General features: G+C 46.4%; 1 protein-coding gene and 1 long non-coding RNA gene across 2 annotated transcripts in view; both read left to right on the forward strand.

The window, feature by feature from the left end:
- Positions 1–52,671: 52,671 nt before the first annotated feature.
- LOC146861055 (uncharacterized) lies at positions 52,672–110,886 on the forward strand. Its single transcript, XR_014979230.1, has 3 exons — positions 52,672–52,971; positions 77,381–77,426; positions 109,314–110,886. It is a non-coding gene; the product is annotated as an uncharacterized LOC146861055 (long non-coding RNA).
- A 28,749-nt stretch (positions 110,887–139,635) lies between these two features.
- DRC11 (dynein regulatory complex subunit 11) overlaps positions 139,636–144,179 on the forward strand; it is a 952,572-nt gene continuing 948,028 nt past the window's right edge. Inside the window, exon 1 of the mRNA XM_085645096.1 lies at positions 139,636–140,610. Coding sequence (XP_085501222.1) covers positions 140,600–140,610 — 11 coding nt within the window. The 5' untranslated portion in view covers positions 139,636–140,599. The remainder of the gene's footprint in view (positions 140,611–144,179) is intronic.

The raw sequence follows: 144,179 nt of genomic DNA on the forward strand, positions 1-144,179 counted from the left end.
CAAGTAATGATCGGACCAAATACAGGGTGAGATTAAAGGCACGGAGATGCTGGAATTAGAGGACCAAATTTGGTCCAAGATATGCCCCTTTTCATGAGTGGGGGCTAGTACATGTTGGGTCATGTTTAAGTTAGAGAGCAGCTCAGAGAGTTCTGTAGCATGGGGGCCACCCCGGGCATCTAGATACCAGTAATTTAGGTCACCTACAAGTAAGACATTAGAGTAATTAGTAACAAGGTTAGCCATTTGTTCGCTATGTGGTGTGGGGAAGGTGGGCATAGCCTGAGGAGGGCGATAAATGAGCGCAAAGACAATGGAGCCATAGTTGGTGTCGAGTTTGAAAACAATGTTCTCGACGTCCGGCAAAACAAGGGGGGGGAGGGAGGCGAACTTCAGGTTTTTGTGAATGATAGCAGCGACCCCACCGCCACCCTTGCCAGAGGTTATATTGGCGTGCAAGATGTAATAATCAGCAGGGAGTGCTGCCAAGATGTCAGGGGCAGAATCCTCGGTAAGCCAAGTCTCGGTGACCAGAAAAATGTCAGGTTTTTGAGATGACAATAACAGGAAAATGTCAAGCTGATGCTTAACCAGGGAACGAGTGTTGAGATAAAAGATGTGCAAGGGCAGAGATTTGGCTATAGGAGGCCGAGAGGGAAAAGGGGTAAGAGATAGTGGAGTGGTCAGGGTCGAAGGTTTATTAAAGATGTTGTTTTCCAAGAGGATCCTATGAATAGATGGTTTGAGGGGGGCGTGGAGGTCAGCTAGAAACCGGAGGTCGGAGGAGGAGTATGTAATGAGATTAGCATAAGGCAAGACCCCTGGACCCGTCTGGGCGCGGACGGGCGCTGACGGGCTTGCCTTAGGCGCGCCTTTGTCGCGCCGCCGGCGCGCCCGCTGCGCGCGTCCGCTGCGCTCCCGCGCTGCGGTCTTCATTTAAATCCTAAGCCCCGCCTCCTACTCCTCCTCCTGCCGGCCGATAGGCTGAGGCCGCGGGGTGGAGATGTGCAGGGGAATGGAGCAACGATCAGTGGAAAAGGTACGTTTTTTTTAGTTGCCACAGCAAAATACAATCCAATATTCTTCTAAGCAAGGTTTTAAAAAATTATAGTAAAAACGATAAAAACGCTGACAGCGGAGATCCGCGCGGCAACACTACACAAGTATGCCGGCTCCCGCGCTGCAGCCTTTGTTTAAATCCTAAGCCCCGCCTCCTACTCCTCCTCCTGCCGGCCGATAGGCTGAGGCCGCGGGGTGGAGAGGTGCAGGGGAATGGAGCAACGATCAGTGGAAAAGGTACGTTTTTTTTAGTTGTCACAGCAAAATACAATACAATATTCTTCTAAGCAAGGTTTTAAAAAATTATAGTAAAAACGATAAAAACGCTGACAGCGGAGATCCGCGCGGCAACACTACACAAGTATGCCGGCTCCCGCGCTGCAGCCTTCGTTTAAATCCTAAGCCCCGCCTCCTACTCCTCCTCCTGCCGGCCGATAGGCTGAGGCCGCGGGGTGGAGAGGTGCAGGGAAATGGAGCAACGATCAGTGGAAAAGGTAAGTTTTTTTTAGTTGTCACAGCAAATTACAATACAATATTCTTCTAAGCAAGGTTTTAAAAAATTATAGTAAAAACGATAAAAACGCTGATAGCGGAGATCCGCGCGGCAACACTACACAATTTTAATGGTCTCCTGGACCACATGGAACACTCCGGGGTTCTCACCTTTGCCCACCGCCATCTCCCTGGAGTACTTCTATTTCAAGAAAATCGTTTTATGGGGAATCGTTGCCCCTTTCTGGCACTTATGGAATATGACAGGGTCTTTCACACAGGGTACACCAACGGGTCCCGGGGAGTTGCTATCCTGCTGCGGCATTCCTTCCCTCTTACTGTTTCCCATGAAACACATGGGCCCAGGGCCGGTTTATCACCCTGACAGGAACATTGGAGGGCCGGATGATCACTTTAGTGTGCGTCAATCCTCTGCTTGCATTTCTCAGCGCCTGCCGCTGGGACCTTTGCAAACTCCTTATGAGCCTCCCACAGGGTCTTACATTAATAGGAGGTGACTTCAATGCACCGCACAACCAAGAGCTTGACACAACTGGGTCTCCCACCAGCTCTAGATGTGGTGGGACACGTCATCTCACAGACTTGACCACCACTCTCGGCCTCTGCAACGTCTGGAGGACGTGGCACCCGAAACTTTGTCAGATTACACATACCTCAGCAGCCCATCACACTCACTCACGGGTAGACTTAGTTTTTTTACCCGCCTCTGACTGCTGTGTGCTTTCACAAATCTAAATATTACCTCGTGAGATTTCGAACCATTCCCCTCTACTCTTTCATCTTGGACCCCCTAAATCTGGCCAACACCCTTTGGGGCATCTTAATGCCTGGTATCTCCAGGATATGGCCTTTGTTCAAAAACTTATTGCTGAACTCCAAGCTTACTTCCGCAGTAATGTGGGGTCGCGGTCGTGAAGGTTGGCACTGTGTGGACATCTAGCAGGGTGAATATACAGGGCTTTGCTAGGGGCGTATTAGAGCTCAGGAGCGTGCCTGCTCTTCTCATGGTACCCAATTAGAAGCACATGCCCTTCTCCTGGAACGACGCCTTGCATCTCAACCCCAGGAGTACGTCTCCCGGCAACGGGGTCTCCTGCTCAAAGAAATCCTTTGTCACTCCCTTGATGCTGCCAAACATCTCACAACAGCCAAGATCTATGGCAGGGTAGATAAAATAGGAAGTTGTTATATTGTTTTGCCTCCCATCAGCAGGATGAATGGAATTATACCCGAAATTATCGATGAACGTGGTCGCCCATGTCATATTCTTTCAGAGATTGCACAAGCGTTCGCCTGCTATTAATTAATAAAAATGTGTACACAGCTTCCACGGTGGGGTAGGGGGGTAACATGGATTTTCCTGGGCACTTCCTTGATGCGGTCCCTCTCCCTCACTTGTCTCCTGCTGAAACTTGCATGTTTGACAAACCCTTTACAGCTGAAGAGGTTGGGGAAGCATTGTCTGAATTGGCGCCGGGGAAATCTCCCAGACCAAATGGCTTCCCTACAGAATATTATACTACATTCCACGAGACACTAACTCCTCACCCCCTGTCCCTTTACAGGGAAGTGTGTCACACCACCTTTCCTCCGGACCTAGACTCGGCCACTATAGTAGTGACACAACCTCCCTCCACATCATGTTCGGACTCTCCGTCCAATATCACTCATTTATAGAGAGGTCAAAATCTTCACAACTATGCTAGCTACCCAGCCCAAATACATCTTCCCTACATTGATCCACCTGTATCAATGCAGCTTTATGCCAACCATAGCATGAGGCATTGCATTACTGGTTCCCCTGGCCTCAACGAGAGACTGCTTTGACTGGCAGACGAATATTCTTTTTCGTAAGCTCAGTTTCAACTATTTAGGCATCTGGTTTAGTTTACATCTGGAACGCACCTGGACCCTCAATCTCCAAACCCTAGTCTGAAAGGCCAAATCTGATCTTCTTAGGTGACAATCCCTTCCCTCAAATGTAATGGAGCGTATAGCTTTATACAAAATGATGATTCTCCCATGGTTCCTGTACATTTTTCAAAATGTACCACTCCACCAGCCGCGGATGTATTTAGAGCTCTGGACAGGATGGCCATAATGCTTCTGTGGCATGGGTTCAACCCATCTTGCTTCCACACATTGTCAAAGAGGTCCCTGTGATGGGGGCCTGGGGATGACCAATCTTCATCTTTATTATTTGGCTTCTCACCTCCTTGTTATTCATGATTGGTTTAATTTGGGATGGTCCGACTCTGCTTACTGACCAGAATTGTCCTTGTTGGGTTTTCCTCGCCCACAAACCCTGCTCTATCACTCTCCAATCCCTACCTCCATGCTTCAAGTAACTAGAATGGTGTTCCTAGCCTTGAGAGCGGCACTTAGACATGTGCAATGGGATGCCAAGCTCACACAGCAGACACCTCTCTGACATGGCACCTGGTTGAGAGAGGTGTTGTAATGCTTCAGGTTTTTAAGGACTGGGATCTTATAGGCATCACTCAACTGGGGGATATCTGGTTCAGAACGAACATATGTTCCTTCCAAGACCTTCAAGCCACCTACGCCCTAGCAAATACCCAATTCTATAAATACCTTCCACTCTGACATGCTCTCCACATTCATGTCCTGGTACCTGACCCTTGCCAGAGTTTAGTCCTCTTGAAGCCAACCTCCTTCTATGAAACCTTGGTCGTGGCAGAATTTCCCAGATTTACCGTACCTTGATAATTAATTCACCCAGTATGCTGCATCATCTTAGAACCCCGTGGGAGGGTTGGCTGGGTCCCATTGAAGATGAAGATTGGCGAGACGCCCTATGGCCCTTCAAGAGCTTACTATTTCCACTTGATTGCGGCTGGTTCAACCATATTATCTTTATTATGCCTACCTCTACCCCACTCAATAGCATCAGGTGGGCCTACACCTTAGTCCCTCCTGCCCCCAGTGTTGAATGGATCCAGCAGATTTTTATCACATTGTATGGTCCTGCTCTGTGGTTACGAACTATTGGACCATGGTGATCGAAGATCTATCGGATGTCCTTGGGTGGGAGGTTCCTCTCTCCCCCTTGGTGATATTGTTAGTTATGTTTGAGACCTCTGGAGGCACGAGAGATGAATGGTCGTTCCTGGGTACAACCCTCTTGGTTGCGAAACGTGATATTGCTGCTCGATGGATGTCCCCTGCTCCTCCCACTCTGACTGGGTGGTGGCTAGGAGTGGGCTGGTGCGTGCAACGGGAACGTGTTATCTACAGAGGTTGCCCCCACAAACATGGGTGGGTTTGGGGGAAGTGGTTGGGTCAATTTGTCTGGAATTGTACCTGGTATAGAATTTTGGTTGGTATCTATTATACTTGATATATGACGTACTGCTTGAGAATTACTGAATTGTGCAATTGCTGCTCCTTCTTCTGTATCATGATGCATGTGTGTCAATTGTTTAATTTTACCACCTCTGTGGTTTAAAACCAATAAAATCTGTTTAGAAAAATAAATTTCATCTGCAGTGGTTTTTAAACATAGATGGACTGCTCCTTCTTGCAACCCTCTTTGAAACCACTGCAGTGCATACATCTTTGCGCCCTAACATACTCTGCATTAATCATTGCAGAGTATGCAAGGGTGCTGAGGGGTATGCACTGCAGTGATTACTGCAGAGTATGTAAGGCGTGGAGGGGTATGCACTACAATTATTTTGAAACAGGGCAAGAAGAGGGAGCAGTCTCTCTATGTTTAAAAACCACTGAAGATTAAGCTTTAATCTGCAGTGATTTCTAAACCTAGAGCTACTGCTCCCTCTTCCAGCCCTGTTTAAAAATCACTGCACAGCACAGCAGTGCATATGCCTCGGTGCCGCTTACATACTCGACAGTGATTACCGCAGAGTATGTAAGGACACCGAGGGGTATGCACTGCAGAGTGATATGATGTTTAGAAACCACTGCATTACACTCGGCGGCAGCGCCTTTACATGCTCTGCAGTGATCAATGCAGAGTATGTGAGGGTGCCGAGGGGTACCTGGCTGTGCTACTTTCTTAGTGCATAATGCATACTCTCATCCATTTTTGAATGTGACCATGCATTTTGTGCTAAGAAAAAGGTGCCTAATGCCCACTCCCCCATCGCGGAATTCCACGGAATCTTGCTTAATTTTAATGTAATTCTGTGTAATTAGGCGGAATCCAATTCCACCAGTTCTGCCGATCCCTATTTGTATTCCTTTTAAGAAGAGGTGGGCAGATTTGGCGGAATTTCCTGAATTAAAATTCCTTAAGATTTTGCAGAATTCCGCGACGGGGCAGATTGGCCATTTGGCGCTATTTTCTTAGTGCAAAATGCACCCTCACTTCCAAAAAATGATGCGAGGATGCATTTTGTGCTAAGAAAATAGCACGGTCAAGTACTCCTCTGCACCTTTTAATAATCTGTAGTGATTGCATTTAAAATTTAGAAACCACTGCATATCACAGTGCAGTGCATACCCATCAGTGCCCTGACATGCTCTGCAGTAATCACTGCAGTGTATGTAAGGGCGCTGAGAGCTATGCACTGCTGTACTGCTCTATATTTTGAAAATCACTGCAGATTAAAGTTTAATCTGCAGTGTTTTTTAAACATAAAGGGGCTGCCCCCTCTTCCAGCACTCTTTAGAAACTTAGTCTACTGCAGATTAATTCTGTCGGCAGAACGGCGGAATTTATCAGCAATTCCGTGTTTCAAGAGTAACGCAGAATTAGTAAATTCCTCTGATTCCACCCGGCGGAATTAAACATTCTGCCCAGGCCTAAATAAAAGGAATACAGAGACAGAAGTTGCGTCTGTGTGAAGCCATGGTTTAGAGCAAGTGGGCTCTAGAAATAGTGCAGAAGTGAAGAAGATAGACTGGTGTGCCGGGAGCCAAAGTACAGACCTTTGAAACATGTATAACTGAGAGGCTCGTTGGTCTAGCCGCACTGGCCCCATCACTAGCCGCTCTGGTTGTAACACTGAAGGCTAGCTATGTACAAGGAGATCGTTGGGTGTAATCCATGTCAGTTAGAGAAATAAATGAGGGAATCCATGCCCTATTCTGCAGTTCCTTTCCACCCCCCTCCATACGGTGAGCTGTGGGCACAAGCCCAGCAGACCCTCTCCCCTGTTTTCTGTGTGCACGTGAATGGTAAGAAATAGTGATGAAGCTGGAAAATCTAAACCCGGCAAGCCCCCGCCAAAAGGGACTCCCGTTCACACTATGCATCACCAGTACAGTAAAGCCACATGTAAATATTTAAAAGAGTCAGTGGGGCACACTACAAAGGATGGGACGAAGTCCTATTCTGAACACAGTATCTTCGAGATATAGAGATTAGGGAATTTACAAAAGAAGTTGAAAGATCCCACAAATAAGATAGATAATGAACAGTGGTCAATAGTTTTTTTTACAATGCTATGAGGTACCAACAAACGAAAGCATGAATTTCAAGTCCTGGGTATGAAAAATACCCAGATATTACTGGAATACCAAGTAAATCACCTTAAGGACAGGGAGTGTGCCCCTCCTGCTTCACATCATCCCTATCTATTCCCCCATATCATTGAACCACAAGAGAACGAGACAAAAGTGAAGAGCCAACAGAGGAAATTTGTTGGATATGCTTTCCATGCTGGCCAAGGAGGCTGGGGGTGCAATCACTGATACACCCGGAAACAGAACAGCAGCACCTGCAGGACCACTGGCGGTTGGAGCACCGGCACATAAGCAAACACTGAGATGCAACTGTCAGTATAGCCCCTGGTAGAGAGGGGTCAGTTAAAAGACAAGATGCTGATTCCTCTTCTGTGGATTGGTCCAGAGAACAAGTCTGATCAGGCCAACCTAGGTGTAGCCACTGGCTAGGAGAGGCTTCCGCTCCCCTCATTCTAGTTATGACCACAATGAGAACCCCTCCCCATCTGGTCCTGATACCCTCCTCCCATTGAGGAACTGCCACATGGCTGGGGGTAGAGTTACGGTCCATGCCCCTCTATAGACCCCCTCTTTAATTTAATAAATATTAAGAAACTGTTCCCCAGCATAGAATACAACCCAACCCAATTCCTTGAATGCAGAGAGTGTTTGAAGTATACAAACTAAATTGGGCGGAAGGGAGCCAGTTGTTGCAGTTGGTAGTACAGAGTAAGGTGAGAGACCGGTGGGTGAAGAAGTTGGAGTGTCTGAGACTAGACCCAGAAATGACAGGGCACTGAAGACAGCAAAGGATGCATGGCTGAATGTAGTTGCAGATGTGTGCCTGGTAGAAATGGATTGAACTAAGATCTCCAACTGCAAACAGAATAATAGGGAGTAGCTCACAGATTACCTAGACAGGCCTAAGCGTGTGTTTGAGAGGTACTCCTCGTAGCCCTCCCAACAGAGATGGCTCAGGAACCTGTGGGAGATTTGCAAGTCCTAAGGATGTATCAGCACTAGTCAGCGGGCAAGGTGAAACGGAACAATGGTACACTCAAGAATAAGATGGCAAAAATATGTTTTGAGACACATTTGAAGTGGGCCGGTGCTCTGCCATTAGCTTTGTGGTGGTTTATTAGGGCTGTACCAACTCAGAAACCTAAGTTGAGCCCATATGAAATAGTGATGGAATGCCCTCAGATGTTACCTTCAAACCTTCCCATCTCTGCTGCTAAAATTGACTTACTGAATGATAATGCAATTTTGCAATGGGGCAGAAAGCTTATGGATTGTCTCTACATTTTCTGTTCTCGGGTCCAAGCTGCCTTATCTGAGTGCTTGACTGAAGCCTGCCATTCAGCCTGTGGATTGAGTCTTCATAAGCACTCATCAGAGGAAGCCTTTCTTGCAGTCTCACCAGTGCAGCCCCTACCAGGTCCTGCTCATCACCAAAACCGCTGGTAATGTTGTGGTCTGGTGACGTGGATTTACTCTTGCTAGTACAGGCGTGCTGCTCCCCCTCAAACACTGACACACCATTGCCGTCTCCAGGATTTGCATGAAGTCCCAAGCCGGGATCTTTTTCTGAAATGGTTTGTGCTGCTGCACTGGCACTTGCCAGTGACCCCGATCTCCAGTACCTACCCTCTTCCTCTGCACCTCCATATCCACAGAATGCTGAACCCATCACTCCTCCTCCTTACCACCAGCTGCACCAAGGTAAGCGACTATCACTTGGTTACTTTATACTAGATTGTTCTGTGGGTTTGGTCTGCTATCTTCGACACTGCCCTCAGTCTCTGACTCTTAGTGGGACACATCTTTGCTGTGGAACAAGGAGTTTTCAAAAGACCTAGCTGTCCTTGGGCGAGGCCGCCCCTCAGTGTATATGAAAAACTCCTACATATTGTTGCTTCAGAAATACTGCTATCCTTCTTCCTGCTGGATCTACACTTATTTGCCTGTTGACATAGGTAGAGGTGTGTCTTTGATAAAAGTGCTCCTCAACAAAAGTAAAACTTGCCTTGATTTGTTCTGTCAAGGGCATAGGCTGCCAGAATGTGTTGGTACATTCTCCCAGTCTTTGCTAGGAATGAAAAATAATAATCCTTTTGGCTGTTACAGACTCGATGTTGCTCATCTTACCATGGCAGAACAGGGGTTAGTTTGCGAGCACCATAAAGCAGGCAACAAGAGCATCAATATGGGCTGAAGTATGACATCGTTGTGGAGAATATGCATTTTGAATCACTCCCTGATGAGTATTGGCTGCCCACTTGTATGTTGTTTCACAAACAGCTCTGCAGACCAACATTGGAGGGGGGAGAGAGATGTTTGCTACAGGTCTAGGATACTTCCACCTTAATCACCATAACAAATTTAAACAGGTATCCTGCAATCCAAAAAATAATCCAGATGTCGAGGAAATGGAACCCTAATGTGAATTACATTCTTATTCATCAGAAACCATTATTCAGTCTTGTTAGAGTCGGGGATCTCTGGTTGGCGCAAGGTTGCCCTTGTGTCAAGCAGGAACCCTCTCCTCCACGTCCGGGCGCAGGATAACCCCTCGCGAATGACCCTTGCTCACCCTCTAGGTGCGTGGCGTGAGCAGCCAAGGCGATTCCTCAGGCGTTGTTGGTTAAGCACTTACAATCATACACACAGTAAATACATCAATCCCCCCAGAAACGGACACCAGCCTTGGATATATATAAAAATACGATTCTTTATGTAAAAATAAGGTATATATATCTCAGCAGACTTATCACAAGACCAATAACGTTTTCGCTAGGCCACCAGGTTATAAAGCAGGCAAATGTTCTTTGTTCGTAGCTTCAAATGGAGACCTTGTAGTCTCTTGCAAATGTTACTTGTGGTTCCAGTACTCACAGAGATCGACTCCTGCGAACGGGGAAATAAGGCGTTGCGGGCCCCGAGCCCGATGCTGGAACTTCTTTCGTGATGTGGAGAGTCGGCACAGGTCGGTGCGACTCTCGGCTTGGGAAGTGTTCTTGGGTCCTCAATCAGCAGGTGTAGGCACGTAGGCAGGCGCGGCCAGCGACCCTTTAGCACGGCGGTGCAAGAGGGTCTCCACAGCGGGGGCGGCGCGGCCAGAGATGCCCGGGGATAGCGAAGCGGGGTCGCAGGGCACGGTTAGTGCAGCTGGGTGACCCGGCGTAGATCACAGTCGTCGGACGGCTTCCGGCGGGAGGGGTGATAGCGCGGTCAGCGCGCTCCAGTAGCAGGCGGTGACAGGGATGCAGGCGGCCTGGCCCGGGAACAGAGAGCGGCTCGGGACGGAGCGGGGCTCTCACGGGTTGGAGGCAGGCGAGCTTCTGAGTGTCACGGCCCTAGGAGGGGCGATGAGGGGCGCAGTCTCTTTTCCAGCGGGATGCCCACACGGCTCGAATTGGAGGATGAGCAAGAAGCACAGAGAACCCACTGGTCCTGGGGTTCAGTTCAGGGGGCAAGCTCAGATCAAGCCCTTGGAGAATGTTCAAGCACAAAGTAGCAAAGTCTTTTCAGTAAGTCTCTTCCTCTCCTTTCTCAGCAAGGCAAGCAGCAGGCCAGCTCCTCCAGCGTCTTCTTCTCCTTCTAGTCGGGCAGAGGTTCTTTGTGGTAAACAGGATTCTGATTTCTTAGGAGCCAGGCTCCTACTTTTATACCATGATTCTTTTGTTCTTTAGCGCCAGGGGGCCTAGGCCTGGCTCAGTCCAGTTCTGGAGCACTTTGTTATGGTGACTCTGCTCTTTCCTTTCAGCAGCAGGGCAGAGACATCAGCCGCCCCACAGGGGGCGGCGCCGGCTTTGTGGTGGCAGAGCACAGGTCTATTCAAGAGTCAAGGTGTACTCCTCCCACCCATCCAGGTGTAATCTCTCTACCCACCACCTGGCAGCCAACCTGTCTCTGGGGTTTCCCCAACCCTGCTCCTTACGGTTGCCAGGCAGATCACATACACACAGCAGAGGCAGACTGAGATGGTCAGGTCAGTGAATACTAACTTTCTAAAAGTAGTATTTACAAACCCAGGATATTAAAATAAACTTGACTACAAGAAGTATTTTACCATCCTGAGTTCAGGCATACTAAACTTGACACTTCTACCATGCTCTCTGAGTCCACTGGGGTCACAGCGTCGGCGTGATCCCGGCAGCCCATTCTGGCCTATGGAGAGCAGGTAGCCTTCAATAGTGAAGAACGAAAATGGCTGTAATTCACTACTAAGACATGCCACACACATCAGGGCATGTCCTACCTTAGGCCTACAATGCACCCTGCCCTTGGGCCTACCAGAGGGGTGGCTGATATGTAGGTAAGGGAAGGTTTAGGGACTGGCAAGTGGGGGCACTTGCGTAGTCAGCGCGACGGTCCCGGACCGCGCACAGGGTCTGCGGTGGCAGACCCTAGACACACTTTACAAGGCCGCTTCCGTGGGTGGCGCAACCAGCGCTGCAAGCCCACCAGCAGCATTGGCATTCACGAGCCCTGGCACCCCTGGTGCACTTTACTGGGGACTGACAGTGAATCCAATAAACCAATCATGGACATCAATTACAGGTACACTTTACTTAGGGAGCACTTGCACTGCGGCACGGATTAGCCGTGGCGCAGTGCCCTGAGCGGACAACACCAGCAAAACAATCGAGGCACACCATCAAAAAAGGTGGAAGGGAAACTCACGCCAAGGTGCCAGGTCTAACACGTGTCCCCTCCAGCTGAAATGTGGGGAGAACTACCCTTGCCCAGGGGGTTCCTCGTCACTAAGGCGGAAATACCTGGACAGACCGTCAGCGTTGGCGTGATCTGTACCAGGACGGTGTTCCACCGTAAAGTCCATACCCTGTAGGGAGATGGACCACCTCAACAGCTTCGGGTTTTCACCCCTCATTTGCATCAACCATCTGAGGGGCCTGTGGTCCGTCTGAACCCGGAAGTGAGACCCAAACAAGTAGGGTCTTAGCTTCTTCAGCGCCCAGACCACAGCAAATGCTTCTCGCTCAATTGCACTCCACCTACTTTCCCGTGGAAGTAACCTCCTACTGATGAAGGCTACGGGTTGGTCCCAGCCCTCCTCAGTCATCTGTGAAAGAACAGCCCCTACACCATGCTCTGAAGCGTCTGTCTGGACTAGGAATTCCTTGGAGAAGTCAGGGGCCAAGAGCACGGGCGCCGTGCACATGGCAGTCTTCAGGGTGTCGAAAGCTTTCTGACAGGTGTCAGTCCAAATCACGTTCCTGGGCTGCTTCTTCGAAGTCAGCTCTGTCAAGGGGGCAACGATCGTTCCATAGCCCTTGACAAACCTCCTGTAGTACCCAGTGAGCCCCAGGAAGGCCCTCACTGCGGTCTGCGTCTTGGGGGGTTCCCAAGCCAGGATGGTCTCAATTTTGGGTTGCAAGGGTGCCACCTTGCCACTCCCCACTTGGTGTCCCAAGTACACCACGGAACCCTGCCCGATCTGGCACTTGCTGGCTTTGATCGTGAGGCCTGCTCGGCGCAGAGCCATCAACACTTCCCAGAGGTGGCGCAGGTGTTCAGGCCAGGTGGCACTGAACACTGCGATGTCATCCAGGTAGGCGGCACTGAACGCATCCAGCCCAACCAGTACCTGGTTGACCAACCTCTGAAAGGTGGCAGGGGCATTCTTCATCCCAAATGGCATGACTCGGAACTGGAAGTGCCCATCTGGTGTAGAGAATGCTGACCTCTCTTTGGCCCCATCGGTCAAGGCGATCTGCCAGTACCCAGACGTTAAATCAAACGTACTGAGGAACCGGGCAGCTCCCAGCCGATCAATGAGCTCGTCAGCTCTGGGGATGGGGTGCGCGTCAGTCTTCGTGACTGAATTGAGTCCTCTGTAGTCCACACAGAACCGGAGTTCAGGTGTGGCTCCCGGCGCAGCAGCCTTTGGGACCAAGACCACGGGGCTGGACCAAGGACTGCTGGAGGACTCAACCACCCCTAGCGCAAGCATTTTGGAGACCTCCTCCTTAATGCAAGCTCTGACCCTGTCAGTTACCCTGTAAGCCTTGTGCTTCACGGGTAAGCTGTCTCCTGTGTCCACATCATGGACGCACCAATCTGTGACACCAGGAACCAGGGAGAATCGGTCGGAAAATTGTCCCAGCAAGTGGCGGCAGTCTTCCTGTTGTTCGGGCGTCAGGGTGGGTGAGAGGTTAACTCCATCCACTGACCCATCTTTCTCAGAGGCCACTAAGAGGTCAGGAAGAGGCTCGGTCTCCTCTTCCATTCCATCATCAGTGGCCAGCAGCATGCCCACTTCGGTCCTCTCTAAGTGGGGCTTAAGGCGGTTAACATGTAGGACCCTCAAAGGGTTCCTGGGAGTCTGCATGTCCACCAAGTAGGTGATAGGACTTTTGCGCTCCACAACCTCAAATGGACCTGTCCACTTATCCTGAAGTGCACAAGGCTCCACTGGGGCCAAGACCCACACCTTTTGTCCAGGTTGAAGCTCTACCAGAGTGGCATTCCGGTCGTACCACCGCTTCATCTCCTCCTGGCTGGCTTCCAGATTTGCCTCAGCAAGTTGCCTGAAACGCCGAGTCTGGTTTCGGAAGGCCAGCATGTAACTATATACATTCTGGGGAGGTTTCCTGGGAGATTGCTCCCAGCCTTCCTTTACCAAACTCAGAGGTCCTCTTACCGGGTGACCATACAGAAGCTCAAAGGGGCTGAACCCTAGAGACTTCTGTGGCACCTCTCGGTAAGCGAAGAGCAGGCATGGCAAGAGGACGTCCCACTTACGCCTCATTGGACCGTCCAGGCCCATGATCATGCCTTTGAGGGTTCGGTTGAATCTCTCAACCAACCCATTTCCTTGGGGATGGTAAGGAGTGGTGAACTTGTAAGTTACCCCACACTCCTTCCACAGGGATTTCATATATGTGGATATGAAATTGGTCCCCCTGTCGCTCACCACCTCTAGAGGGAATCCCACTCGGGAGAAAATCCCCATCAGTGCCCGTCCCACCACGGGGGCCGTCACTGTCCTCAGAGGGATGGCTTCAGGGTACCGGGTGGCATGGTCCACCAAGACCAGGATGAACCTGTTGCCCAGGGCTGTCTTGGGGTCCAGAGGCCCCACAATATCAATACCCACTCGTTGGAATGGCGTACCGACCACAGGGAAAGGTTGCAGAGGAGCCTTGTGCTTCCCTCCGCTTTTACCACTTGCCTGGCAAGTCTGACAGGTTCTGCAGTAGGAATCTGAATTCTTATGCATTTGGGGCCAGTAAAAGTGGGTGACAAGCCTGTCATAGGTCTTGTCCATCCCCAAATGTCCTGCTAACGGCACATCATGAGCCAGCCCCAGTAGGAAGGTTCTGAACTTCTGGGGTACCACCAGCACACGGGCTGACCCAGGTTCAGCAGCCTTAGGCTCGGAATACAGGAGGTCACTCTCCCAGTACACGTAGTGTGTTTTGGCCTGAACACCATTGGCCTGGTCTGCAGCCTGCTGCCGCATACCCACGAGAGAAGGGCATTCTTTCTGCTCCCTGCAGAATTCCTCCCTGGAGGGACCTCCTTCTTGCTGCCAATGGGTCAGCTCAGGCAGATCTCCCAGTTCGGCAATCTGTTCCCCGGTAGGCTCCAGAGCATCCCCCTCAGGGTCTACTTCCTCCTGGGCCGTGGGAACTTCGGGGGCCGGTTTCCCGCGCCTCCTGCGCCTTCTCCCTAAGGCCGGTTCCTGGACCTCTCCCTCAGGCTCCAGGACCCTCTCAACACCCCTACCGGCTGCCATGGACCGGGTGGTCACGCACGCCCAGTCGGGTAGACCCACCATCCTCAGATGCGTGGTCTTCTCCACCTTTTCCCAAGGGGAGCTCTCCAGGTCGTTCCCTAGCAGACAATCTACAGGCATGTCAGTTCTCACAGCGACTTGTAGAGTACCAGAGACCTCCCCCCACTCAAAGGGAACTTGAGCCATTGGACAACGACTCTCTACGTTGTCAGCATTGACAACCCTACAGTAGGCATTGGGTACAATCTGCCCTTGAGACACCAGGTGTTGCCTCACCGAGGTCACGCTGGCTCCTGTATCTCTAAGAGCCTCCACCTTCCTTCCATTGATGGTCACCACCTGCCCATATTTCTTAGTGTTAGAGGGCAGGTAGGTTACAGGGACCATCTCACTGTCTCCTAGCGAGACTAGGGTCATCTGCCCGGGACCCCCACCCTCCTGGACTGCTACTTCCTCCCCAAAGTTAACACTAGCTACTTGCCGGGGTGGAGCACCAGTGGGTGCGGTCTTACCAAACAGGCGACACTTAGGATCAGAGGCAATGTGACCCGGGTCACCACACTTATAACAATTGAAGGGCCCCTTTGGAACAGGTCTACCTGTCGGGGCCCCGTTCTGCTGCGGGGGTGGGGGAGGCTGAGAACCCTTCTGCTGGTTCCCTTGGGAATTACTTTGGGGGCCTTTTTGGAACCCCTTCTGTTTACCCTTGTCCCCCCCACTCTTCTGCTGGGGACCCTGCCCACCTTTGGCGGAGTCTCCCACTTGACCCTTGTGGACCCTGGTGCTGAGCCAGCGGTCCGCCTCCTCAGCAAGCTTCCTCGGGTTGGACAGCTTGCTATCTATCAGGTGCTGGCGTAGCTCAGGAAAACATTGACTGGACAAGTGCTCCCATGCAATTAAATCAAGCAGCCCTTGATAATCATTCACTTTGCTACCCTTCACCCAACCATCCAGCGCTCTGCAGAAAAAGGTCACATATTCCACATACGTACTCTCAGGGATCTTCTTCGTCTCCCTGAACCGCTGTCTATATAGCTCCGGAGTTAACCCATACCTGGTCATTAAAGCTTCCTTCATATGGGGGTATGAGGTTTGGAGATCTAAGGGTAAATCTAACAGTGTGTCACGCCCTTCAGCAAGGAACCTTCCCCACAACCCCGCTCCCCAGTCTTTCTCCGGGACCCGGTGTGAGGACATGGCCACCTCGTAGGCTCTAAACCACTGCCCTATGTCATCCTTTCTAAAATACTCCTTTACTACATCTTTGGGGATGTACACCTTGGACTCTACCTGCACTGGTGGAGTGCTGCCACCAGAAGGAGCGGTGTCCAAACTTTTCGCCTTCAGCTCCAACTCCTTCAATCTGATATCATGATCCATTTGGCGTTGTTGTGCCTCCAGGGCCAACTTCTGCTTTTCCATTTCCATTTGTCCTGCCAACTTTGCCATCTCCATTGCATGCGCCCTGTCTGCTGCCCTATCTGCCAGCTCCTCTGGCGACCGGACTCTGCTGGGCTCCTCAAGGTTGTCGGGTGGAACGGTGTCCCCCGCATTCCGTGGGTCTCGTGACTCCTTCCAGGCTCTCAACGCCTTGGTGTACTGGGGCTTCCTCTTGCATCCAGCATGGGGGACTCTGAATTTTACACTGTAGCCTTTCAATTGCTCCATCGTGTAGCCTTCCAGTCTCTCCCAATCCACCTCATCTATTCCAGAAATCACAGAGAGTGCTCTTCCAGCAGAGTGCGAGCCAGGCATGGTTGCAGTAATGGCAGATGTCTCAACAAAGTTCAACAACTACAAACCTGTGGCTGCGTTATTTGGTCTGCTCTCACTATCTGGTGATTAATAATTCACTGTATGCAAATTACAAGTGCAAATCCGAAATCCCAACCGCTGCCACCAATGTTAGAGTCGGGGATCTCTGGTTGGCGCAAGGTTGCCCTTGTGTCAAGCAGGAACCCTCTCCTCCACGTCCGGGCGCAGGATAACCCCTCGCGAATGACCCTTGCTCACCCTCTAGGTGCGTGGCGTGAGCAGCCAAGGCGATTCCTCAGGCGTTGTTGGTTAAGCACTTACAATCATACACACAGTAAATACATCAATCCCCCCAGAAACGGACACCAGCCTTGGATATATATAAAAATACGATTCTTTATGTAAAAATAAGGTATATATATCTCAGCAGACTTATCACAAGACCAATAACGTTTTCGCTAGGCCACCAGGTTATAAAGCAGGCAAATGTTCTTTGTTCGTAGCTTCAAATGGAGACCTTGTAGTCTCTTGCAAATGTTACTTGTGGTTCCAGTACTCACAGAGATCGACTCCTGCGAACGGGGAAATAAGGCGTTGCGGGCCCCGAGCCCGATGCTGGAACTTCTTTCGTGATGTGGAGAGTCGGCACAGGTCGGTGCGACTCTCGGCTTGGGAAGTGTTCTTGGGTCCTCAATCAGCAGGTGTAGGCACGTAGGCAGGCGCGGCCAGCGACCCTTTAGCACGGCGGTGCAAGAGGGTCTCCACAGCGGGGGCGGCGCGGCCAGAGATGCCCGGGGATAGCGAAGCGGGGTCGCAGGGCACGGTTAGTGCAGCTGGGTGACCCGGCGTAGATCACAGTCGTCGGACGGCTTCCGGCGGGAGGGGTGATAGCGCGGTCAGCGCGCTCCAGTAGCAGGCGGTGACAGGGATGCAGGCGGCCTGGCCCGGGAACAGAGAGCGGCTCGGGACGGAGCGGGGCTCTCACGGGTTGGAGGCAGGCGAGCTTCTGAGTGTCACGGCCCTAGGAGGGGCGATGAGGGGCGCAGTCTCTTTTCCAGCGGGATGCCCACACGGCTCGAATTGGAGGATGAGCAAGAAGCACAGAGAACCCACTGGTCCTGGGGTTCAGTTCAGGGGGCAAGCTCAGATCAAGCCCTTGGAGAATGTTCAAGCACAAAGTAGCAAAGTCTTTTCAGTAAGTCTCTTCCTCTCCTTTCTCAGCAAGGCAAGCAGCAGGCCAGCTCCTCCAGCGTCTTCTTCTCCTTCTAGTCGGGCAGAGGTTCTTTGTGGTAAACAGGATTCTGATTTCTTAGGAGCCAGGCTCCTACTTTTATACCATGATTCTTTTGTTCTTTAGCGCCAGGGGGCCTAGGCCTGGCTCAGTCCAGTTCTGGAGCACTTTGTTATGGTGACTCTGCTCTTTCCTTTCAGCAGCAGGGCAGAGACATCAGCCGCCCCACAGGGGGCGGCGCCGGCTTTGTGGTGGCAGAGCACAGGTCTATTCAAGAGTCAAGGTGTACTCCTCCCACCCATCCAGGTGTAATCTCTCTACCCACCACCTGGCAGCCAACCTGTCTCTGGGGTTTCCCCAACCCTGCTCCTTACGGTTGCCAGGCAGATCACATACACACAGCAGAGGCAGACTGAGATGGTCAGGTCAGTGAATACTAACTTTCTAAAAGTAGTATTTACAAACCCAGGATATTAAAATAAACTTGACTACAAGAAGTATTTTACCATCCTGAGTTCAGGCATACTAAACTTGACACTTCTACCATGCTCTCTGAGTCCACTGGGGTCACAGCGTCGGCGTGATCCCGGCAGCCCATTCTGGCCTATGGAGAGCAGGTAGCCTTCAATAGTGAAGAACGAAAATGGCTGTAATTCACTACTAAGACATGCCACACACATCAGGGCATGTCCTACCTTAGGCCTACAATGCACCCTGCCCTTGGGCCTACCAGAGGGGTGGCTGATATGTAGGTAAGGGAAGGTTTAGGGACTGGCAAGTGGGGGCACTTGCGTAGTCAGCGCGACGGTCCCGGACCGCGCACAGGGTCTGCGGTGGCAGACCCTAGACACACTTTACAAGGCCGCTTCCGTGGGTGGCGCAACCAGCGCTGCAAGCCCACCAGCAGCATTGGCATTCACGAGCCCTGGCACCCCTGGTGCACTTTACTGGGGACTGACAGTGAATCCAATAAACCAATCATGGACATCAATTACAGGTACACTTTACTTAGGGAGCACTTGCACTGCGGCACGGATTAGCCGTGGCGCAGTGCCCTGAGCGGACAACACCCGCAAAACAATCGAGGCACACCATCAAAAAAGGTGGAAGGGAAACTCACGCCAAGGTGCCAGGTCTAACAAGTCTGTTAGTAGCATGCTTCATCATTGGGTTTCATCATGGTCCCTATGAACCTGGATGGGTTCAAGCGTGTTAAAGGGAGCACTTTAGATATTTTCTGATTAGGGTTTTGTTTATACCCCCAAAATAGCTGGTGGACACCCAGTTTCCCTATCTTTTGAATGCCCCCTGCATGTTTCAAATAAATATTTCTGAATGTTTACAGATACTATTATCAATGCATGCTTGTCAATTTGTTTCAGCTTTTTCATTGGGTCCTCGACCTTTGTCAGGACCAAAGGTGAACTCCTATTCTAGTCTGTGTATAGTCATGTTCCGACCACACTCATACGTATAATGGGAAAGACATATAGAAAGCATGCAGGCTTGCTTAGCCAATCAATAAAGCACATACTAGTGCCCAGAATGGCACATTTATACATGCATTTAGAAAAACAGTTTTTGGTAATTGGTGGTATGCCATATCATAATCATATTTGACAAAACAACAGACACCTCTCTCCATGCAATGTAAACATGTGAGACGCACAACATAGCAAACCCAAGGTGATAAAAAACATACTGTGATTGTTTACAAAGCAGTTCTGTATCTCACCGTACTATCATCTTGTTGCACTTTATAGGAACAAGTTGTGGCATGCCCCTGTAGTTACACACTGTATTGTAAGGAGGATGAAGGGAGATCACATACTTTACATTTGTTTATGGGGTAATCATTTCTCTATAAGTATATTGCTCAAGTCCTTTGCCCAACTACTTTCTCCATTACGGGTGCCAGGCTATTTGGATTGGCACTATTTAAAAGTTCTCTGGCTAGGGAGCCCATTGCAGGTGCATATACACACGCCTGTCTGAGTGAGTGGTGTGCACATCAAATTACTCATCTAGAGGTATCTGAGTGATTATACAAAATGTTCTCTCATAAGGACCGGCCCAAGACATGCTGCTCTGTGATCTCGATGTTGATAAAGGGATATATCTGGTGATCATTATGTCAACAGTCTTTATTACACAACAAAACGATGGACGGAGTACTGAAACTTTTGAAACTCTCACCCCCAGTCAAGAGACGTGGGCTGAATCCATTGCTCTTTCGCTCACCATGCCACCCCAGTTTGGACCCAGTCATATGTAAATCAGTCTTTACCCTGCTCCCCATGGTAACAGTCCAGCCCAAACTGCCAGGACAAGTCCTTCCTGGAACGGAAACAAGCATCCTGGGACCGGCTTCAGGGTATCAACCCTCATCAGCCAGGCTAGCTTGATTCCAGTGACACAGTGAGCAAGGGACCCACGTCTGGGCATACCCTTGGCCACTTAGGGCGAACATAGCAAACACAATAAGATGATGGACGGAGTGCTGAAGCATTTCAAACACTCACCCCCAGTCAAGATATCTGGGTTGAATCCATTGTTCTTTTGCCCACCATGCCACCCCAGTTTGGACGCAACCAAATGTAAATCAGTCTTGACCCTGCTCCCCATGGTAACAGTCCAGCCCAAACTGCCAGGCCAGGTCCTCCCTGGACCGGAAACAAGCATCCTTGGACCGGTTTCAGGGTATCACCCCTCATCAGGCAGGCTAGCTTGAATCCAGTGGCATAGTGAGCAAGGCACCCACGTCTGGGCATACCCTTGGCCACTTGGGGCGAACATGGCAAACAAAGCAGGATGATGGAAATAGTGCTGAAGCATTTCAAACACTCACCCCCAGTCAAGAGATCTGGGTTGAATCCATTGTTCTATTGCCCACCATGCCACCCCAGTTTGGACCCAACCATATGTAAATCAGTCTTGACCCTTGGCGAACCTTGACCTGTTCTCAGGCCAGGACCGCTCCCCCACCGCGCCAGCGTTCCCTGCTGGTGCTCTGCCTGCTGCCCACGCCACTGCTGCTGTTGCTGGAAGTTCGAGGCCCTCCTCCACCCGCAGGCTCCCGCCTGCGCCTCATCCCTGGTGGCCCAGTGGTGGGCGGTAAGTATCAAGTCTGACCTCTTCCTCTGTCCATCTTTCTCTCTCCCGATTTCCCTCCTCCTGCTTGTCTGCTGCCCTTAATTGTATTCTGCCTTTAGCCTCTGCTCGTTTTATTTTTCATAAGCCTTTCTGCCTTTAGCCTGCCTGTTTTTCCTCTTAATTGTATTCTGCCTTTAGCCTCTGCTCGTTTTATTTTTCATAAGCCTTTCTGCCATTAGCCTGCCTGTTTTTCCTCTCACTCTCTGTTGTTTCGGTGCTGTTGTTTTTTTTTTCAGTGCCCTTCTCCCCCCGCCCGCCCCCGCTCTCCTTTCCCGCCGCTGCCTTCCCTGCGGCCCCGCTCCCATCCTCTCCCATTCGCCACCCGCCTCCCAGCTGCTCCTCCCTCCCTCCACCCTTCCTAATGCAGGCCGCTGCGCGGCCGCGCCGCTGGAACGCCAGAGGTGCGCCAGAGGCAAGCCCGTCTGCGCCCCTCGGCGCCTGGACCGCGCCCAGCGCCAGAACCCCTGGACCCCGCACACCCCACCGCGCCGGCCCTAGACTCAGCTACGACGCCGACTTCCTCCACGCTCTCAACTCCGGCCGAGACCAATACTGCATCCAGGCAGCCCCGAAACGCACCCACAGACCCTTCTCCTGCCGCAACTGCAGCTCCACCTACAACAGAACCACCAAACCTTCAAGGACCAGACCCAACCACCTCCGCTGCATACTCCTCAACACCCGCTCCGCTCGAAAACACGCCATCGAACTCTGGGACCTACTCGACACCACCACCCCGGACGTAACCTTCCTGACCGAGACATGGTGGAACGACTCCTCGGCTCCAGACATTGCCATCGCCATCCCAGACGGTTACAAGATCACCCGCAGGAGGACTAGCCATCGTCCACAGATCCACCATCGAGGTCACCACCCACGCAGACGACACCCTCCTCACCGCCGAACACCTGCACTTCCAGATCCACACCGACCCCAACACCACCCTCAGGGGAACGCTCGTCTACAGACCCCCCGGACCCCGGGCCCAGTTCAGCGACGCCATCGCCGACCTCGCCAGCACCCACGCTCTCGCCTCCACGGACTACATCCTCCTCGGGGATCTGAACTTCCACCTCGAGAACAACAACAACGCCAACTCCGCCACACTGATCGACAACCTCGCCAACCTCGGCCTCGGACAACTCGTCACTGCACCCACCCACGCTGCCGGCCACACGCTAGATGCCGTCTTCTCCACAAGTACCCACGTCTCATTCAACCACACCACCGAACCCCACTGGACAGACCACCGCTGCATTCACTTCACCTACAGGAAACCTACCACGCACCACCGCACCCAACAGCTACCCCGTCGCTGCTGGAGCAAAATCACCGAAGACCAGCTGACCACCACCCTCTCCCTGAACCCACCCACCGAACCCACCAACTCAGACGCCGCAGCCCGCAACCTCAGACAGTGGATCGATGACTGTGCCAACACCCTTGCCCCTCTGAAGAAACCCTCCAACAACCACACCAGAGAGCCCCCTGGTTCTCCGACGAGCTCCTGGCCTCCAAGCGCACATGCCGGAAATTGGAGAAGATATGGCTCCACGCCCGCACACCGGAAAACCACGCAGCCCACAAGGACGCCACCCGCAGACACCACCACCTCATCAGATTAGCCAAGAGATCCTCCTTCAAAGACCGCCTGGACAACAACGCACACGACAGCACAAACTCTTCCACATTGTAAAAGAACTCTCCAACTCCAGCGCCAACGCCAACGACATCCCTCCCTCACAGGACCTGTGCGACTCCCTCGCCAACTTCTTCCACCACAAGATCGCCGACATCCACGACAGCTTCGACACCACGACCGGCCCGACCGCACCACACCCCACCCCTCCTGCGAACACCATCAGCGCCAACCACCTGGCCTCCTGGTCCAATGTCTGCGATGACGAGACACGCAAGGTCATGAACTCCATCCACTCAGGATCGCGGACAGACCCGTGCCCACACCACATATTCAACAAGGCAGGCGCAGCCATCGCACCCCAACTACGGAAGGTCATCAACATCTCCTTTGAAACTGCGACCTTTCCGGACAGCTGGAAGCACACCGAAATCAACGCCCTCCTCAAGAAGCCCAAGGCGGACCCCAAGGACCTCAAGAACTTCCGGCCCATCTCCCTGCTCCCGTTCCCGGTGAAGGTAATCGAGAAAATCGTCAACATGCAACTGACCCGCCACCTGGAAGACAACAACCTCCTGGACCCATCCCAATCCGGATTCAGACGAAACCACAGCACCGAGACAGCCCTCATCGCCGCCACAGATGACATCAGGTGCCAATTAGGAAACGGCGAAACATCAGCCCTCATCCTCCTTGACCTATCGGCCGCCTTCGACACGGTCTGCCACCGCACACTAAAGACTCGCCTCCATGAAGCCGGTATCCAAGAGAAGGCCCTCGACTGGACCACATCCTTTCTCTCCGGCAGATCCCAGAGCGTCCGCCTCCCGCCGTAGCCGCCGCTATTCAACATCTACATGGCCCCCCTCGCACAAGTGGCCCGCCACCACAACCTCAACATCATCTCCTACCCGGACGACACTCAACTCATCCTCTCCCTCACCAAGGACCCACGCGCCGCCAAATCCAACATCCACGACGGAATGAAGGCCATCGCAGACAGGATGAGGAGCAGCCGCCTGAAACTGAACTCGGACAAGACGGAGGTCCTCATCCTCGGACCCACTCCCTCAGCCTGGGATGCCTCCTGGTGGCTGACCACTCTGGGGACAGCACCAACACCGACCGACCACGTACGCAACCTAGGATTCATCCTCGACTCCACCCTCTCCATGTCCAAACAGGTAAACGCCGTCTCCTCCTCCTGCTACAACACCCTCCGCACACTTCGCAGAATCTACAAATGGATCCCAGCCGAAACAAGAAGAACGGTAACACAAGCCCTCGTCAGCAGCAGATTAGACTACGGCAACGCACTCTATGCCGGAATCCCAGCCAAACACCTACGACGACTCCAGCGCATCCAAAATGCCTCCACCCGACTGATCGTCAACGTACCCCGCCACTGCCACATCACCCCCCACCTGCAAGACCTACACTGGCTCCCCGTTGAAAAGAGGATCACCTTCAAACTCCTCACCCACGCACACAAAGCACTCCACAACGCCAGACCAGCCTACCTGAACAACAGACTCAGCTTCCACCCCCCCACCCGCCAGCTCCGCTCTGCCAGCCTCGCACTTGCCACCGTCCCCCGCATCCAACGAACCACCTCCGGCGGCAGATCCTTCTCCTACCTTGCCGCCAAGACCTGGAACACCCTACCTACCCACCTACGTCAGACTGAAGACCTACTCACCTTCAGAAAACGCCTCAAGACCTGGCTCTTCGAGCAGTAGCGGCGCCCCCCCTCCCCCTCAGTGGCTTGAGACCCTCACGGGTATGTAGCGCGCTTTACAAATCCCCTGATTGATTGATTGATTGACCCTGCTCCCCATGGTAACAGTCCAGCCCAAACTGCCAGGCCAGGTTCTCCCTGGACCGGAAACAAGCATCTTGGGACCGGTTTCAGGGTATCACCCCTCATCAGCCAGGCTAGCTTGAATCCAGTGGCACAGTGAGCAAGGGACCCACGTCTCGCCATACCCTTGGCCACTTAGGGCGAACATACCAAACACAACAAGTTGCTGGATGGAGTGGTGAAACTTTTCAAACACTCACATCCAGTCAAGAGATCAGTCTTTGTTACCTCACCAGGTATTACATGGCAGACTCAAATTATATTGACAAAGAAAACTTTTATTTATTTATTACTTTATATATACAGGTTTTATCATATCTTAGTTTAACATAATGCAGTGCTTAATTTGTAAAAGAATGAGTGCCAGTGGACAAAGCTCAGCACGTAAGCCTGCAGCTGGCTCTATTACGTCAGAGCTCCAAATACGAAGTCTGCATAGTCTGGAATCCTCATCATGCCTCTTTAATTGACTTCCAGACCCACCCTGAATTTTTTACTCATTTTTTCAGGTTACTGCTTTCTCCCTTTGTGGCGGAGTGCTGTCTTTCTCATTCTCCTTCTTCCACCTTTGATTGTTTTTCCCTCCCTTGCTCTTGGCAAATGTCCAATGAGGAAAAATTAGTGCTGGTCCCCGAAAATGTGTGCCAGTGGGCTCCTGCTCAAATTAAGCACTGGCAAAATGCTTTTAAAAGGCAGTCACATATAAAATATGTTTTTGAATCCTCTCAGATTACATCTGGTCGCCTATATTACGGTATTCCCTAGGATATCTATGGTTTATGGGTCACCTTGAGTTGTGGATTATGTTTTTATTAGAAGAATGTCTCTTGTCTTCTCTGTTAATACTGGCATGCTCTCAACATAGATCCGTGGAAGAGACATTTCTTCTATGTGATCTTATAAAATATCCAGTTCGGGTTATGTACCAAGGAGAGGGTATGCGGTCCCAATGTCACTTATCAGGATGGAAGACATTTTGATAACCCATAATTTTTGCTTCACGGGTCTTTACTGGATGAATAACATCAGTGTTAAATGTCACATGTGGTCATGGATTACGTAGGGATTTGAGATCATTGCAAGGAAATTTGTCATTTAGCTCTGTAATGATTGCTTTGAGTCCATATAGCCATCTCTGTTCCTTCTCAAGTAAGTCTTTTGTTGAGTTAGTATGAAGAGCTACTCTCTATAATTGCCCACCTGAGATCAGCCTGAGAGTAGCCTTCCACCATGAAGTGAGGAGTCATCTTGGTCATGATTCAGTGACATCTAATGTTACTATGGTGTTCTTATATAGGATCTTGTGTTTTCCTGGAAGTCATACTGACATATTTCAAGCCTCAGGGCCACATGGTCAAATATTTCACATTTGTGGAATTACAATTTTTGTGATTCCTCAGTTCCCATCTCCTTTGAAGACCAAGATCCAGTTGTAGTACACTTACAGACTAAATACTGCTCACAAGGGGAATGTCCGTGCACTGAAGGAACATCCCACAAATTAGGTATTTGGATAAAATATCCAGTTAGAAATTTCAGAACTCAAAAATATTGTAAAAAATATTATGATGCAAAAATACAGTGGTATAGAATATCAATTTTTGGTAAGTAATATCGTTTTTATACTTTTTTTTTAATATCGTTTACAGTAATATAGTTGTAAAAATATAGTTTTTTAAAAAAATTAATGAGTTTCTGGTATTATATTGTTTTAGTTGTTAGTTTTGTTGGTATAGTTGTTATTAATTTCTAAAAATGGAGTTTGTAATTTTAAATGATTTTTAAATGTTCATTTTAATATAATTAGTGATTTATAGCATCATACTGGGTTGTTGATTTTGTATGGGGATTAGAATGGGAAGTTATTTAAACAATAAATACGTTTAATTTATTGATGATGTATTTTTAATTGGTAATTCATTTTTTAATTGATTATTAATTATGCATTTTTTAATGTTATATTATATACAAAATGTAAAATATCAATTCGTTTCAATTTAGTTTCCTTATTAGTTATAGTAAGTATTTTAATTTAATTTTATTATTAGTTTATAGTAAGTAATATTTTAGTAGAGGGTTGCTGGGTTTGGAGGAGTATAGAGTGGAAAGATTAATTAAGTTATAAAAAAATATATATATATATTGGTGATTAGTTTTTAATTGATAATCAATTTAATAATTTTCTTTTTTATAAACCCATTTATATTGTTTTATTTGTAAAACAACATGTCACAGTTGAGGTCCTTAAAATCACATCACTTATAAACAGTTGCAGCACCAAATTGTATGCCCTTGGCACAAGGAAATAATAATCATCATACATACAGTTCTGTTATAGCTCATCATCGCTTCCCTCTGTCGCCCCCAACCATTTACCCCAGAACTTGGCATGTTTGAAAAGGGCAACCTAGTGCCTCATACACTGGTGTCTCCTGCTGAGTGCACCAGTCCACTTCTTGTCTCCATACCAACAGTTCGTTGCCCTGGGGGCCTGGAAGTGGGCGGCTATGTCCCTCTTAGCTAACAGTAATGCGGTAACCAACATCGCCATGTCAGCCCTGGAGTCCCTCACACCTTCGTCCTCCCCCAAAAGGATCAAGAGAGGTCCAATATCAGATCTAAGACATGCAATAATTCCTCTACAACCGCCTCCCAGTAGCTTGTTATGATGGGGCAGGACCATACCATGTGAACGAAATCTGCCAGTGTTTGGTAGAAGTAATTGCACCGGGGATCAGCTCTAAGGCCTGCATGAAACTGCCTTGCAGGGGTGAGCAGAGCCTGGTAGAAATCGTAAGGACCCTAGGGGCCATTAGAGCATCCTGTCAATCTTCATCCTCCAAGGGTCCAAGCCACGTCTCCCAAAGGGTTTGAAAGGCCTGAATAGTGTCTGGGGTATTTATGATCAATGTGCGATAGATCTGGGAGGTGCTATCTTTCTCCAAAGCTCCAGTCATAAATTTGGGCTCAATGAGGCTGAACTCGGGGTCACAAGTATCTCGGGAGATATGCACTTGCAGCGCATGGCATAACTTTAGGAATTTGTGAAACTGTGTTTTGGACTACTTGTACTTATCTTGAAGATCTTGAAAGGAAGCCAAGCGTGAGCCCACCCAAACGTTGCTCAGTGAGAGTGATTTCAATTGTGTCCCAAAGAGCAAACCCCTTCAATGCGGCTGCCTCTCCCAACCACATGCAGTGCCACAAAGGGGTTTGCTGAGTTATTTTCACCAACCCATGCGTTGCACACCGCCCTCCACCCATCGAATGCCAACCGAGTCACCTCCAGAAGTGCTCTAGGTATGGGGCAGCCATAACGCAGCTCCAAAATTCAGAAAAATCCCAGTGGGACCAGTTCACGTTGATATCCTGGGTCTTATCACCTTCCATTGAGCCAATCATTAATGATCAAGAGGTGAGATGCCAAATTGTACAAATATAAGTTAGCCATTCTTAGGCCCCCTTCATTAGAAGCACGTTGACAAATGGATAGGGCTAAGCAAGGTCTAGAATTGTTCCACAAAGAGGAGAAACAAGGAGATGATGGACAGAGCGCTGAAACTTTTTTAGACACTCACACCCGGTCACAGATCTGGGTTGAATCCATCATCATTCTTTAGCTCACTTTGCCACCTCAGTTCAGACCCACCTATATGCAAATCAGTCTTGACCCTGTCCCTCATGGGAACAGTCCAGCCCGAATTTCCAAGCCAGGTCTTCCCTGAACCGGAAACAAGCATCCTGGGACCAGTTTCTGGCCTGGCTGGGACCAGTAGCTAGCCTGGCTGATGAAGGGTGTCACCCAGAAACCGGTCCCAGGATGCTTGTTTCCGGTTCAGGGGAGACCTGGCTTGGCAGTTCGGTCTGGACTGTTCCCATGAGGCACAGGGTCATGACTGATTTGCATATAGCTGGGTTTAAACTGAGGTGGCGAAGCGAGCTAAAGAATGATGATGGCTTAAACCCAGATCTGTGACTGGGGTGAGCGTCTAAAAAGTTTCAGCGCCCTGCCCATCATCTCCTTGCGTTTGCTTTCTTCGCCCTAAGTTAGTAGGGTATGCCCAGATGTGGGTCCCTTGCTCACTTTGCCACTGGATTCAAGATAGCCTGGCTGATGAAGGGTGTTACCCAGAAACCGGTCCAAGGATGCTTGTTTCCGGTTCAGGGAAGACATTTTTATATATTGGAAGCATTATGTCAGCACAGCGGATTGGATGTGAAATGTGAAGCTTAGATCCAGTAAAGCTTTGCACAGGAGGTCGAGTGAGGCAAAGTGGCACAAATTATAGTGTCATTAAATTGTTGAATGCAAACCCCCTGATAATGTACATATGCTAGGCATCACATGTTGAAGTGACCCATTCCTCCACCGTGTCACGTTTGTGACAGGTTGCAGGGTCAGAGGCTGAGCAGCAGCGCATTAAAGGTGCCCACCTTGTTTATTTTCTGAAAGTCTTATATTTTTAAAAATACTGACAAATATGGTTGTACTTTAGGGGCAAGGTTTGGGGACAAGCTGAGAGACCCAAACCTCTGTCTCCACAACATTGATACTGAAGCTTGTCTCAAATGTCATCCTCAGACCGACTACGCTCTCATGTGACCAACAATAGTTTTCAACAGTCAGGACCATTTCATCTCCATACGATGGCACTTATGATTCATAATGAGGATGGACGAGCAATACTCCGCCGGCACGTGGAACTACGGGGAATTCAGCAGGTTTTTTTGGTTAGAGCTCCGCCCAGGCCTAGCAATATCATCATTTTGTAGAGCGCAATTCTTCCCATAACATTTAATGGCAAGGTCTGCCATTTTTTAAGGTCTGTTTTGACCTTGCAGATTAGAGGGGTGAAGTTGAGGGACCAGGTCAGTGCTGGGTCGAGGGCAACCTGAATACCCAGATACCGAGAGCTAAGATGACAATTGGGCAGAGTTGTTTGCCAGTCTATACAATCCCTAGAGCAGGCGAGCAGCATGAGAATCGATTTGGCCGGGGCGATTGTTGAGCCTGAAGCCTCTGAAAACAGCTGCAAGATAAAGAGACATGTGGGCCGCTGTCATGCGTGTCCTACGTCCCACTCCCACCCTCTAATAACACCATATAAGTCAAGTCAGAGGCTCAATGGCGAATGCAAAAGGGAGGGGGGACAGGGAGCAGCCCTGCCTGGTCCCTCGCCTGATGGTAAAGGTATTGGAGATCACCCCGTTGATTTTATACTCTGGCCGTTGTGTTAGAATATAATATCTGTACAAGTCCCTGAAATCGAGGCCCAAATCTCGCTCTCTCTAGCCCGCATGCCAGATAGCCCCAATCCACTGTATCAAAGGCCTTCTCAAAATCTATCAAAAATAAGGCCAGTGGGGATGAAAGTTTGCGATGGTGAGCTGTGTAAATGCCTCAAGCAGTGCCTCGTCCTCCTAGCAGGCATGAAGTTCCATTGGTCTGAATGGATAAGAGACCAGAGAACTTGTCATATGCATTTGACCCACACAGTGTCCAAGATTTTAACTTCTCCGTTAATAAGAGAAATAAGCCGATTGACGGCACAGGAGGTGGTTGATGGGTGCATCTTTGGAATAACCACCATAGTTGCTTGATCAAAGTTTCGGGGGGATGATCCAGTCTGCAGCGCTTCCTTGTAAAGGGCTAATAGGTGAGGTGTGAGGAAATCTTTAAATTTAGTATAGAATTCCATGGGATAGCCGTCTGGACCGGGTGTTTTCCCCCTTGCCATTTCTGAGATGGCTTCTCTGATTTCCTCAAGGGTAATCGGCTGGTCTAGCTCTCACCGCTCAGTAGTAGAGAGGCTGAGCAATGACACCTCATCGAGAAGGGGGGTGGCCTGTTCATAGTCAGGATGGGTGCGACTGCATACAGGATGGCATAGTAGTGCGCAAAGACCTGAACGATCCCCAGGGTGGAACGGTGCATAGATCCCCGGCTGTACACCACCTCAGGTATAATTCGACCAGCCAAGATACGAAAAGCCAGCCAATATAACAATTTGATATTTTTGTCACCCCCACCTGTACATCCATGCTGTCGTAGACCGCCAGATTTGTTTCACTGCATTAAGCGAGTGGGCTCTAATCTCTCAGATCCCGGACTGTTATTTTTCGTAGGGTACCCCAATATCGGCTTTAGTAGTCACCTTACCCTTCACCTACATTTACCACACCATTGTATTAGATAACGGTTTTTGGTATTAAACCTTTTATCTAGTTAAACACTGCATAAATGTTGTGTGGTTTTCCCCGAAAACTAGCCTCATTAATTATGCATGAGGATTCTCAGAACCACAGCAGAATTACCATCTTCTGCATAATAGCTATGTATAAGGGCCATCCCTTCTGTCATCCTTTGCCGGAGTAGGCAGAGGAAAAAGACTTCCATGCACACACACTGACGCGAGATGCTGAGGTTCCTGCACTCAGACACTCCAGCATGCAGTGGTCTGACATTCCTCACAGGATGTCCATCTCTAGACCAAGACTGGGTCCTTCATTCTCTCACACCAGGTAATGGGGTTGTCTCTTTCCTAGAGGGATTCTTCGCTATTCACCTACATACATGCTAGGTACACTTAGGTACATCTAGTTAGGGTTGCATCGTAGGAGTACGCATTATTACTGTGATGTATTGATATGCTTGCATTTATTCATTGTTTTAGCACTATGGTAGTAATCTACCATCCATTTACTCTGATGGTGCTTATAATCACTTATATCTTCTTCTGTCTTATGGTTGTTTCTGCACACCTATTTTACACTAGGATGACGCTGGTTCAATAAATACTTATTGAAAAACGCCCCCACCGTTTATTCTGTGTATCTCTCCAAGACAAAGTGAGCACGAGTGACTGAAAGAAAAGAACTGTACTGATTCCGTGATCCCTGATGTGACAGAGTAGTCATGTTTAATAGTTGCCAGGAACTATTCTCTCCTTGGTAAGAGGAGTTTACAGTGGCACTGTGAGCTTACTAGTATACAGGCAAACATATCCGGTGGGGTTGTCTGGAATCGGTCTCGACACCAATCCCACAGTTTATGTTGTCTAAACGCGCAGATCCTATATAGATTTATATGAACTACATGACCGGACAGCTCCCTAGTGTTGGTGCCATAACCATTGCCCAAGAGTAAAGTATACAGGCAAAGAGCATGCGCTTCCAGCTGGGTGACACAATCATGTTGCACCTTTTCTTTTTGCAGGAGAAGAGTTTTGGAGTGTCCCGCGATAGTGGCCGCCCAGAGGGTACCCATTAATTGGACCGAGCTTGTGTTTGTTTGGAAATGTGGCATTATTGCGCACCTCGCATCCTCAGTGTACGTCACATCTTGAAGATGCCAAGCATTAAGTCGCCAGACAGGACGTCTAGTGGAGTCCTGTGTACTGATGTAAAGAAGCACAGGGGCATGTTTGGAGATTCCCTGAGATAGTACCTCAATTTGTGAAATCGATAAGATATCCGTAGGCCGCATCAGAAGCATATCAATGTGTGCATAACTGTGGTGTGCTGCTGAAGTGTGAGTGTATTACCGCTATCTAGGATTCCAGATTCGCCACGCATCACACAAATTCAGAGAGGTCACCCACTTATGTAAGGAGTTAGCTCTTTGTCGAAGGACATCAGATGGGGGACAAGTAGAGTTGAGCCCTGAATCCAGGACCGTATTAACCACATTAAAGACCCTTCCTATATTAGTGAGAGCCATGGGCATTTGAGCAATGACATCAAGGAGTTTGGCTAAGAAGAAGTCCAACACTGCGGAGAGGAAATAGAGGCAGAGAATATTCAATGGACTGCCATCGGTTGTAACTGCAAGTGCCAGATACCGACCCCGGGGATATATCCAGGTCTGGACCACCACCAGAGGGAAGGAGCAGCACAGCAGAACCACCACCCCCAGGAAACCCCGCACGTAGCCCGCATGGTAGACTCTGTCAAACCATTGTCGTACAAGAAATGGACATTTAGTACCCCTCAGTTGTGTCTCTTGGAGCATTAAAATAGAAAGGAGTTGGCAGTGGGCGTACTGCAACACAGCTGATAGTTTAAACCGGTCCAAAAGACTGTTTACCTTCCAGGAGATTACACTGTTCTGGGCCATGGCAGGACTAGGAACATGACTTCTGTTTTAGTTAGGCATGCGCCTAGTGTGTGAGAGGAGTTGGGCGCAGACGTGATGTGCATGTGGAAGAGTTTGCAAAGGGCATACGTGACTGGATTGGGATGGGACTCTGTGACAACCTGGAAAGAAACCTAGAAGGCATGCAAAAACACAAGACGATAAAACATTATGGCAAAAACCCCACCTCCCCCCAAATCCCCCACCTCATACTTTCCTCCGGGAAGCATCTGTCGCCCTTTAACATACTATCCAACTGATAACCAGTTCTTCTTAACTGGATGTGGAGTGGTGGACCACTCCAAGTGTAGGATCACTTTAGTCCAATGTCTGCCTGTGCACCAGCTGTCAGGTGTTATACGTTAGGAGCTCTCTGAATACAGGCCAGGCCTGGGAACCCATGGCCCGGCCTGTGGTACCATTAAAAGGGATAGGGTGTCTGCCTCAATCATTCTTCATTGCAGGGCTTTCCTTGAGGATCACCCTCTGTCCTTAAAGGGGGCATCCGATCGTTGCGGCAGTGGTGGCACCGAGGAACCAGAACCTGGCGAAATAGAAGCAGTCTGCTCATTGCGCATCCTGCGTCGAGACCTGGGATGAACATGCCTCCGGCGTCCACTCATGTCCACACCAACCCTGGACATCTGGTTAGTCGATGGTGGGGGAGAGTGGGTTGGACTGTGTAGTTGTCTCTCTTCCATCAGCCATTCCCATGCTGATTCACAATTTAAAAAAAAGAAGTGAGTCTTATCTGCATTAATTACTTTGAGGAATGACAGGAACAAAAGTGCATAGGAGAGCCAGGAGCTTCTGCGTGACAGACTAATAAGACTTGCGCCTGGCTTGGACCTTTTATATGTAGTCGGGAAAATTTTGGATTTTTGAGTTCTGATAATTAAGATCTGTGTGTGCCCGAGCCTCACGAAGAATAGTGTCTCTGTCCTTAAAGTTGGAAAATCACGCTATCAGAGACCAGCACAATGCTCCAGGAGGGGGCTTCGGAGTAAGTGCTCTGAGGGCACGCTCCACTGCGAACCACGGTGCCAGTTTATAGGGTGGCATCCATGACTTGAGCCATTTCTCCAAGAATTTTGTGGGTCAGTTATGTTCTGCGCCTTCTGGGAAACCCACGAAATGCTAATTATTTCACCTTGAGCAATTTTCTGCATGTTCTGCTCAATGATGGAGCTTGTTTGTACCAGTGAGGAGGCAAGCAACCTTGTTTTTAAGGTCAGTGTCTACACCATGTCTGTAGCATAACGAGCAGCCAGGAGCTGGTTAGGTCTTTCCCTCGGCGTGTCAGGGGTCCAGGAGGTTGTGAGGAGAGGTCCAACATGTAGCAATGAAGGGCATCGCTGAGCTTCAGGGAAGATCAGATCCCCAAGTAAAGTCCACCCCACTCTAGATGTCACCAATATGCGGGTGAAAAAGACTGATGTGGAAGGAAGGGCACCCAGAAGGGAGATCCTCTGGGCCTGACAGTGGGAGGACTCGAATCCTGTAGCCTCCACCATGGTAGATGTCAAGGGAACATCCCATGTGGCCTCCATGCATCTCAGTCTTGGTATAACACCATCCAACTCAGTGCCTCACAGGAGAGATGAGAAAGGTGAGGGCCCCCACCACACAGAACAAAAGACCTCCTCCACCGGTTGTCATTCCAATGCAGCCAGAATTCTAGGCCCCATCTGGGGGCAGCGCCTATTTCAGGAGAATCCGGGAAGTGAGGTCACCATCCCCATCCAGCAGCGTACTCCTCACCTGAGCCCTAAGGATCCTCCTGACATTAGGCCCCACTCCTGAGGACAACTGTTGTCCTCCATGAATTCCAATAGCCGGGGACAGCAGTAAGTCACCCAGCCCAATATGCCTCAGAATCTGCAGGGTGGGGCCAGATGGTCATAAAGTGTAGGGCCACCCCTGCCGCACAGCAATCCAGACCATGGGGTGCTCCTCAGATGCCTCTAGGCTTGGCAAGTAACAACAGATGGTGTAGGATCCGGCTTCCCACTCTAGAGCATCAGCAAGGCAGTGAGGGCCCACAATGACCAGGCGGCCCCCAGCGCTCTCTCAGATCCAGGCTTTCAGTAAGGGAGGCGAAGTGGCAGAACGGCCATCCGATTGCTGCAGGGTGGGCCAGATCAGCACCCCGAGGCTAGGAGTCATCCATTCAAATGCCCACTGGAGCTTTGGAACTCCCAACTCGGGCCAAGGAGCACTGCTTGGAGCGGGAGGCCCCGAATGTTGGAACAGTCTCGCTCGGCAGCCGAGTGGCGAGGGAGAAAACACAGACCAGAAGGCCTCCAAATCCCCAACCAGGTTCACCCGAGGGTAAGGTTTAGGGAAGGTAGGGACCCTGGTGCGGATCATGGGCTCCTTCGTCTGCGAGCACCCAGCACCCACCGGACCCTCAGTTACTCCTGCATGTGTCTTCAGCTTCAGGCCAAGCGCTTCGGATTCTCTCGCTCCCACGAGCCCCACTCACCAACCTGCTTCATAATGAGCCTTGGGAGGGCTAATGTTTAATTTTATTATGTATGTTTGTTTTTATATATTTATTAAGCATGTATTATTGTATTGTATGGTAATTGCATTTATACCCCGGACAAGGCGTCAAAGCACTTTTTTGGCGAGTAGCACGCTACTCCAGAACCCATAAAGAATTAGTGTTGAATTAGTATAGTGAAATATGAAAGTGATTTGAGTGGTGGATAGGTTAGTCAATTATTTGGTTTCAGATGGATAGCGGAATTATGGAAGAGGGAAAAAAAGGTTTGTATTTATACAGCGCTTTTTACCCCTGATGGGGTGTTGAAGCTCTTATTTGGCGAGTAGCAAATGTATACTGTGTAATTTGTTTAGGTGAGTCGGTTGCTAAGAAAATAAAAATATATGCATTTTTCCATATTAATGTATATATGTATGTATTTTATTAATTGGGTATGAGTTATGTATCATGCTTTTATGTTCATTTTTAAAATATGTTTTGTTTAATTGTGTGAGAATTTGTTTCTGAGATGACATTTGATATTTAAAAATTTTATTTTTATATTTTTATTTATTGTTTTAAATAAAATAGATAAGTGATGATTTATTATTGAGTTTGTATTTTATAGTTAGTGAAGTTGATATTAGTATGTGTAATTCTATTTTTTATTTTCTAAGTTATATGGTAAAAAATTTTTTATAAAAAATGTATGTATTTTTTTGTTGTGTTGTTTAATTTTTATCACCAAAGAAATCCATCACTTTCCCTACTGTGGCACTGACTGGGGTAGGAATAGTAAACCCAACCTCTCCGAAGTTCAACACTTTCTCTACTGTTGCTTGGATTAGATGGGGAATAGAAAATGTAGCACCTCTACTGTCAGTTTGTTGGCCTCAGTCTCATAATCTTGTAAATTTGTACAGTTGTGCCTGATCTGCAAGAAATGGCCAAGTGGCAAATTCTCTCTGAATGAACGAGGATGTGCACTGTCAGAATGTAGTAGATTTTTCCAAACAGTAGGTTTGTTGTAAATTTGTGTGTGTAGAGTACCTTCCTTCGCCTGTATGAGTAAGTCTAGAAGTTAGATCTCCTGGTTATTCATTGAATAAGTGAATTTTTAATATTCGTTTTAACTAATTTAGAAATGTTACTACCTTATTTTTATCGCAAACACATCATTGATGTATCGCTGTCAAAGTCAAACATATTCCTGATATGAGTTATTGGTCCAAATCATATCCTTTTAAAATTGATACACTTATAAGCAGACCGAAAGGTCCTGCCCATGGATGTTCCATGTTGTTGTAAATACAGTGTTCCCCAAAATCCCAAATAGTTTTTGGTAAATGCCAACTCAGACTGGGTCACAGTAAAGTGTATGAAGGACTTCTACTCAATAGTGAATATACATTCAAAACACCACATACTTTACTGTGTCCCAATCTGAGTTGGCACTTACCAAAAATGATTTAGAATTACCCCTAAACTCTGTTCCTGTGGTATGCTTGAGTAGAGGGCCTCTACATCAATGCACGTCATTATTTTTGATTTTGGGTTGAAAGGGATAACCTTAAGTCTATTAAGCATATGTTTAGTGTTTGTTTTATGTAGAAGGGCATGCGTGTTTGTAGGGGTTGCGGAAACCAATCTACAAAAAAAGACAGTGGTTCCAATACAGCGCCTATCTATATCTGATACACAAACGTTGACATCAAGACGGATATACCCATTTCATCTGCAGAACTAAAGTCCGTCCTTGGCTGCCTCACAAGTGGACTTTGGTCTGTTACACTGGCTACATCGTCCCTGCCACAAGACATTCGGAGTCTGTATCTTTTTTTTACTCGAATGAGGATTAGTGAGTTATTTATAAATCTTCCCCTGCCAGAGCGTTTTCACCTTAGGCTTGTTGCATAAAACACTTGTCTGAGCCCCCTTGGCCATTGGTAAACACTTGTACCCCCATTTCGAAGGCTGAGTTTGCAACTTTGGCAGTAGCCTAAACTGGCATCTGGTATGTCACCTGGCTACTGTTGCTTTGTCTTCATTGTTTCACTGAGACATACATTGAGTATAGATTTATTCCAACTTCCATAAGACCATACGAGTTCCCTATTTTTAACAGAGGGGGACACCTTCTGTAAGACTTTGATTTTTTTAGCCAATGGCGTTAGGCAAGTTTGGTCTTCTATAATCATACCTATGAAAAGAAACATGAAACTATAAGTCCCAGCCTTTAAAATGCTGACCGCATTTAGTTGGTATTATGCCACATAATGCACATGGGTCAGGTATCTAAACGCTAGACAAACAATCTCCTATATGTGGTGAATTTAATTTGTACAGTGTGGGATTTTGGCATCAAATTCGTTTGCAGACAATTTCCAAATGGCCTCTATTTTGCCTCAGAGATTTTGTCCCTAGAAAACCGAAAAAAAATACAAATCGATTAGTTAATAATCACTACTGTTTCCTGACAGCAACTAATGAAGCCTTAAAAAAGCAATTAGTACGTGACAATCAAAGAATTGATTAATTAAAAATCAGACCTAAACTATTAGCAAGAAAAATCTATTTTTTAAAAGGCGTAATTCACCATCTCAGTAGTGTTGTGAATAAACAGATTTTTATTTTGAACCTATTAAACAGCCCATGCGCTTTTTGTTGTAAGACATACTGTGGGCTTATCAAGAACGTTCAGAGGCATGGAGCCTGCCCATTGCTTACCACTGGCCTTCCTCTGACTCTCATTTGCCTAATTCGTAATTGTCTTCTTGCTTGTCATTCTTGTGTTTGTCGTTCCCATGGAGCATAGCCTCTTTACCATTTATTTTAAATGGCTTGCTCTATGCTTCACTGCTTTCTTTTCAAGCACCACTATCTTCTTTTGGGTAAAGCACTCCAAAGCAATGACTATAAAATCCTTCAGGGTACTCCATGTCAGGGATGCAGCATCTCTTTACTTCTACATGTTGTACTTCTTTTTGTATTCCCTAAGAGTATTTCCTTTTCGCAGATGTGTTTAGTTTTCCTTTTTCTCGTGCAACGGATGACTCTTGCATAGTGCAGACTGTGAACTGAGTTACTCAGGAGTGTGGGTGAGTTCAGGTTTTGTTTGTTCATGACAGTGCACTACTGAGAGCTCTGGAGTTGAAGCTAGAAGCAACACAAATCACATTTCTCTTAAGGCCTGTCAGTGGTTCATAAAGATGTTCAAACTACATGCTCATTCAAAGTGTCGCCGGTATGCAGAGTACATAATACCAACTGCAATTACCATTTGATGTAAACATGTGTGAAGGAGATATACACAGCTTTTAAAATATTGACAGCACCAGAGACATACAAATGCTGTGTTTACAGATGAGGAGTGAGAGAGAAAGAGTGTGAGTGTGTGTGTGGGGGGTGTAAATAGTGAAGGTATAGTTTGAAGGAAATACATGCAGAAGGACAGAGTGAGAGGCAATGATGTAGTGGCAGGAGATTATGTGGGAGACATGTAGATGGAATATTTCAACAAGTTGTGGGATAGAAGAAGATGTAAGTGTCCAACAGACAGAGAGATAGCAGAGGAAAGCCATGTGTAGGTCAGTGCAGATGTGATTGAGACACTTAAAATAGCCCTCCTCCTTCTACAGACCTTATTAATGTTTTATTCGCAGTTTTTTCTTTTAGGCATTAAATATTTTTTATTCTAATTCTTCACCACAAATGATTATTGGTACTCCTTTTGCTTATAGTGCCAACAAGCATTGGCAAAGGCAAGGGGGCAGATTCACAAAAGCATTTAGGAGGACAAAAAATGGCTACAAGAGTACTCTTAGGCATGCTGTCACATGTACTCTTAGGCGCGCTGTCACATGTACTCTTAGGTGCGCTGTCACATGTACTCTTAGGCACGCTGTTACATGTCTCTGTGGATCGGGCCCGAAAAGTCCAACTCCCTATTCGTAAAAGCACGAGGGCACAAATGTCTCTTTTTAATAAATATCTGAGTATTCCCTGAATATTCCCTCTTTGTTCCGATTTTTGAAAAATTGTATTCATTTAAGAGTAATAAAAGTGTACTAAAGGAGTACTGCTTTATGTACTTTAAGTGCCTTTGTGAATAGGCCCCTTCATGTCTGGCTTGCTTTCAGCAAATGTTCGTTGTAGTGTAGTATGCCTGGATGCAATAATAGAAAACTCTCGGAAAGGAACTAAAATACGGGGCAAAGGGCCTGCTGTGTGGAGCACAGAGTTGTTGTGCCCATCCAATGTTTTTAAGCTATGTTCTTAATTAATTACATAGCCCCCTTCCTTGGTTGGAAAGGACTCCTTCTTTGGCTAACCCCTTTTAGAGACCGCACTCCCGATCTCCCTATCACCTTTTTCATTTCACATAACCACTGCATAAAGTGTCATGCTAATAAAGAACAAACAAGTGCAACCCTAAGATGTTAACTATGGTTTCAGCTCTATTCTCAGCCAATACTTGTGCTACAAAGACACACCGCACTGTAGAAAGAACTGAACAATTATCACCCAGCAGGATTCATGACCAGTGCCTGGACTCCTGCAACTGCTTTATAATTAGGCCTTCCTGTTGGAGCTGTTCTACTGGAGTCGCATAGAGATGATGTCATTCATCGCAACCCCCTTGGACGGTTCATGCAAATGCTGTTACCCGCGGCCCTTACGCAGGTGCTCATCCACCACAACGCAGATTGACTGCCTGGCGCAGCCGAGGGCAGCATTCCAGAGCCCACTTCTTCCATCAGAAAAAAATCAGATTTTTCAAACACACGGATTCAAATAAGCAGAAACATATTTCCACACACCGGCATGAGTTGAACAAATTGTTTGAATTTCAGCCATTACCCTAAACCCGAGCGCTTCGTATATTTTTCCCTTTCATAATGAAAACATCTGGTGCCTGCAAATTGCAAAGTGTGTTGACTTCCTTCGCATTAATGGTGCGAAATCCCCTTCAAAGACGAATCACCGATGCTAGAAAGACTGGAGGCGGCAGCAGATGTTTCCCTAACAAGGCCAAAGCTGGCCGTCAGATCTTGTGATCAGCAGCTAGTCTTCCCTCCTCGCCCTGCTCTCCCTTGTGCATGCCACCGGCCACAAGTGCCCTACAGGGCAATTATTGGTGCCCGGAAGGGGGACTACCCCCACCTCCCTGTTGAAACGCAGGGAGCAGATGTGTGAGGTGGGCAAAGCAGAAAAATATACCAAAGTGACGAGACCAGCTGGCCCAATGGCAGCCACTATTCACAGGTTTGTGAGACTAGTCCACAAAGAAAATATATCTGGGCATTACTTGTGGGTGGCACAAGTTTGGCACTCAGCAGGATTGACCTTCCTTTTTGCAAGGCTGATAAACTGATTTCAGAGAGCACTTTTATGCCGCTTCAGGATGGGGCTACAGAGCATTTACCATATCTGCCTGTATGCATCCGCCATTGCTCGAATAAGGACTGGGGCGCATCGGTCATATGCACAGGAATTCAGTCAAGGCCTCAAGATTGCTCCTATGTTGGTCCTAGATAGACTCCGCAAAGCATTTACCACAGAGTATTTACCATGACTGCTTCTACCCAGAACACATCCCCGGCTTGCTCCTCTGCCGCTCTTGGATAGACTCTCCAAAGCATGCACCACAGAATATTTACCATGACTGCTTCTACCCAGATCACATCCTCGGCTTGCTCCTCTGCCGCTCTTGGATAGACTCTACAAAGCATGCACCACAGAATATTTACCATGACTGCTTCTACCCAGATCACATCCTCGGCTTGCTCCTCTGCCGCTCTTGGATAGACTCTACAAAGCATGCACCACAGAATATTTACCCTGACTGCCTCTACCCAGACCCCATCAGTGTGTTGATCCTATGTTGGTCCTGGATAGACTCTGCAAAGCATTTACCACAGAATGTTTGCCCTCACGGCCTCTTCCCAGATCACATCTGTGGGTTGCTCCTCTGTTGCTCTTGGATAGACTCTACAAAGCATGCACCACAGAATATTTACACTGACTGCCTCTACACAGATCCCATCATTGGGTTGCTCCTCTGTCGCTTCTGGCTCGACTCTACAAAGCATGTACCAGAGAATATTTACCCTGACTGCCTCTACCCAGATCACATCCTCGGCTTGCTCCTCTGTCACTCTTTGATAGACTCTACAAAGCATGCACCACAGAATATTTACCCTGACTGCCTCTCTCCAGATCCCATAAGTGGGTTGCTCCTCTGTCAGTACTGTATCGACTCTACAAAGCATGCACCACAGAATATTTACCCTGACTGCTTCTACCCAGATCACATCTGGGACTTGCTCCTCTGTCGCTTCTGGCTAGACTCCACAAAGCATGCACCACAGATTATTTGCCCTGACTACCTCTAACCAGATCACATCAGTGGCTTGCTCCTATGTCGCTCTTGGATAGACTCTACAAAGCATGCACCACAGAATATTTACCATGACTGCTTCTACCCAGATCACATCCTTGGCTTGCTCCTCTGCCGCTCTTGGATAGACTCTCCAAAGCATGCACCACAGAATATTTACCAAGACTGCTTCTACCCAGATCACATCCTCGGCTTGCTCCTCTGCCGCTCTTGGATAGACTCTCCAAAGCATGCACCACAGAATATTTACCAAGACTACTTCTACCCAGATCACATCCTCGGCTTGCTCCTCTGCCGCTCTTGGATAGACTCTCCAAAGCATGCACCACAGAATATTTACCATGACTGCTTCTACGCAGATCACATCCTCGGCTTGCTCCTCTGCCGCTCTTGGATAGACTCTCCAAAGCATGCACCACAGAATATTTACCATGACTGCTTCTACCCAGATCACATCCTCGGCTTGCTCCTCTGCCGCTCTTGGATAGACTCTACAAAGCATGCACCACAGAATATTTACCCTGACTGCCTATCCCCAGATCATATCAGTGGGTGGCTCCTCTGTCAGTACCATAGAGACTCTACAAAGCATGCACCACAGAATATTTACCCCGACTGCCTCTCCCGAGATCACATCAGTGGGTGTTTCCTTTGTCGCTCTTGAATAGACTCTACAAAGCATGCACCACAGAATATTTACCCTGACTGCCTCTCCTCAAATCCCATCAGTGGGTTGCTCCTCTGTCGCTCTTGGATAGACTTTGCAAAGCATTTACCGCATAGTATTTACGCTGACTGCCTCTACCCAGATCACATCAGTGGGTTGCTCCTCTGTTGCTCTTGGATAGACTCTGCAAAGCATGTACTGCTTAATATTTACTCTGACTGTCTCTACTCAGATCACATCAGTGGGTTGCTCCTCTGTCGCTCGTGGATGGATGTAAAGGGGCACTCACCATGGCTGCCTATACCCACTTCTTTGCTGTGGGTTTCTTCACTGTCACTCCTGGTTGCATTCCGTAGAGATCTTACCGGAACAAGCTAACACTGAGTCCTTCCTGGAACAGTTAAGCTGCTAATGACAGAGAGCAGAATATACATTGTGATGCCAAGAGATTATTCTGAAGATGCATAGCTGACACCACATTTGTTTGTCTTATTTCTTTGTAGAGTATTTGTGGAGAGGAGTTGGCCTAATGGCTAGGGTGGTTGAAGATGAATCTGGGGAACCGGGTTCCAGTCTCCGTAATGACGCAGAACATCCTGTGATTCTGGACAAATCACTTAATCTCCCCGTGCCTAACAAAAATGAATGTGTCCTCATGTAACACAACTACTGCTATGTAAAGTGCTCTGATACCCGATACCGGGTCAAGTTCGCGCTATATAAAACTCAGTAAATTTAAAAAAATAGAGTACCTAGTTTCAGCAAGAGTCTGCTCACCTGATCGTGACCTCAGTACATGGTGGCCTCTAGATTGCATCCGCTTGCTCGTATATAGTCCCTTAAGAGTATCTGCTAAGGTTGCGTTTCACTTCTGTGCATACTCATGGACTCCCTCCCTGCCATTCCTAGCTTATTCTTCAGATCACTGAACATTGCTTCCAGTAGCCAGTTCATGCATATGGGCTGCTTGCGTAATACTCATGGGTGCCGTACATGGATCACCTATTATGACGATCATTGTCCAGGTTTGCTCGTCCGTTTTGCCTGCGTGGACTCTTAGGATCATTTACCATGGCGGTCTGTATGCAGTGCATGTTTGGGGGTTCCCATCTATTGCCTCTGGGTGGGCACAAAATAGCGTTTACCATTGCTGCACCCCTCCTGTGCTTGCCTGTGGTCTACTTCTCTGTCACCTTTGCTAAGACCCATCAGGTCATTAGCAGTGGCTGCCTTTATCTAATGTATAGCTGTCGGTCACTCCATATGTCACCAAGAGCATATGCTTCAGTCCATATACCATAGCATCTAGGACACAGGGCACGCCTGAGAGTTACCCCTCTGTCACTCGAGAGTGGGTTTTTCAGTCCATTTGCCTTGGCGATAAGTATCCAGTGTATTTCAGTTGCTACACCACAGCTATGGGTTAATTCAAACCACATGGGTTCAATCTATGACATTTGTTGCTACATAAGTCAGGATATGAATACCATGTGGGCCAATCACTCATGACACTGAAATGCTTTCCATCTAAGACACTCTTTAATTTAACACTCTTTCAAGTAAGCAGTCTCCCACAGTGTTGCAATAAGGGTCGGACTGAGACAAAAATAGGCCTGGGGACCAAAATAAAAGTGGCCCCCATTTGTGAACCAGATAGCTAAAAAAGTTGTCCACAATTGCAAAAAAAAGGTCAGCTTACGACTTGGAAAGTCATCCTGCGTGGGTTTCATTTTGCAAGATATGGAAGAAGGCATGTGTTTGCTGCAGGCAGTGTCTGTTTTTATATCAGAGAAATCAACTGTGAAACCGGTCAACCTAACTATGAAACAGGCCCACAAATTGCTAAAAAAAAAACTGGCCCACGCACTGATCTGTCAGACCATCCCATCGGGCACTGCCTGATTGACCTACAGTCCAAGTCTACTGTGGTTGCATGTGGCTCATTTGTAGGCCTGGGCCAAAATTCCGTTCCGTTCGCGGAAATTGCCATAATTTGGCATTTTCATGTTCCGCAGAAAGCGCGAAATGTCAACCTTTCACATAAAGAGTGGCACTGGCCAACTGGGCAAGACTAGCTACTACAGTACAGACAGACTGATAGTATTAGTAGTAGTAGTACTGAGAGTCATCATAGCAGAGGCAGGGATAAGATTTTTGAAACCGTACAGATCGAAGGATAATTGTTGGTAAAAAAACAGCATTTGGAAACTGAAACAATAGTTCGTGAAAAATATGGTGCAGTATAAGTTATGGAATAAGAAATATTATTAAAAACAAAAAGACTTACTGGGGCCAGCAGAGGAGCCCTCATTGGTGTCCTCCTGGTGCTGTTCGGACTGTTGTCCCGCCGAACCCCCATTCCCTGTCTGTCTGCCCCTGGGTGCTGATGAACAGGAAAGATATAAGAAAGAGACAAACATTGATGGATGGTGTCAAACAAATACAATATTTTTCAACAACGGTCAAAAAACACTTATGTAAACAACAATTGCAATAACTAAATTGACCGATCTCATCTGGTCAACAAGTAGTATTGGGGGATTCGCGGATCGACTACTTAAGTTACTATTTATCAACAGTAATCCTGTCTTCCATTCTGATTCCAGAATACTAAGTTACAACTAAGCCTAAGTACGACGTACCACCCAACCTAGCCCACCTATTCCAGGCATGCCAATTGTACATTAAGTATCCATTTCCACTTCTTTTATTCCTCAACAATGCATATGGTCAAATGGAGGCACATGACTACATTTTTTGTATACACCAAACTTTGGGTTGATTGATTGATGCTGATGTTCTGCTAGTGCTAAGCCAATTACCACCACTCATTGAACAAACTAGAAAAGGTTCTAATAAAGACTGCCGTACTAGCAGCACGTCACGTAACTGAGGGGGCATCACGCATACCACTAACAAATTAGAAACTCATACAAAGTACCTAAACCTAAGTATCAATCCGCCCCTATATATTAGTGACAGGACAAAGTAAGGAGTGGACTAGAGTCACTGTAGCATTACGTAACTTAATTTCTCTAAAATAAACTCGTACAGAATCACGCTAAGCGAGCGCAAACGCAAAGTTGCAAACAAGTAAGATTAGTAGTAGCGCAGAAGAGCACCTGTATCATAAAAAATCACAGAAGACTTTTAAACGTAATTAACCTGGAATGTAAGCAGCAACCTTCTAGCTGTTTGAAAGAAAATAAAGATATTCGCAATATATAACACAGAGTAGAAGAACAGACACAAAGTAGTAATAATTAAATAGGTACTCACCAAGCCCCGGGACCTCCACTCCTAGCAGGTCCAGCAGGTCCTGCTCAAGGTCCAGCATGTCGGACTACCGGTGCGTCAGCTGCGCCTGGGTGCGCCGGACCCCAGAGAAGCGCGACACTGCCCGGCGCACCTTCCCCCACCGCTGCCGACGCTCCCGGAGGTCGTACCCGGACCCAGGCCTGCCACCTGCTGCCAGGGTTGAGGGGAGGTGGCGCTGCACAAAGAAAATTAGTGCAGCCAACTCCACCTCCCCAAATAAGGCCCGTGCCTGCACCCCATGTGGGCGCCGCCTTCCGCAAGGAAGGCGGTCGCGGCTCTGGCTGCGACGGCGACCAGCCCTACCCTTAGACATGGTTCTGGGGTAAGAAAAGGTAATACAATTAAAGAAGTAAAGGAAATAAATAATAGCAGGCAATAGAAAGAGAAAAAGTAGCTAAAAACTAAAAAGGAGACAAAAACCAAAAATATAGAAGCTGGAAAATAGTAAGAGAAATAATAAATAAGAAAGATAAAAAAAAAGTGGGTTGAAACAAAGGATTGAAAAGATTTGGAGAGGATTGAAAATCAGGCCCCAGAACCATGCAATAGAGTGAAAAACAAGATGGCCGCGCCCATTGCGACCACGTGATCAAGTTCGCGTGATATTTTCTCCCCGAGCAAGCAAAAAGCAACGCGATCAAGTAAAAGCGGTCGCGAACAGGAAATATCTACCATGAACGGGCGCGAACATGCATTGCGTGACCCGGAACAGGAAGTAAGCATCGCGAGAGGGCGGGACAAGTGAAAACAAGATGGCCGCGCCCGTGAGTAACTGCATGGGTAAGTTGGCAACCCGTGATCACGCAAAAAATACAGCGAACAGGCGGGAAAAAAACTTCTGCGTCTTCGCGATATTTCCGGCGTGTTTGCGGAGATTTTTAGCATTTTTGCGGTAATTTGCGAAAGTTAATTTCGCAAATTACGCCCACCCCTACTCATTTGCCAATACTCTTCAACACCTCACCTGGGGTATGAAGTGCTATATCACTGCATATAGAATAGAATACAATAATATGCACCCGGGCCTCATTTCGCCTATTATTTGGGTGGCAACTGTCAAGACAGTGAAGCTGGTAGTGTGTGCTTTGTGTATTGTTTTCTCAGGAGTGAAGGCGAGGCTTCAGTAGGTGCCATTATTCTACTGCTCACATATAGCAATTGTGCTAATTTGGCTACCTTTTCCTGCAAAAGGCAATGGGTTTCTATGACTTGTTCAGTACCAGTCATCCAGTCTCTCTCCATCTACACGTAGAGATGTAACTAAATGATAGGGACCAACACTCGGTAGTATAGCACAAAGGTTAAAGCCCTTAAAATTGCTGCTACTCATTTAGTCATTTCCAAACTACCAGCATAGGACACTCACTTAAGTCACCTGGCAAATGTGTAAAGTATTCAGGATGGGGGGAGGGGGCACAGTTTCTGAAGGCCAAACACTGAAAAACTTGCAGTTGCCCTTTTTAGGTCTCGCCTGAGCCAGCGCATGCGCTGCTCGGAGAGACATTTAGTATACGGGTTTCCAAAGTGCTACCAGACCTCGCTGGCCTAACGCTTGCGTTCACGCGAGCATGCACACGCGCAGCCGCCAATCACTGCTGCGCGCACACCACTCGCGTGCTTACCACACAGCGCGTCTCGCGATCGCAATCACTCTCGCTTTGAGCGCGATTACTTTCGCTTTCATGGCCGCGAGGCCAATGCTTGTTTAGGACTTGTGCCCCGGAAAGATCTACTTAAGAATCATGTCCGGGCCTTTGCAGAATCTTAAAAATTGAACAGACAGCCGATATCTTTCTATGGGAAAAGTGGTAAGCCCAGAGAGAACCATCAGGTACCTTCACTTCTTTAATTTAAAAGGGACACTATCGGCACTTTTCAGCACTGCTTCAATGTTTTTAATGGGAAAGTGCCGCCACTTCTCAGCAGCAAACAGGTCTGATGCAAGGAGTACCTGCACTTCTATATTTCTAACTCAAGAGCTGCCCTCATCTGATCTCCTCGGCTGAGTAGATCCCAAAAGAGATTCCTTGCAAGCGTCTCCAAGGTATGTCTTTGCCGACCACCATGGTGGCTGCCGGTGGCATCCGGTGTTACACTACCAAGATAGAAGTCACTGATTTACATGTTGAAAGTTAGCAACAAACATGCCCAGGGCACATCCACATGGAGCTATGGTACTGGACTGGATTGCTCCATCCTGTACATGAACCGCGGGGGCGACTGTTATGTCCTCTGATACCAGCACTGAAAGTAGCAAGACGATATTATCAAAACTCGTGCTATACAGTCAATTAATCTACTTTGGAGTGTAATATTTATAAGATGTGAGACTCTCGTGTTACGGCATCATATATAATGCGCACGTTCACTTCCCCACCCCGCCGTTAGAGCAGATAGTTGCGCCAATTTCTGTCACTGTTCATGGCCCATACACCGAATCATAGACATGGACAACTTTGCCTAAGGGTGAGGGAGTAATAAGCTACCCTCGGTTTAACAGCCATCTTTAAATATGTCGAGATCAACTACAAGTAAACTATGTTGAACTTATATTAAAAAAAATTGATTGTAACGTTGTTGATTTAAAAAAGTGAACATACTGTGAATTGTAATAATTATTGGCACAGTTTTTGCAGCAGTAATGTATTTCTTATATTAACCTTTAACTGGGAACATTAGGTTTCTCAATTGTATATATTTGTTTGTTTTTTAAATACAGTAAGTAAATGGTTGTATTTCTCCTTAAATAGCTAAAAAAAAATACGACCTCTTGGAAGATTGCGATATTTACTCTCCGTGGGTCCACTTTATCCAATCGTTTGTCTACGCAGCTATCTGATAGGTCGGACAATGTTTACCGACAGGCTGTGTGGCGACAGGCATGGCTGCAGCAGGTGCCGTTTGCTTCAGCTTGCTGCTGAGCGGAGGTCGGTGCTGGTTGCAGGCTTTGAGGCTTGGCACCAGGTGAGCTATGTAACTGGAATAGCGGGATCCGGGGGTATTGTTATGGAACATTCGCGGTGACCCGATTCCGATGTGATCCCATTGGACAAACTCCATTAGAAGGGTGACCTTTGAGTTACTAGCGCCATGGGTTACCTCTAAATCGGGTGCTGAAAATCTTGTCTGCTGTACCGTGTGTATGGTGTGTGATTAGAGCAATCCTTTAAGTGGTAATACTGAAGTGCATCTACTCACTATCCAGTGTACTTGACTGCTTTTAGGCAGTGCCGGTATTTTAAATGTATTGTAGCATAGCTCAGAAATCCAGGTTCTCTCCCTTTCAAATTAAGGCATTGGAGGTACTCAGAGCAGTGTCTGTGTAACAAGATGAACAAATGTTCAGCATAGGCAAGATGATTGAAGAGACCTTATTCCACATGTAAGAAATCCCACAAAGCGGCACGTACTTTTGGTGCGTATTTCAACAGCTAACTGCTTGCTGTCCTGCCCTTGCAGCGCGTAACCTCAAAAAAACCATGTTAATGTAAATTAGCAATACAGAAATTAACATTTAGTAAAGATTTAGCTAATGCCACTAATAGTCCGGATTGCCAAGGACCTTGCTCTCTGCACTTTCATGGCCCCTCATCATGGCATTGCAGTGTTTCTGTGCATCCAGGTAGTGTGTTGGGCACCCGGCCATCATTTACCTTGTTGCTGTAGTATTGTGTATGGTGAGTTAAAGTCACGATCTCAGCATTTCACAATCTAGTCAATTAACCTGCACCAATTAGGTTAAACGTTATTAGTCAGTGGAGGCTGTGTTAATTGCAGTGAAAGTAGCTGGTTAGGTAGTGCCCATGGTAATGCATACTATTTTACTAGAACGTCTGAAGCGTTCCATTGCACCTTTTTCTGCACCACTCTCTGGCAGGGACGTTGCAGCTGCATCTCCCCCCTTCCCAACAATCTTCTTGAAGGAGTAAGCTGCCGCTCACGCATCTGGAAACCAATGTGCTTCGTTGCACCATGTAACTTTTAGCCGCGCGCACTTGAGCATGGCGTACGAGATTTGCATTCTTTGCAAATTTTTCTTTAGATTGATGAATTTGCAGTGGACTACACGTACCTCAGTTGTAAACTCAGGGTGGAATGATATCTGGCACTCAGCATATTGTGGATTCCCTTTCTTTCTTGGCAGTCTGAGAATTGCATCCCTGTCTTTATAGTTTAGCAATACGAGCATTGATAGCCTTTGGATGAGGTCCAGGCATTGGTCTGTATGAGCCCATTTATGTTCAGTATATGTTTCCATCTTTCCTCAGACTTTCTGTAACTTTTTCTGTACAATTACTCAACAAGCTACAACTTCCAACAAAAACTGCTTATTTTTATTCATATAGGTGAAACCTAATGCATTTACCAATGCTTATTTGTTAGCGTGTGTGGTCTTTCACTCCTCGTCTTGTTTGTGCCTCCCCTGGATCATGGACGCATTACTTGTGCACTTCCTCTGCTCACTTTTCACGCACAATTATTTTTCTTTTTGTTTAAGCACTCCTCCAGAGTATGTTGGTTTTTTCCAGCTGTCTTTTTAGTACTTTTCTCCACCATGCTCCGTGTGCCTAATCCTGACTACTTGCTCTCTCACCTATGTGCTTCTCCTTGCCAGCTCCTTGTTGCTCTCTTGAACATTTGCTCCCCAGCACTCCACTTTCCTTTTCTCCACCCGGCTACCTCTGTTTGCCACCCGCCTCCCAGTATCCCCTTCTTGCTTTCATCCACCCGTGCCTCTATGTTGTTTTCTTCCCCACCTGCATTTCTTCCACCAGTTTAGAAAGAAAAAAGCTTTAGCTCTTTTTTATCCTTTTTGGTTGCAAAGCCAAGTCTAATTGGTATTAAAAAGATTTGTGCTTGCACATCTACTATACCTGCCCTGCTCAATGCTTTAAAAAAATGTAATACATTCTTTAGCCATGCTGCACTGCAAACCATTTGCAAAGCCAATAGGTCCCAAAGGTAATACCTAGTGGCTTTGCCAGTGCTTGTTTTAATTTTGTGACTGGTAATTCCGATGGCTAAATTAGCTATTTCTGCACCCAGAGCAACTAAACAGAGGGCCAGATATATTATAGCATCTTTGCTACTTTGTTAGACTGGCCTCTTATCAACTGTAGCATCAGAGGACTATTTCAAAGCAACCAGACAAATCCTACTCCTCGGTGTTGGCCTAAGCAAAGCCCCTTATAATGACATTGGCTACTAATAGTATGGAAAATCTAGCATCTATGGTTTAACTGGTAAAGGTTTGAACCTGTATTTGGGTCTCAGAAGGTGGTAGAACCTGCTTCCTGTATCATATTTACTTATCTGTAATTTATCCACAAATAAAACAAGCATTGGCATAACCAATAGGTCTTGCCTTTGGGGCGTTATAAGTGTTTAGACAGAGCTATTGGCTTTGTTAACTTTTTTAATGTGTGTTGTAGAGCATTATGAATGTTGTGCAGCATGTTGGAAATGTATAAGGTATAATGAAAAAAGTGTTATAACTATTTCTGTCACCTTATATCTCACCGAAAAAAAATTATACACAACTGAAGTATTGTACTACAAACCAAAATTAATATTAAAAATGTGTTCTAGTTTATTTGTTTATGCAAGGCTGTCAATTTTTCCTTGCTTGTTGTAATTAATTTTTGTTATACTTTTTATTGTTAGGTGTGAAATATAAACCACGGGAGGGTGGATGTTGTGAAATAGTATTTTAATTAGATAGGAGTAGTGGAGAGTTATTTGTGGAGAATTAATAGATGCGAAATTTTTATGCCAAACTGAAGTGATGTGGAGTGATGCTGAGGCGGTTGTGAGTAGTGGCAGAGGCGATATTCAGGTGATCCGGAATGATATTGAGGTGATGCTGAAGTGGTGGTGCGCTGGTTCCGAGGTGATTCTTATGGGATGCTGAATGATACATAGGTGGTACTGTGTGATGCTGAGGTGGTGCTGAGTGATGTTGTGGTGATGAGTTATGCCGATGTTGTGTAGCTGAACTGGTGCTTATGTGGTGTCAAGTGATGTTTTTGTTCTGTGTTGAGGTGTTGCTGTATTGATGCTGAAGTGGTGCTGCATTTGTTCTGAATTGCTGCTAGTGTGGGGCTGTGCAGGTGCTGAGTTGGTGTTGCACTGGTGGTGGTGTACTGATGTGGAGGTGGTGCTGTGCTAATGCTGAGATGGTGTTGTGTTGATAATGAGGTGTTGCTGCAGTGCATCTGAGGTAGTGCTGTGCTGATGGTGACTTGTTGCTGCATTGGTGGTGGTGGTGGTGAACTGATGAGGAGGTGTTACTGTGTTGATGCTAATATTGTTATGTGGTGATAAGGTGCTTAGGTGGTGCTGGTTCTTAGGTGGTGCTGATTGATGCAGGGGTGCTGCTTAGTGATGCTGTGGTGGTAGTGAATGATACTTGGGCGGTGGTAGTGAATGATACTTGGGTGGTGGTAGTGAATGATACTTAGGTGGTGCTGAGTGATACTTTGTTGGTGCTGTGTTTTTGTGTTTAAGTGGTGCTTAGTAATGTAAGTCTGGTGCTGCTGGCGTTGTATATGACAATGTCTTTTACTTCTGTTTATGGAGTGGATGTGAGTGGAGTGCAATCATGTGCATTGTATTGAAATGGTTAGTTGCATAATTGTGTTGCATGGATTTGTGGAGTGGAAATGTGGCATGGTGTGATGCGGAATTATATGGATAGTAATGATGTGGTATTGAGTGTATTGGAATTGTGTAGTGGGATTGTGTCATGGAGTGCAATTATGAGGATTGGCATTTTGTGATGTGGAGTGGTATGTACTGGAGTTTAATTATGAGGTGTGCTGTTGAATTGTGTGGCATGATGTGGAATTGTGTTGTGCATTGGATGCATGCGTTTTGTGGAATTGTGTTGATTTGAATTATGTGGTTAGTTGAATTATGTGGTGTGGAATGAAAATGCGTTGAGCTGAATTGGGTGGCATGGAACTGTGGGGCATTGAGTGAAGTTATGCTGATGGGAATTTTGTCAGCACTTCACCTAAAGCAGAGTGATTCTGCTTCTTTGCACCACAGCCTACTAAGGTAATAATTAATAATGAAATACAAAGAGAACACTTGGGCTTACTATAAGGAAAATGATACCACTGCGGGACTTCGTGTCCCATCATTCTGTTCAAAAACGAACTGCACTATGTAAATGCCCACTAGGGGCTGTTGCTATATAAATGCCGGAAATAAAAGTGACCGGATTCAGAAGCAGTGAGTGTTTCAAGTATTCTTTTTGAGCCCATGAGGAAGGGGCGGTGGCTCTGACATGCGTCGGCAATAGCAAAATAATGAGGTGCAGAGAATCGGACTGCTAAAGAAAACCGTATGGTTGGGAGAATTCGTGTGCGCTCCTATGCGCAAGGGCACATTGGTTTCAATATTTTACACGGCGGTCCAGCCATGGGGAGCTGCACCATCGCGGTTGGAAAAGGAAATAGACCAGCTGCGAGGCTGCCAGGTTGTACATCAGCTGCGGATCAGCACTTCACCTAAAGCAGAGTGAGTCTGCTTCTTTGCACCACAGCCTCCTAAGGTAATAATTGATAATGAAATACAAAGAGAACACTTGGGCTTACTATAAGGAAAATGATACCACTGCGGGACTTCATGTCCCATCATTCCGTTAAAAAACGAACTGCACTATGTAAATGCCCACTTGGGGCTGTTGCTATATAAATGCTGGAAATAAAAGTGACCGGATTCAGAAGCAGTGAGTGTTTCCAGTATTCTTTTTGAGCCCATGAGGAAGGGGCGGCAAAAGCAAAATAATGAGGTGCAGAGAAGAGGACTGCTAAAGAAAACCGTATGGTTGGGAGAAGTGTGCGCTCCTATGCGCAAGGGCACATTGGTTTCAATCGTTTGATAGTATGCAGCTAGGTGCTGCGGTTTATGGGGTTTGCGGGTTTGGGGTGTAGGTTTAAGGGATCAAGGATATGGATTTGGAGTTAGAGATTAAAGATATATGGTTAAGGGTTTAGACTGAATCACTACGGACTAGGTATATGGTTGAGGGTTATGGGTTTGAAGATTAGTGGTAAAGGTTTAGAGTTTGTGGGTCATGTTTAAAGGTTTGGCGTAAGGGTAAAGGGTTAAGCATATAGTGGTCACTGGTTTGTGATAAAGGGTTGGGAGTTAGAATAAATGGTTAAGAATTTGGAGTATAGCGATTTGGGGCATAGAGTTAAGAGTTGAAGTTAAAGATTAAGGGTATAGGGTTAAAGGTTAAGGGCAAGGGGTTAAGTATATAAAGTTGGGGCATAGGGTTAATGTTAAGGTGAAGGATTAAAGTAATAGCGTTAATATATGGGGTTTAGATTTTAATTTACCCATTTAGGGTATATGGGTTGCAATTAATGGCGTAGGATTAGGTATAAATGGGTTTAGAGGTTAATGAAACTGTGTATATAATTATATAGTCCTGGGTGAAATTTAAATGATGCCGGCGTATTTTCCATAATTTTGGAAATTTCACATTACGCTTGTTATGTGAAATTCCTAAATTATGACAATACAACATTTCACATAATTATGCATCTTCCGTGGTAAATGTTTACTGCCAATAGTATAACTTGTGGTTCCCACAGGAATAAGAGAACGTGTGCTGCTGCTGTTCATGGTGCGCTTTGTAAAATGCATCTTCACACCAAAAATGTACATGATGTTGCATTTCGCACTAAAATATAGCGTGAAATTAGAGATGAGCATTACACGTAAATCAGTGTAATTTCACATAATTGTGCTATAATTTCACATAATTGCTCGAAAGAATTAATTGTAGGTATAGAATTAAGACTATAGCGTTATAGATTTGGGCTACAGGAGTTACGGGTTAAGAGGTACAGTCTTAACCTCTATAATTGCCTTTGTTTAGTGTCAATGTTGGAAATTTCTTTAATATAAGGTACGGTGATGAATTTTACAATTATTTTTAGCCTACCTACATGAAGAAAAAAATCTTTGTATTGCATTTCTCAGTAACATCAATTAATTGTAAAAACACATCCGTTTCAAAGTGATTCAACTGAAAGTGTTAAAAAACATACCCGATGCCATTTTTCAGTAAAAATTCGAATTGGCAAGGTGCAACTGACCCATCTTTTCATTCAGTAGCTTAATCAGTAGGGAACACATGAAAACCACATACCTTGCACTCGCCACACGGCGAGTCGGTGATGCGGATAGCGCAAGGTAAGTGATTTTGTTTTTTAAAATGTTATTCTCCCTCGTCGTCGACTGTTGACTCCCCTCACCGCACCCCCTTGCCCCAGACACTCTTACCTGCATCGGCCTTGGCTATTTAAACAACTAAATGGTTCCAACAACTTCAGGATCTACTGAAAAGGCCAGAAAAACATGGTCACAACTGGTAAATTCCAAACTATTAGCTAATTTATCCACTTTATAGCCTCAACTGGGAAACACCCAAAGTTCCTGTTGCCAAACAAGGTAGTTAGTTCATTTGAAGTTCAATTAATATTTGTCCTTCTGTAAAATAATCCTTTGATGCAATGGAATTCCTACCAGTTATCAAGGCACTTTTGCAGTAAGTTTGTCTGGCACCCAGAAACATAGTGTATGCTTCTGCTTACTTTGTGGGTATTTGAAAACATAAGTAGTGAGTTCTGAACATCTCAATGCTTCCAGGTGATTGTAAATACTTTCCCATAGGGTAGTGTAAGCCTAAACAAAGTACAGGTAGCAGCCATTATTGTGTTTTGTGCCCCATTATAGTGTGTAAAATATACTTTGGGGTCAAGTCTTAAGCACCATAAGTTCAAGGTGCCTCTAGTTTCCATTGATAATCTTTCTTTTAAGTTCGCCCTCTTCTTCAGGAGGAATTCGTTTCCAAGAAAACAGAACTGACTGGACATTGACCATTATTAAGAGTTATAAGGTGTGCGCTATATAGTATTCTACTTCAGCCTTTGCAACATCTCCTCCGAGTAGGCCTTGTCTGCTAGTCCTCCACCACCACACAAAAGGGCACTGTTTGCTGCAAGTAATCATATCTACTACCCCGAGACACTAGAGGAAACAGACTCTTTCATTTAATATTATCCAGTGCACACGCAGATTTGGAGAATTTGGAGAAGACTTTATTCTGTTTTAATTATTTTCTTTATTTTTGTAAAGCAGAGTCTACAAAAATTGCAAGGCATTAAAACGAATGTAATTAACACCATGATCAAGTAATTGTGAATGCAAAGCACACAAGAGGGAGAGGGTGGTGAAAGGCAATTTGGATTCACTGATTTACTTGAAGAGTTGTTAGGTCTCGCCTACGCAGGATGCATGCGCTGCATAGAAGGACATTTAGCCGTCGCTCTGCTCTTATTGGAAGCGCACACTCGTGCTTGTGGCGGCATCCACCTTGTGGGAGCGAGCAGGGGGCGCTCCACAAGCACGAGTATGTGATTCCAAAAAGAGCAGACTGCACGCGCACACACGCACGCACGCACCACTCCCGGGCTTGTTCGTGCCTGTGGCCCAGCAGATTGCAGTAACCTCCGCAGGCCTCCATTATGAATTTATTTGACATTTGTTTTGGCTTCTTTTCAGCACATTACTCTCCAGACTCAAGCGGCGCATTGCCTTTTCAGACACCAGAACGTGTGATTTTTAAAACTTTATTTTTAACTTTTGCTTCAGACGTACATGCATTAGCCTATGATACAATAATTATTGTACACACTGGTTATTCCTCCTTATGGAACGGGCCATCTCAAAACATTTTAGGCGAGGCACATATTTTGGGCCATTATTTGTGCACACTGCTTCAGACCTGCTGAAGAAATACTGCGCTGCTTCCCGTTGATGGTTCCGGTCCCCCTCAGGAGGGGCAGTAGAGGTGACTGCCTATCATTACAAGCTGCCCTGCTTTTACTAATGACGTTAATATCACAGTGTAAATGGGTGACGCATCCTATGCCCAAACGTAAAAATAAACAACTGTTGTGGCCAGCAGCCTGGAAGGCTTGTGGGGTGAACGCGCTTCCCCTGGGGAGCAGAAGTCATCCAGCAGACCACGTGACCCCACTCCGCTGAATAAAAACATTTGTTAAGTACATTTGTTAAGCAGGGACAGCGCTTAAAAACGTTGCCGCTTGATTGAGAAGCCCTCTATTGGTTTTATTCGCGCACTTAGAAAATCGAATTTTGTAGAATTAGCACCTTTTAAAATTTACATATTGTATTCTGGTACTTACAATCCAGGCCGCCGCTGAGTGAGAGCGGTTCCTGCCCCCCCTCGAGAAATCGACAGAGCCTTCGGCTCTCCTGCCGCATTTTGAACTTCCGGGCCCGCCATCTTGGGGGAGGAACCCGATCACCTGTGCTAGGCCCCTCCCACCCCGAGGCCCTCGCCACTACAAAATGATTCCCCTTCCCAGGAGGCGCAGCGGACGGGCGCAGCGGCGGAGCCGGCGGGGCGCCGAAGGCGCGCCAAAGGCAAGCCTGTCTGCGCCCGTCCGCGACCGACCGGGAGCAGGGGCCACGACCGCTGGCCAAAATTCTCCCACACAATACTCCTCCTACACGCTACATCAACTACGAGGCTACACTAATGATCTTTGCCTCGCATCATGGGATCCCACCACAAAACACTTCAACTGCCCACACTGTAAGTATCAAAGCCACCCAGCCACACCCCCCCCTTCGTTCCGCATTCTTTTTCTTAACTGCAGATCCCTCCCTAAACATGCCACAGAAATATCCCTGTTGATCTCGGACAAAGACCCCAACGCCATTTTCCTCACGGAAACATGGCTCCAAACTGACTCCGACCCCGATGTCATTCAAGCACTCCCTGCAGAATACCAAATACTCTGAGCAGATCGCTCTTCTGGAAAGGGCGGCGGTATAGCTATCATTTATAAAAATTGCTACACCTGCCGCTCCTCTCCTACCAACCTATCCAGTTGCGAACACCTCACTTTCTCGCTGGACCTCTCCCCCACCTGCACATTTTCAGGGACTCTTATTTACCGACCACCTGGCACTCCAACTAACTTTATAAACCAGCTCGCCCCAGAGGTAGCCAGTGGTATCTGCTCCTCACCTAATTACACCCTATTAGGTGACCTTAATGTGCACCTGGACGACCCCCTGGACTCGGCAGCCGCCGAACTACGTAATAATCTACTAGCACTAGATCTCTCCCAGTTAGTACTGCAACCCACCCACGAAAAAGGGCACCTTTTGGACCCAATTTTTAGTAACTGTACCCATCTCACAGTTAGTCCATCCATCACCCTCCCATGGACGGACCACTTTCTGATCCCATTTTTTTGGGCACCATCAGGATCTAGCACCACATCACCCCCCGCCACTGGCAGAGACCGCAAATGGTCGCAACTCAATACTAACTTGTGGACATCCACACTGGAAGCCTCTGCTCCAGAGAACAACCCCGATCCGATTGTCAGCAATGACAACTTTAATAACTGGATCACCACCTCTTTAGACCTTATTATTCCACTCAAGGACATCAAATCCAAACAGAGACCAAAAAATGCCCCTTGGTACTCACAGGACCTGCGCACTCTTAAGAGAGAATGCAAAAGACTGGAACGGAAATGGCGCCTCGACTATTCACACACCAGCAAAATTGAATATCGGGCGTCCATTAAAATCTATAAAATCGACATAAAAAAAGCTCAAGCCAGTTTCTTCGAAAATAAGATTAATGAAGCAGCATCCAAACCCAAGGAGATTTACCAGATCGCAAAAAGCTTGCTCAAACTCCCCGACAAGCTACCAGATCCTCTGACCGCACAAACTCGTTGCAATGAAAAGGCCGACTACTTCTATAACAAAATAGCCACGATCTACTCCTTCTTCCCCCCACCCCCTCACCCCCTGTCAGTACAGCAGCACACCAGACCTACCCCTCCCACCTCCCTGGAAACCTTTCCACCTCTGGAACCTACCAGCCTAGAAACTATAATACTACAGGTAAAGTCTGGATCCCCCAGTACCCAGCCCCAGCTCGTTTCCTAAGAACAATTACCCCCACCATCCTCCCCATCATCCAGAACCTGATCAACAACTCTCTCTCAGCAGGGCTTGTCCCCCCGAAGTGGAAACAAGCTACAGTTAAGGCCCTCCTGAAAAAACCCAATCTAGATCAGATGAACCCGGGGAACTACCGCCCGATCTCCCTGTTACCGTGGATAACTAAAATCGCGGAAAAACACGTAAATCAATGTCTCAAAGAATTCCTGGAAACAAACAACTCTCTGGACTCCTCACAGACGGGGTTCTGTCCCATGCACGGAACAGAAACTGCTTTATTAGCAGTAACAGAAGGAGCTAGAAAGATCGTGGATCAGGGCGGCACTGCGGCCATTATCTTATTGGACCTCAGTGCCGCCTTCGACACTGTGAATCATGACATCCTATGCCACAGATTGTCAGAGCTAGGGATAACCTCCACTGCTGCGGCCTGGCTACATTCCTTTCTTTCAGACCGCTCTTTCCGAGTCTGTGAGGGTAATACCACCTCGCCCAGCAAACCTCTCAGTTGTGGGGTTCCCCAGGGCTCGTCCTTGAGCCCCACACTGTTTAACATTTATATGCTCCCCCTCGCAGAAATAATACGCCCTTTCGGCGTTCAAGTCGTGTCCTACGCCGACGATACGCAACTGGTGGTTACCCTGACTCATCCCTCCTCTTACTCCAGCGATCTCAGAGGCTGCATGGAAGCAGTATGCTCCTGGATGAGCCAGTCTTATTTGAAGCTGAACGGCGACAAAACAGAGCTAATGGTGCTGGGCAACTCCCCCCAAAAATCCATTGACTCTCTGTGGCCGCCGGCACTAGGCCCAGCACCCCCAGCCAGGGATACCATCAAGAGCTTGGTTATCTGGCTGGATAACGCATTAACCTTCGGCCACCAGGCAACCAAACTAGCAGCCACCTGCATGGGCATTATTAGACTCATACGAAAGATCCTACCGCTCCTCCCTTTTAAGGCCAGACAGATCATGGTCCAGGGTCTAATCCTCTCCCGGCTGGACTTCGGAAATGCCCTATACCTAGGAGCCCCCGATTCCACCCTGAAAAAACTGCAGGTTATTCAGAACTACGCTGCTCGCACTCTCCTGCGCATTCCCCGCCGGCAATCAGTGAAATCTGAACTAAGAGTACTTCACTGGCTGCCAGTAAAGGATAGAGTCAACTTCAAAAGCATGTGCATCGCCCACCGTGCTTACTGGAGGAAAGGAGCAATCCTGAATCACACCCTGATCACCCCCTACCATCCCAATAGGCAGCTGAGGTCGACCCTCGCCTTCCAAGTCATCAATCCCAGGTTCAAAAGAGAAAGAAGTGGAGGAAGAATGTTCTCAACAAACGCGGCAAGGCTCTGGAACTCCCTTCCACTCTCTATCCGCTCAGAACCTAACATCCTGCTCTTCCGAAAAAAACTAAAAACCTTCTTCTTCAGGCGATAACCTCGACCCGCTTCACCCACCTGTATTCTGCTAAAGCGCTGGGACGCCTGCGGGTAGCTATCGTGCTATACAAAAACCTATTCCATTCCATTCCATTCCAGCATCTCTGTGTGACATGCAGTACGTTAAACTAAATTTGTGGATTTAAATAATTGAGTTTCTCTATAAAGTCATGCATTTCATGAAAGCGAAACCTGATCTATTTGAGGGAAGTTGATTGCAAGGTCTAACTCTCATGCAAGGTTCAGGAAGGTGCTAACCTCCCACAGAGATTTTGCTGAAACAACAAGTCAATCACGCCGAGAAAGAGCAAAGTGTTCTCTCGCCTTAGTAAAGGCAGATTTTATTTGGTATTCGACATTTAAGTAGTGCACTGCCACTAATAATATGACGTCATAGTGCTTTCTGTAGTCGTGGAGGTGGCCTTCTAAACGCTTCATTGTGACCATTCCATGCCACAGTCGGAATAGGTTTGTGGGGATGTGCTGTAGGGTAATAGGATGCCCTCTCTTACGAGCATCAGAATTAATTGTTTTTTTAAGTGTCTGGAGATGTGTCAGAGATACAACTGAAAATCAGACACAGGCCTTTGACTGATTCTTGCAGCAAAAGGCGATGCCGTTTTCGAGCATCAGACATATGATCTCTGTGGGGCAGATCAGCTGCCAACCCCATTCTTTGCTTTTCGTAAATGTTTAGGCCTGGTGTTACCCACAACATTATATATATATATATATATATATATATATATATATTACCTACTGGCGGTCGCCAGTAGGTAGTTATAGTTAGGACCCCTTTTCCATAGGAAATCCGCAACATTCTATTTTGAATAACTTTGGCGCCGGTCGACGAATCCTCGCGAATTTCTCAAAATAGGTGGGGCGCTACGCTCCGCTCCTACCCTGAAAGTCTCGGGGGGATTCGTCAAGCGGGGGCTGAGATAAAAGGGGGGTCCCAAAACGCGTTTTTCCCATGCATTTTTCCGTAGGACCTTTAGAACGAGCTACAGCCCGAACGGCTGAACAGAATTACTAGAAATTTGGCAGAGAGGTAGTCCCTAGGTCAAGGAAGTGCCTTTTGTAGGTTTGGTGTAAATCTGTTCAGTAGATTCTGAGAAAATAGCCTTTAAATCAATATATATATCTGAGCCCGCTTACGGTACGCTTACCGTACGCTTACCGTAAGCGTACGGTGGCGTGCGCGAGCGCGATTCTGATTGGCTCTTAGATCTTAGTAAACATTCGAATCGGCCGAAACCAGGAAGCGGCGTCCGCCATTTTGTCTCTCGCACTGAGTGTTATTTATCAAACATGATGCCCAAAAACATGTTACGGGGCTGTTTTGACAACTCCCTCCCACATAGTCATGTTGAGGGAGTCCCCAAACATCCCCCACGAGCAAAAACGGTATTATTTTTTTTTCGGCAATTTCGCCGATTACGCTTACCGTACGCTTACCGTACGCGTACGGTTAAAAATAAAAAAATCAACACTTTCTCCACCCCGTGTGCAAATGGTGGCCGAAGGCCCCCATTTGTGCATGGCTTATTAGAGCACAGAAATTCCCAAAAAAAATTCAACAGATTACCGATCACAAGGAAGCGCATAATATGTCCTCCATGTGCGCACGGTGCGCGAAGCGCATCGTGCGTACATGGCCCATCTAGCGTAACGTGGGCACGGCACTAACTGCGTAAAGTGGGTGCGCGGTGCGCGAAGCGCACCGCGTGCTCACTGTGCGCACACGGTGCGCGAAGCGCACCGTGCGCGCACGGAACGAACTGCGTTAAGTGGGCGCACACGCCACGAATGGCGTAAAGTAACTTAGCATTTAAAAAACCGTACAAATTCACTGAAAAAACCATAGGTTTCACACACGTTATAGTTAGGAATTAGCATTTAAAAAACCTTGCAAATTCACTGAAAAAACCATAGGTTTCACACATGTTATAGTTAGCGGAAATTTTACTGATAAAAAACCAATGAAATTGCCCCGTTATAGTTAGTGCTGGCAACTATAACTCACGCGACCGCAATCTTCTGCTGATGACATATGTGTCTTTATGAAAAAAAAATATTTGTAATATATGTATAGCTAAAAATGTATGGAAGAAGACATGGGCAAATAAGTGTCTAAATACAGTATTAGCATCAGCAGAGGATTGCGGTCGCGTGAGTTATAGTTGCCAGCACTAACTATAACGGGGCAATTTCATTGGTTTTTTATCAGTAAAATTTCCGCTAACTATAACATGTGTGAAACCTATGGTTTTTTCAGTGAATATATATATATATATATATATATATATATATATATATATATATATATATATATATATATTCCAATCGAAAGCACTCCAAATTGAAAACACCACTCGTAACGTGATTTTCTCCATCATTTATTGGCAGGCTACAGAGTAACTGACGCGGCAGTTTCAGCAGTTCATGCGCCTCTCTTTTGCCATACGCGTTTCAGGTAACTTCTCCCTTGTTCACTGGCTAGGCTTCGTGGAGACCAGGTGGGCAACAGTGACACCGCATTTGCAGCGTGATTTTCAAGCCTTCCATAGTGGGCGTGTCTTTTCAGGCATTGTGGTACTTGTAGTATTTGTAAAATACCCCACCAACTTGCTCCTGTAAGTATCTCTTACCCGGTTGGGTCTGCCTTCTGTGCCGTGTAGCGACTCTGTTGTTCGTAGTCCACCAACAGGTCACGTTGCTCCTAGGCACCTTAATTCACAGTGCTGCGGACTCGCTCAGTCGGCGATGGGGTGTTTTCGCGACCTGGAGTCGGCCGCTATACATTCCAATCGAAAGCACTCCAAATTGAAAACACCAATCGTAACGTGATTTTCTCCATCATTTATTGGCAGGCTACAGAGTAACTGACGCGGCAGTTTCAGCAGTTCATGCGCCTCTCTTTTGCCATACGCGTTTCAGGTAACTTCTCCCTTGTTCACTGGCTAGGCTTCGTGGAGACCAGGTGGGCAACAGTGACACCGCATTTGCAGCGTGATTTTCAAGCCTTCCATAGTGGGTGTGTCTTTTCAGGCATTGTGGTACTTGTAGTATTTGTAAAATACCCCACCAACTTGCTCCAAGGAAAGGAGAAGTTACCTGAAACGTGTATGGCAAAAGAGAGGCGCATGAACTGCTGAAACTGCCGCGTCAGTTACTCTGTAGCCTGTCAATAAATGATGGAGAAAATCACGTTACGAGTGGTGCTTTCAATTTGGAGTGCTTTCGATTGGAATGTATAGCGGCCGACTCCAGGTCGCGAAAACACCCCATCGCCGACTGAGCGAGTCCGCAGCACTGTGAATTAAGGTGCCTAGGAGCAACGTGACCTGTTGGTGGACTACGAACAACAGAGTGGCTACACGGCATAGAAGGCAGACCCAACCGGGTAAGAGATACTTACAGGAGCAAGTTTGTGGGGTATTTTATAAATACTACAAGTACCACAATGCCTGAAAAGACACGCCCACTATGGAAGGCTTGAAAATCACGCTGCAAATGCGGTGTCACTGTTGCCCACCTGGTCTCCACGAAGCCTAGCCAGTGAACAAGGGAGAAGTTACCTGAAACTCGTATGGCAAAAGAGAGGCACATGAACTGCTGAAACTGCTGCGTCAGTTACTCTGTAGCCTGCCAATAAATGATGGAGAAAATCACGTTACGAGTGGTGTTTTCAATTTGGAGTGCTTTCGATTGGAATATATATATATGTATATATATTATCTACTGGTGGTCGCCAGTAGATAGTTATAGTTAGGACCGTGTTTCCATAGGAAATCTGAAAATTCTATTTTGAATAACTTTGGCGCCGGTTGACGAATCCTTGGGAATTTTTCAAAATATTTCAATATTTTTATTAACGGATCTTGATAGAACTCAAGAGGTCTTGTTTCCCTCGGGCATGATTTGAATGAGGGGTCAGACAAAAGTTAAAAGCAACATGCAATACATATAATTTAAAAATAATTGAAAAATGTCTATCAATAAAAGCACAACATTAAAACATTTAAAATCCTTGGGCATCACATTGGACAGAAACATGTCAATGAAGGAGCACATCAACAACTCAGCCAAAAGATCCCTTTGCACACTAAAACATCTAAAATTAAATCAAACCTTTTTATACAACCCAATGATCTTAAGACTGTAGTGCAATCACGTGTCCTCTCTAAACGGGACTATGGCAAAGCCATCATCACTGGAACTCCAAAAAGTCACCTTGCACCCATGAGAGACACTCTCAATGCAGCGGCCAGACTTCTCACAGGAATAAAGTGGTTTAAGCACATGTCACCTGCCCTTAAGAGTCCCACCTAGACTTCCCATTGAAGGAAGATTCATCTTCAAGACTACCTGCATCACCTACAAAGCCCTTCATAAAAAAAAACCCACATACCTAGAAACCAAATTTATTTTGAGAGCAGGTAGAGGCCGGGCACTGGGAAGTTCCAACTCACTTCATCTCATACCCCCTAATCTGAAAACGAAATCCACTCTGGCACGCTCCTTCTCAGAAAATGCCCTCAGGATATGAAACTAACTACCCAAAGACCTCCGCCGGAACCCCTCCTTTTCTTGCTTTAAACGAGACCGCAAATCTCTGCTACTTAACAACTACTTCAACACACTTCAAGTTGATCCACGTTCCCCAAAGAGCTTGCCCCACTCTACAGACTTCTTCATTGTGGTCTCCTGACCCAGTCCGTCCCTACTTTGGCACTAACATCATTACCTTAATGCTGTAATTGTCATGTACTTTTCCTGATGGATCTCACTATTTTAGTGATGTTTTGTATATACTTCCCTTTAACGGCATTTGACCCACACATATACTCACATATATCTCAAATTAGCCTATGCTCACAACTTGTAAAGCGCACTGATACCTTTGGGTCTAGCTAGCGCTGTTTAAAACTCTAAAATATATAAATAAATAGATTGCCTTTGTGTTACATAAAAGATTCAGTGAATTCAATATTTGAATAACCATTTTGAGTTGCAGTATTGTAAACCAGGGACCTCACCCTCTCTTGTCAGATGTATCTTTTTTTGCAACCTGGTTCTTGTTATTTTGCTGTTCCCATTATAGACAGAACTACAAGTACTAGAATGCAGTGCATCAACAACTCACACTGGAAATGGAAACATGCAAGGTCACTGTGTGTAGGGTCTAATGGATGATTTCTTATACACATACACAGCATGAAAGCCTTTTACTTCGTTGTTTCCAAAAAGTAAGTTTGTGTTTTCATACTGGAATAACAGGAATGTTCAGCATCATTGCAATTTTAGTTTCCAAACTAAAATCCCTCTCTGGTGCATAACAAGGGATACCAAAGCAGTGTCTATGGGCCTGCTAGGAAGGGGACCAAGCACATGATTTTATTGGGCAGATGATGATAATGCCAGGTGGCTGTAAGGGAATTATTGCTGAAAGGGGAGTCTGAAAGGCTTTACTGAATTGCAAAATGGTTTAGTGCATATTAAAAAGTAATTTTGTGGTTGCAAACCCTATGTCTTTGTGAATAGCAGGGACTGGGAATCCTCCAAAATTGTTTGCTTTGAAGGTTCTATGTTAGGTAAAGAATTAATTTATATTCAAGTGGTATGTAGCTGTTAAATATGTCATTTTAAAAAAAATGTTTTTCAGTGAAATATTTACTTTTCTGTTTTGTGTACCGGAAAACAAAATACAAATATCATACATAGAAGTTAGGTCTACAGGTTTCCCTGAGGACAATTCCATATCTAGACTATAACTCATCCCACAAGTATATATATTTACTTGATTCTTTGGAGTGAGGAACCAATCAGCTTATCTTGCAGGGGGCCCCCCTCAAGTTTTGTTACACCACTGTCCCTAGCTATCTAACCCTATCTAGGTAAGTGCCTGTCAAACTGCCCTTTCCCTCAGCCTGGCAGATGCTCACCATATTTGAAAAAGGTGATGGGGGGCGGAGCTCCCACATCCGTAATCACAGGCCGTTTCTGCTGGCATGTACATTGAAAGAAACAAAAAACTAGAAAAAAACTAAAATATCGGAAACATAGAGAGGGGCACACATAGAAACAAAGAGCATGAGACAAAAAGGTGAGAAAGCAAAAAAACGAACTGATGAGAGAAATTGGATGGGCAGCTAGAAAGGCATTGCTTAATTTGTAAAACACACAAGATGATGGACGGAATGTTGCACAATGGCAAAACATTCACCCCCAGTCACAGATCTGGGTTTAATCCATCGTTATTTTGCTCACCACGCCAACCCAGTTCAGACATGGCCATATGCAAATCAGTCTTGACCCTGTGCCTCATGGGAACAGTCCAGTCCGAACTGCCAAGCCATGTCTTCCCTGGACCGGAATCAAGCAACTTAGGACCGGCTTCAGGGTTTCACCCCTCTTCAGCCAGGATAGCTTGACTCCAGTGGCGTAGTGAGCACGGGACCCACGTTTGGGCATACCCTTCCCACATAGGGCGAACAGCAAAACACACAAGATGATGGACGGAATGTTGCACAATGGCAAAACATTCACCCCCAGTCACAGATCTGGGTTTAATCCATCGGTATTTTGCTCACCATGCCACCTCAGTTCAGACATGGCCATATGCACATCAGTCTTGACCCTGTGCCTCATGGGAACAGTCCAGCCCGAACTGCCAAGCCATTTCTTCCCTGGACCGGAATCAAGCATCCTAGGACCGGTTTCAGGGTTTCACCCCTCTTCAGCCAGGATAGCTTGACTCCAGTGGCGTAGTGAGCACGGGACCCATGTCTGGGCATACCCTTCCCACAAAGGGCAAACAGCAAAACACACAGTGGCGGAGTGAGCTAAAGAATGATGATGGATTAAACCCAGATCAGTTGACTGGGGGTGAGTACTTGCAATGTTCAACACTCCGTCCATCATCCCCTTTGGTTTTGCTTTGTTCGCCCTAAGTTGGCAGGGTATGCCCAGACGTGGGTCCCTTGCTCACTTTGCCACTGGATTCAGGCTAGCCTGGCTGATGACGGCTGATTAGTCAGAAACCGGTCCCAGGATGCATGTTTCCGGTCCAGGGAAGACATGGCTTGGCAGTTCGGGCTGGACTGTTCCCATGAGGCACAGGGTCAGACTGATTTGCATATGGCCATGTCTGAACTGGGGTGGCGGAGTGAGCTAAAGAATGATGATGGATTAAACCCAGATCAGTTGACTGGGGGTGCGTGCTTGCAATGTTCAACACGCCGTTCATCATCCCCTTTGGTTTTGCTTTGTTCGCCCTGAGTTGGCAGGGTATGCCCAGACGTGGGTCCCTTGCTCACTTTGCCACTGGATAATAGCTAGCCTGGCTGATGACGGCTGATTAGCCAGAAACCGGTCCCAGGAAGCTTGTTTCCGGTCCAGGGAAGACATGGCTTCGCAGTTCGGGCTAGACTGTTCCCATGAGGCACAGGGTCAGACTTATTTGCATATGGCCATGTCTGAACTGGGGTGGCGGAGTGAGCTAAAGAATGATGATGGATTAAACCCAGATCAATTGACTGGGGGTGAGTGCTTGCAATGTTCAACACTCCGTCCATCATCCCCTTTGGATTTGCTTAATTTGTAACAGAAAGAGTGTTAGTGCCTAAAGCTCTGTTCAGAAAACTGTGGCCAGTGAACCGTAATGCTAAGGCTGCCTAGTCTTGAACCAGCCTCATGGCTCTTCAATTCTCTATCAGACACCCTCTGCCCCTTTATCTCAAGCATGCAGGTTCCTGCTTTCTCCCTTTGCATTGGGTTGTCCATCTATTTCTTCCTACTTCTTTCCTCTTTGTGTGTTTTTACCTCTCTCGCTGGCAGTCAATGTCTGATGAGGAAAAATAAGTGGCAACCACCTGCTCAAATTTAACCCTGGACGTAGTTCGCGTCGCAGCGCTACGCATAGCTACGCGAAGTGCACTTCGCACTACGCGAGCTATGCGTAGCTACGCGAACTGCGTAGTGCACTGTGCAAAATGCTGTTCGCACTGATTGCACAGTGCCGGATGCTTGTCTGCACTGTGCAATCAGGGCAAACCGCATCTTGCACAGTGCAAGCGGTCCTTTTCTGCTGCTCGAGTTGATTTCTCGAGTGGCAGCTTTCTCAACGCGGACTGGTAGTTTCTCATCACGAGCGGTCGCGAGCATATGCGATCACTCGCAATGAGAAACCTGACCTCCCCGCGTTGAGAATCTCGCCGGGAGGTTTATTTTCCACGCTCGCGATCGGCAACTTGATGTTGCTGATCGCGACCAAGGAAAAAGTCTCTCCGGGATGTCATTTTGCTCGCTCGCGGTTGCCAACTTGACGTTGAGGACCGCGAGCAAGTAAAAAATTACTGCTACGCGTGTTTGCACTGTGCTACGTGCAATTTGCGTAGTGTGAAGTAGTGCAAACTTCGCAAACTACGGGAGTGTAGCGTAGTACTTCGCCCAGGGTTACTCAAATTAAGCACTGTAGAAAGGTAAAGGAAAGAACAGGAGGAGAAAGGAATGTTAACAGGAAAGGAGAACTGAAGGAAGGAAAAAAGGTGAACAATAGGTTGGAAGGATGAAAAAATAATGTGTGTAAGGAAGAAAGAAAGACTGAAAAGAACTCTTCTAAGCTACACATGCTCAGGGTTATAAGAAGTATGTTTCAAATGAGGGTATTTTAATATTCTGTCTACTCTTTTGTGTTCTTTAGATTTCCACTTATTGCCACATGGGTGTGACTCGCTGGTGTTCAAAATTTAGATGTGTTGCAAATTGAGTGAATTATTTGCTGTTGAATGGGAGCCCAGTATCTGTTTTGATGACTTTATGAATTTCTCACCTGGCAAACATTTTATCCAAGGCAGGTATGACAGCCTTTGCACTGGCTGGCGATAGTGACTTGACCAGTGGAAAGCAGGAGTATTTTGCCAATGACAGCAAGTTTGTGCTTGCCATTCCTCAAAATGGCCAAAGAAATTGTCAGCCACATTTTGTCTTGCCCATTCTGGGAATTGAGTCATCTGTAGTAGGAGTGGACATGTACTCCTGTTGACTACTTGACATGGTTTGCAAGCCTACAGTGTCTCTTCTACTAATAGATCTAGATTGGGGAACCAACCATGCTGTTGCAATGCTCGCTTAGTGGCTGCTTACTTAGTGGCTAAGACCTTGTTAATGTCACAAGGAGGGACAGGGGCTTAGGCGCTCCATCATACAGGCCCCATGCAGTTGTGGTGAAACAAAAAGAGTATGCTGTTTGAATTAGGAAAAAGGGGAAAGAAACGGCAGGGGGAGGGGAGAAAAGAGAGAGCGGGAAAAAGAGCCTGGGTGGCAGGCAGGAAATGGTATGTTAGTTATGAACAGGTGCTCCAATAAGGAGCAAGGGCCCTCACACACCCCGAGGGATGTCATGCTTCATCATAGGGCAGCTCCTCGTTGGGCCCGTGCTGCAATGCCCAACAGGCCCCGCAGGGGGGCTCTTTCACTGAGATCTTCTTGGTTTGTCGTTGTGAAGCTTTAAGATGTTTTGGAGGGAGCCGATGTGTGGTGAATAGAAGTGGGATAGTGTAAGTGTGGTTTGAAAATAGCTACAGGATTCTCCAATGGTAGTTTATTTGGAGGGTACGTGTGCCATGACTAAAAACACTGACTGGAAAGTCGTGAACTGGAGAGGGAAAAATTAAGGAATGTGTAAGTTGTCCAGGGGGTCGACATGTTTCATGCCCTATACAGTCCAAAGGGATCTAGGCATTTCATCAGGACCGAAGTATCCTCATCTACTCCTAGGGGACGGCATGTACTGTGTATAGAAAAAAGAAGTAACGTCCCCTAAAGTCTGTACTCAACTGTAGTTCTATTAAATGGTGAAAGCAAGAGGTAAATGTTATACCTTCTGGAAAAAAGTGCACCGGCTAATTAGGGGGGTTGATCAGCCCCAACTGAGACATGCCGGGCTGCTCGCTAGTGTTGCAAGAGAGACCAAACTTAGTCAGAGTGTCTGCTAACATGGGACCTACCTATGTCCGGCCATCCCAGGATAAGACCTTCATGTGCCGGCTCAACAATTTGCTGTCTTCGTGCAACTGGAATTATGATTCTTTTATCTTTCAGTATGAGGCTACAATCAGTCACTGATAGTTATCTTCCACAAACCAGAAATCGCTCAGTTCTTGTTATTGTCCGCCAGTGTGTCATCAAGGTGTTGCCACACATTGTGCTCGGTTTTCCTCTTCACCTCTGTTTGCATCGAGTCACTGAGCATGTCTAATGTTAGGATCTCTAGAGAACAGACAGTGGTGTGGCTTGATTAATGACAATAATGTATTCTTCTGGTCTTCCATGTCGGCAGTGGGTGTCTGGATGTGTAATCCATCAGGTTGTTTTCTTTTCTTAGTTTGTGCATTGAAGAGTAGGTATATTCTTGCAGGTGAAGTCTCCATCTCTCAATATGTGGTAGTATAGCAGAGTTGCGTGCGTCTGGTTGTTATGGTGAAGAGTTTGCCATACTTGAAAATGTGGTAGTCTGCACAGATGCACAGATCTGCCAAGTTTTGCCTTTCTGGTTGCAAATTTGCCTTTTCCATTTGTGTAAGGCTCCAATTGGCATATGGCACTGCGTATGTGGTCTGTTCCTCTCTTGTGATAAATAACTCTGAGTTCTGTACACAATGTGGTGTAAAATAGGACATGTTTGTGGTGTTGCTGACAACTTTTTGGAGAGTTTGGAATTCTAGTTCCCACTTCTGTGTTCACTTGTAAAGATACTCCTATTTTGTGAAGTGTGTCAGAGGGCTGCTGATGGTGACCTAGTTTCTGATATACCTCAATCAGTAGCCAGCCATTCCCAAAAGGACTGTATGTTGTTTATATCCATCCGTGTGAGCTAGCATTTCATTCAGATCCTAGATTTTGTCTGGACCCATGCCCATATCTGAAAAATGTATCCAAAAAAGGTGAGTTGAGTTCTGTGGAAGCATTAGAAACAGTTTTGGCTGATGTAGCACTAAACAAACTTGGCATGAAGCTTTATCAATATTTTTTAAAATACTTCTAACATTGTCACATCAAGAATGTCATCACTGTAGTTGTGGGCATTCATGACTGGCCTGATTAATCTACTGATGCCTTCCTGGAATATCTCCGCTATGGAGGATATTCAGAAACTCAGGGCCATATGTACACAGTGGCAGCTCTTCCACTAAGGTGGAGGAGCGTCACCCCACTGCTATTTGAGCAGTGCAAGAAGGAAAATAAAATGGTAATAATGAGCCGTTATTACTATTTTATTTTTCTGTGAGGGACTGAGCCAGGTCGGGGCTGGGCACAGCTTGGCAGAGTAAGAAGTGTTTTTTGCACTCCTTAAGTGCACATGACTGTTTGGCCGGCCCAGAAGGAATGTTCTCCATTGGGCTGTGTTGCACAGCACTGTGGAGAACATGCCCAGCCTCCCCAGGCACTGCCTGAGCGTCCAAACAGGATGCTCAGACCAATCACGACGCTGCTCATGCAGCTTTGTGATTGGCTGGGCAAGTCTGCTTCTGGTGCCTGCTTCCAGCGCAGAACGAAGAGGCCGCAGGAGAGGCGTGCAGCGGCTGTGGTGAAGAGAAGGTAAGTTAAAAAATTTGTATCCAGTCCATCACCACCCGCCACACCAGTCGCCACTGGATCTACAGCCATTTTAGCAGCCGCAAACAGGAACTCGTCCCATTTGCAACCGCTAAAAAGGGTTGTAGCATGTACCAAACCTATTTTGTGAGTTTACCGACTCGCAAAATAGGGTTTGCAAGTCACTATTAGGAAGGGGCGTGCGAAGGGCCGCCCTTCCTGATAGCGAGTCGCAGGGGGGTGTAAGATTGTTTTGCAGCAGCAACTGTGTCCACAAAACAATTGCATTTACGACCAATTTCGATTGGTGGTAAGCTAGTTGCAAACAGGAAGAGGTCCCCAGGGCACCCTTTCCCCTTTGTGATTGACAGCAAAAAAAAAAATTACGAGCAGGCAGTGGTCCCACTGACCACTGCCTTCTCTTAAAAAATGAAACTAAAAGGTTTCATTTTTCTTTTTTTAGATGCATCCTGTTTTCCTTTAAGGAAAACGAGATTCATTTAAAAAAAAAAAAAAAACAATTTTGTTGAAAAAGCAGTTACAGACATGGTGGTCTACTGACCCCAGCAGGCCACCATCTCTGTGAGTGCCAGCAATTCCAAATAGGTTGCAAAAAGTGACCTGCCGCATAAATATTAATGAGGCAGGTCCTTTGCGACCCATTTGGGAAATGCAAATAGTATCTCAGACACTGTTGTACATCAGTGTTTGTGACTTGCAATCTGCAAGTTACAAAAAAATGCAAATTGTGAGTCGTAAACACTGAGGATCGTCCATTTGGCCCCTAGTCTCTTGTATCAGAACAGCCCAAGCTGAGTGGTGAATTTAGTCATGTACCTTGAGTCCTTATGCGGCTGTAGCTGATGGTATCCCTTATTCAAGTCGAGTTTAGAAAAGATTGCAGAGCTGTTCAGGAGCATGATTATGTCACTCATGTGCGTCCCATGGTGTATTTCTTTTTCAATTGAAGCGTTTGATTCTGTATGTCAACACATAGGCAGACCTGCTCTTCTTGCTTTCCTTTGAGAGACTAGCAGCAGTGGTGTAGGCCCACTCGATTCGTCTATGATGTCAGTGATAAGTAGCTCTTGAATCTCATTTCCTGCTGGCTTTTGAAGGAATGATGACTCTTTCTGTAGAGCTGGACCATGGGTCTAATGGCCTCATTGAGTTGCAATTTTGTTTCAAAAGCTTTTATTTTTTTGCTCCCGGTAAATAATTTGGGGTACTTCCTTACTATAAGAGTGTCTTCAACCATTTTGTATAGGATGGCAACTAGCATGAGTTCTTTGGCAGCTGGGAGGCTGAGCCGACAGCCTGCAAAAGTCACTCCATCTGTTACGTAAATGTGTACATTTATAGGACTATCTTTTGTAGGTTCATGGTATCCTTTATTTTCCCAGGAACTTCAGATGTTAACTTACCTTTCGGGTGCAATTGTTCTCCTCGCCTTTCTCTTGAATGAGTTTAGGTTTCATTCGCCAATATTCTGTGACACCAATGTTGTTCAGGGGTTCACTGCTGTCTAACACAAACAGTGCCACATGATTTCCCATCTTAAGGACATCTCTTGGGCATCAGCGACTGGTGAGTATTGTCTACTAGTGAGCAGATATTCTTTACAGTCACAGAGGTATCATTAGGATGACTTGTGTAAGATTCTTGTGATGATACTCACTGTGACCTTGTTCAGGATCTTCACGAGTTTCTGCTCTTGCCTCTTACTGAACATGCATTGTGACAAGCTCTGTTGTCTCTTAACGCCTGAGTTTCTCTTTTTTTCATGCCGTTTTACATCCTCTCATGGTGGTTTTATTTGCTACACATCTGAAATACTTTACCCATTGCAGGGCATTTTTCTTCATGTGGGTAATCTGAACCGCATGTGTAGCATTCTTGTGTTTTTTGTCTGTGCTTCTTGTTTGGCCTTGCCACTGCTTTTGCCTTAGTCTTTTGACCGGGACCATCTTCTGTGGGTGGCTTTAGTTTTCTTTTTTGCTTTTTTTGTAACCAAAATGCTTTTTCCTCATTTGATTGCTTCTTTTGTGTTTCTGTTTGGTCATGAAGTCGTGTCCTCTTTTCAATCTTGTCTAGCAGGGCAGTTTTCTTAGCAATGAGTTCTGAAGGGATTCTGACAGCTATCCTTCGATGACCCTTAAGCAGAAGGCAGCTTCATCTCAAAATTTGTCGAACTCGCAGTGTAAACCCAAGCTAACCCAGGTTCTTGCTAAGATTATACAAGCAGAAATGTCTGTAATAGAGTAAGTCAAAAAGGCGTGGTGAGAAAAGTGACAATGACAACTATGGTCAGCCCTGAATAATCACTTACAATAGAGTTCACTAAGTCCATAAGGCAAATGTGGGCAGACAATGTGCCTGAAAGAAATCCAATTATCAGACTAAGCACATACTGCAGGGGCTGCCCATAAGGAGCAGCAGTACTTGTAAAGATAAGTTCAAGAGCCTGATACTGAACCAACCATCCAGTTCCAAGGGCATTGCTGTGATATGTGTAACGCGTTCCAGGTCTCCAAGGGGATCACTGTACCCCCATTGCAGCTGCCTTTTACTACCCAATAAGAGTCCAGGAAACATAATTGTAAGTCTTGGTTCTGACGGAAGAACATCCTTTTCAACCATTGGCTTTCTGCAACAAGCCTCTTTCAGAAATATTGAGGCATTATCAATCACATCTTGGCTCATCCCACTCGAATATTCATCTCTCACCTAATGCTATTTACTGCTTGAGTGTATCCTTCTGCCTCCACATAGTGTCCTCTTTGCATTGAAATGATTGAGGGACTATTTTACAGCTATGGCCCTCTCTGTCCACTCTTTCTAGCTCCCCTCCCTGCGTTTCTATTTCTAATGTGGTTGCACTGCATCAGACTCTAAGCCATTTCCTTTTACCATCTTAGAAAAATTGCTTCTTAGCTTTCAACCCCTTTTAATCTGCTTGCAGCTCTGCCTCAAAACACACATTTAAAAGTACAACACTCATTCATTACTCCCTACCAGATGCAATTGTGACTAATGAAGGGCAAGGTCTGGATGGCCATCAAACTGATCAGCACTCATAGGAGCAGTAAAATGTGCTATGGTTGAATGTGAGAAAGGGGTGGAATCCAGGAGCTGGGGACTATCAAACACACAGGGAGTTGGGAGAGCTTGTCTGTGGGCACTCGTTCCTCTTTTAAAACAAAACAGAGCAAGCTGTAAATACCTGACTAATATTATGTCATTCCTGGAAAGCTGTCACCCAACATGACGAATCGTTAGAAAGGCATTTCAACAGGCAGCTTGCATGTAACTGAGAATAATAACTAGGCAAAAAGCACATGTGACCCCAGTGAGCGCAGCAGCAAAACAAGTATCACTAAAGGTTTGAGCTATTGCCGTTGCAAATGATAATGTTTGTTAGACTTTTTTTTTGTTGAAAAATATCCCAGCAGTAGCATAAGTAATAAAATAAAATCAACGAAGTAAGAAACGGGTGCAGTACCACAGGCTGTTACTAAGTATCCCTGTGGAGTTGTAAAGGGCCCTCTATCAGCAACATAAGGTACTGCACCCATACTAATCCTACTGCTAGGATATTTTACAAAAATCGAACAAGCATTATTATTTGCAAACGCCAATAGCTCAAACTTTCAGTAATGCAAAACCTATTGCATTGCAATTGGGATACAGTCTAAAGCAATCCTGTATTTCCTTTTGAAAATCGATACTATGCAGTCATCAAGAACTTGATGAGAATGCTCTATTATATAAAGGGCCGGACAGCTCCTCCGCAATGGCAGAGAAGTGTCGCACAACTGTCTCAGAGCCAGCAGTGATAATTAAAACAATTTTCTATCATTGTTTTAATATCCACCTGCTGGCTCAGCCAGCGTGCTTAGGGAGGGTTGGGGCCATGGGAAGGGGGGAGGAGGACTGGTGCACTTCTAAGTGTGCATGTGAAACACACATGCGCACTTAAGTTTCTCCAACCGGGCTGCATTGAACAGTTGGAGAAACAGCACAGACTCTGTCCTGAGCCGAGCATCAAACCAGCCCGCTCAGGCCAATCCCCGCACTGGTCTCATGGGATGAGAGCAGCGCAGAGATTGCACAGGGAGTCTGTGATGCAGTGTCTGCTGGGACCAGGAAGAACACCGAGGCATGACACTGGAGGGGGCCGACAGCTTCAGGTAAGTTCTTTTTTTCTAAAAATTCTCAACAACCCCCTGCACTCCCCCTGTGCCCTCTCCACCCACCCACCACTTTTTGTTTGTGGCGCCCGCCACTGAAACGTTGGCTACCAGTTCCTGTACGCCATTGCTAAACGAGCTAGGTCTGTTGATTGCTAGTTAATTAATTAATTTTTTCAAGCATCCCCTATGTCTCGATCTATTTACCTATAAATCATCTCCACTCTTGGGCCCTATATTAAGTTTGCTGAGTTATCGTCTCACACAACTGACCATTGTCCCGGCTCTGTCAGCACCCTAATGATCTCATTTTTTTTGCGTGTTTATTTATCGATAGACTCCTTTTAATCCACGCTGTTTCTAACAGCTGAAGGGAATGACAGCTCGCCCTCTATGAGTTTCTAATCCACAATAATAAGGTAATTTTTTTCGGTCTGATCTCGGGGCACCATTATTGTTATCTCCTTTCAGTTAGTGCCTCAGTTCCCTTAATTCTAGCTCATATTTATGACTTTACAGGCACATGCGGGACCCAGCTACACATCCTTGATTATATTCATCAAGCAATGCTCAGTTTTCTATCTCCAGCACCACGTACTTCATTTATGACGTGGGTAAGTAGCCATATCCACATCAGTGATAAGCCCAGGTGGTCACTTTTTTACATCGTTTCTCCTTTTATGTTTACTTAGGTTTTATTCACGTCTGAGGTCTCGCTATTTTTGTGTAAATACAACTCTTAAATCCTTTAACCAATTTCGAAATTACAGCAATGTCTATTGTTATAGGATTCCATCTATAATTAGAACGTGTCATTATCAAGGCTACGTAGTCCGTCTGTATGAACATAGTCTCAAAACCTGTGAAGTTGGTTACCTGGTAAGAAAGTCTGGTAACTTTTTCCCGTCATCTATTGCATGGGCACAAACCTCACAGTCTTGGTCTGAGGCTCTTTTATTATAATAGTTCTATTTCCTTTGCTCACGCGATCTGGTAATTTTTTTTTCTGGTAGCACGTATCTTCATAAGCTGCACACCTTTATCTCTCTTATCTAGTAATTTGACTTTTCTTCCTTCTTATTACACTCTTCCCTCCTGGGTTGATAACTAGACCTAACTATCACACATTTCCATTGGCTCTATAATGTGGACATAGTATCTATTGTGTATACATGCTAGACTCTCTATGGGATAGTGACATTGTGACATTTTGTTGAGATAATATTTTGTTTTTACAGAAATATAATTTTTGGAGGTGGTTCTCCTGAGGAAGGCAGCTTTCTGCCTAAACGTGCGTTGAGACATCTTGGACACCACCCTATAACTACAATTATATTAATCCATGAGATTGCACTATTTAATGTACTGTAATATTTTCTGTCAGACATTGAATCAATTTACCATGCTGATAATATGTACAAAATAATCAACTGAGATATGTGTGAATGAATGGATGAGTGACAGTAGTTAGAATGTTGTGTATATGATTTTTCTGCAACAAAATGTACATGAAATCAAAACTCTTTTTAATGAATTTATTTCATAATAAATATTTTGTATTTTTCTATCCTCACTACCATTATTAATATAATTATGTTCTAGCTCTGTCGTTGAAGTAGCCCTAGAAACTTTACAGTATGTATTTCCCTGCCCAAGTGTACTTCGCATTGATATCAGTGGGCCCTTTTTCTTTTCAGTAATAGAACACCGAGGCATGACACTGGAGGGGGCCGGCAGCTTCAGGTAAGTTCTTTTTTTCTTAAAATGATTATCAACAACCCCCTGCACTCCCCCTGTGCAGTCTCCACCCACCCTCCACTTTTTGTTTGTAGCGCCCTCCACTGATAAGGGGAAATGCCGGGTATGAATATTTTGTTGTCCTAGAGAACAGGAGTCACCTGATCATTTTACTCCTCATGGGTATTTTATAACATTAAGCAGCATGATAGTGCTAATCTCATATGGTTTCTAACACCAAGGTGCCGATTACGATCCTGTAAAACCCGGGTACGAATGGTCGTACGGAGCGTTTTTTCCGTCCGACTCCTACCCGGGAAAAACACCTTACAAACTCGCAAGTACGATTCGCACAGAAACACCATTTCCGTACGAGTCATAAAAAACACAGACCGGCTAAAAAATACATACAAATCTGAATCTGGAAGGCGAATATGCGATGTCCGGACGGAGTCAGGCAGCGTTCTACGGACCAGCAAGTACGATTCGTGCCGACGTCACTCCGCACGCAGCAGTTTTTACGGGAGCCAAAAACTGCCGGGAAATTGAGGACGACGTGAACAAGGAGCACCGGTACGCGACGGACAGCGATGGACCCCAACCTACGCGTCATCCCGGCCCTCATAGCCTACCACCTCGTGTACAAAAACCGAGGCAGACGCCGCAGAAGGTCAGAACAACCCCCGGGGGCAAAGGGGGGGGTGCAAGGGGCAGGAAACAGAACCCACACCCCACAAAATACTAATACATCCTGCACATTAATTACCTCCATGGTCTGGTCACTTCGGGGGGCGTGTCCACCAATCCCACGTCCCGCCACAACGGAAGTGGACGTGGACGCGTACCCGTCACCACCACAATGGTGGTACGGGACGTACCCACGCCCCCCAGAGCGTGGGTACGGCCCGTACCACCATTGTAGTGGTGATGTAGGGGTGCGCGTGTACGGACCGTACCCACGCCTACCCCTACGTCACACCAACAATGACGGTACGGCCTGTACCCACGTCCCAAAGGCATGGGTACGGGCCGCACCCCCAAAGTTGGGGTGCCGTAGGGGTACGGGCCGCACCCAGGCCATCAGCGCGTGGGTACGGCACATACCACGCCTACCCCTACATCACACCAACAATGGCGGTACGGCCGGTACCCACGGCCCAAAGGCATGGGTACGGGCCGCACCCCCAAAGTTGGGGTGCCGTAGGGGTACGGGCCGCCCCCAGGCCATCAGCGCGTGGGTACGGCTCGTACCACGACAGTGGACACATACATAGGGGTGTGTGCCCATCACACCCAGCAGTGGCCAGACATATGAGGGGTGTGTGCGCCTGTCACTCCCAGCAGTGCCCAGACATATGAGGGGTGGGTGCCTATCACTCCCAGCAGTGCCCAGACATATGAAGGGTGTGTACCGATCACTCCCAGCAGTGCCCAGACATATGAGGGGTGGGTGCCTATCACTCCCAGCAGTGCCCAGACATATGAGGGGTGGGTGCCGAGGACTCCCAGCAGTGCCCAGACATATGAGGGGTGGGTGACTATCACTCCCAGAAGTGCCCAGACATATGAGGGGTGGGTGACTATCACTCCGAGCAGTGCCCAGATATAGGAGGGGTGGGTGTAGAGGACCCCCAGCAGTGGACAGAGCCATGGGGGTGTGTACATCACCCTCCGATGAGCAAAACTCCATGGGTGCATGAAGGCATACACAATGTGCGACAATGTTGAGAGTGCCATGACAACACATCACTGACTGCAGTGTCCCACTCCTTCCCCCACTGCATGACACACCACATGTGGGTGTGATGACAAATTACACATGCATACCCACCCCTGGCGGAGGCAGCACAATACACACACTGAGATCATGCAACAAGACAGTATCCTCATGTCAAACACCACGAAACTAAGGGAGCCTAAGGGAACACACACTGTCACCCACATTCCAGGAATGATAGGAATGTACAGGTGCCGGGGCAGCCAACAAGTTGTAGCCTCCCATGGAAGGAAAAGGGTGGAGTACACACAGATACAATGCCCACAATTGTCAGTCAGGTGCCCAAATACCCTGCAGAACACGTATCACATGTGTGTGAGGCAGGGAGTACACACATGCATAGTGCTGAAAAGGGAAAATGTCCACATGAAGTCATGTCAATACACTCCATACACAAGTACACTGTCCAGCAAGGATGCCACAAACGATGCAGGTGGAGACATAGCAGAGCATGCATGGCCAAAGTCGAAGGGATGTGTCACACACCGAGGAAAGGTTGACACAGCTCAGCACAACAATTGGGAAACACCCTGCAGGGAAGATGGCAGGTGCCACAGAGTAAGGAACACACCTTGGGACAATGTCACCATGCAGTAAGAGCTAACATGACCTAAGAATACATGCAGTCACCTTGTGACTTCATGCAGATACCAGGGTCCACCCCATGAGCAGCACACTACAACATTTCCCAGACACACAACACATCATCACCACCCCAACTCAGGGAGCAGCAGCACCAACAGCAATACCAGAAAAGCCATAGTGTGCATAGGGAAAACAAAAAACCACATTCAGCATTTCGAAGAAAAGTAGCTACAGTACACTATTCACCAAGCCCATGGGCCACGGCAGATGCGGAGTCCTGGGGGGTCACGTTGGGACGCGTCTCCCATAGCTTGCCTGCACAGTGCACTGTACCAGATCATCCACAGTGTGGGGGCATCATGTGGGGGGAAGAACCAGGCACCGCAGGGAAAGGAGGGGCATGGGTAGGTGTCGTGGGTGCAGGGACGGACGTCTCCACCACAGGGGGTGGGGCAGCGCCGAAGGAGGAGGTCAGTATGGCGCTGCACACGGCAGCAAGCTCTTCCAGTGTCTCCCCTGCACCCGAAGGAACCACAGGCCCCAAGGAGGGGGGGGGGGGTTGGAGGGATGGGTCGCAGCGCAACTGGGGGAGGGTGTGGACAGGGGGGGGAATCAACTACCCTGCCCGGGGAATCCCTCAAACGCTTGCGGGGTGGTGTCACACTGGGGCTGGGGACGGACTGGCCATGAAGGACTCTCTGTCCGACTGTTGGGCAGGAGAGCCAAGGGGAGTGGTTCTGGAGGTAGTGGGTCGTGAGGACTGCAGACTCCTACTGTGACAGCGTGGCTGCTGTTTTCCCCCCGACCCAGTGCCTCTGCCTTCTCCCCCCTTTGTGTGCGTGACAGGAGGTGTGCGCTTGGCCGTCCCTGGGGGTGTGCTGCCTGTGTCTGGTGGGGTGCGTGCATGGGGACGTCTGGGTGTGTATGGGACAGGCATGGGAGTGGGAAGTGCGGATGGTGCCGGGGTAGGGGGGGGGACAGAGCGCTGCAGGAGACCCACTGCTGCCATCAGTGACGAGTCAATGGACCTCAGCAACATCCGTTTGTCAGACATCGCTGATGACATGCCCTCCATGTACGACACCATCCGTGTCAGCACTCTGGTGTGGCCATGGAGGACACGCAGGACCGATGTCTGACCAACCAGCAACTGGCGCTGAATGTCCACAGACTCTGCATTGACGGCAGCAGGGGAGACAGGGGCAGGGGGTGCGGTGCCTGGCACGAAGGAGACATGTCTGGTGTACCACAAACTCCCCTCAGAACCCAGAAGCCCTTATCCGACTAGCTTAGTGTCACATTCGTCAGCCGAGGTTGAGCTCGGCGGTCCCAATGTATAGACAACCCAGAACAAGCGCATGACAATATTCTCTGGAATGGTGGGAATCAGACACACCTGTTCGTCATCCTCAGATCAGTCCACAACAGAATCGACACAGACACGGTTAAGTTGAAAGAGTTCATTCAATGAACCTCACGTCCTAAGATGCAGTACTGTGGCTAACATAAGCAGACAAATGGTTAAGTTCATAAGCATTAGCATTGTTGCAATATCATAGACAATGAAAGGAGCAATCATGAGAAAATGACAGTGGAAACAGCAACCTTCCTGTCGCCAGTAAACCAATAGTAGTATAATTCGACTAATAGAAGGTCTCTAGGCTTTAACGGGGGACCCCCCACCGTACAGATCAGCTCAGTGGTATCACATCACAGGATCATCTAGTCTCTTCACCTGCGAAAGTTCCCCATCACAATAAAACTCAAACGTGCTGCACTGCAATATGGCAAGCATTCGTCTATCAGGTATCTGTAGTTGCATGCATGTAAAGGCTAATTAGTGGGCCGATCAACCTGCACACAACAACATGCACCGTCTAGTCACCCAGACTGTTTGTATACACAATGTACAGTACAAGCTCGCTGCTCACTGTAAAGGATGTCAAACAACAGACAGTCCTCATGTGAAGCAAACTCGAGTAGGCATTTGAAAATTGATAACACGCAACTACAGTGTTGTGTGCAAAAGCAGCAAAATTGGCAAGATGGCTCACTAACAACTAACGCGGTGGTGCCAACATAGCATTGTACATAGGGAGATAGGAATCAGGACTACACCCCCCCTTGTTCATACCACTAACCACTAGGGGCGCAAAATCGAGAACGCAGAGTTCAAGTTTGATGGAACAGAACCAAGGGCATGAACTGGAAGTCCATAGAAGGGAAGCGAAAAAGTCAGAAAAGAAATGTCAATGATGAACGATGTTGCAGGGAAATGAACCATGTAAAAGGGGAAAAAACATAACCTCGATGGATGCAACATGAAATGAGCAGGGCTAAAGTCAATCCATCAAGGTTTAAGCACAATAAGTTGCAACAGCTTCCAAGAGGAAATCATTAGAACGTTCCGTAAAATTATCTGCCATCCAGTTCAGTAGGGGGAAAGAACACATGTGTTCCTCAACAATCGGGGCATCCAGCACCATTTGTGGACAACAGGTGGGGACATCAAGATAACTTCTGGATAAGAATTCAGTTGCAGCCGTTCCGATGTCCCAATTCCCTAGGACTCCATGTGCTGCAGCACAGGCCATAATCCTGACGCCAGAACAGTCCAACTCATGAGCCACTAAGGGGCTCATCAGTCGATCATAATCCGGGTCAGGAGGCACCGAGTTAGTCAGGCACAAATCCAGAGCCCATTCGAATGGACAATCTAGGCAATGAAAGACAGGTTGCACGCAGGTAAAGAAGGGAAACCGGAAGGACAATCCATAGGCACTGCTTAAGGTCGCTAGCGGCAGAGTGCCGTAGAATTCAAGCATCTGTTGCCGAAGATGGAGCAGCCGGTGCATGCTGTCTTGTAACGCAAGTTGTGAAGCCACAGCGTAGTACGCAGATCAATAATAGCACCCCAGCCATGAGTGCGAGAAGCAAAGGGAGACCTCCGAAGACGCTAGCAAAAATCGAATGATGAAATGCGGGGAACACACCAAACAGAGTATGGAAGGAGGTCACGAGGCCGGATCACACAATTTAGAAAAAAACATCCAGGCCACTTGTTGACGAGGCATGAAAGATAGTCTGAATCCGTGTCCCAAATATGTAGTGGGAGATCAGTGTCCAAAAGCGCTTGCACCTCTGTGCGCATGTGAGCTACGTGAAGGACAAATGTTTCTCGGGATGAAGTCAACACGACTTGTTGTTGAGACAATAGAGCCCTTATTCTGCTCATCTTGTTGAACTCTGCTTTCAAGGTTGGAATGGAAGGCCAGATGGATACATCGAGCCGGCCATGCAGGGGTGGGAAAAGGTCGTAATGACAGAAAACCACTCGTAGTGATACAGTCACGATGTGAGGAATTCCCGAAGCATCCCACAGCAAGCTTCATCATTGAACAGCACATAATTACCGTTATCAAGCAGCGTACAAGACGGGGTCATAACTGGCACACGAATCCACTTCAGAATACAAGCTAAATCATGAGCGTGCATATGACAAGCACCATGCAATTTAATCTGGCTACACTCCACAGAATGATCCGGAGTGGAAGTGCACCCTTGGCCTTTTAAATACACCTCCTTGTCGTCTCTCACGCACCTGTTGTCGCCTAGCACGGACACAAGGCACCCGAGCAAGTGGGAGGGCGGTGATGGGACTGGACAGGTCCTCCGCCTGACTCCCCTTGGCCTCCGTGCCACTTGCTGCGCCAGACTCCCCAGCACTGGTGGCCCCGGTGCTGGGTCCCTCCCCCACGTCCGTGCCAGTGTCTCCCTCGGTTTCCCCCGACGATGCTGTGGGCAAGATGAAGAGACAGGAAATGATCAGACACCTGTATACATATGACACATGAGTACAAACTACATAGGACACAGCGCATAGCATGAACAGCAACATGAGTGACATCTACAATACTACAAACATATGTAGGCCCTGCCCCACACAGTTGGTTTACCCACCATGCCACTGGGAAACAATGGGGAGCATGACACAACAGAAATTTACTTGATATCAATTGATACAGAGGAGCTACTCTCTGGGGACAGTCGAGCACTGCATCACTGGCATGGCACAGTCACCTACACCCGCAACTGTCCCCTGATGCCAGGGACACTGATTATGACACCTGACATGTAACTACCGGCGTTGCACGATGTGACTATGTCATGTGTGTGTCATGTGTTCCCGTGAGCTTGCTGTAGTTGTTCCGTGACATGCATCTGCTGTTGCTGCATCCAACATGTGTGTGCGTGTCGATGGGAATGGCACACTATTACGCACACCAGGCCACATGTGGAATCAGATGTAACGGGTGTATGTATGCATCGCACATGGACTTGCGAGACAAGGACATATCTGCGTAGTCTCAATGCATGTGTGATCATTCCTGACATGTACCCCTTCATGGCAAGGTGTGTGGACTGTCCTATTTCAAGGACCTGTGACCTGTGCCTCTAGTGTTCCGCAACCGGTCTGTATGATGTAACATCCTTCTCATGCACATATGTGGTTGTCTGTCACTCCTGTAATGCGTCTGCCTGTTCACTTACACTGGCCCACAGCTAGTTCCATGGCATGTCATGTTGACCTTGAGCACCCACGTGTGTAGCTGACTGTTGGTAGGGGTGTCACCTGGCTGGCATACGTGTCCTGGATGCATTGCACAGTACAGACTCTGTATGTAGCATATGTGTATTAGCTGTTGAACATGTGCTCAGTTCATTGTCAGTGGTGTAGTGCTGTACTCAATCTTCGTTATTCCTTCCAAAATTCTGCAGGGCACCGCCTCTCCCCCGACCAATGCCAGACTTGGCTGCCATGAGGGAACGTGACTGTATACGCCGCTACCGCTTCTCCCAACCGTTGATTGACAACTTGGCCACAAGGCTGGAACCACACCTCCAACCGCTACACAGGTATCCTACTGCACTGACAGCCAAGATGAAGGTGATGGCAGCCCTACATTTCTTTGCCACGGGTACGTTTCAATTGACCATAGCTGATGTAGGTGGCATGTCCCAGACCATGTTCAGCCGTGTCCTGCATGATGTGTTAGAGGCCATGTTGGTACACCTGGATGAATTCATACATTTCCCAACTCGTGAGCAGTTGACAGGTGTCAAGGGTGAGTTCTATGCCCTGGGAGGGATGCCCCATGTCATTGGGGCCATTGATGGGACACATGTGGCTTTGGTACCACCACACGCACAGGAGGTAGCCTTCCGTAACCGCAAACATTACCACTCCATCAATGCCCTTGTGGTATGTCTTGCTAACATGATGATATCCCATGTCTGTGCCCGTTTTCCAGGATCAGCACACGATGCCTACATCATGAGGCGTAGCAGGGTGCCTGAAATGATGCTGCAGCTGCGCAACAAACGTGCATGTCTTGTTGGTGGGGATACTCTGTTAGTCCTGTATTAAGCGGTATCTTAATATCTTACTGCTTCTCCTGACCCACTTCTGTCCATGATGTTTCCATGTAGGGGACGCTGGCTATCCCAACATGCCATGGCTGATGACGCCGCTCCGCAACCCCCGAACAGCCGCAGAACACCGGTACAACGACACCCATGGGCAGACGAGGCGCGTGATTGAGAGGACGTTTGGACTCCGGAAGAGCAGATTCCGGTGCCTCCACAAGACTGGCGGCGCACTCCCATATGCCCCAGTGAAGGTCTGCAAAATCTTCCTTGTGTGCTGCATGCTGCACAACATGGCAGTGGAGAAGGCCGTGCCACTCATCCTGGATCCGGATGAGCTGGATAATCCACCCGTGGAGGATGAAGGGCTCGGGCACGGGGCAAGTGAGGATGAGGATGAGGATGAGGACATCCGGAGTCAGCTTATCCGCAACTTCTTCTCATGATGGTGAGTCCCTGTGTCTGAGTGTGCACGCTTAGAGCCTTGTGTGGCATGTGTTGCAATGTGTGTGTCGAGCTGACTGTGTGCTAAGTGACTTGGAGGTGTGTTCTGATGTGTCATTCAAGTGATGATGTCATTCCCCAAATTTTAGCGGGTACACAAAATTCATTATTGGCATGGTGACAACATAAATCCTGTAGAGTGCATGTACATGTCTGCGGATTACTAGCTCTTGGCTGAATTGTTGTGTGTCTGTCCTCCCCAGGTTCTTGCGGCTGTCGTCTGCTCATGTCATCATTGCACTCCTGCTATTCCTCATGAGTATTGCAACGTGTGCTGGATCAGAGTTACATGCACAGACATGGTGAAAAGTCATTTTGGGTAAGGAGTGCAGCAAGGCGTTTTGTGGGTGGTACGTGTTAGTGATATGTGGGGACTGCTCCTGTGCATGTTGTGTTACCGTGCATACATGTCGACTCACCATGGGCCACCTGACGTGTTGCATGGCTCCCATGAATTGATTGTCACCCTTCCTGACAGTCATCTGTCATGGATTGTGGATTCTGATGAAGGCATCAATGTGTGTATAACGTCCCTCAGGAACATACGGGATGCCAATGGTGGACATGGTGTGGGACATCCCCATATGAGGCTCAATGGGGAATTGTACACTCTCCGTGTGCAGCAAGGGGTGTGAGGCTCAAACCCTTCACTTGTGTGCCAGCTCAGTAGGATTTACCACATCTGTGTGTTGCAGGAGGTGTCCAGTGTAGGTCACACATGGTCAGCCGAATGACCTGTGATTCTGTTCCAATGGATGCAATTCCATTGGTGTGAGGCTGAGTAATAAAGGTGTTCGTCACACTCCAAGGTGCCTCGTCTCTGTCAATGCAGGTTTCTTGCCACTTGGCATGCGGCATCTCTGGCATACTTGCTGTCGATAATGCATAGGAGTCCATGTGTAGTCTAGCGACATGCATGCAGTTGCTCATGGATTAGGCTCTCTATTGGGCATGAAGTACATGGTAGTGTATGTATTTTAGCAAGGTCGACCACACAATGGGCCATCACCAGCTGCTGAGGGTGTGTCTCCTGTGCGCAGGTCACCCTTCAGTTTCCTGATCCGGTGTAATGGCTCTTTGGTGGTTGTGCATGCATTGTCTCTGGGTGTGCCATGTGACACTGGACACTCCTTACTTTCCACACGCGCCTGTTGCAGTTGTCCTTCTGACATCCTAGTCTTTGTGTGCAAAATGGGGCATTTTGCAGGGAGATGGTGCCTGCTGCTGCGGGCCCTGCACAAGCACCCAGTGGCCACACACACAAGATGGTGTGCATCATGTTTGGCTCGCTCACATATGCCATGCTAGTCCACAGCATCTGTACCTCATGCTGCAACGCCCTCTGCATTATGCACATGATTCACAGATAGATCCACTCCAAGTTACGACAGACCATCCCCCAGGTCCATGACAACATCCGTGTCAAATACTGCCCTGCCCTCTATGGAGCAAGTACATCCAAACTCCCAGGAAACTGGTCCACTTCCAGGGGGCATCTGCACACCTCAGCTTCTACACCCTGCGCCCAGCCACCTCACCGTCCACCATAGATAGCTGCAATGGATCACTGTCTGCTGCAGGATGACCTCCACACTCCCCACCCACACTCAGGAGGCAGTCCACAACCCCGACCCCAAACCAACCTTGTACGTCTGTCATCCTAGATCCCGTTGGTACATCTCCGTGCATCCAACCTTGCCCTGGGCACCGTTCTTCACATCCACCGTACTCCAGCATACAGGACGTTGTTCTCCCACCTGGCCACACATACCTGGGACTCCCTCCCCGGGAACCTCCACATGATCCATGACCTCTACGCCTTGATGATGATCTCCCAAATAGGTCTGTCCGCACAGTTTAGCAAGCACCCCTTCAGCAGCCAGAGGCCATCACAGGTGAGTGTTGTGCTCCATGCCTACATTGAATGATACCTTGTGACCCATGTGTGTCCTGTACCAGACTCTGTTCCCAGGGTATGGATGGCTGGAGTTGGTTCAACACTCAGGCATAGTTAGACATTTCCACACACATATGTCGTTGAATAATGCAAAATGACAGCAACATCTCATGTGCAGAACAATATGAATTTATTTTTGGTGGAGTGAGTCTTTTGGTAGATGTGCTAAGGTGCTCTACCGGGGGAATAGAATCCAAAGTTCACAGGGGGAGATGGCATCCTTGTCAGTTGGAGTCATCAGAGTCCAGACCACAGTGTTGGTCATCATTGGTCAGACTGTGATCAGCAAGTCCATGTGGCAGAGAATGTCATTAGGTGAGGTGCTGCTGTTGCGCCAGAGGGCCAGGTGCCAGGCCAGGTGACCTGGGAGATGGGGATGGTCCGCTGACTCTCACGGTCTTTTACGTGGACGACCCACCTTCCTCCGGGGACCCTCAGATGCAGGCCTTGACGATGCTAGGGACGCTCCGTCAGATGAATCCTCCTCCTCCTCCTCCCTCCCTGTGTCTGGTGCTGGTCTACGCCTGGTGTTACAGGGAGGGTTTGCCAGGCTTTGGGCGATCTGACGGAGTGATTGGCTCACGTCCCTGTGCACTGCCAGGAGCTCAGCCATTCTTGCCTCCATCCGTCCTTGGTGTTGTTGATGACTGGCACGATGCTTGACCTGCAGGTTCTTTATCTCATCGAGGGTCCCCTGCATCCCGGAAAGTCCGGACACGACCTGGTCCATGCATCTGGTGTCACGCCGATATGAGTCCAGGATGTTGCGTATGTGTGACATACCGGGGTCCTGAGCTGGCTGGTCAGGTTTGCGCCTCCGCCTGCCTCCACTCCCACCACCCCTGCCCACACGAGCCTGGCCTGCCGTTGTGGGCACATCGGGTCTACGGGACCCCTGAGGGATGGCATTTGCAGGGTTGCCTGCCTCCTCCTGGGTGCCCGGAGAACCTTGTCCCTCCTGGTCAGACTGGCTGTGTTGTTCAGTGCGAGCAGGGCTCCTGGGTGTCTCCTGGGATGTGGCAGGAATGGGGGTGGGGGTTGGCACAGATGTACCTGACGCAGGTGCTGCAGGGGCTTGTACACCAGAGGGGCCAGGTTGGTCAGGTCATCCACAGAGTGGTGAGAGTCGTCGCTGCCGGTGGGATCGTCTTCACGCGGTGCCTGGGACTGTGATTCTTCCCCCCAGTGTTGGGGGGAGATCGCCGACGTTGCCCTGTGTGTGAGAGAGAGACAATGTTAATGCGGTTTCATGCCACGTCCATGTTTCATACATATTCAAGTGGACACAGTTCATCCAGGTAGTTGGATGTCCCTAGCATTCCTCTCAGTGTCCACTTGGGGATGGGCATGTTGCGGGGGACAGATTGGGATGTTCTCCTGAGTGTGTGACCTGTAGACAGTTGGCTCTGATGCTTACTTGGCTCTGGATTGGTCTTGTTGTGTCACATGTCCATTGTGGGAGTGTGTGAATCCGTTGTCTGCTCCGGGGGGGTGTGCTTGTGTTGGGGGGGGGGTGTGACCGGGCGTGCTGTCGTGTGTAGTGTGAGTTGTCATTGGGTCTCCCAGGTGATGTGTGTGTCCCCTCATGGTGCATGCTGGTATGACAGTGTGTGTGAGTTCCTGTGCTAGATACCTGTGCTTGTGGAGTTGGTGCTTGGGTGTACAGTGGTCCCAGGAGGGCCTTGTGCTGCATACAGCAGGGCCCAGTGTCAGCTACCTTGTCAGTACTTTGCCAGTCCCTGTGCATTGTGCATGGTTATGTACCTATGCCATATGGGCTGAGGACATTGTTGTCTGCGTCTCATTTTGACAATGTGTTGTGTGTAACCCACCCTCCCAGCCTCCCGGACATCCAGTCTTGTGTTTGTGGTTGTTGTAGCCTTGGACATGGCCTTGCCTTGATTTGTGATGGGTGAATGGTGACGTTCGTGGCATGGGCGTGGTTTTTGGGTGTGGTTGTGTGCGGTGAGTGCTTGGGGGTAGGTGCGTGCATTTGTTGTGGTTGGCAGGCGCGCAACACCCATTGGACTCACAGGGCTTCAGCCCCCCCGTCGTGTGTGGCAGCCCGGGATGAGACAGCTTCCCGGCGCACTCACAGCCGCACCCGAGACCTTCACAGGTCTTTAACAGACCATTTGCATGTTAATGAGGCCTCGCTGTTGTTTCACCCCTTTAAGAGCCCCTGCAGCTCCACTCTGCCTATGGCTTAAAAGATTCATCCCCCCCGAAATTTTTTCTTAGCCTCCCCCGAAATTTGGCTCTAGTTACGCCTCTGGTGGTTGGGGTGTGGATGCCATTCCCCCCAAGTTACGTGAGTTGTTTGTGTACTCACCAGGCTCTGCGACTCCTTCGACTCCGTGTAGTCCCACCGGCGGTAGCATGGCCATCACCTTCTCCTCCCAGGGATGGTAGTGTACGGGTCTGCGGGGTGGCCCACCTCCAGTGATGTTGGTCTGGGCATGTTCTTGATTCATTTTCCTCTTGACCGCCCTGCGCAGATCGTACCACCTGGCTTGGCATTCATGCCTGGTCCTTCGAACGGGCGCAACAGCATTCACCTTGTCGACAATCCTCTGCCACATGGCTGATTTTGCAGCTATGCTGGTCTGTCTGACCAATGTTCCAAACAGCTGTGGCTCGACTCTGATGACTTCGTTGACAAGGAGCTCCAGCTCCGCCGTGGTGAACTTTGGATTCTTGTCTGTGGGCATGGTGTGGGGTGTGGGTGTTGGTGTGGATGGTTGTGGGTGTGTGTATGTGAATGTGAAGAGGGGGATGTTTGTGGAGGTGGTTGTGTGAAGGTGTGTGAGTGAAGCTGTAGCGAAGGTATGAGTTGTGTGGGGTTGTTTGTCAGTGGGGTCTGGCAGCAGTGGGTCTGTTGCAAAGGCTCATGGGTTGTGTTTGTGGGCCCTTTTTATTGGTCCATTTTTGGGTGTGGCTGTGTTTGAATTTTGGTGGGTGTGTTATAAGTGGTGGTTGTGATTTGGGGCCTCTGTTTGTCTGTTTGGATGTGCCAGGTCAGTCTTTGAGATGTATTTTGTCATGTCGACGTGTTTTGTGTTGTTGTGCGAGTCGGATTGACCCTCCTTGTGCTGTTTTACAGTGTCCTGGTTCTTTAAGAGTATTTTTCGCGTAGGTATGATCCGGACATACGCGATGCTGGGTGAGGGGGCTGGGGTACGGTGTTGGTGTGCGGCGCGTACATGTGGTGCAGGGGTACGGTGCGTACATGCGGTGGGGGGGCTGGGGGTACAATGTGTACATGCGGTGCAGGTGATCGGTGCGTACATGCGGTGGGGGGCTGGGGGTACAGTGCGTACATGTGGTGCAGGGGTACGGTGCGTACATGCGGTGGGGGGGCTGGGGGTACAGTGCGTACATGCGGTGCAGGGGTACGGTGCATACATGCGGTGGGGGGGCTGGGGGTACAGTGCAATCATGCGGTGCAGGGGATCGGTGCGTTCATGTGGTGGGGGGCTGGGGGAACAGTGCGTACATGCGGTGGTACGGCGCGTACATGAGGGGGTGCTGCGCGTACATGGGGGGGTGCGGCGCATACGGTTGCTGGGCCTGGGGTGCAGTGCGGACAGGGTGTTGTACGGTGCTGACATATTTGGGTGTGGGGGGGCTGTACGGCTCGTACACGGGCATGAGTTTACCCGTGTACATGTGTGCTACTGCGTTGGCTCCGTACGGGCCTTTTTAGGTGCGAATGTGTATTCGGACGGGCGGTCGGGATCGTACTTGCGCGCTCAGACTTGTGTTTTACGATTTGTAAGTGAAACTGTCCGGCTCACTTTCGTACACTTTTCCCGACGATATTCGGACGTGGACACTTTCCGACGCACTCTCGTAGACTTTTCCCAACACTATTCGTAGTTCTTTTTTACGTCCCAATCGTACTTGGCAGTTTGTACGGTACTTGTGCGACTCGTACGTAAAAAAATACGGATACCAGTCGTACGCAAATTATTTTTACCGGATCGGAATCGGCACCCAAGTTGGGTGGCTGCCATAAATCTGGTGGGATACCATCCATGGATCCAGAACGAGCAGAATAATATAGAGAAAACCACAGCTTGTACGTTGTAACCGGTAGGTCTGTGGTTGGCGCTAAGAGTAGAAACAAAACACTTCCAGGGAACAGAAACAGTCCTTGCCAAGCCTCAATTTGAAATGATTCAGAGCCAAGTATACGTTTAACCTGTATGCACCAGCAGAATTTTACCAATGTAACTAAAAAAAACACACTGCCCGATCACGCTAAACTTATAAAAAGACCGTCTAGATAAAATAAAAAAATCAGAATTCCATTTAAACCGGAAGGGAAATGTTACTGATCTAAAACAGGATGCTGTTTTAAAGATTTTTTTTAAAAAGATCCATATAAAGAAAGGAAGCAGGGCAGAGTGACAAATTTGAAACCACTTGGCTGCAATGCTGGGATTTGCTGGTATTCCCCCTTTGCCGTTCACATGCTTGCTGCCCTTGGTCTCAGAAAGCCACATGTTTTTGGCAAAATGGGTCTGCAGCTCATAGGAGTGTGGTTGCTGTAACTGGCGGCTCCCAGGGGTGCGACTGATGTGGCTGCAGCTGACTGAAATATGAACGGGTGGCACGTTCTAAGCTACTGCCAAGGTGGCGGTGGGCGGTCCTATAATGTTTTCTACCACAGGGGAGGAACACATTACAAACGATTTCCGGGCACCTTAACAATCTACATCATGCTTAAACGTAACGAAAACGAAAACGACAGAAAAAGAAAAGAAACGAGCAGCGACCTCAGTGGGGTGGTGGGGGCAGGCAAACAGGGTGATGAGGGCAAGCAGTTTTTTTGGGAGGGGGTGGTACAGGGAAAATAAGCACCATGCTCAGCCCGGAAAACAATTAGACTCTGCTTTCTGGAAAGGAGGGAGCTTGTTGTGCATGCAACAGCAGCTCGGAAAAAGTAATTTAACAAAATAGTGCTCACAAACTGTAAATAACAGATCCTGAGTAGCAACACATGTAACAGGGCCAGTCCTTATGGGAGGGTACAACAGGAGAAAAGAAGGTACTAAAGAGGGACTATTAAAGACATTAACCAAGAAAAAGAAATCTTTTCCAAAAGGCTGTTAAAAAAGCCAATTAAAAACATGGGTCAACATAGGCGGAGCTTAAAGCCCATATCCTGAATACAGCGCTGCCTAGGCGACACCTAAAAAGAGGGGAGAGTGACAGAGACACTTTGCGCCATATGTATGAAGGCACTTTTGCGATCGCAAACGCTGAAATTTGCAGAATTTCAGCGTTTGCGATCGCAAATCAGCAGTATGCTATGTAGCACACAAAAAACCCCTCGCAAACTAAGGAATCGCTAATTTTGCGATTCCCTATTTTGTGATTGCATTTAAGGAATCGCAATGTAAGAAGCACAAAAGAGTACGATTTGGCCTTAAGGAATCACAAATTACCACCAACTTCAAGTTGGTGGTAATTTGCGATTTCTTTGAAAAATGCACTTTTTTGCATTTTTCACAGTGCCATGTGATGCACCTAAATGCCCCTAGATTGAACGAAAGAATTGCTAGTACTGCATTGCTTTTTTGAACTCCATTTTATTTAGGAGGACATATTTTTGAAGAAAAAACTAAAAAATGTATTGAGCTTATTTTTTTGCTTGTTTTAATCAATATTTAATTAAATCATGTAAAGAATTGCACCTTCCTATTGCCAAGGCGATTTGTTAAAAACACAAAGAAACTGAAGCAAAACAATTTATACTAGAAGAGTCGCACCAATTATTCACTTTTCAACTCACATACTGTTCTTACATACCAAACATCCAAGTCCACTCATACATTCACACAGGCTGTGGAATCAAAAAAAAAAACGAAACAAAAACGTATTTTGTACTTTTTCAAGTTAGGACCACAGAAGAGTGAGTATGTATATCTCTGTGATTGATTCTTATTTGCAGTTTTTCTAATTCTTGTGGTCTTTAATGAAGGTCTACGCGTTTCAAGACCCTTAGGTTACTGGGTCTCTCATCAGGACCTGTTGGGTGATAAAGGAAACGCCTGTAGTAGGTTTGTAGGATGACCCCTATACCCTGTTAGCAAGGATTATGAAATTGAAATTACCTTTGTTCGAGTGAAGACAAGCAATTTGGAGTGGATAGTAGTAGACCTGGGTGAAAAGAAGTAAAAAAAGGAAATTGTGATCACATACATTAAGGGTCTGACTCAAGAGAATGAACTTATTGGGAGGTTGGCTTACTTGTTAATAAGGCAGACGGAAGGGTAGCAGCTATGTCTGCAAAGTAGAAACCGGCCTCGTTTGGGTGCTGTGGATAGGTCAAGGGAGTGTATTAGATATATTGAGAAAAAGCAGGAGTTCTCACAAAACAGTTTATATAAGTTTTAGTAAAGTTTGAGAGATTACCTTCTTGGGGGCCGATTTGGGCGCGTCTCGTTCTAGCGCTGGGTTGTGATCGTCATGTTGATTCCAGTTGGAATATCCATTCAATTGTTTTGATGCTGTCAAGGATAGAGCCGTTGGTTAGTTAGAATCATTATGATTTCTTAGTCGTTGTTGTAGGCATTCGCTTCCGAAAGCTTACCCGCGTTTGTCGGTTCGTTGCTTCCGCATTAGTCCATCAAGTCCAACAGCGTTGTCCGTCTCGTTGGTGTTGACGTGGAACGCATCATCCTATTTTATAGTAATCTGATTGGTTCTTAAAGATCAGCATAGAAAGGAGACTAAGGCAAATAGTTGCTAGTCTCGAAGTTGTCCACTCTGAGATTAAAAACAATGTTAAAAATGCGGGAGAATATGGAACTTACATTTAGCTTGAATCATTGTGGTTACGTAGTCGTTATTTGCAAGCATTAAATCCCAACGCATGCCCGCGCTTGTCGGTTCGTAACTTCCGCGTTAGTTGATCACATCCCGAGCGTTATCAGGCTCTTTGGTGTTGACGTGAAACGTGTCGTGTTGTTTTAAAGTAATCTGATTGGTTCTAAAAATTCAACGGTAGAAGGAGACTAAACCGCTGCTCACAATTTCCGAGAATATTTACTTTGAGGTTAATGACAAAACTGAAATTGTATAAAATGCTAGACTCGTGCTAAAAAGAGAAATTATGTTTTCAGAGAACCGCAAAATATTAGATGATTTGTAGGTGTCAGCTAGACATCTTGTGGATGAATAAGATTGCAGGGTTCATCTGTAAATGAGTGATGAAAATTGCTTGTTCAATGTTCGCTTAAATGGGAGTATTTTAATTTAGATTGTGGAGTTCAGAGAGTTCATTGAGGCCATTGATTGCAGTATTGAATTTAAGGAATTAGCATGGCTTCTGTCCTGGACAGTTTTTGTTCCAAATCACCTCCTCGTGAGTCCCGTGTGACTTTGGCAAGAACTGTCCATTTTAAATCTTCAGTTGAATGATTTTTCGATTGCCAATGGTTGACCAGAGGTGCTGTCAAGACGTTTTTATTAATCCGAGATTTATGTTGGGAAATTCTAGTTCTGATTTCTTGGCTGGTCTTGCCTATATATAGGAATTTGCAAGGGCAGCATATTGCATACACGACCGATCTACTTTTGCAGTTGGTGAACGATTGGTGTTTCCAATAAATGGAGTTGTGTTCAAAAAGTTCGCCTTCAATTGTGGAGTCGCAGCAAATACAGGTGCCGCATCGATGATGTCCTTGAATTGGTCGGAGTCCTATGAAGTCCCGCACAGTGGGAGCTTTCTTTTGCGGCATTGCTGCTCGAACTATTTGGTTAGCAATATTACGATCTTTTTTGAAAGCAAACAATGGGTTTTCGTTGAATGAAATGTCCAAGTTTTTAATCAAATGCCAGTTTTGTATAATGCACTTTTTCATTTGATTGGAGTTGGGACAAAATGTAGAGACACAGACTATCCTTTGGAGTGGTTGCCTCTCTGTTTTTTGTAGTAAAACTTCTCTTGGGGTCCACCAAGCTCTTTTCATTGCTCTTTTCAAGAGTTTTTTGGGGGTATCCTCTTTTTAACAGATTTTCAGACAATGTTGTGGCATGGGTCATGTATTCATCTTTGAATTGGCAATTACGTCTTAAACGTAAAAATTGGCCATACAGTAAATTCTCGCGTAAATTCCGTGGGTGGTAACTTGAAAAGTGTAAGGTTTTATTTCTGTCAGTTGTCTTTTTGAACAGGGTAGTGGCTAAGGTATTATCAGATGGATAAATTTCTACATCCAGAAAGGCAATTTTTATCTGGGAATGGTTTAAAGTAAACTGAATGTCCATAGTTCGATTGTTTAGCCAGTCATGGAAGTTTCTTAGGTGTTCAAGAGGCCCTGTCCAAATCATGAACACGTCGTCGATATAACGCATCCATTTTCCAATGTACTGAGTAAAGGGATTGTTGTTATAAACAAATTTCTCCTCATATTTGGCCATGAAGAGTATCGCCAATTCGGGTGCAAATGGACAACCCATAGCCACTCCTTTTACTTGGAAATAGAAGTCGCCATTAAAGTTGAAAGTTAAATCCCTTTACTCAGTACATTGGAAAATGGATGCGTTATATCGACGACGTGTTCATGATTTGGACAGGGCCTCTTGAACACCTAAGAAACTTCCATGGCTGGCTAAACAATCGAACTATGGACATTCAGTTTACTTTAAACCATTCCCAGATAAAAATTGCCTTTCTGGGTGTAGAAATTTATCCATCTGATAATACCTTAGCCACTACCCTGTTCAAAAAGACAACTGACAGAAATAAAACCTTACACTTTTCAAGTTACCACCCAAGGAATTTACGCGAGAATTTACCGTATGGCCAATTTTTACGTTTAAGACGTAATTGCCAATTCAAAGATGAATACATGACCCATGCCACAACATTGTCTGAAAATCTGTTAAAAAGAGGATACCCCAAAAAACTCTTGAAAAGAGCAATGAAAAGAGCTTGGTGGACCCCAAGGGAAGTTTTACTACAAAAAACAGAGAGGCAACCACTCCAAAGGATAGTCTGTGTCTCTACATTTTGTCCCAACTCCAATCAAATGAAAAAGTGCATTATACAAAACTGGCATTTGATTAAAAACTTGGACATTTCATTCAACGAAAACCCATTGTTTGCTTTCAAAAAAGATCGTAATATTGCTAACCAAATAGTTCGAGCAGCAATGCCGCAAAAGAAAGCTCCCACTGTGCGGGACTTCATAGGACTCCGACCAATTCAAGGACATCATCGATGCGGCACCTGTATTTGCTGCGACTCCACAATTGAAGGCGAACTTTTTGAACACAACTCCATTTATTGGAAACACCAATCGTTCACCAACTGCAAAAGTAGATCGGTCGTGTATGCAATATGCTGCCCTTGCAAATTCCTATATATAGGAAAGACCAGCCAAGAAATCAGAACTAGAATTTCCCAACATAAATCTCGGATTAATAAAAACGTCTTGACAGCACCTCTGGTCAACCATTGGCAAGCGAAAAATCATTCAACTGAAGATTTAAAATGGACAGTTCTTGCCAAAGTCACATGGGACTCACGAGGAGGTGATTTGGAACAAAAACTGTCTAGGACAGAAGCCATGCTAATACTTAAATTCAATACTGCAATCAATGGCCTCAATGAACTCTCTGAACTCCACAATCTAAATTAAAATACTCCCATTTAAGCGAACATTGAACAAGCAATTTTCATCACTCATTTACAGATGAACCCTGCAATCTTATTCATCCACAAGATGTCTAGCTGACACCTACAAATCATCTAATATTTTGCGGTTCTCTGAAAACATAATTTCTCTTTTTAGCACGAGTCTAGCATTTTATACAATTTCAGTTTTGTCATTAACCTCAAAGTAAATATTCTCGGAAATTGTGAGCAGCGGTTTAGTCTCCTTCTACCGTTGAACTTTTAGAACCAATCAGATTACTTTAAAACAACACGACACGTTTCACGTCAACACCAAAAAGGCTGATAACGCTCGGGGATGTGATCAACTAACGCGGAAGTTACGAACCGACAAGCGCGGGCATGCGTTGGGATTTAATGCTTGCAAATAACGACTACGTAACCACAATGATTCAAGCTAAATGTAAGTTCCATATTCTCCCGCATTTTTAACATTGTTTTTAATCTCAGAGTGGACAACTTCGAGACTGGCAACTATTTGCCTTAGTCTCCTTTCTATGCTGATCTTTAAGAACCAATCAGATTACTATAAAATAGGATGATGCGTTCCACGTCAACACCAACGAGACGGACAACGCTGTTGGACTTGATGGACTAATGCGGAAGCAACGAACCGACAAACGCGGGTAAGCTTTCGGAAGCGAATGCCTACAACAACGACTAAGAAATCATAATGATTCTAACTAACCAACGGCTCTATCCTTGACAACATCAAAACAATTGAATGGATATTCCAACTGGAATCAACATGACGATCACAACCCAGCGCTAGAACGAGACGCGCCCAAATCGGCCCCCAAGAAGGTAATCTCTCAAACTTTACTAAAACTTATATAAACTGATTTGTCAGAACTCCTGCTTTTTCTCAATATATCTAATACACTCCCTTGACCTATCCACAGCACCCAAACGAGGCCGGTTTCTACTTTGCAGACATAGCTGCTACCCTTCCGTCTGCCTTATTAACAAGTAAGCCAACCTCCCAATAAGTTCATTCTCTTGAGTCAGACCCTTAATGTATGTGATCACAATTTCCTTTTTTTACTTCTTTTCACCCAGGTCTACTACTATCCACTCCAAATTGCTTGTCTTCACTCGAACAAAGGTAATTTCAATTTCATAATCCTTGCTAACAGGGCATAGGGGTCATCCTACAAACCTACTACAGGCTTTTCCTTTATCACCCTACAGGTCCTGATGAGAGACCCAGTAACCTAAGGGTCTTGAAACGCGTAGACCTTCATTAAAGACCACAAGAATTAGAAAAACTGCAAATAAGAATCAATCACAGAGATATACATACTCACTCTTCTGTGGTCCTAACTTGAAAAAGTACAAAATACGTTTTTGTTTCGTTTTTTTTTTATTCCACAGCCTGTGTGAATGTATGAGTGGACTTGGATGTTTGGGATGTAAGAACAGTATGTGAGTTGAAAAGTGAATAATTGGTGCGACTCTTCAAGTATAAATTGTTTTGCTTCAGTTTCTTTGTGTTTTTAACAAATCGCCTTGGCAATAGGAAGGTGCAATTCTTTACATGATTTAATTAAATATTGATTAAAACAAGCAAAAAAATAAGCTCAATACATTTTTTTGTTTTTTCTTCAAAAAAATGTCCTCCTAAATAAAATGGAGTTCAAAAAAGCAATGCAGTACTAGCAATTCTTTCGTTCAATCTAACAGAGGCTCAGCTTTACTGCCACCAGCCTACCTCCAGTTTTGGTCACAATTTTCCTAGCAGAAGATCTTCTGCGAGAGGTTACCCTGTGTAAAAATCACAGTTTATCTTTCCTTCCTCTTTATTAGGTACTCCCTTCCTCTAAAGTCACTTTTCTATAATTTTCTCACTTTGTTATTTATCATTTTTTGTACACAATTTCAGTTAGTGTGAAAGGATGTCTGAAAGTGATACGTTCGCCTATAGTGAAGAACACATTAAAAACCTGTTGGACGCCCCTCACCTCTTTGCATCTGCTTCACTAAGTATAACGGCTCAGCAACAAAATGAATCTGATAAACTCATCAGATTAAAAAAGAAACAAATCCGGACTGATTTACATGGTCACTTCCTAATACAACACTTAAAAACTGGTACAATTCCCAGCGGCCTCCAAATCAAAAACATCCCGGTAATCTTTACAGAAGACCCAATCTACAAGAAAGGCTACAGCCTTATAGAGACCAAATGTAGTAGAGACCTGATGGTCCTTACAGTGGAAACCGCTCAACGCATCTCAAAAAAACAATTAGAAGAGATTGAAACCTTGGAAACACAAATTAAGGCAAATCAGACTATCACTGATTCAAAAATATTACTGGAAAAAGTTGAAAAAGAGATCCTTGAATTCAAAGACTACACGGTTAACCAAAAAACATTCAATTTTGAAAAAGAGAAACGAAACTTCTCTTTGTTAAAAGTCTATCCATACCTACAAATGGATTTTTATTCACAATCAGAATCCCGTAGATATCTTCCAACATATCAAGGTCGATCCTCAAAAAATTTCATTACCTTCTCGGAGACATCCTCCTCATCGAGTGGCAGCGAAGGAGAACCAGAGAACAGGTTCAAGAGTAGTAACCAAAGTGGTAACTTCCAACGCCCACAACAACAGACTCCTTTTTTAGGGAGAGGCCAACAACGGTCAAGAGGAAGAGTACGATTCAATACACAACCATGGGAGATGACAACCAGACGACAGAATTACAAAAACTAGATCCATCTTTAGTTTTTAACCTATCAAAAAGAACCTTAACCAAAGATGAAAAAAGCATTCTTGAGAAAGGACTATCCTTCGTCCCTACAAAACACACAGACTTCACAAGACTTAAAACAGAGGCAATCAAATTCTGTAGAAAAATAAAACTTAAGACCTTCTTCTTGTTCAATCCACTCACTTCCATTGAGACTCAAAATAACACTGGTCTCAAGAAGAAATCCACCTTTTGTCCACCCTCTAATAAAATCCCAAAAGAGGTAATCACTTTTGAAAAAACTCTACTTTCAGCCATATCAGACATGGAAAACAAGAGAAAATGGGTGAAATTCAACACAACAAGATCTCAAACTGAAGCCCTTCATAAACTTCAAAAAGATACTTCTATTATAATAAAGCAGGCTGACAAAGGTGGATCAATAGTCATCCTTGACAAAGAAGATTACATAAAGGAAGTTACAAGGCAACTGGATGATGTCCAGTGCTACAGAAAAATAAATAAAGACCCAACTTCAGAACTCCAGAATATTCTTTTTCCAATTCTTACTGAAGGTCTTGAAGAAGGTTTCCTCTCAAGAAAAGAATTTGAATTCTTGCAAAATAAAAACCCGAGGACACCTTTGTTCTACGTCCTCCCAAAGATCCATAAAAGTGAAACGGCACCACCCGGTAGACCAATTATCTCTGGCTGCGACTCTTTGTTGGAACCGATTTCAAAATTTGTGGACTATTTCCTGAAACCGTTCATCGCTGAAATACCATCTTTTCTAGCAGATACCACAGACTTAATCAATAAATTACAATCAACGGACTTCACCTCAGAATTGCACCACCTAGTCACACTTGACGTGGTGTCACTTTATACACAAATTCCTCAGGATGAAGGCCTGTGTGTAATTAAAACATACTTGGAAACAAGGCAAAATCCAAAAGTCCCAACTGATTTCATTATGAAATTAGCGACTTTCGCACTCAAAAAGAACTATTTCAACTTTAATGGCGACTTCTATTTCCAAGTAAAAGGAGTGGCTATGGGTTGTCCATTTGCACCCGAATTGGCGATACTCTTCATGGCCAAATATGAGGAGAAATTTGTTTATAACAACAATCCCTTTACTCAGTACATTGGAAAATGGATGCGTTATATCGACGACGTGTTCATGATTTGGACAGGGCCTCTTGAACACCTAAGAAACTTCCATGACTGGCTAAACAATCGAACTATGGACATTCAGTTTACTTTAAACCATTCCCAGATAAAAATTGCCTTTCTGGATGTAGAAATGTATCCATCTGATAATACCTTAGCCACTACCCTGTTCAAAAAGACAACTGACAGAAATAAAACCTTACACTTTTCAAGTTACCACCCAAGGAATTTACGCGAGAATTTACCGTATGGCCAATTTTTACGTTTAAGACGTAATTGCCAATTCAAAGATGAATACATGACCCATGCCACAACATTGTCTGAAAATCTGTTAAAAAGAGGATACCCCAAAAAACTCTTGAAAAGAGCAATGAAAAGAGCTTGGTGGACTCCAAGAGAAGTTTTACTACAAAAAACAGAGAGGCAACCACTCCAAAGGATAGTCTGTGTCTCTACATTTTGTCCCAACTCCAATCAAATGAAAAAGTGCATTATACAAAACTGGCATTTGATTAAAAACTTGGACATTTCATTCAACGAAAACCCATTGTTTGCTTTCAAAAAAGATCGTAATATTGCTAACCAAATAGTTCGAGCAGCAATGCCGTAAAAGAAAGCTCCCACTGTGCGGGACTTCATAGGACTCCGACCAATTCAAGGACATCATCGATGCGGCACCTGTATTTGCTGCGACTCCACAATTGAAGGCGAACTTTTTGAACACAACTCCATTTATTGGAAACACCAATCGTTCACCAACTGCAAAAGTAGATCGGTCGTGTATGCAATATGCTGCCCTTGCAAATTCCTATATATAGGAAAGACCAGCCAAGAAATCAGAACTAGAATTTCCCAACATAAATCTCGGATTAATAAAAACGTCTTGACAGCTCCTCTGGTCAACCATTGGCAAGCGAAAAATCAATCAACTGAAGATTTAAAATGGACAGTTCTTGCCAAAGTCACACGGGACTCACGAGGAGGTGATTTAGAACAAAAACTGTCTAGGACAGAAGCCATGCTAAAAATTAAATTCAATACTGCAATCAATGGCCTCAATGAACTCTCTGAACTCCACAATCTAAATTAAAATACTCTCATTTAAGCGAACATTGAACAAGCAATTTTCATCACTCATTTACAGATGAACCCTGCAATCTTATTCATCCACAAGATGTCTAGCTGACACCTACAAATCATCTAATATTTTGTGGTTCTCTGAAAACATAATTTCTCTTTTTAGCACGAGTCTAGCATTTTATACAATTTCAGTTTTGTCATTAACCTCAAAGTAAATATTCTCGGAAATTGTGAGCAGCGGTTTAGTCTCCTTCTACCGTTGAATTTTTAGAACCAATCAGATTACTTTAAAACAACACGACACGTTTCACGTCAACACCAAAGAGCCTGATCACGCTCGGGGATGTGATCAACTAACGCGGAAGTTACGAACCGACAAGCGCGGGCATGCGTTGGGATTTAATGCTTGCAAATAACGACTACGTAACCACAATGATTCAAGCTAAATGTAAGTTCCATATTCTCCCGCATTTTTAACATTGCTTTTAATCTCAGAGTGGACAACTTCGAGACTAGCAACTATTTGCTTTAGTCTCCTTTCTATGCTGATCTTTAAGAACCAATCAGATTACTATAAAATAGGATGATGCGTTTCACGTCAACACCAACGAGACGGACAACGCTGTTGGACTTGATGGACTAATGCGGAAGCAACGAACCGACAAACGCGGGTAAGCTTTCGGAAGCGAATGCCTACAACAACGACTAAGAAATCATAATGATTCTAACTAACCAACGGCTCTATCCTTGACAGCATCAAAACAATTGAATGGATATTCCAACTGGAATCAACATGACGATCACAACCCAGCGCTAGAACGAGACGCGCCCAAATCGGCCCCCAAGAAGGTAATCTCTCAAACTTTACTAAAACTTATATAAACTGATTTGTCAGAACTCCTGCTTTTTCTCAATATATCTAATACACTCCCTTGACCTATCCACAGCACCCAAACGAGGCCGGTTTCTACTTTGCAGACATAGCTGCTACCCTTCCGTCTGCCTTATTAACAAGTAAGCCAACCTCCCAATAAGTTCATTCTCTTGAGTCAGACCCTTAATGTATGTGATCACAATTTCCTTTTTTTACTTCTTTTCACCCAGGTCTACTACAATCCACTCCAAATTGCTTGTCTTCACTCTAACAAAGGTAATTTCAATGTCATAATCCTTGCTAACAGGGCATAGGGGTCATCCTACAAACCTACTACAGGCTTTTCCTTTATCACCCTACAGGTCCTGATGAGAGACCCAGTAACCTAAGGGTCTTGAAACGCGTAGACCTTCATTAAAGACCACAAGAATTAGAAAAACTGCAAATAAGAATCAATCACAGAGATATACATACTCACTCTTCTGTGGTCCTAACTTGAAAAAGTACAAAATACGTTTTTGTTTCGGTTTTTTTGATTCCACAGCCTGTGTGAATGTATGAGTGGACTTGGATGTTTGGTATGTAAGAACAGTATGTGAGTTGAAAAGTGAATAATTGGTGCGACTCTTCAAGTATAAATTGTTTTGCTTCAGTTTCTTTGTGTTTTTAACAAATCGCCTTGGCAATAGGAAGGTGCAATTCTTTACATGATTTAATTAAATATTGATTAAAACAAGCAAAAAGATAAGCTCAATACATTTTTTTGTTTTTTCTTCAAAAAAATGTCCTCCTAAATAAAATGGAGTTCAAAAAAGCAATGCAGTACTAGCAATTCTTTCGTTCAATCTAACAGAGGCTCAGCTTTACTGCCACTAGCCTACCTCCAGTTTTGGTCACAATGCCCCTAGGGCATGTATGTGTGCCACATGTGCACACATGCACATTTCAGGGGTGCAACAGGGTGTCCTTTTGACACACTTGCACCCTTGAAATTGCATTCTCAATTTGCGATTCACTAATTTGTAATCGCAAATTGAGAATGTCTTCCTATTAATACCTATGGGCCTCTAGGCCCATAGGAATGAATGGGGAGGTACTCCTTAATTGCAAATCGCAATTTGCGATTCGCAATTAAGGAATATGTACGATTCGCATTATTTTTTGCTAATTCTACATACATAGCGTTTTGCGATTCTCAAATAGCGATTCGCAAAAAATCGCTATTGGAGAATCGCAAATGGACATTTTGATACATATGGCCCTTTGTCAGCAGAGAGAGGCCACAGCCTAGAGACATGAGAAATGAGGGAAGAGGCAAGTCCTCACACTCCACCTGCAAATGGCCACATGTTTTTGGCAAAATGGGGCTGCAGCTCATAGGAGTGTGGTTGCTTTAACTGACGGCTCTCCGGGGTGCGACTGATGTGGCTGCAGTGGACTGAAATATGAACGGGTGGCACGTTCTAAGCTAACACAGGGGAGGAGCACATTGCAAACAATTGCTGGGCAGCTTAACAAACTACATCATGCTTTAAAGTTAATGAAAACAACAGAATAAGAAAAGAAACGAGCAGCGACCTCAGAGGGGTGGAGGGGGTAAGCAATCAGGGAGGGGAGGGCAAGCAGTTGGTACAGGGAAAATAAGCACCATGCTCAGCCAGGAAAACGTTTGGACTCTGCTTTCTGGAAATGAGAGAGCTTGTTGTGCATGCAACAGCAGCTCGGAAAAAGTAATTTAACAAAATAGTGCTCACAAACTGTAAATAACAGATCCTTAGTAACAACACATGTAACAGGATCAGTCCTTGTGGGAGGGTACAACAGGAGAAAAGAAGGTACTAAAGAGGGACTATTAAAGACATTAACCAACGAAAATCAATCTTTTCTAAAAGGCCGTTAAAGGAGCCAATTAAAAACATGGGCGAACATGGGCGGAGCTTAAAGACCATATCTTGAATATAGCGCTGCCTAGGCAAGACCTAAAAAGGGGGAGAGTGGCAGAGACACTTTGTCAGCAGATAGAGGCCACAGCCTAAAGACATGAGAAATGAGGGAAGAGGCAAGTCCTCACACTCTACCTACAAATGGCCAGGAAGTGAATTTCATAACAGTAAAGGAGTTTCCCTAACAGCCAACAGCATCAGGCGCAGCAAGAACGTTTTTTGATTCCCTTCCACGAAAGTGCAAATCTGTACTCTAGATACGTTAGTGAGAGGAGCCATTTTCAGCAAAACAGACAAAACAGGCAAAGGATCAAACGAGTAGTGTGGTGGCCATTTTGAAATCAAGAATACCACCATAGGAATAAATGAAGTGCACCATTGCAAGGTCAGGTGGAACACAAAAATAGACACGTGTGGCAAATAATCAAACAGAACAAGATAAGTTAAAAATAATGTGGATACGGACTTAGAGAGAAAAACAAATAGTGACCCGAACACTGAGTTATCCAAATCTGAGCACAAAGAACACACACACACACACAAAACAATGTTGACTGAAAGCTAGCCAAGCAAAGGCTAAACCCCATTCCTAAGACTCCCAGATCAATTCGTAATAACTCCAGAAACCTACAAGGGCCCCTAACATGCTGAATGGATGTATGATTTTGATGATTTCATTGAAGCGTTAAGTGAAACAGATAAAAAACAAATGGTCCTCACGAATACCTACCACTCAGACCGTTACCTATCAAAGTGTGTGGCACAGACTTAATGCAAAAATCTTGCCAAAATAAAACAATGATAATGAGCAATAAAATTTCAACCAGATGTCCCAGAAAAAGGAGAATCGATGAGTGACTTCATAACGCGTCCTCAGTTATAAGACGACCCTCATGGTAACCGCTAGTGATACCTGTTATTTCTATTATTACCTCCTTCCCTGAAGTTATCAATGCTCCCAGTATCGGGAGTCCTGGGGTAGAGTCACTGGGTGATACCGGGGACATTGTTATAAAGCTCTTGGTGGCATTAAGCAACATGGAAAAGATTACCACTTTAAAGAGTTAGAGGAACGTATTAGGGCACCCGTGGAAGCACTTTCAGAAATACATTCTGTTATTTATGAATACTGGCACTGAGCTGCACTGTCATTTGGGAGAAATGAGCACCAACCCACTAATGGAGCCATTTACAGATGGTCGGATGTTTTGATGTTATACCACAGTTATCATGACATTATCGAAATTTAGATTTAAATGGCCAAGCATTGTTTTAGTGCCCTTTTCCACAATTCTTGGTGTAAAATTAGCACCAGTTTTTTGCTTTTGTTCTGGTACTAGAAGGCACGGAACGTAGTCATTTCTTCTTCACGCACAAATTGCATTAAAAGCACCGAAAAACACATTTCACTGGATTTTACAGCTTCCCACATATTCTAAATGACTCCCAAAGTAGTATGTAGGTGAATGACAAAATGCACCCAATATTAGTGCATGACTATCCGACATTTTGTTATAATAATGGAGTATGTAGTAAAGATAAACTTCCATTTTAGTTCTGGCTTCACGGCTCTGCTGTCTGGATGACATATTTTTAGCAATTCTTTCAAATATGCATAGAGAGGGCTTGGGTCCACCCGGAGAAGTATCACTCTCTTACCTCATGCAGTCTGCTGGTGATGTATCATTGCACCTTCCAGTAAGTGCTTCAATTAAAATATACAAGGTTATTCTAAATCCGAAACATAACTCAACTATGATGTTTGTCATCTTCAGTTCTTTTTCTCCAACATGCATTCTACATGAAAGCAGCATGTGTGAATGTCTGCGTTTACATTTGTTAGTACATTAAAGCCAGACCTATTGGCTTCGCCAATGCTTGTATCATATCATGCAGCAGTAGAACTACCCTTTCTTCATGGAACAGGCACACCTTGGGTAGAAACAGTGCAAGTTTTCCTCCTTCACAGGGCTATTCTGCTAGGACGACAGCAGTGCAGACCTTCTCCATCACACAAATCGGGCAGCAACAGTGCAAGCTCTGCTTCCTCACAGAACAGGTACCTCATGTCAGAAGCATGGCATGCTTCCCACCACCCCCACAGAAGGGAGCAAGTGCAATCTTCCATTCCTTGAAGAACGTATCCAGCATTGCAGACTAGCATAAGCTTTAGTAGCTTCAGCGCCCACATGGGGTTAGTAAGCGCTACAAATGTCTTGCAATACAGAACCTTTACAGTTAAGGCATGAGTGAGATGAGGGTCCCTGAGGGATCTCTGGAGCAGGTGCTCACCTCACTGTGAGGAATGCTTTAGGTGGAGGAGTTAGTGAATATGTGAGATATGGATTAGTTATCACTTACGTGATATTCCACGTCATCTTCGCACTCGGAGACCATGTGTCGAGAAATAGCCGTGATCTAGTAGGTCATTGTCATTTGGAACAGCCAAGCTGCTGCCTAAGTCACTATGCTCTAGAGAGGGACACAGGTGGCAAACTCTTATAAGAGGTTTGGAATGCGCATGCGCCAGGCGCTGTGCATTCCCAGTCCAGGTGCTGCACCTGTTCAAAATGTTGCGACTGGTTACGGGGCAGTGACCATGAGCCGCCATAATTCTCTCACGATTGCTGCCGTGGGATGCCAAGATGTGTCACTCCACAGCCTCACTGGATGGTTTACCTTCGCCCACACTCTTCAGACAGGAAGGGGAGCGATAGATTCAGCAGACAGATTTTTGTAGAGTGTGTCCAGATTTTCAACAAGTATAATGGAATATTTGTTCTCTTGATAGTACACCCTCCACTCCTGAGAGTGAGGGGGTTTGTAAGAGGGGCGAAAAGCGAAATATGATCGTGCTTTGGGCTTTGTCCTGCAGATGGCGGGCTGACAGCTGTCAACCACAGACAGATCAAGTCTCACCCTCAAGGAATGGGCCTGACTCATTCTGGCTTCGAGGCCGGGCACTTTTCACAGAATCCCTTTGGTAAACAGCAGTCAAAGTCACAAAAGACAGATTTCTCAAAACTGTAGCTGTGTGAGACATCAAACACATGGCCCAGACTGTAGGGCTGTGTGTTTACAACTGAGGTTTGCATCTTTCAAAAGCAATTCTAAATCACATTTTTGAGCAATTGACAACATTTGGAGGAACCTGCCCAATGGTGGTTTGGGGGGTAGGCCACAGAGGAGCCCTGCACCCCCGACTTTCCATGAGGATAGTGCAGCCCCTCGACTGCGGAGGGGGTTATTGGCCGGTTGGTATAAGGGTCTGGGCTGGCAGGAGTAAGCGGCAAGAGGCAAAGAGGTTAGTTTCCCCCTCTTTGAGGGTCACATGGCACGTAGGCTACTTCAAAGGGAGCAGGCAGTTATTTCAGACATACCCACCCTACCAACCCTTAGCATAATGGGGTGTGATATTGGGTATATGGAGGAAGGTGGCAGAGTTATACCTGTGCGTAGGGCGAAATATTTTATGTTGTTGTTGGTAAGCAGGTGCTGTCTGCATGGCAGGTATGGCGATTGCTTATAGGCCACCTTACGGTTGGGTACGCTGCTCAGCGGGTGGATCAGCTGCGGTGGGGACAGGGATGAGAGTTATACAAGAAATGAAGGCTGTCGGAGTGACTGTGAGGAGATATGAAGAAAAGGGTTTGAGTGAGGGTTGTTAGGGAAAAGTGTGACAAATTCTGAAGGGTGGTATTTAGGGGTGGGAGTATATTGTTCAAAAATAGAATTGTTTAGAGAGGCATACTGCCTGTCTGTAAGGCAATGGGCAGGGGCTTTCGATATACTGCCTCATTAAAACTGATATTTAAAGTGTGTTGATCAAATTGTATAACATAAGATATAAAATAATAAGGCCAATGGAAATGCTTACATTTTGCAAAAAAGAAATAGAGAGGCTGTGTTCTGATGAGTAGCTGCATAGCTCATAATATGAGAAAGTTGCTTTTGACCTTAATTGCCCAAATTCTTCCTCAACCCAAGGTCAGGACTTTTGATACCCAAATATTTGTTTTTGATTTATTCTTCTTTTTTGTATGTGCTGTTGTATTGTGTGATCTAGAACAGGTGACACTGAGGTAGGTACATTTCTTCTACTATTCTTTATCTTGGTGCCCTCTATGAAGCCTTAATTTATCTTTCTTGTCTCCCACCTTTCGATCCTTGCCCTATCATATGTTCCAGAAACAGGAAATTATGACTTGAAACCTGCCCGTGGATCTGAGAGGACTGCAAGCTGCAGGGTCCTGTCTTTACCCACCAAAATACCTGCGCTTACAGAATTTTGTTCAATGGATGTAAACACTAATGAGATGAAGCGTGTCTATGTTTCTGACTCAAAACATTGCTCTTAACTTGCTCTCTTTTTGGGAGTGGTACAATTGTTGTCATGAACGACATTTTAACTGTAAACTTTTCTTTATCATTTTAGGCTTTCCAAAGCATTTTTCTAATATTATGTATTTTGTTTTAAAACTGGACCTGGTCATCATCTTAACCTGCCCTCAAAGTGGACATCTGTCCTACATGTGAGCATACATTCCTGTGCACTGGAGACTTTGAAGAGAGGAATGAAAATCTGCAAATATGTCCTTTGAAACTCTAAAATGACTATGAACTTTATTAAATTAGTCCCAAAGGGTTGCTCCTTTCGACTAAAAAAAAATTCTCAAATTTAGGACTCCAAAGCTCTAGTTTGAAATCCAAATGTATCCTCAGATCGAGTTAAAAATGTTTTTTTAACCCAACCTATCACTCATATTTGTGGAAAATGTGCCTTTTTATTTTTGAATTCGTATGCTCCTCATTTAAGGCCAACATTTCTCCACTCTAGAAACAAAATACCATTACAGTCCTAGGAACCTTCTAGTTGCGAGTGAAAGCAGTTAATTGTCAACAGAAAATTCTGAAAATGTACATTTCCTCCTCCTCATTACTATGCATTAGACGCAAAATGCATTGAAGAAACCTATAAAAGGACATTGTTGGTAGTCCCTGGGATGTGTGTCCTCCCCAAACACTCTTAAGCAGGAATCATAATATGTTGGAGAAAGAGGTTGTACCTGAAAAATCCAAACCGGAAATGAATGCTCTGTGGAAGAGGTGTCTGTACAATCATTTTGTTAAATTATAAAAAAAATAGTATTTGCATTATTTAAAATCATTCCCGCCCTTCATGCCTTCAATAATGATTTTTGCCCCCTGAACTACAGCTACATTGTGTTTAAGTGAAGCTTTTTTGAGCCTTCCATATCCGAGGCTCCTTGACATGATTTGGGGAGCTAGGCCTTTCTTCATCCATACTGACAAGCCCACCAGGAGTGTCCTTCCAAGTCAATTGTTTTGTAGCTTCTGACTGTGAAGAGGTACAGCAACTGTGGAGGCCAGCCTTGGGAAGCCAGTAATGCAGTTGAAACTCAAAACCCAGAATCTACAAGCTTTAAAACACTACTTACACAGACATATAGTAAACACAGTCTGCAAAAATGATTACGCTGACTCCATATTTACTTAACAGGCAATTTACAAATTTACAACAATAGGAAAAAAGTCCATAAATCTTGAAAAGGTCCACATTGGGATTGAGAAGGGAGTTGGTTAACATTATTATCTTTAAACCAGAGGCAAAGAAGTCATGGTTCCCAGGGTGTCTCCCACTTATCTGGATTGCATTGTATTGTAGCACCTTTATAAAAAATGTTGACACCCTGACAATTGAACAAAATTCGAGGAAAATGCCACTCTTCTTGTAGATGGTTGGGAGTATACGGGTTTATAGAATATCCTTTCTGGGAAACATTTTGGTGTTGTGTGTGAGGTTTGGAGGACTGCTCATAACATATTGAAGAAAACCTTGCTGTGCTTAGGCATGGAGTAGACCAGAGTGGTATCAGAGAGACGGAGAGGCATTTATGTATATTTAGCATCTTCAAGAAAGGCTACTCTATTTGTTGTGCATGGTTGATAGCATGTGGTGCAATAGACTATGGAGAAATCATGTTTGTGTGCTGTGTGAGTCTCACAGGTGTGCTACAAATTTGTTGCTGGAAATGTGGTGCTGCGATTAAACATAGATTGAAGCAAAGAAAAGTAGGACATAGGGTCACTTTTGTGTTTACTTAGGGTGCATATCATCTTTTGATTATTGCTTAAGAAGACATTCTGATGTTTGTGATGCTTGGTATGAAGAAGGTGTATAATTTGGTCTAAGTGGAAGAGTTGTATGTCATTTATGACATTTTTCGGTCTCCTATAATGGCCGCACAGGAGTGGCAGATGAGCAACCAACTGGAAGACGTTACTTCCCAACTACACAAGAGCACTGATTCTATGGAGACCACCAAGAGGGAGAATGGGTTTAACTGACCCCTCTTAAGTTGCATGGTGAATAGCAGTGTTATTGAACAATCACAGTCCATTATAGTTTTAGTATGTGTGCAGTGCTTGCCATTTGGTGGGAACCAGGACTTCTGTGGTCGATAGCGAGGGAGAGATGTGGAAGGCAGCTGTAGCACAACTTTCAGCAGGACCACCCAAACTCTGCTTCAATTTAGGAAGGAGTTGCAGATTCACCCCTTTAAAGAACACTACATCACAATGCATTAACTGTCGACAGCCCGGCTTCCTTTTCTATGACTCCTTGACTTTTAGCTTATCTATGACCATGTACAGCTCACTGCTGTCTTTTGGCTGCGTTTGCGCTATAGAAATGCCATATACTTTCATACATACAACTCTCACAACTTCACACAGTAAGTATAAAAAAAGTCATGAATGCTCATGTGATGTGTGTGCATGAGTACACACGCATGTGACTGAAATGCGAATACCACTAATATAGGTTTCTAGGTTTATCTGGTAATATTGGTCCTGGTATAATGGTGGTAATTCTGAGCATATTGTTGGCATTCATTGCATGATGGATATGCAAAGAAACATGTGGCTTCCATACATGTGAATACTTAATGAAAATGATACAATGATAGTTGGGCACCAAACATGCATTGACTAAAAATGAAAAGTAGGTATTTCAGGACAAAGATTGTATCTTTTTCCAAGAAAGCAATGCACTTTTTTGGTAAGGACGTGAGTTAATCTTCCAAGTTAAAAAGCTTGTATGTGATAGCAAAACGTTCGCGTTTTCATGAAACTTAACCCCTTCGCCGCGGCAGGAATTCCGCCGCGGCGCTGTGGGCGTTTGGGGGCAGTTGCGGTGGCGCTGTGCTCGTGACGGGACCACTCCGTCACGAGTCACGGGTGAGCTGTGCTCATGACGGAGTGGTTCCGTCACGTCTCCGCCCACTGCGCTGATCGCCCGCACAGGCGGGAATTAGCGCCGCGTGGGCGGAGCGGCCGCCAACGGCCGCAGCATGACGGAACCACTCCGTCATGAGCACAGCGCACCCGTGGCTCATGACGGAGTGGTTCCGTCATGAGCGGGGAAGGGGTTAAATCTGATGATTGACGACAAAAGTATTGCATTGTGAAAAACATATTCAAAACTAATATTTGAGTGATAATCACTACTGCTGTCTGCGGCCCTGGCCTGTAAAAAACTGCTGTAATCTGTCTCATATTTTAAACTGTAAAGTCTCCATCGACTAAGTAATAGCACTGTTGGATGAGCTTGTAAATCTGCTCAACTTTCCTGTCTATGTCCAGAGATTGTGAGATTTGTGTATTTTAATATTTTCCCACCGTATCCCTCAAGAGGAGCTTCTCAGTCATAACAAATGATTAAGAGTCTTCTTGGAACAGACATGATAGAAACAATGAAGGAAGTGATTTATAGAAGTGTATAAGAATGCTAGGAACAATGATAGGCCATGTGTAATTGATTTTTAGAGTTGTCTGTGTCAGCAATGGCAGTTCATTTGTTTTTAGGGAAAACTGTGAAGATAAATGCAGCTTTTTCCCTCGGATGTAAGAGACAACCCTGCTCGGCCTGCCATGAAAGTATCGAAACATTTAATCAGTACCTTTTAAGAATGTATCGCTTTTTAGCACGTGTGTACAAATTATGAAGTAAAATGCACAGTTTGCTCACTTAAAAAAAAATTCTCAGATTTACCAGGAGGAAGTAAAGTTTGCTTAGTGCAATTGTTGGTGGGTATTTATGCAAGATTACAAAGATTAACACTCATCACTTCAGACAATTCAGTCCATCTGGAATCAAATGTCTCTTTTTTGACACAGTGTGTCCATACACTGTCAGGGTACACAGTTTCAGGGGCCAACAAGCTGTTTAAATGTCAGTATAATAGGGGTCTTACTAACTAGATCACTGAATACTCAATCTGGCTACAAGTAGTAGTGGGTAGCTCTGAAAATTGATTGATATCTATGTATTATAAATGTATTACTACAAGTACCAGAATACACATAGAATGGATGAGCTACTGACATATAGAGCAGCAAAACGTTAGTGGTATGTTACCATATCAGAGGGACTTTTCAACTATATATGTGATCTTGAGCTGTGTCAGATGGGTCTGTCAATTATTTCAAGTGGTGAGAGGTATGTTCCGGTCAGCCCGCTGAATGGGTAGAATTTTGGCCACTCCGCTTTACTCCTTAACGCAGAGTTTTAGCCAAATTTCACCAATAGCCAAAGTTTTCTCTTGCGAGGCTACAGAATATGTGAGCTGACGAGCCAGATTTGGCTTCCCCTAGATCAATAATTTAATGTGGTGGGTCACCAGCGTTTGCAAGCGGTCGTGGTCAGAGGGCTGCCGTTCATGTAGATTTGCTGCAGCTATAGTAGATATTCTACTCGAGTGGCAGTAAAATCAACTTGAAAGGCTACATGCTCTTGCGTAACACATGGCCGAGACCGTGCTGATTTCCAGCGCTACTCACCCTACCTGTGCTAAATTGCAGCTCAAGCAACACAATGTGCATATTTTCTGCCAATTTTCAGAATTCCACAGAATCTTGCAGAGTTTTTCTGCAACTCCTCGGAATTCCCGGGAGGGGTGGGGAGGGTGAAACTCAGCGAATTACGCCCACTCCTTAATATTTCACAACAAAATTAACTCTGTATTAGCCAAAATGATGCTCATCTAAATCAAGTACCTTAACTGGTAAGTCCATCTCCATCCAAGTGGTCTACGAGGATGTTAGGTTTGAAGCCCTGAACCAGCTCAGCTTGGATGAACCTGAGTACCATATCTTATCTCTGACCAGGCCTGCCGCTCCATGGTACCTTAGTAAATTTACAATCAAAGCTGTGGCTTCATTGACCTCTTTTCGGCTGGTCTTATGTAGGGGTAACTGTAGGTCCACACCAATGAATAGTCAGGAAGAATAGAAGCTGAGTATTGGTGATGACCCCAGTTTTCTTTGCTGAACACCTTAAATGTGTCTTGTAAAGTTAATCCTTATGGTGACGCTATTTACACTTAAATAGCTTCTGAAACATAAGCCTATCCTGTGTTTTGCAAAAATATGGAAAGCATACGTCATAGCTCTTCTAACAAATAAACTACGCAAAATCAACCCTTCTTGTGCATAACACCACCTTTCACAAAAAAATCCCCTTCTAAGTGAGCACATGTCCTATAAATTTTACAGAAATTACTAGAACTTATAACATTCTTTCTGAAAGATTAAACACCGTCATTAAGACTCCTGTCGTGGACGTTTTTACAGCTAAAGGTCGGAATTATGATCCACTTCCTAATTGTTAACTATTGATATGGCAGAATGTGTCATTAGGTGCATTACATTGTGAAAATGTAAGGCTTGCAAACATAGAACCCGAGTGATTGTCCATTGACCTTGTGGCAGATATTGAGTTTAAATTTGTTGACCTAACATCTGCTCAACTTAAGTAGGACCCTTCCTTTCTGAAAACATCATCAGTGTGTCCCCTCTCAGGAAGGAGTGGGAGATTAAGCTCTTGATCCTTCTTCAGTGCCTTCCATGGAGCAGCCAGTGCAGCCTTGCAACACTGTTAGGGTTAGTATAATCTTGAATCAAGAACTAGCTCTTCAGCTTGGGCCCTGCCTCAAGGAACTGCTCCACCAACACCACGGGGTAGTGCCTGTCAATCCACTGCTTGTTCTGTTGTGACATTTTCCTCTGTCAACAGTTCAGTGTTTGATTTGTTTTAACCTTCCCATCAGCATCTCAAGGTTGATCTTCACATTGCTGTCCTGTTGAGACTTAGGACCTGATTTAGACTTTGACAGATAGGTACTACCTCATAAGCGTGACGGATATCACATCTGTCCTATTACAAGTGCATTGTATTCTAATACACTTCTAATAAGGCGGACGGGATATTTGTCACGTTTCTGACCGAGTAATCATCTTCCAATCCCTAAATTGGATACTTGATGTGAGACTTTGCCATCAGGTCCTGCCTTCTCGTTCTCTAAAACATCCTTTAAGGGACAAAAACAACAAGTGTGGGGTGCACCTCACCCAGGCCTCATGCCATGCTCCCACCCCAGAATAGGTGCATCTGTCTTTCTGTCCCCCTCTTTGGGGGTGGATTGAGGGTGGTTAGCCAAAATCTGCCCCTGTGGGACAGAAAGGCACCAACCACCACGGGAAAAATAGGCCCAAAGAAATAAAAAACTGGAATAGGACAGCTTAACCAGGCATTGCGCCGTGCTCCCACCCCAGAACAGCTGCATCATTCTTTCTGCACCCCTCTCCCCCAAGCACAAGAGGATGAATTGGGGGTGTTTACCCAAAACCTGCCCCTGGTGGACTTAAAAGCCATTATACACTGGGGATTTCAACATGGCGCCAAAACAAATAAAAACCTAGGGTGACCTACTCTGGCATCAAGCCAATATTTCTACCCCAGAATGGACAATAGTCTTTCTGCCCCCTTGGGGACAAAATAATCTCCATCCTTATGCCAAATGGGGAAAATTGTATTCTTTTGGATTTTCTTTTAATGTATGGTTAGAAGAGTGAGGTTAAATACCAATATCGTTCTACTCATATGCTGAATGACTGCACATCTCGGGCTCAGGTCAGCTGCCTCCTGGGGAAACCTATCAAACCTAGGCATTTCTGAAAACTAGACACCTGGGTGAGTCCAAAATGTTGTGCCTTACATGGATCCCACAACATTTTCTGACTCACAATGCCCTGCAAATCTCAAACTTTGACCAATATTGCACAATTTCCTTGCGTTTCCATGACGTAAACCTCCGGAAACCACCCGAATGCACTAAATTTCTCCTATCCATCACTACCTCACTTGTCCCGATAAAAACACTACCTTACTTGTGAGGCTGGGCCTAGCATGCATGATACAAAAGGTCCCCAAACACAATGAGGAGAATTCAGCATTAGGGGTAGCCCCAATGTTTGGGCAAGTGCTTGATGGCCACTCAGGGAAACCTACCAAACCAAGACATGTTTGAAAATTAGACATCCGTAGAAGTCCAGGGTGAGACTCCCATTGACTCTGCTTTGATGCATGACTGGCGCGGGTAGAAATGGAGGACAAATATGTGTCTTTTGACAAAATTTGAACTTTCCAGTACACTGTTGGTAAGAAAACTTTGCGAGATCCATGTGAGGTACACTACCTTGGTCTTGCCTGGGTATCTAGTTGTCAGAAATGTCTGTGTTTGGTAGCTTTTCCTGGGTGCCTACTGAGCCCGGGCCCCAATACTGCAGCTACCTCTATTGCAAATAAGGCAGTTTTTGACAGGTAATGTTGATGTCTCCGCATTGTATTTTGGGCCATTTTGTGTCGTAGGCAACAAGTGAGGTACCATTTTTATCAGGAGATTTAGGAGAACACTGGGTGGTAGAAAAGCGTGGCACCCCACAGTTTCCAGAACTTTCCATCACAGAAATTTGAGGAAAATGTGTTTTTCTAGTCAAGCTTTGAGGTTTGCAAGGGCTTTAGGGTAGGAAACTCTGGTGGGAGCCACACAAGTCACCTTACCCTGGATTACCCCAGGAGTCTAGTTTTTAAAAATGTGCAGGTTTCCAGGTTTCCTCAGGTGCCAGCTGAGCTAGAAACTGAAACCCACAGCTGCCGACATCACAAAATAAGTCTGTTTTAGTGACAAAATGGGATATGTCCATGTTGTGTTTTGAGCCCTTTCCTGTCATGGGCACTAGGCCTACCCACACAAGTGAGGCACCATTTTTATCTGGAAACTTGTGGGAACGTTAAGAAATGTGTGGCTCCCCTCAGATCCCAGAATATTTCCATCACAGAAATGTGATGAAATTGTGGTTTTTTTTAGTCAGCGTTTGAGGTTTGTAAGAACTTCTAGGTAGGAAAATCTGTTGGAGCCGCACAAGTCACCCTACCCTGGATTATCCCAGGAGTCTAGTTTTAAAAAATTGCAGGTTTTCCAGGTTTCCTTAGGTGCCAGCTGAGCTAGAAACCAAAACCCACAGCTACCCACATCGCAAAAAAGAGTCTGTTTTAGTGCGAAAATGGGATATGCCCATGTTGTGTTTTGAGCCCTTTCCTTCTCATGGGCACTTGGTCTACCCACACAAGTGAGGCACCATTTTTATCTGGAAACTTGTGGGAATGTTAAGAAGTGTGTGGCTCCCCTCAGATCCCAGAACATTTCCATCACAGAAATGTGATGAAAATGTGTTTTTTTAGTCAGCGTTTGAGGTTTTTAAGAACTTCTAGTTAGGAAAATCTGTGGAGAGCCACACAAGTCACCCTATCCTGGATTTCCTCAGGAGTCTAGTTTTCAAATATGTTCAGGCTTTCTAGGTTTCTCTAGGTGCCAACTGAGCTAGGGCCCAAAATCCACAGCTATCCAAATTGCAAAAAAAAGTCAGATTTTAATGGAAAAATGTGATGTGTCCATGTTGTGTTTTTAGCCCTTTCCTGTTATGTGCACTAGTCCTACTCACACAAGTGTTATACCATTTTTATTAGGAGAAATTAGGAAATACTGCATAGTAGACAATTTGTTTTTATCAAATGGATTTCTCTGTATTTATGATTTCCAAATGTATGCCAGTGTGTAAGAAAGAAGAGATTTGGAAAAATTCCCTCTCAATCTAGCGGTCATATGGGTACCCACAAATTCAGAGATGAACAAATAACCACTGCTGCTAAACTCAGTATCTGGTGTACTTTTCCGAAATGCATAGGTTTCCTTTCATACCCATTTTTCACGCTTTATTTTTTACCATACGAATGACTGTATAGTCAGTACACAATGAAAAACCATTGTAATATGCAGCTCAGTTGTTGGCTCTGGGTACCCCAAGTTCTTAGAGAACTATATATATATCCCCGTGATTAAAAGAGTCTAGCGGATGTAATGGTATATTGGTTTTTGTAAATCGTCCATAGTGATGGATCAAACTTTGTCAACAAACCTCACTTTCTTCCAACTCACCTTCCATATCTTTATCTTAACAGTTAGTTTATTTTGGAACACCTTGAGGGATCTACACAAAGGACCCCTTGCTGAATTTAGAATGTTGCCTACTTTTCCTACATGTATAGCTCCCTCATATAACCAATAGGTTTCCCACCTATTTTGACCACAAACTGAAACGAGGTTGAAAGCACAAACATTTGTAAAACTGGGCTACCTCATTGAAAAATGCCAAAAACTTTGGTAAAAAACGTAGTTTTTTTATTCATCTCTGCATGCTCATGAAAGCCCAGAAGATGATGACTTTACCACAGCAAACCTTTCATTGATGCCATTTGTAGGAAGGAAACCAGACACTTTTTTGCAGAGCACTTCTTTCCTATTCCCCCCCCCCCCCCAAAACTAAATGTAACTATATTTCGGCTATTTTCTCAGACCCCTCAAGGGGTATCTGCAAACCGTGGGTACCTTGACAATCCTCAGAATGTTGGGGAAAAATACGTACATTTGGTGTGGATATCCTATGTGAACAAAACATTATGGAGGTCTAAGCACAAACTAACCCAAAATAGCAAAAAAAGAGCTCAGCACTGGGATGATGAAGCCTCAGCAGTTAAGGGTTTAAGGAAGTTTTTTGTTTTTATCATTTTTAGGTTGCAGCTTACCAGACAGCACAGCTGTGTGGTAAGTAAAAGACATCTTGCGGACTGTCACAAAACTGACCAGGAAATGCAGTCTGCCCATTGCTTGCCATTGGCTTTGTGTTTTTTAACTCACATGTTCTGGCTTTCCATTTGCTGGCTTTATTTGCCTTAGGCTCCTCAGTTCGAGTTCATAACACCCCATGCTAAAGCCGAGTTTACAGTATTCTTCTAGAAAACTCGTTTTCTGTATTAAACAGGCTATTACATTTTGTTCTCATCTCATCACATCTGTGGCCATTCAAAGACCGAAGTCAAATGTAAGGCTGTGTCTTCGAGGGAGCTTGGTGTTTATTTTGCTTTTGGCTAACATCATAGTAAGAGCATTTACAGGAAAGAGGAATGCAGCATACTTTCTCCATGGAGCTTGCTTGAGCCCTTTATATATTTTTTTATTTTAGACATAGCCAACTCAAAAGGTATCACGTTCTTCAGCTACACCAACCATTTGCCTTTCATTCATGGGGCATGAAGTTCACTATTGGCATTGTCAGAGTGGGTGAAAGCATGAACGTTTCTAAAGTCTTGTTGGAAAATTATTACTTACAAAAAAAACGTTCACTGATTTAGTCTGATATACTAGTCACTTGCTTTCTTTACGTCGATTAACTTATAAATAAATGCATGCCCGTTTTCAACAGGGGGCCACATGCAAAGTTCAGGAGAGTGCTTGTGGACCGCACTGATCTAGTGTGATGTACTAGTACTACTAAGATTAAACAGTTCTGCATGTGAATGAAATACCTTTTTTGTATTATTGCAGAGACTTTTTTCATATATAACACGTTTCATACAAAATTCCTCTTCTTTGTTGAGCCCATTTAATTTGTGAAACTGCCTTTTTAGGAACAAAGTAGAAAAACCTAATTTCAGTCACAGTGTCAGCCTACATATGGTGATCTTGGGCATTTTACACTGTTCATGGCCCATTCACTGTCAAGCACAGGAGAAGATCTTTTCACAGGAATGCAAGCCACTTTGTAACACAATTTAACAATGCTTGGTTTTCACTCTGATGTGTAAAGCATTATGCTTTATTTATGACATATGTGGCAATTCGTTTTGGAGAGTTGTAAAAGTTTAAAGGCATATTTATGAAAGCTTTTGTGTTTATGTTTAGCTACACAATAATGATGTATTCCGTTTGCAAATGTACCTTTTTGGAACACATATATTACTGGATATAAAAAAAATCTACATTTGTCCTTGAAGGTACTTAAGTCGTAATTTGAGTGGTGCAGCAGGTGCAGTGGCACAAGGGCGTAAAAGTATAGAAAACCCACTGAACAAGGATTATTTCTATATTCTACTTCAAAATAAGCAGTAACAAGTGTAGTTACCTTGCGGGCACCAAGTTTGGGATATGAATGGTGCAGCAGGTGCAGTGGCACAGGGGCCAACAGGTCTACAAATCACACTGAGCACCGATTATATCTATATTCTACTTCTAAACAAGCAGTCACAAGTGAAGTTACCTTGCAGGCAGTAGGGTCCTGATTTGAATGGTGCAGCAGGTGCAGTGGCACAGGGGTGAAAAGGTCTAGAAAACCCACTGAACACCAATCAGTGCTAAATTTTACGAATAAACAAACAGTCACAAGTGCAATTACCTTGCAGGCACTAGGGCCATGATTTGAATGGTGCAGCGGGTGCAGTGGGAGAGGGGCCCACATTTTGCTATATTTTACTATTAAACAAGCTGTCAGAAGTGCAATTACCATGCAGGCACTAGGGTCATGATCTGAATGGTGCAGCAGGTGCAGTGGCACAGGGGCTAAAAGATCTAGGAAACCCACTGATCACTGGTTATTGATATATTTTACTACTAAACAGGTTATTGATATATTTTACTACTAAACAAGAAGTCACAAGTACAATTGCCTTGCAGGCACTAGGGTCATGATTTGAATGATGCAGCAGATGAAGTGGCAAAGGGATCAAAAGGTATAGGAAACCCACTGAATACCAATTATTGATATATTTTACTACTACCCCAACTCAGAACCAGCTATTGCATATATCTCTGTGCTCCCTAGTGACCTTCTGCCGTCCCATTGTACCTTGTTGTGCAGAGCGAACACTGCCTCCTCCACCAATGTGCTTTCTAACCCTTCCACTCTCCCCTCACGGGCTTCCTCCCTTGCAGGCTTCCTCTTCTCCTCACCTAGGGCACTGGCACACCTTAAAAGTGTGCAGATCACCTTTTTCACAGTACGGGTAGCTTTTATAAAAGCACTTATAAGTTCTATAATGTAATTCAGTGCCTTATAAGAGCACCAATAATACTCCACAAAGACCCTTTTTATGGCACTGGGGAAATTACATGATTTTGCCAAGATCCAATATACCCCCCCTGAGGATAATCCCAGCCGATCTCACACGACCTGCCATCCCAGGAGCGCTCAGTCAAGCGACTCCCTAAGAAGGAATAGCAACGTATCTACTACCCCGCAGAAACGTGAGTTAGGCACAATTACCACATTGGGAGCAGCACACATGGGTGAGGGCAATGTCGAGAGGGGCCTGGCATTTATCCCTCATTTTATCTCTAATAGCCCCCCTTGGATACATGAAACAGAGGGATTCTGTTACGATTACTGCAACATACTCCACCTGTGAAAAACCTGACATCGGCTGAGATCTCTTAGGTAAAATTCGCCCAAACTTCAGGAAAAAGGACATCAGAGACCACAATCACTAAATGGGGATCTACTGTCATCAGGGACGCCATCCTGAGAGAAGCCATACCTTTGAGGAGTGGGCCTTTGAGCCTCAGAAGATAAATCCACCACAATACTGCATGTATTACTTCTGGAGGACATAGCTGGTCAGCGTGGAAGCGTCCTGAAGGGCGCATGGGGCGCAACCCACTACGGGCTACCATGCTCCACAAAAGCATCTAATTCCTTGGTAGTATACTGTGGAAACAATCAAAAAAATGTTAGCTGACAGTCAACAGCCCAGAATGTTGAGGGTTGGAACCAGCTGCCCAGCTCTCAGAGCGGCACCTGAAAACCCTCTTCCTAGCGCCACGCAAAATCTCCTTCTTCGACCTTTGAACCTCCAGATTGGAAACAGTTAAAGAAAAAGGAGCTCTTAATTACCTCATGGAATGTGGCAGGCCTCACCTCTACCCTGATATCGAAATCTGGACGAGAATTTCTTCAAAACAGTGACATCATATGCCTGCAGGAAACTTGGGCACTCAACCCCACAGTGTTATAAGGTTTCCATGAGCTCTTTAAGCCGGACACATGTACAAGCTTATTTGGCAGGCCATCAGGTTGCCTTTCAATCTTTATCAAGCAATCAGCTAAAATTCAAGTATCCCCATGCTCCCAAAACCGCGGTGGGCTGCAAGTCGTATCAATAGTAAAAGGGTTAAGATTCGGTCAGAGGACTTTCCCTCTGCTCCTAATCAACTGTTACTTCAACTCTCAAAAATACCTGAAAGCACATGTAATGGTCTCTCTTTGTACAAGCTTAAAATAAATTCTTGTATCCTATCCTTCCCAAGAAGTAATGATCGCGGAGGATTTTAACACCAAGTCCCTGGGCAAATACTCCAAGAGGGTACAAATGAGCAAGGAACCGGAACAAGTCAATGAGCTACTTGCCTCATTCAACTTAAAGTCTGCGTACCAAGTCATGACACGACCCACGAACACGCCTTGTCCCACATTTAAAGGTATCTCAACAATTGACTACATCTTTATGTCCCCCCCTCCACCTTGGCAGACCACCTTCGGAATTTTGAAATATCAAATCGAGGAGAAAGTGATCATAATCCCCTAGTCTTAACCCTGGACCTAAATCATCCGAAAGCGGACACATTTCTGGGGTTAGGCATTTCAACTGGAGCAGAAATAAAGACTCTAGTCAGGAGAATCAAATGGTGACTCTTTCATTCCACACAGGTGGTCAAAAGGCTTGGCAACAGAAATAACAGCTATATGAACCGACTTGGGGGCAAATTCTAACACAGTGGGATACAATGAACGAAGAACTATTAGATTCCATCCTGGGGCGCAGGTGCCATTCGCAATCCATAAAGCCACTGCAATGCTACCGATACAAACAGTTGTTCAACTGGGAAACCAATCCCTCAAGGAAGAACCTAAGGAGAACCATTTGATTATGTAAAATCAACCCCACAAGCAAAAATGTAAAGGCAGTAAAAGACTTGAGGAAAGCACATAACAAGGTTGTTTGGAAACTTAAGAAGGGACAAAAAGAAAAGGAGTGGCTAAAGATATTCAGGATGCTTAAGGAAATATATCTCGTTCATTTCTGGAACTACGTGAACAAATTAAAATCACCTTACCCAACAAGGGAAAACGCAGTTTCTGAATCCGAATGTGAGAAACATGTAACCGGCCTTTTTTCCGCTCATCACAAAATAGACAAAAAGAGGTCTACCCTGCAGCAAATAGGAGACCCACAAGAATTAACCGCACCGTCCCAAATTGTAAAACTAATTAAGGATATGAAAGGCGACGGAGCGCCTGACCCAAACGGTCTCCCGGCTGGGAACTTTAAAAGTGCACCAGAAGACTGGGCATCTCTTCTGACTCCTCTTTTCAACCCAGCCTACAGCTTGGGTCTAATTCCAGAAGCTTGGAGAGGTTCCAACCTATGCCCAATATTTAAAAAAGGCGATCCCTTAAAGCCATGTAATTATCGCCTAATAGCTTTGCTAGACTCGAAGGCAAGATCTTATGCACGAATTTTGCAAAAAAATCTGTAAAGCTGGGTAATAGAAAATGAGCTGCTCCCCTTTTTCCAAACAAGCTTCCGTGGAGGAGCAGCCACTAACGACAATATCATTGCACTAGCCACCCTTAGCCATCAAGCCGTGCAGCATAAACAACTCCCACTCTTTTGCTGTTTTAATGATTTTACTGTAGCATGTGACAAAGTTGACAGACAGACTTTGTGGAGGAAACTGGCATGCTGGGGTATTCCATCACCTCTTTTAACAGCCATAATCTCCCTGTACTCTGCAACATGGGTTTGTGTGAAACCGGGCCGACTTTGAAATAAGGCTGTGTGTGCTAGTGCCCCTGCATTTTAGTCTATACACAACAGACCTGGGAAAAGCCTCGGCTAACAGCTGCCGTGCCCTCCCTCGTTTAGGTCATAGATCACTCCAAATTCTTCAATATGCGGAAGACATTGTTATCATGGACCACACCAAAGTAGGGCTTCAACGAGCACTGACCAGCCTACATCCATATAATGCAAAGAACTTTCTCAACATCAACCCAGATAAAACCAAAATACTTGTATTTGTTCGCTACAAGAACAAAAAACAAGTTTCATGTAATGCGACCTATGATCCTCACTTCAGCCCTCAAATATAGGAGTCTGGGTCTGTGGTTCACTGAATCTGCTCAATCATCTGCTCATAAAAATGCTTTAAAAAAGAAATCAACAGCAATTATCTATGGCTTAGACAGGCTTATTAACAACTTAAACAGCCCGTCTGCAGAAGAAATAAGCAAAGTCATTCAACCCTCTCTTCTCCCAGCACCACAATATGGCCATCAAGCCTTCCCTGAGCATGCTCGGAAGACCTGGAATATGCTCAGTGCATGGATATGAGAAAATCTTTCAACCGCCGAAATACATCCGTAGAGCAAGACCCAGATTGGATCTTGGGTTGGTAAAACAATCCCTCATTATCGAGGCAGACTTCCTCAAATTTTACATTTGCATATTAAAATCACCAGAGAACTCGCTCAAGGCCTGCCGCAGAAGCATTTTCGAAAAAAACCAGGATCCCCGTGGAATAAACAACTTCAGAGTGTGGTAGTAACTACTGCGATAAATCAAGCAGTGATCACTCTGGAGCCTATGTCCTACACAAAATGGAAAAAGACCATCAACAGACAAGTGCGACCGGCCTCATTTCAGCAAGATCAAGCTTCCGTAAAATCAACAGAGTTCTTGTGCCCTTTAAACTTTTCATATTTGGTAGCAAAAGCCTAGACCTATCTATCAGCTACCCTCAATTTAGAACCCGGAGAGAGATCATGTATATGCGTTTGCTGGGCCTACCGATCCTGGACTTCAACCCAGCATGGGCCAACCAGGACAACGGAGGTGCTTGCAGGCTATGCAATTACAAACACAAATCATGACCACACCTTCTGTGCTGTTGTCATAATCAAAGAAAGGAGAGTTCTACTCAAGCAATTATTTCTTAAACAAGTGGCCCGCACCTGCACCTGCACTGAGGCATTGGTAGTATGTTTTTCATAAGTGGAGGTTCCCACCCTGCTCGTTGCGGGAGATTTGTAAAAATACTCAGCGATGCACTACTCCCACAGCCTGAACCTTTGCAACGTCCTTCAAAAGTCCAGAAAATAATATCGGACTACTACACAAATAAAGTGGGAGACAAATAACTTTGACACCGGATATTCCAGGAAACACAAAGAGTTGGAGAAATGCCTTGGTGTCATGTTGTTATTGACGTACCCTGCAATGCCAAAGCAAGGCTCGCCCCAGGATTCCAGAGCGACCTTCCAAGAACCATAATTATCACTGAGCTAAGAATGCTCAACTGAGCAAACTCTAACACACTTTAAGTTCTTTTTCCGAACTTTAGTGAATATAGTATGGCACTAGCACTTTATACTGCTCTGTTGTCTCCGAAAAAACAGTTACAATCAAATAACCCAAAAACAGTTACAATCAAATAACCCAAAAACAGTTACAATCATATAACCCAAAAACTGTTACAATCATATAACCCACCTCCCCCAGATAATAGAGCAGTCATTTGTTAAAGGGTTCAATACAGGGAAAGAAGGGTGGGTTAACAATTTATCTATATATTTGCATGAACTGATTCGCAGTTTTGAAAGTTTTTATCCTTTTGTAATGGTTTTAATGAACTGATACAAATAAATTGAATCTTAATCTGATTCCAGGATCACAGGATCACATGATGTTGAGCTAACGCTGAGACTCGAACCTGATTCCCCAAGCTCTTACGGTTACTTAACATCTTTATTATAGTCATTTGCAACATTTATAAAAAATATTGACAAATACAATAGATTTCACATAGACAAAACCTATTGGTTTTGCCAATGCTTGTTCTTTATTATTACATATAATCTTGAAATACATACCTTCAGGATGTGTGCTGTTTGAAAACGTCTCCAACATTTGATTTTACTAAAATGTTGACAATGTAGAATAGCAACCCAGGCCAGCCAAAGGGTGCGCATAACTGACTTGCCTCTTAGTTCTCTATTGGCATTGTCAGGGTGGGGAGATGCATGAACGTTTCAAAATTCATGTTTGAAAACTATTCATTAAAAAATACTTGCACTGATTTAGTCTGATGTACTACTACTACTAAGATGAAACAGTTCTGCCTGTGAATAAAATGCATTTTTCGACTTTTTCATATTTTACGCGTTTGTTGCAAAATTTCTTCCAAAGGAAGGTGGCCCAAATGTTAGCTGTGCAGAACACCCTAGTTACTTGTTTTCTTTCATGTTGATTAACTTGTAAATAGATGCTGGCCTGTTTTGAATAGGGGCCGCATAAAAAGGTCAGGAGTGCACTTGCAGCCCCTCGACTATAGATCTATAGGGACATTAAAGTATAGATCATACAGCAGCACTGGCTTCAGTGCAGCATAGCTGAAAATAAAATTTCAGTGCAGCATAGCTGAAAGTAAAAAAAAAACACGATGACGCAGTCAATGCTTGCTGTGTCATAAAGCTTTTTATCTGTACTTTCAGCCATTTGCAACATGGCTAAAAACAGTGGCGAACTCAATAGATCTTGCATAGGCAGGATATAATGGCTTTGCCAATACTTGCTTCTAGTGTCGCTTATGCAACCTCCTAAAGCCAATACTTGGTAAATTATGTTCCTCAGACTTACATTTGGTAGTCCTTCACTAGTTGGATTTGCTTGTATTGGAGATTGAAAGATTTACCGTTGCTCATTGTATTGCAGTCATGGATGTTCAGACTTTAGCTACCTTCTCCTAACTCTAAGTGTCCTATCCTAGAAGCAGCTTGATGAACGATGGTTTGACCGTGAAGTGTGCATACGCTCTCTCCTCTCTTGATTGCACGCAAGTTTGATATCTGCCACGTCACAGCCAATGTAGAGTTTACCTGTCATGTCCCTGGCTTTTTTCTTATACCATCATTCCCTGCCACCTCTCTCCTCCACTTTATCCACTGGAAGGATGCGCACAGATAAATTACTTCCCAAAAGACATGGCGCCTCATTTAAGAGGCCCCTTGTGGCACTTTTGCGCCGGTGGAGCGTCACTTTTTGAAATTCTGGTGGCAAGATGTGCCAAAGCATATTTACAAGGCCACTCAAAGCCATATTATGTGGCATTGCATGGCCTTGTAAATATGTGCTCCTAGATAACTGCGTGAAAGGGAACTTCCATGGGTGTTGCTGTGGGTGTTCCCACGCAACACCTATGGAATCTTAAGCATTCACAGATTTACGAGGAATCGTAAACGTGGGAATGCGTTGGATTCTGCATTAGGGAGGTACAATGAGGAGAAATGTTCTAATTTCTCCTCGTTTTTCCTCTTTTTATGTGTGCTGCATTGTGCAGCACACATAGAAAGAGGAAATTGCCTCGATTGATTTGTACAGAATGGTGTCCCCTCCTGCACAAAATCAATCAACCTCGCAGCACAGGTACCCTTGCACCATGGTGCAAGGATGCCTGCGTTGGTGCATGGGCACCCATTGTGCACCAGCGCAGGTGAAAAGGACTGGAATGCGCTGTATCGCATAGATAGGGCACAAACCTGCCCTTTTCTTTTGACACAGGGCAGCGCTGCAAGATTCCTTGCGTTGCTGCCCTGTGCCAAAACCTCGTAAATTAGATGTTTTCTTGCAAGAGAGCTGAACAGAGAGGAACAGGATGGGCAGAAACCAGGAAGAAGACAGGCTGCAGCCGTGCCTTGAGATGAAGCAATATGCAAGCTACAGAGGTGAGGAACAGGCAAAGAAGAGAATAGAGGCGTGAAGTCGTGGAAAAAATGAGACATTTCCGATCTAGCCTCTGACCTTCCAGCTTCCTATGACCTCTGGCCTTCCAGACAAAGTTAGGTAAATTACATTTCTTGTACTGTCTTTGGTAGACCTGTAGGGCTGGGAAAGAGTCATTCATTTCCCATGAGTCTACCAAGTGCCTTTGAGTAAGAGAGGTAAGGCTTAGTAAAGTCACTCATTAGCTGTTATATCTTTGCTGGGTCAAAGTCATATTTTATCAAGTGTGAAACCCTGAGAGTTAAAACCTAGGCAGAGAAGAAATACAGAAGAAGCTAAAAACTTGATTGGGGTAGTCCTGGGGAAAAGTTCATTTATGTTGGCTTAATCTCTCATAATTTTGGGCATTTCGTGTTATTATTGTTATGTGAAATGCATGAGGTTACGCCATTACACAATGCTGTGTAATCGAGACTTCATTAGGGTAAACATCCTATTGCGGGAACGCAGGAAGAGCCCAGGGAAACGGAACGCCAGGAGCTGTTATCCATGTCATGCATGATTTTGCGCTATTTTTTAAGGATGCAAGGACAATTTTTGTGCCAAGTGCAATAGTCAGCACTTCATGCGATAGCGCATAATTTCACTCAATTTTTCATGCAATTTCTGCACAGGAAATTATGCAAATTTCACTCAGGTCTATTAAGGATGATAGAAGTGGCAGGACTGGCAAAGGCACATGTGTGCTGAAACTTTAAGTCTGTTTTTAGAGTCAAGCCTGCGAGACACTTGTTAACAAAAATGGCTTGTAGCCTGCCTGTTGCTTACCATTTGTTGGCTTGTGTGACTCTCTTCTTTACTGCTTCGTAATTCATCAAGGCAGGCCTAACATCATTTCCGTTCCTCTCTGTGGAGCAGGGATCAGGCACCGATCTATTCAACTTATTCAGTGCCCGCCTGCTGCTCCCGATGTGATTCAGGTGCTAATTTGTTCTGTTTCACTTTTAGTGCCCAGCAAACAGAATGCGTGTGACTGGCAAAAATGTGCCCAGCAGGACAAAAAAAATTGCAAAGATTGGCGCCGCATCTCCGTGCTATGTTCCTCGCGGCCCACTCGGCGGGTTCCCTCCCGCTAGACCAGCGTCTGGCTACTATCGTGGTTATTCATAAGGAGGGGAGGCCGCGGGACCGGGTCACATCCTATCGGCCTATTTCGCTGTTGAATGCGGAGCCCAAAATTCTCGCCAAGGTGTTGGCCAATCGGCTGGTTGGCGTAGTGTGCGACTTGATTCACCAGGATCAGTCCGGCTTTATCCCTCATCGCAACACAGCGCTCAACCTGCGGCGTTTGCATGGGGTGCTCGCAAGTGTCCCGTTCATACGGGAGCCGGCCATTTTGGCGTCCTTGGACGCCACTATGGCGTTTGACACACTTGAGTGGCCATATATTTGGGCGACGCTCACGAAGTTTGGGTTTGGCCCAGGATTCATCGGTTGGGTAAAATTGTTGTACTCTGGACCGCTGGCGCAGGTGGTTGTGAACGGTAGAGTGTCAGCTCCGTTCGAGCTGGGCAGGGGCACGCGGCAGGGCTGCCCGTTATCGCCGCTCCTTTTCGCGCTTGCCTTGGAGCCCCTGGCGGAGTGGCTGCGGTGGCATCCTTCTATCCGTGGTCTCCGTTGGACCCCCGAGTATGAGGACCGCATATCTCTATACGCCGATGATATTCTCCTGTACCTGGCTTCCCCACGTAAATCACTGATAGTACTGGTTGATGTATTGCACTCATTTGGCCTTAACTCCGGCCTTGTCATCAACTGGGCTAAATCGTGTGTGTATGTTCTCTCTGGGGAGGATCCTATCCTTCCGCGGGGTTGTCCTATCCAGATCGCCCCGCGGGGATTTAGGTACCTGGGTGTCTTCATTACCCTGGACGCGGAGGCCCGATATAGTCAGAACTTGCTTCCCCCCCTCCAGCGTTTGAAGGAGGATGTCGCGCGTTGGAGGCGCTTGCCGCTCTCGCCGCTCGGCCGGGCGGCATTGTTTAAGATGATGTCGCTGCCGCGTTTCCTGTACGCTCTGCAGAACACAATGGACGTCGTCCCGGCGCGCTACTTTCGCGAGGTGGAGAGTTTGCAGCGCCGACTGTTCTGGGAGGGTAGACCGCGTATCGCCCTGGCGAAGCTGACGCTCCCGTGGTATGACGGGGGGATTGCCCTCCCGGATATCAAACGGTATTATTGGGCCTCCCAGCTGGCTGCGATCAATCACGGCCTGTATGAGCCCGCTCTAAACCCGGCCTTTGAAATAGATAAGATGTTGCTGCCGGGTGGTGACTATAATCGAGCGCTTTACTCCAGCTCGCTCGACGCACGTCTGACGGGCCCCACGCGTGTCATGGTACGAGTGTGGCACGCGGCTAATGTGGCGATGGGGTGGAAAGATCGTTTGACCCGGGCGTCGCCACTATACGCATCTGAGCAGTTGGGCTCCCTGTGGACCTCGAAGGGCTTTGAGAAGTGGGACATGATAGGCATCAGCAGGGTGGGTGATCTCTGGACGAGGGGGGGATTCAAAACGTTCGAGGTACTGCAGACGGAATTCCAGTTGCATGACAGGGAGTACTTTCGATATATGCAGATCCGTCATGCGCTATGCTCCGTATTCCCGGACGTTGACTCCATCCCGGTGTATTCCCCTCTGGAGGATAGAGTGCTAGATGGGCATGTACCGGACAGCACGATTTCATTAATTTACACAAAACTTATCAATGACCGTTCGGGACTGCTGACTAACCTTCGTGAGGCATGGGTTGCCGATGGATTGGAGCTGGATGACGAGGACTGGGTGTCTGCGGTGGCCTCCCCGAAAGAGGTGGCCATACCGGCCCGCCTTCGCTTCGTCCAGCTCAAGATACTCCATAGGGTCTATGTTACGGGGCCAAGGCTACTGCGTATGGGCTATGCTGTGGACGGGTTGTGTAAGCGTGGGTGTGGTTCTTTGGGGACCTTTCTCCATATTTTGTGGGAATGCCCGGAGGTGGCGCGATTCTGGCGTGGTGTGCATGAGGTTCTGCGGGTAGTTACGCGTGTGTCGCTGCTGCCCGAGGCGAGGAGATGTCTTCTGAATGTGTGGGAGCCAACCGACTACTCGGTGCCGCAAACGTGGTGGGCGACTCTGGGATATATGGTGGCCAAACGCGACATTGCTCAACTGTGGGGTTCCCAGAGGTCGCCGACTGTCTCGGCATGGAAGGATAACATGGATTGGTGCATGTTTCGGGAAAAGGTGGTGTATGTTGCGAGAGGTAAGCCTGGGACATGGGTGAAAGTATGGGGCCCCTGGAACGCCTACCGTGGGGGAATCTGTACCCCGCCGTTATTGCCCGATCCGTCACCGGCCCCGTCCCCTTAGCCAGTTTATCTTCCCGGTTCCGGGCACTGAGTCTACTTAGTCCCCGTCCTGACCTTTTCCCCCCCTTGATGCTCCTATGGATTGGTGGGGTCCCCCTGCTAGGGGAGCACATGCTGTTGTTTCCGATTGTGGGTTGCCTTGTGGATTTGTTTTTTGTTGTTATTTATACTAAAATGAAACCGTTACGTGGGGTCCGGATGGTGTGGCTACCAACGCTTCTAACTCCTGTGCATTTCCCTCTGCCGCAGCATGCGTGCTATTGTCTGTATTACATGCTCCTTTTGCCTGCTAGCGGCCGGCCTGAAGGTTGTAGGCCCATCTTTGTATATTTTTTGGATTCTGTAATAAACGGTTTAAAAAAAAAAAAAAATTGCAAAGATTTATTTTCTATAGTAAACTTTCTTTTATTTTGCCAAGTCTTCTTTTCTCACTTTGCACTCATGTTTTCTTATGTTTTTGCTCATGGGCACTGTTCTCAAAAGACGAGGATCATCTTTTTGCAAAGTGATTTATGTAGTTTCTGAAATTATGCTTTAACACATAATCGTGTTATACACTCTAAACCACGCCATCCCAATCCGCCAAAATCCAATCCACACCAATCCACCTCAACTCACTCCACACCAATCCGCTCCACTCAATCCAATCCACCCAAGACCAATCCAGTCCACCCCACTCCAATCCAAACCACTTGCCCCAATCTAATCCACTCCAATACACCACACTCCATTCCTCCTAACCCACCCCACTCCAGTCTGCCCCATTCCAATCCAAAACAATCTGCCCCACTCCAATCCAAAACAATCTGCCCCACTCCAATCCAAAACAATCTGCCCCACTCCAATCCTCCGCACTCCAGCCTACACCCCACTCCAATCCAAAACAGTCTGCCCAACTCTAAAAACAACCTGTCCCACTCCAATCCAAAACAATATGCCCGCTCCAATCCAACACATTCTGCCCCACTCTAATCTAAAACAGTCTGCCCCACACCAGTCTGCCACACTCCAATCCAAAATAGTCTGCCCACTGCAATCTTCCCCACTCCAATCCAAAACAATCTGCCCTCTACCATTCAAAACAATCTGCCCCTCTCCAATCTTCCCCATTCCAATCCAAAGCAATCTGTCGAACTCCAATCTGCCCCACTCCCATCCAAAACAATCTGCCACGCTCTAATCTGCAACACTCCAATCTGCCCCACTCCAATCGAAAACAATCTGCCCACTCCAATCCTCCCACTCTAATCTGCCCACTCCAATCCGCCCTACCCCAATCTGCCCCATTCCAACAATCTGCCTCACTCCAACAATCTGCCAAACTCCGACCATCTGCCCCCCTCCAATCCAAAACAATCAGCCCCACTCCAATCCAGAACAATCTGCCCCATTCCAATCCAAAACAATCTGCCTCACTCCAATCCAAAAGTCTGCCCCACTCCAATCTGCCCCACTCCAATCCAAAACAATCTGCCCCACTCCAATCCTAAACAATCTGTCCCCTCAATCAAAAACAATCTGTCCCACTCAAATATGCCGCACTCCAATCCAAAACAATCTGTCCCACTCCAATCCATCCAACTCCAACTCCAACCTGCCCCACTCCAATCCACCTAACACCAATCTGCCCCACTCAAATTGAAAACAATCTGTCCCACTCTAATCTGCCCCACTCCAGTCCACCCCACCCCAATATAAAACAATCTGCCCCGCATCAATCAGACCCACTCCAATCCAAAACAATCTGCCCACTCCAATTCAAAACAATCTGCCCCACTTCAATCCAATACAATCTGCCCACTCCTATTCGCCCCACTCCAATCCAAAACAATCTGCCCCACTCCAATTTGCCCCACTCCAATCCAAAACAATCTGTGCCCTCAATCAAAAACAATCTGTCCACTCCAATATGCCGCACTCACATCCATAACAATCTGCCTCACCCCGATCTGCCCCACTCCAATCCAAAACAATCTGCCCCACTCCACTCCATCCAACTCCAACCTGCCCCACTCCAATCCACCCAACTCTAATCTGCCCCACTCCAATTGAAAACAATCTGTTCCACTCTAATCCGCTCCACTCCAGTCTGCCTCACTCCAATCCAAAACAATCCACCCCACCCAATCCGCCCCACTCCAATACAAAACAATCTGCCCAGCTCCAATCCATCTAACTCCAATCTGTGCCACTCTAATCCATCCAACTCCAATCTGCCCCTGTCCAATGCAAAACAATCTGCACCACTCCAATCTGCCCCACTCCAGTCTGCCCCACTCCGATCTGTCCCACCCCAATCTGCCCCACTCCAATCTGTACCACACCAACTTGCCCACTCCAATCCAAATTAATCTGCCCCACTCCCACACAAAGCAATCCACCCCACTCCAATTCAAAACAATCTGCTCCACTCCAATCTGTCCCACTCCAATCCAACACGATCTGCCCCACTCCAATATGTCCCACCCCAATCAGCCCCAATCCAATATTAAACAATCTGTCCCACTCCAATCTAAAACAACCCACCCACTCCAATCTGCCCCACTCCAATCCACCCCACTCCAATCCACCCACTTCAATCCAATCCACCTCACCCCAGTACAATCCACCTCACCTCACCCCAGTCAAATCCACTTCAACCCAATCCAGCCAAATCCAACCAACCTCAAACCAATCCACCCCACACCAATTCAGTTCATCCCATCCAATCCAATCCCATCCACCTCAATCCAAACCACCCCACTCAATCCAATCCACCTCACTGCAATCCAATCTGCTCCACTCCTCCACCCCACCCCATGCCAATCCGATTCACCCCACTCCAATTCACCCTACTCCATTCGATTCCACTCCACCCCACTCCAATCCACCCCACCCCATCCCACCCCAAACCACCCGCACCCAATTTCAATCCACCCCACTTCCGTCTAATACACCCCTTCCAGTCCACCCACTCCATTGCAGTCCAATCAACCCCAATCTATTCCAATCCACCCACTCTACCCCAATCCAACCCATATCACCCCAGTTTAGTCCACTCCACTCAGTTTAATCCATCCAGCCCATCACACTCAAATCCACCCCACTCCAACCCAATCCACCCCACCCACTCCAGTTCAATCCACCCTACTTGAATCCAATCCACCCCACTCCAGTCCAATCTACTCCACTCCAATCCAGTACACCCCACTCCAATCCCACCTCCATTCCAGGACACCCCTTCCTCTCTAATTCACTCAATTCCAAACCACCCTACTCTAATCCAATCCACCCCACCCAATCCAATCCACCCCACCCCACCCTAAACCTCTCTAATTAAACCCACTCCAATTCACCCCAATCCACCAAATCAACTCCAATCCAATCCACCCCACTACCTCAATCCATTCCATCCCACTACACCCTATTCCACCCCACTCTACCCCATTGCACTCCACTGCCCCCTAAGCCACTCCCCTCTATGCCACTGAGCCACTAAACTCTGATCACCTCTACTCAACTTTATGGCACTCTACTCCCCCTACTCTACCAACGCACTCTACTCCGACAAATCCAGTGTCCGACACTGTACTCCCACCGCTCCACTCTAGGACACTCCATGCCACTAACATTCATCCATGCTGAGCAGCAGCCACGCTGGTGTAAAACATGGCTAAACACATTGCCAAAGCCAATAGCTCTAGCATAGGCGAGAACTTTTGGCTTTGCCAGTGCCTGTTATACTTTTCCTTCTGAGAAAAGGGCTATGAGGGGTTCCAGAGAATATGCTGTCACACTTCACTCACGCTGATCTACTAAGCTGCAGAACGTGATTGGAATATTTCATGCTGCAACACTTTACAAGCAGCATCTATGAGACCTCCGAATGCGCATGTCTCTTCATATGCACACAGACAGGGGCGTAACAAAGGCCCCCCGCAGCCCGGGCCTCCTCGGCACTGCACTCTGGCCAGAGAGCTCCTGATTGAGCCTGGAGGGGACCCCTCTTCTTACCACGCAGGGAGGCCCCTCAATTTTCGTTATGCCAGTTCACTCAGACAAACGGAGGGGGCATGGTGGAGAACAAAACATCTCTCATGAAGGGGGGGCTTGAAAGGAGATATGCTGCGTGGCTTTACATGCAGGTTGCTCAATCTTGCTCAGAAAAACCTCACCTAATAACTCTATTAATCACCTCGAGGCCAGGAGACAAAAACAACAAGTAATTCTGAAGGTCCTACGGAGGGGGCGTAACAGTGCGCTTGGGTCAAGGCCAAAGAGGGTTACCACAGAGACCCTTGCAGAGCGGATCCTCCCTCTAGGCCACATCGAGGATTGCTAGTTATTTGTCCTTCCTGCACAGTTCCCTGATCCCCAGGCACCTCGGCGGTTGCCCCGTCTTCTAGACAATGTCCATCCTGTAACCTGCCCCCAGCAGGTTGGCTTCTCTCAGGGCACACCCAGGCGTCCCTTCCGGGAGGTTTTATTACCTACGTTCAGTTCCAAACTTAAAGGGGAGCTGGTAATCAGATATTCTATCCATGGAGCTCCCTCGATTTCATACACCGTCTCCTATCCCTGCTAAAGACGATTTTCAATACACTGAGCAGAAAATACGTTCGATATTTGTACTCTGGCTGGCCAGTCAGCTTTGTGCAATGTTTACATTATGCAAGCTGCCTGCACTCAGATCCTGCACCCCCCCCCCACCACCACCCCCCCTGCATGATCAGCATACGTGTCTTCCGAAGGAGGGCTCCGAACTTAGTTTCAGGTGGGTGCTATCTTTTTGTCCATTAGACTGAAACAGGTGCAGCCGCGATACTTGTTACACAGGGTAAAGATAGGGATAGCTATGATGACAAGGTCCAGCCAAATAACGAAACAGAGGATGCACCACCGTCTCCCCAAAACATTGCGGTGCAGCTACAGTGGCAGCTCTAAGGTCGACCATCAGGTTAAACATGGGCCAATGCATCCTCCTGTTCGGTGAGGCGCAGGAACTTTGGTCAGAAGACTGATGGCCAAAGAGCGGGGTGCTGCCCCTTTTCCTAAGGGAACAGTTTAAAATCTGGGTTTTCTAGCAGACAAGCTCTCTCTGAAGGAACATGTGATTTCCATCTGTGGTACTTGTTTCGGCACCCTGCGACTGCTCAGGAGAGTGCGCCCTTGGCTTCCTCTCAGCTCAAGGAAAACGATGGCCTGGCCCTCATGAGTCGTCTGGACTATGGTAAAGCACTCATGGTGGCAGTGAACGAAACTCTCCTGTGCAAACTACAGGTGGGACAAAACACAGCAGCCCGTTAGGTCTGTGAGCTCCCTTCCGGCTCTCACTCTGAACCCTCCTTAAGAGCCTTGCACTGGCTACCCGTAAGGAAGCGTATAAACACACGTCCCTCACACAGAGCACCATTTCACAATGCCCTGACTACCTTCGCACAAGGCTCTCATGGTGCCACTCGGGTAGAAACCTGAGGTCTAAGGCTAAAGCAGGGCTACCCTCACAGCACATATGTTCGACCTGAAATGAGGGCTGTTTGTTCTCTTACCTAGCCCCCATCACTGGAACAGGCCAGCCCCTCAAATTCGATCTTGTCAGGATTTCAGTAGGTCTAAGAAATTACTAAAAACATGGGTTTTCTATATTAGTATTATTAGCTGCCTTTTTTGGAGTCTACAGTATTAGCACCGGGATACTCCTCTGGGCGCATAGCTACCCTAACACAACTAGTCTCACTTTGCCCAGTGGCAGGACAGTAGTCCCCCAGGGCTTAATTTGTAATAAACATAAGTGCCAGCGCTCTAGTCGGGGGGCCTCTGCAGCTTGCACCACCCATTGCCAATAACTGCATTGCCAATGATAGTACCTACACAACTACTAGCCAGCACACTGCTACAAGTTTGACAATACAGTCCCCCAAAGCTATAAAAATAGCTTGGGTGGCAAGTATCAGTTGTTTTTAATGCATACTGAATTAATAAATAATTGCTGGACTGCTCAGCTCTAAATTATACAAACAGCGCCACCATGTGGCGGCTGTCATAAGTGCTGGTGCCGACAATTAAGTGCTGGTGTCGAGCACCGGAAATCACCAAGTCAAATTAAGCATTGCAGCCCCCCCTCTCTAAAAGAGGTGTGCACTTTGGGTGCCCCTCCTGACATAAGAGCTATGCACTGGGCTTCGGTCTATTTGCACAGGATGCCTTCAGTGAACATATCTGATTGTCTTCTTCACTTAGGCAAAAAGGAAATCGCTCACTCACTATCCAGTGACTTTACAAGCACACTGACAGAGCGGTGAGGCTGGAGAAGGCTCCAGAGTCCGTGTGCCATTGTTTTTATTCATCTTTCTTAGTGAGATTTGAGGAAAAACTGCTAAGCCCAAGACAGAAAGGTGATACCCTCAAGGAGGTAAGACTAGGCAGTGAGGTGAGGTACAGTCAGAGGGGCGAGAGACAGGTTTAGAGGCGAGACCAGGCAGTGAGGTGAGACAATCACAGTGCTGTGGGACACGGACAGGAATGGGACTAGCCTGTGGTGCAAGAGACAGCCAGTGAGAGAGACGGAGCGCCCGGTCTGAGCATCTCACGGACTGTATATCGCATATGTCTATTGGTGATACTGCTGCACCGATGAATTGTTGATGCTTTTTATTCTCTTTGTCTGTTCATGTAAAATAGCAATAAAGAGATTTTTTTTAAAGTATGCGAGACAAGGCAGTAACAGGAGACAAAGACAGAGAGGTGAGAACATGAATTGAGGCGAGACAGGGGTGAACAGATGAGACAAAGGCCATGAGGTGAATCAGAACAGGGAGGTGAGACCAGGCAGCGAGACTAGTCATAGACACGGTGGTGAGATACAGACAAAAATGTGAGACCAGTAATTGAGGTGAGACAATGGCAGGTGGTGAGGCAAAGGCATGGAGGTGAGACCAGACAGTCAGGCGACATGCAGGCAGAGAGGTGAGACCAGGCCAGGAGGAGTGACAATGGAAGAGACATGAGACACAGATACAGAGGTGAGACCAGCCAGAAACTTCAGACCACTCGGTGAGGAGAACCATGGACAGGTAGGTGAGACACAGAAATGAGGTGAGACACAGAAATGAGGTGAGATACAGACAATGAGGTGAGAAGCAGACAATGAGTTGAGACACAGACAATGAGGTGAGAAACAGACAATGAGGTGAGAAGCAGACAATGGCATGATGTGAACCAGGCAGTGAGGTGAAACACTGGCAGCGAAGTGAGGCAAGGTCAGAAAGGTGAGATCAGAAGGTGAAAGGAAGCACTGACAAAAATGTGAGACACAGGTGGAAGGTGAGACCACGCAGTCCGGTAAGACGTAGGCTGTGAGGTGAAACAGACATCGAGGTGAGTCACAGGCAGAGAGGAGAGGCACCGTCATGGAGTTAGAAGCAGTCAGAGAGCCAAGGTCAGGGAGGTCCAGGCAGCTCCTGCAGTGATGTGAAGTCAGAGAAGAAACTCACAGGCAAGGAGGTGGATATCAGGAAGTGAACTAGGACAATGGCAGTGATGTAAAAGGGGTGAAACACAGACAGGAATGTGAGACACACAACGAGGGGTTGAGACCAACACTAAGACAAAACAGAGGCGACAGAGACGGAAGTGGTCAGGTAGTAAAGTCAGAAGCAAAGAGGGAGATGTGACAGAGACAGAAAGGTGAGTCCAGTCGGTGAAGTGTGAGACAAGGACGGAGAGGTGAGGCACGGTAGAGTAAGCAGTGAGATAAAACACAGGCATGGAAGTGAGACGCGGTAAGGATGGTGGGAAATAGGCAGCGAGGGTAATAGGCACGATTAGACAGAGGCGTTGAGGTGAAACACGAGCAGTGAATTCAAAAACAGGCCAGGAGGTGAGACACAGGAAGGGAGCAGAGAAACGGGCAGTAAGGTGAAACAGGCTGAGAGAGCAGCAGTCGAGAGGCAAGTTACAGGCAGGACGGCGAGACACAGGCAGCCTGGTTAGTCCGATAGACAACGATCAGCCCCGGCCGCGCACGGAGGGCAGGTGCGTCACTAGGGACCGGCCGATGCCACAAACACTGTATCCAAGGGAGGGGACGCGGCGCGGGCGGCGAGAGGCAACGAGAGCAGCGAGGAGCGGGCGCTCGGAGCAGCAGACACGGTGTTCTGCGAAGGTGGGGGGCCTACATATTGCCGTCATTACAGCCTTGGGGGAGCAGGGGGCACTGGCACCAGCGCTGCAGAGGGGTAGGGGCTCGGGGCAGCAGGGAGTGCAGGAAGAGCTGAAATTGCGTCAAGTATAGGGAGACGTTAGGAGCAACAAGCCCTCCCACCCCACTGCATCCTCAGTCCCAGACCGTAGGGTTTGGGGGGAGCAGGGCAGCTGTATCCCACCGACAAACAACGCCCCGTAAAGGATTACTGATAGGGCTCGTGGGGACAAAACAGCCCCACACCTGCCCCAATAGTGCAGTGGTTGAGGTCAGTAGATGCAGCAGTGCTAGCAGCAGGTACCACAAGGCCGGTAAAACTGCCCCGCGTGGGGGAGGGGACAGAGGCGCAGGGCAATAGAGTTCCGGCAACCCCAAGAACTGCCTCGGCAGTGGAGTGAGAGCACGGGCTAAAGGGCGACCATTAACGGCGACCCCCAAAGATCCAGTGAGGCTTGGACTGGGAAAGCGTGAGCAGGGGCAGAGGCAACCCCCTCCTGTGTGATAAGAGCAGGGATGGCACGTCCGTCTAGTCATGCTTTCAGCAAGTCAGGGCAGCAAGGCGAAGGGCAGGAGTAGCCAGATGTGCTTAAAGTGATGACACCAGGATCACACGCAGCAGAAACGGGCACCATATCTGCGCCAGGATTCTGCTGAGAGGAGGGTTGGGTGAACCTCGAGAGAATACCTCACAAAGCCAATAGGATAATTGGGTTCAGGAAGCGTCCAGGTGAGGCCCTCTGTAACCAGCTGGTGGTAATGTAGCTGGCTTGCTTGCCCCCTTCGACTACAGCCCCCACCGCCCACAGCTCTTCCAAGCCCTGCTGCACCCCCCGAGCTGACACAAGCACCATGTCTCACGTGTAAGTAAAACCTTTTTCGGGGGAGGGGGATTGGAATGAAGGAAAGTGCATTCACTGATTATACTTTTCTTTGAGGTTTTCCTTCAAAAGGGGAACAGGGGAATGCTTTGAAGTCTTTTGTTGTTTCCAGGGGCGGTGGGCAGCGAGGGAATACGTCTCTTTGATGTTGTGGGTTCCAAAGGTACACGCGCAGCTCACCCGGCCCCGCGCACACCTGCCCTTTGCGGAGACCCTGGCACCGGAGAAGGGCTGGGGAGGTAGCCTTTGAACTGACCCAGGGGTCCTATGACGCACTTTCTATAAGTGGACAAGTAGCTCCAGGTTTCCCTGACAAAATATTCTTTCACAGGTCCCAGAAAACTTAAAAGTCCAAGAATGGCTGGTGGTGCCACTCATGGGGATACTTGAGAGCTATCATTTCAATCTGCATCCCATGAATGCAAGTTCGTGGTTTCAAAGGGAAATGTATCAAATGTGCTGTGGGCCAGGGGAGGGCTCTACCGCACAATAAGGGTTCGCAGTCAATTAGACCCTGTAACTACAGGTCTGTGGCCCGGGTGTTCTTCTAGACATGCTTGTGGTGTGGGCTGGGCTCTAGCTGTAGCAGAAGAACATTCCAGAATGCTGGACTGGGCCCCTGCGGCCTTGTAGAACCTGGTGAGGCCTTTCACACTAGAGGACTCTAAACATTCTCATGGTCGAGGCGGCCCGGTAGCAGCCCATAGTTTAGGGGCATAATCTCCCACATCATTATTAAATTGCTAGAGACAATGAAATGGCGTATTGCTACTATATGTCTATTCTTCCTCAATGCATTGCTTGACCGTTTGAAAAAGAAAAATAATGCACGTTTTCAAAAGCACATTTAACAGCTTGAAAAACTCAGTTGCTGAGACAACCATCACAACGGGGCATCTGGTCGATGAGAGTGTGTGGTTCCCTGCCTATGGGATCGGCCAGGCACTAGGGGGCCTATTTACAAGCCCCTTGCGCCACTGGTGCATCACTTTTACTATTGAAAAAAAGTGACGTACCAGCAGCGCAAGGGGCTTCTAAATAAGCCCCCAGATCTTTAGTGCGCTGTACCACTGCTGTATGAATCTCCTGCCTCCCGCAAAAGACACTGAGACTTAAACAGGGCCAGTCTGGCCACTGTGCCAATGTGGCATTCTCTGGTACTTGAAGGAGGCAGATCCTTCTTTTGAGCAGAGGAGCGTCGCCCCACTAAGAAAACCCGCAGACTAGAGCTGAGAAATAAAACGGTAATCCAGTTTATGTATTACTGTTTTATTTTTCAGCAACGACCCGTCCTGAACTTATTGACAGGGCGGGGCGGGGTTAGTGCTGCCACGCCAAGTGGCAGCAAGCAAGAGATGTGCTCTTAAAAATACGCATGTCTGTTTGGCTGGCAGTCTTGCGACGACCAGCCAGACAGGCGCATTTAAAACTTCTCTAACCCATAAGACAGCTAGGTTAGAGAAAGAGCAGGCCTTCAGTGCTCTTAGGAGCGCTGGGTGAGCCCGCTCCCTCCCATCCTGGCGCTGCTCTCCTGCTGGGAAGAGTAGCGCCAAGATTGGGATGGGGAGTTTGCTGCTGGGTCTCACGGTGGAGCCTACTAGATGATCGAAGGAGGACATCACGTCACGGAGGAAGGTATGTTTGTTTTATTTTAATTTTATTTTTTGTCAAAACCCTCCATACAGGGTAGCTGCCACTGCTGGTAAGCTGCATTCTAAGGGGCTGCTATCAGAGCAGGATGGGCTGCCATGACCCACCATGCCCCTTCTAGGCGGCAGGGCTGGTTTGAACCTTCTTGCTTGGGCTGATTTTCATTTTGAGTCAAGTCACGGGCTTCCACATATCATACCAAAGGTACCTGGAGGCTTTAGATCCTATTGGCTGTTTACTAAAAAGGCTCAAACCACCTTGGGGTTTAACTGCCGGTGGTGAGAAAAGTCAGTGGTTGAATGTCCACTTCAGAGGTCTGTGCAAAACTCAACTTCACAGATTCAAATCCACACAAGATTGATTCGGTCTTTCATCTATAAAAGTTCAAGCAACTACTTCGATTGGGTTGGATAACAAGAACATGCATTGTTACAAAGTGAAGAGTGATGGTGTACGAAATTTGCAGAAAACAGCTTTACATAATTACACAAAATGTCTATAAAATTACATGCAAGATACAAATACAGGGACATATTTACAAGATAATGATGCAGCGCTGCGCTGCACGCTATCTTGCTGCGCCTAGCTGTGCCATTAGGAAAGTGCAGAATTGTGTCATATTTACAACAGTACGATGCACCTCTGTGCTGGTGCACAATAGGCTGCCTAGCGCCAATGCGGGCACCCTTCCACCACGGTGCAAGGTTGCCTGAGTTGCAGGGCTGATGTTTTTTGTTCAGGAAGGGGCACCTTCCTCCACAAAAATAATAATTGATGGCCTTTTCCTCCTTCTTTGTGTGCTGAATGCAGCACACACAGAAAGAAGAAAAAACAAGGAGAAATAAAGGTATTTCTCCACATTATGCTACTTTTATGCATCTCCTGGGGAGGCGATAGCATCTGGCGCATTTCCAGGTTTATGAAACCTTGTAAATCTGGGAATGCATCAGAATCCATGGGTGTTGCGTGGGAAAACTCACAGCAACACCCATGGAATGCCCCTTTCCACGCAGAGTAATGCGTGAACGGGGGCCATATTTACAAGGCCATGAAGAGTCACGCAAGGTGGCTTAGTGTGACCTTGTAAATATGGGTCAGCACACTGCACCACCTCAGCGTAAAAAAAAGTGATGCTCTGTGGGCGTAAGGGGCACGGTAATGTGCCTCAGAGCATTTAGCGCTATATTGTAGTGTGAAATTCATTCATCCTTGTGTTTGCTAAAAATGAGCACCAAAAACATACGTTCTGTGAGCAACAGCTGCTTGCATTCTTTTTGTTTGCGCTGTTCTCACGCCCCGTGCTATAGTTTTGCCGCAATCACAGCATAATTACGCGAGGTAACGTAATAAGTTGTAAAGTGAAATTCCTGAAAATATGTGAATTACGCAGAGGTACTTTAAATTTCACCTGGGTCTAGGTGAGCGGCAGTTCAGCTGTTGGTATGTAAAAGACTATTGTTATAGGGATATTATTAATTCCTAGTTACCTCCCAAGAGCAGCAAATCCTGCTGCGGTCTCACCAGTGCTAACCCGCTCAGGCTTTCCCCTTCTGAGAACATTAAGCGACCTTAATAATACCCCTGAGCTCTGGAAGAACATTTAGAGGAATCAGGTTGTCACTTTGTAGAGATTTATAGGACGTTTTCTGATGACCTGGCCCATTTCTGTCCCAGTAATGCTGATTCTTTGCATACTTTTTATTCGGTCGCAGTCCCAGCCCATCCATTACCCTAAGCATGAGAAGGCTTGTGTTATGTAACTCGGCCCCCCCTCCCCCCTCCCCCCTCCCCCCAGGCTCTTAGATCGGAGCAAGAGATGCGTTGGAGGGAGGGTTAGTGCACAGATTTTCATAAAGCGAGTAATCTCTGCACGGCTCGTGTTGCCATAGAACAATATTTCA

Source organism: Triturus cristatus, chromosome 3_1 (assembly GCF_964204655.1).
Source record: "Triturus cristatus chromosome 3_1, aTriCri1.1, whole genome shotgun sequence".
Taxonomy (NCBI): domain Eukaryota; kingdom Metazoa; phylum Chordata; class Amphibia; order Caudata; family Salamandridae; genus Triturus; species Triturus cristatus.